The sequence below is a fragment of the Kryptolebias marmoratus genome, linkage group LG20 (assembly GCF_001649575.2).
Source record: "Kryptolebias marmoratus isolate JLee-2015 linkage group LG20, ASM164957v2, whole genome shotgun sequence".
In the NCBI taxonomy this organism is placed as follows: Eukaryota; Metazoa; Chordata; class Actinopteri; order Cyprinodontiformes; family Rivulidae; genus Kryptolebias; species Kryptolebias marmoratus.
The window spans coordinates 10,379,392-10,523,570 of record NC_051449.1 but is presented as its reverse complement, the minus strand read 5'-3'; the positions used below and the strand labels follow the sequence as shown (position 1 = coordinate 10,523,570).

Genomic DNA, 144,179 nt, shown 5'->3' with positions numbered 1-144,179 from the left:
TTATCTGGTATTCATTTTTTATTTTTGTGGATCTACAGCACGGGGTCATGGTCTGATTCTGGGAACACGTTTGAGATGTATTTTTAACCCTCACGTGTAAAACTTTATTCTATTCTTTGGTCTCTTGTGGTGGATCTTTAATAGGTGATTTCCACACACACCCCTCCACACTCACACACCCCCATCCTGGAGAAATGTGTTGCTGCCAAGGCAAATTTGTGATTCTGAGGTACCTCTTCTATTGCAGTGCAACTTCAGTTAGGGGAGATAAACATTTTTTCTTTACTTGTCCTAAAATTGTCTCCTGCATCAGCTAAAGCAAAGCGTGAATCTGTACAAAGCTCTTAACCTTAAAGGGATAAATCAGAGTTTTTTGAAGAGGGGTTCTGTAAAAAAGGTTATAAACAATTAATTAATTACCTTGTTCTTGATGGCTGCCGTTTGTTTGTGAGTGTGTTTGTTTGTCTGTAGAGTTGGTAAAAGTAGACAAATTTTCATGAAACTCTCAGAAACGGGACATTGGATAGGCATCTACAACTGGTTAACTTCTGGAGTCAACCCAATTCAAGGTGGCCGCCACAGCCAACGGAACGTACAAAACATATAGATGGCTATAACTCAATCGATGTTTGTGTTATTAGCTCAGAATGATCCTCAACACATATTCTGAGTAAATTTTGCTATGAACTATCTTGAATCAGTTTTGTTTGTCTGTTAGCAAAAATATCTCATGAACCACTGGGGGGATTGTGATGAAGTTTTCAGGAAGCAATCACTGGACGTACATCTACAACTGGTAGATTTTTAGAGCCACCCTAATTTAAGATGGCCACCACGGTTAACTGACTTTAGAAACCACAAAAATGACTAAATTCAGTCAATTTTAAAGATATTGAGCTAAAATTTGATGTGGTTGTAGCTGAGAGTCATTCACAACACATACTCTGAGCTTGACATCTCTCAATATAGCATGAGAATTTTTTTGTTAAGGTTTGAACCAACTCCACAACTCTGTGATTACTCAACACAAGATGATCTATCTCTTAAACTCTGGCATGAAAAGCAATGGGCGACAAGCATTCCTTCAAGGACTACTAGGCCTTTAATTGTAGATAGCTCATTGAACAGTCTCAGTTTGAGAAGAAAAAGTTAAATGCTATCTCAAGTGATGAGCTAATGAGTAGTCTGAGTGCTGCCAAGACAAAAATAAATTGCCACATCTTAAACCAGTCTGTAGCATCTTTTTATTGCTAAAAACTGATATTTTTTCTTTGTTGTTAGCACCAAGAAACACATTTGGGAGAGGTTGAGGTGAGATAAACAACAGTGACTTTAATAGCAATGTGGTGCATATTCTGTGGATAAAAAATATTTTCTTTTATGTTGAGGAAGTGAAAGCTTAGGCTCCAAGTCAGAGTAATATCCCATAAAATGGCTTGAAATTTGCCCCTAGCCTTGTTTGGATTTAAGCTCTCACCTCGAATGACTCACATAAAAGAATTTACAGTCATGAAGAGTGGAGCTGGAAATTTTACAGCTGAAGCATTTAATATTGTAAATATTATCATGGTGCAATTAACAAATGATGTTATGACAAATGCGTTCGTTAATAAAAACATCGAACGCCGAACATAATCTTTTAATCTTGTACCTTTCAGTTCGGATCACAGGGTGACATTAAATTATCAGCGATGCTGATGAGCAACTTTGAGTCTCAAAAAGTATAATTGCTACCATTTCTTCTGCTTTCATTTGCAACATCCTGTGATGCTTCAAAATAGGCACCATGAAAAAAAAAAAAAAAAAACCCTAATTCAATGCCGAGCATCTGTTTTCTAAGGGTTTCTTAAACGTACACAAAATAATTAATTTGTAAGGCTCCTTCTGTTGGAACAGAAAACTTTGAACCATAGAGGTCTTTTATAAATCAAATTAGCCAGTGCCCTTGAATTATGGCTTACACAAAGAGTGTTAGAGTGTAGCACTGCAGCAAGTACTTCCTGGCAGAAGGAATCCACCCTGAATGACTTCAGTACTTTAGTATAGAGAAAATACAATTTACTTTCATCAGTTGCACTTGGTTACATCTGCATGTGATAGTGAAGGGGACCTAAAGGGAGGAGAGCATCGTAAAGATAGGTCTGTCACTCGGCGTGCGGACAAACTGTATGAGGATGACGAGGGACAAAAAAGGCAATTAGCCGAACAGAGCACCCGTAATACTCTCTCAGGGGGGCAGTAAGTCATGGAGCTCAATGCTGCAGCCAGGTTCACTGAGCAATTAAGAGAGTTGGAGAGGCTCAGCCCGATGCTCTGTCGCTCGGCACTGATGTTAAAAAGGAGATCGTGGCTCACTTTCAACCCCTATCACAGTCCACCTGTGTCTTAATGTTCCCGTCCACACCGGCTCGCCGAGCTGAAAACAGAGGCAAATGGACAAGTTGGGAACAAAGCAGCACAGGTGAAGAATTATCATTTTCCCCATAACTGTGTCTGACATATCCTTTGGCTTTTCTCCCACATCAGTAGCATTACATATATTTCTCTTTACACTCTTGTTATCCTCTCTCTCCTAATGAATTATTTATAGTCACAGAGTTGAGGAGGGTAAAGAGCCCTTCCCTTGGAGTAAACACACCAATAAAAAGAGAGACGACTGCAATAAAATGATATGGAAGGCATCACTTGCCCCTTTAGCAAAATGGGTTTTGAAGTATTACAGGCTGTGCACCATTTAAAACTTCAGAAAGTGCCAAACACTTTGGTAAAGCTTTCTCAGGAGTCAAACTACGAGCTGGATTCATATCACAGCTATGCCTTTGTCATAAACTCCATCATAATTAATTTGCAATGCACAAACAATTGACGCAAACTGTAATAATCCTGGCTGCTGCATAAACCAAATCAATTAAATCCTCTTAAATATTTAATTTTCTGATGCAGTTTTGACCTCCGTGGAGAAAGAGCACGCACAGTCATTAAGCTGCTGCTCCACTTTCGGGTCCATGCCAATTTTAAGTGGGCATCGAATATTACTTGGGCTACCTGGCAATCAGAAACAACAATAAAATCCCTGCTTCACTGGAAACATTTTCACTATAAGCCCCCGAGACAGTCCTAAAACGCTCTTTGCAATTTTCTTATTTTCACCAGTCCACAAGACGAGGCAGAGAATGCCTTCTGGGGAACAATTGGCAACTTACCTGCAGTGCATTCATGAGCACTTCCTCTCCAGGGGACCGAAGCAGAAACCATTCCCAAATTGCAGCTTCCACAGTTTTGTGACAAAACAGCTCTCCTGAAATGAGAAATCAGCGCTTTATTACGTTTCATTAATTTGGAGGAGAAATGATCAGCTTCATGCAAAGATCACAGTCAAAACTTAAATCCAAACAATCCTGCCTAAATAAGCTGCACACGTGTGCAAGCGGATTATTTCCTCCCAGTTGTGAAGCTGCGTATTCGCTTGCAGACGCTTCAGTGTTTGAGAACTGTGAGAGAAAGCCTGGGATACTGTAGGTCAAAGCAGAGAGCCTGTTAATTGAAGTTGTACATAATAAAAGAAGAGGTCGGTGGGGGGAGATGGCAAGGAGGGTGTTCATTAATAATTGATCAAAGAGCCGTTAAATTGAAATGTGTTTGCATCAATTAATCATCCTCCCAGATGCCACTTATCAGCTTTTTTCCATTGTAGCATCTTAGCAATCCTGCAGACTACACCAGTCGGTGCCGAAGCCATCATTCATCATCTTTTACTGTGCTCTTAAAGCTGGCCTCAAGTCTGTGACAGAGTGATTAAAACACCATTGCCACCGAGCGCTGCAGGCTTTTACTCACGATCTCTGAAAATTGGTTGCAGTGCACGCTGCGTACGCTGTGAAACTTGATTACCATGTTTCTATGAGCTATTGATAATCTCTGGACTTTAACAGGGTGCTGGAAGAGTTTGTGGCAACACTTTTTAAAACGTTCAGTTCAGTCAATGTCAGGCTCCACAAGGCTGAGCCGAGGGGCTGCATCCGCTGGCAGGGAAATGCAATGGGAAAAAGTTAAGCTTTCGGAGCTCACGGTTACAGTTTTTATTATAAGAAAAACGACTTTTGTACTTAAAATTAGTGCACACGATGTGCATGCACGCTCACACACACACAATGAGACTACATACCAGCAGGTAAATCCTTAAATGTGTAAAACGTGAAATTCTGAACGTGTAGTATGAAAAACAGAAATCCGTGTTTAGATTGTCACCTTTTTTTTGTAAAAAAATTGACAGAAAACAAGAATTAGGTGTTTTATAGTAAAGGTTTTAAGTCTTTACTTCAGAGATATTGACTTTATCACAAATGTGTTACCGTCACACTCAGACAGCCATATTGAATATCAAACAGATCAAAAGACAGAGGTAATACAGAGTGCACAGAAGCCAACAAATGGAAATGCTTGTAATTATTTATTTAGATGTGATTTTCACAAGATTATGAGTTGACTTTGTTTTTGCTACCTTGAGATAACCAAGCTCATTTTAATTTGTTATGTAGAGAAATCTGTCGTTTGTTTTTTTTATCAGTCAAGAGATTGTCACGATGCAAAAAGAGAGGTTCTTGTGTCTCACCCAGCTTCATCGGTGAAATAGAAAACTTTATTTTCTTTGTTTTGTTGTGTCTGAAATTTTTAGTTATCATAAAAAACAAACATTTCATGTACAGCAAATTAAACATTACACTGCATCATCTCAACAAAAGAAGTTAAGTTATCAGAAAATAATCACTTAACCTAATTCAAAATAATGCCATACATTCTGAATTTATTTTAATTTTTTGAGCATGGCCCCTTTCATCTTCAGTAAAAGTATGGAAAAAATGTGTGTTTGTGTATTCTGTCAAAGCAGTGCAAAACAATCAATGTACTTTTAACAAACAGTAACACAGAGTGCTTCACAGCCGATAACAAAGAAACAAAAGAGAGAGAAAAAAAGATGTTACTTTAAAATGTTGTCAATTTTGAAACCTCAGTTTTATTCTGAGTGAACTGACAAGCTAGTAGTTTCTCTGGCAAAAATATGATATTCCTCGTAGATGTTTGCACTTTGAAATAACCACATAGCTCTGTGTAAATTACAGACCCAGCATTCGTTGAAAGAATCCACAGAATCTGATGCCAGTTTTCAAATAAAATCGTCTTATGCTGAGAAATGACAGCGACAGTTATGGCCATTTTAGTCAAACCTTGTAACTAACATTTTCCACAATCCTGTGTGATACTGTGAGATTATGTGAGATCTGTTAGCTCTCAGAGAATGTGTTGAGGATGAGTCTCAACTACTACCGCGACGATTTCCGCTCAGTATCTGCAAACCTGACCGCGTGTTGGCTGAGGTTGAGTGGTTCAGTTGTAGATGTACATCTAAGCCTTACTTTCTGACAGTTTCATTCAAATCTGTCCAGTGGTTATTAAGATATTTTACCCATGCACACACACGTGGGTAAAAACATTACAAGGGATGAAACAAATCCATAAGCAGTTTGGCCAAACAGCCCAATGGCTTTCTGTAGTTCACATGCAGGACAAGCATGTCACTCAGCACTTTAACATTAAAGGATTTTTCTGTCACTTTGTATCTATTTTATCATGATAAGTGCTGTAGTTTTCTTAGACATCTGATCAAAGTTATTTTATCATAAGGTCACAACAAATTTGTTGTTCCAAAAAACTCCCTCAGCGTAATCTGCATAAAAACAAAGCCTCCAGCTTTAATTAAGATGAAAGCACAAACCATCTTTTGGTATTTCCTCCATCAGTGAGCATCCAGGTTAATCAAAAAGGGGGATTATTTCCACTGGCTGAGAGTGACCACTCTAATGCAGTAAATTCACTGGTGAGGTGACTCAGAGTCTGCAGGCCTGTGAACTTCCAGCGCGGCCCCAATCACAAGTCACCGCACTCTGAACCACTAAGCTCTATTAGAAAACTTCCCCATCATTTTTATTTAAAGTTTAAGATCTCCAGGCTCTGTCTCAGCTCTGACGTTGTTGACATGAAAATGATCAATGACAGCAGATCAGCCCTGTGGGAAGAGCAAGATACACATCAAATGATTAATGGCTTTGCCAGCTGTCATGAACTATACCGGACCAATGCAGTGAAGGCTTCATAAATCACAAGTGTTCTGACACATAAAGCTTTCTGCGCCTCATAAAAGCCAACATTTGTGGACTTTTTTTTAGTTTGACCGTATGTAGTGTTTTTTTTCATGAATCAACGCTGTGAGCATTGCAACATGCCTCCAGTCAGTGAATTAAATATGAAATTTAAGACCATAAATGAGATTCCACTCAGGAAAGACAGACGTGGACTGCCATAAACTAATAAGCATCTATTAAACCTGCATTAAGTGTTTACCACGAGTGAAAAGGGACCGTGCAAAACAGGTTTGAAGCAACAGAGCTTTGAGATTCTGTCAGCTTATCAAGTGCATATAGCTAAGCAGAAGTTTGACTATTTACAAAACCAACAAACGCTAATGCAACAATGACTTCAGAGTTGTGTTTTTTTCCTTTCCACATGTCAAATGTGAGTCTCTTTGTGACACTTTTCACTGGTTAGTCATTCATGAAACCACAGAAAGATGTGAAGGGTGGCTAATATAGTTGGTTTATGCAAAAACATTAAAATGATTGAAAAAACAAAACAAAACAAAAAAAATAAAAAAAAGAGACAGTAACAAAATTAAACTTCTTCAGATTCTGTTCCAACCTCCCACAGTCCTGCTTTATTAATGATGACAATAAATGACAACTACAGGTTTCTAAGCAAAATATATTTTTGCAACTTTTCAGAGAGGTAGGATGTGACAAAGTGTCACTTTCACTAAAACGAACTGTTATTATTATTTTTTTTTTGCCTGTGGTGTTTTTTTTTTTGCAAATTCACTCGCACTCAGCTGAGTGTTTGAAAGGTAAGGCAGAGATCGTGGTAAATGTTCGGCTTTTGTTTGCAGCTTATTAGTAAAACAGTGAGCAGCTTAAGAAAGAGCGATGCTGTTGACAGGAAAGTAAAACTGTCCTGAAAAATAAGCATTCTCATTTTATTTTTATGTTTTTTTTTAACCTTTGAGTCTTCGGTGAAGACAATCCAAATCCAACATGGAAATGGAAAACTTCACCAACACGCAACAAAAATGACAAAACAGAGAGGAAGTGAAATGACATAAATGCTCTTTTGATGAAAGGAAAGTGTAATAAAGAGTAATAAGGAGTAGCAAAGGTGGGAGCTCATAGACTGTATTTTTAGAAAAACCTTCTTGCTTTGATTTATTTATATATTTATATTTATTTATATATTTATATTGACATATCATGTCCTTACTAAGGTTAGGTTTGTCAGCTAATGAGATAAGAAAAGTATCACCAGTTTTCATAAAATTCCTTTAAAATTAAGCATTTATGTTGTTTTAAAGTCCCATTCGTGGCTTGTGTGAACATAACCTTTTAGGAATTACTCAACATTTTTACTAATGTTGGTTCATAACTTAACTAGGTCGACTGAACTCAAATATTATGAATTCAAACAAATATGGCAGCGCATATAAAAGAAACAAAAGAATTACCAAAGAAAATTAGTTTGACCCACCCAATAAATAAGACACAACTTTGGTTTTCAATTGTGGTTTTCAACCAACAAAATCAACTTTGCAGAGAATCACAACCTTACCTATAGCTTAGTAAAGTATACAAACATTGCTAATATGTCATTTAAAGACAGCATGATTAGACAATATTCATAAATATGATTTTTTTTCCCCAAGTTATTTTTAAAGTTAATTTGATCTTTATAGATTTTTTTTTTTTTTTGCCAACACCCACCTGATGTTTCAGATCTCACAGCTGGAGCCCAACTCCTGCTTTGGTAAACCACTGTTTTAGATTACCACATAATAATTAATTCATCATAAAAGACATCCAGCGTGTGAAAAATGTGAGTAAACGCTTTCCTCATTTTTTTTTTTCCACCATTCTTTAACAAGTTACTTTGTTGAGTGCATCTTAACATTACAGTCATTAAAAGTGATTTGTTCATCTCACAGGAGGAAAAGTTGTGTGACTGGAGTGCATTCAAAATCCAACTTTATGGAGCTTTAAATGCACTATAATCTCCGCTGTAAGTAACATTCCAAGGTGCTGATTTCCTTTTTTTCCTCACCACTAATTAACAACATTTAGTTGCAAATATCTGTATCTATGTGTGATTGCTCCTTATTATAATCATTATAAAAACTCAAAATACTAATTTTTTTTGTTTAATTGTGCTAAATTTGTACTCTACGTACTTTATTATGCTGCATGTGGTCACAATGACTCACTTTAATGGCCTATTTGGAAGACAGGTCGTTACAACATATCCGCCCTCCTACACAGATGTATATATAAGTTCATTAGCCCAGCGTGCACGTGAGTGCACAGTCTCCACACAGAAACAGGGGGGCCAGCAGCAGACTGGGATGATATCGAGCGAGGGAATAAGGAGGACGGAGAGACACAGGTCAGAATCATTAGAACTCTGAACCTTTAATAACAAAGTACAATGGTGAGGCCATTAGGATTATAATTACACTCATTAGCCTAATATCTCCTCCTCCATCCTGTATGAGATGATATGTAACTCTGCTGAGATCCATCAGTTTCCTATGCATTGGGACCATGTGAGCATATGGTGCATCTAATGATGTGGAAAAAAAACTAAAATTAACTAAAAAATAGTTTCAAATCTGAAGCAGTAGTAAATCTGTGTGTGCCTTTGGGAGTGCACTGAAAACCATCAGGCAAAATGTTACACTTTATTATATTTCCATCACACACATTCCTGTGCAAGCCAAAATCATTTTCCTGTAACTTCATCAAATAAAATCATAATTTAAATAAATTAGCACCTATCTTTGATCGTGCTCTCGCTCCACGAGGAATGAAATGCATAATGAGAGCAAAATGAATCTGTAAAAGTTTAAAAATCCTTTTCCATAACCTTATTCTTATCAATTCTCCCATCTTTTCACATCTAAGAATTTGCAGGTTTATTACAAGTGAAAGAGGACTCCTCAGGCCATTTCCTCCACCCTCTAGTCAATCTTTATATCAGCTTAAATTAGTTCATCCCTTCTAATCTAACATGGCGAGGTCAACTCGCTGTGAAGAGCAGCTACTGTCAAGGACACGTGGATCTGCAGAAATATTTGCCAAAAACAAGTGTAAAGATTAAAGAATACTGGTGAGGGGAAAAGGAACCATGTGTATTTACTCTACCTTCATAATGGAAGACAGTTTCAAGGTTTTTGCTCCTAACCTGACTTTCTCTCTTTTATGATACTCAGTACTTCAACTCCACTACATTTTAAAGTAAATATTTTACTTCCCAGTGAATAAACCAGTGGCTTGTGGACTTGAACAAAAACACAGCAAAGATCACATTTCAAATATCTGGTAGCTTCACCAAAAGGTTTTTTTTTCTCCTTTATAACTGCTCGTGTTGTTTCACTTCAATATTTAATAATCAACTTTTTTTTTTAGTAAAAGTAAAGATAAAAGTGACAAAACTGAAAACAAACTTGTTAATCAGAACTGTTTTTCCTCTCATTTTAACTGTCAACATTCATCAGCAGCCATTTGTTGTTTCTGCTCTGATTTTATCTTTTAATATCTGAATAAGATATCATTTTTTTTGGTCTGTTTGTTTTGTTACTTTAATTTGGAAGACAATAGAGCATTTTAGGTCTCTTTTTTTCTACCAAAATATCTCAGCTTCAAACTTTGTGCAGATGCAGGTCTTTGATAACTGCAGGAAAAACAACACCCGTGTTTAGGTTACGAACATGTGTCTTCCAGTGTTGTACAGCCTTTTCATGTTTTCAACTGTATATTTTCATGATCTTGTGATAGACTTCTTGCCTGAGGATGCACTCTGTCTCTTAGCCAATACATGCTGGAGAAGATGAAGCTCTTCTGGGACTCTTTACAGAAAGAGCTGGTGCAGACAGTGGATGGATGGCTGGACGCTGAGGAGTGTCCCTGAAGACGAGATGTTAGCGATCACTCAAAAAAAAATGACAGGTAACATGTTCCCAGTAATTACTTCCAATAAATAAAAAAGTATGCATTTGTTATGAAGGATGTTGTGGAAAGAAGCCTAATTTGGATTTTTTTAGCAGGTCAGGTAAATAAGCCGTTTTGTAAAAGTAGAAATACGGCATAAGGAACAGAATGAAGGTCAGGAGCAATTTTACAGAGTAAGAATACTTCCAAGCGCACAAACATAGCAAAAGAGCCAAGTTAATTTTTAAATTCCTGCGAAAGAACCATCTGGTGGCTGCGTTTATCTCAAATTGTCACATCGCTGAGGAGAAAACTGTCATCTGGCTTCCAGCAACATCCTGAGGTTGAGAAGTCAACCGCAAACGAGTGGAATCAAGAAGGTTTAAGCAACAGGAACGACAAGCAAGCCGCAAACACTACCATTCAAAGTGTTTCTTCGACAGATCCACTCTGAAGTCTGGGCGCTTGGACTCTCAGCGGTAACATATTTTTAACTGAAAGCTAACACGAGCAGAAAAAGGTTGCAGCAGTTCTTACAGCAGACTTGGCAAATGAGCAGAGCAGATCTCCGACAGCCTAACCAAAACACCCCCCTCTGCTACAGCTTTGGTTTATTTTTCAGCCAGCAAAAAAGCCATGTGGGAGAATGCTAACACAGCTGAAGTGTTGTCTTCCTGAACTGCTCGCAGGCATTTTGACATAAAAAAAGAGAAGAAGATGGAATTTATCTCATTTAAAATAACAAAACAAAACATTTTCCAGTGGCTACAGGCATACATCTTTCTACCGAGTCGGTATTAGTTGTTGTTCGAATTCAATACGCAGAAGAAATGGCTGCAGTCAAAATGATCCTGGATTACTGTATTTATTTGTCAAAGCTTAATCAAATTATTTTAAATTAAATTCAATTTCAAATCAAATAAACTAAACTTTAATAAAGTAATGCTACAGACCTCTTTTGGCAACATGAGAAGGAAAAGATGAATAAAATACCTTCCCACAAAATTCAAATAGAAAATAACAACCAAGTTTGTAAAAATCTTGTAGTAGTCTCAAAGAGCAGATTTGATTTTACTAATTTTTTCCACAAACACATTTTTTATTTCTGTCTTTTCCCGGACGGCGTTTTAAAATGAATGACCCCTGACCTGCCATTTTCCCTCTGACCACTAGATGACCCCAGACTGTCTGTCCACCACGACTGTCCACACCCACTCACCCACACCACCCACCACAGACTCTCCTCATTGGCTCTCAGCATTTCAAATTTGGATTTGGTTTTGCTGCTGGGTGTCAGTTATGTGGGGCAGGACGTGGACTTTGTGTTGCTGTTTTTCTTTGAAACCTTTCAGCAGAGTCTGCGAGCTCACCTGCCTGTATGTGTGTGTCAGAGTATCTGTAAGTAAAACAAAGTCTTGGCGCCGTTGCTCTCAGTCTAAATAAAGTTGTGACCATTCATGCATCTTATTCACTCTGGAAATATTTTTCAAAAGCACATTACAGCACTGGTATTCATTGCATTGATTGGTAAATTTCAATGCAATGAATAACAAACTAACAAGGGAAAAAACAGGAGTAGATTAAATTAAAATCAATTTAAGCCTATATTTAAGCTAAAACAACAAACTGTTTGGAGACACATGAATTTAATGAGCTTTAATGGACTAAGAAGGGGTTATGGACATTTTACTAGGGGCAGAGGTTAAATCAAAAGATGAGATAACACGTTATAGCTGAAAGATGGGGCCTTATCTCCAGCAGTCAACAGACGAGAGGCTGGTACACCCTGGTCAGGTCACCAGTCCACTGCAGGGTCAGCACAAAGACAAATAACCACTCACAGCCACTCACACATAAGTCAGTTTCGAGTTTTCATGCATAGTTTTTGGACTCTGGGACGAAACCCGATACTTAGAGAAACCCCATGCAAGGGACGATTATACCCAACTGAGCTAATTGTTTTGAAATATTAGCAATATCCCCTAGTGGGGATAGAAAAGTGTAGGTAGGAAGACTCAAATGCAAGCAAGGCTTCCAAGGCATGTGTGGAATGTTAATAATAAAGTTCATCGCAAACAAATTTTTCTGCACAGTCGAGGAATCCAAGGAGAAAACTGGAAACACACAACAAGAGAGGGACAAGGATCAGACAAATAACAACTGAAAACCTGAGTAAATGAGCAACACAGGGGAGGTGTGATAACTAGCAAACTAGGGCAATGTGTGAGGGGAGAGCAGGAAGAAAAATGAACGGTGACAAACCAGAGAACTGACTTAAGGAAATACAGCAGGAATACAGGACATGGAACAAAAGCAAGAAAAAAAAAAATAACTAGGTTGACTCAAATAATAACCTTTCACGAAACTATAGGATAAAAAAAAAAAACCGAGGAACAAAGAACAACACAACAAAACCTGAGACGGTGACAAATAGCTGTAGAGAAGGAAAGGAAATAATGTGTCTTTCCAACAGCTGAAACCTTTGCTTTCACAAGTGATGGGAAGAGAAGGCAATACTGACAGAGTGCTGGAAGTGGCTTCAAACCAAAGTGTCAAAAAAAGTCCACAAACTTAAGAAAGTATGACGCAAATGAAATATACTGTTCCTGAACTGCTCTAAAAATACCCCCAAAAGCTTGAGAATTACAACTGTGTTCCTGATTATGCACACAAATACTTAGTTTTAATTTTAAATTGAAAAAGAGGGACTTGCATTCAATTCAAAAAGATGGCATTTGAAATATTTTTGCATAGCTAAAACTTTTTCTTTCTTTGATAGATTATATAGAATAAAGCTGTTATGTTTCATCATTTCTCAAATATAATAGCCTCAATACTCCACTATAGCAATTGATCATTGTGTCAACTACTGTAACCATGAGGCATCCATTGCTCCTTCTCATCTTTCCGTTTTCAGATTTGCCTTAAATAGAAGTGATTTAGTTTGTTATCTGTATTCCTCATTAGCGCTCACCGGGGAGAACAGAAACAGAGGCCACACGGGCCGGCCTGTGCGGATCCGCTCTGCTAAGTTCTGCCTCCAGAAAGTAAGCCAAAGGAATGAAGGAGGGGAAATGTTCTTGTGCTTTTTGCAGTGAAAAATTGTCTGCGAACATTCTTCTGAAAGCAGACAAACAAAATTAGATCAAGCTGATGGAAAAGGTGTCAAGGCTGCCGCTTTGGGCTGTTAACACGACTGATTTTGGTGACCAGACTCTGCCCTCGGTCCACATGTGGCTCTGATTAGAGGATGTCTTGTGGGGTTTTTCGTAAAGCAATGACCGTAAGTGCTTAAAAGCTATTTTGAATCAAGAGTGAGGAAATACGTTTCCCCAAAGTGTTTATTTTACCTGTTCTGTGCTGCCTGTTCTGAAATATCCTAATATGGTCACTGAGTTGCTCTGTAACCCGCCGAACATGTGCTGAATACGTACGAGTGCAGCATCTGGTATCATTAAATTTCCCTTTTTTTGTGGGGGTTTAGTGAAAGAGTCTGTAAAAGCACCAATGCAGGATAAAACTTCAAATAAACTGGCAGGTGGCTGTGACATGATATATATGCTAATCTCTCTTCCACAGCGAAACATGAATGAGTATGAAATATGAATATGGAGGAGTGTCGTCTCTGCCTGCTGTTTCAGGACACCTGGATGCTACGCTGCCACTTGTCTGCTGCTCTGAAGAGTTCCCTCAAGGTTGCTTCGGTGCTGTACCTGTTCGTGCACGCCGCAGATCTTTATTTAGCAGCTCTTCGATTATCCCATTTGTGACAAGGCGTCCTATCAGCTGGGAAAGAATCAACTCTGATGGTTGAAGCAGAGATATAATCATTACACAGCAATGGAATTATTGTTACATCTTCATACTGAAATTCAGGCTGCTTAGTGAAACAATAATGACAAGACAAATAGATTTTTATACACTTTGTTTAATGAAGAATTACTTCTGGGGGTTGGTACAGATTTTCTCTACCCGTCATTAAACAGACAAGCAGGTAGGAGTCAGAGCAATCTCTGCAATCTTAAAATAATTATCGTCATTCTGCAACTTTGGTTCTTTAAATAAGGTTGTGTACAGAGTACAATGTTCAAATGTCTGTGCATGTTATGTAAGTAACATTCAGTGCATACATTGTGTTCCTCTTCAGAATTCAACACTGGTAAGACAAAGTTACCGTGTACAAGATGGGGAGCATTAAAATGACCTGTGCAAAATGATTGTGCAGGTTTGACCAAGCTGGTGAGGACTGTGGGGGACATCCAGGCTTTTCTAAAAAAGCCTGGATGGGCGGGCCCATTTGAGGCTGTTGTCCAGGGTGACCCAGAGGAATTCAAAGCTGCTGACCCTCTCTCAACAACATCTCCACTGGTGTAAATGGGAGCGGGAAAAGCTTCCTGTCTATTAAGAGACAGTTTAAGGTAGGATCTCACTGGGTTGTGACTACTGGCGACTAGTTGGCGAACAGCATTCACAAAAGAATCTCCAGAATGTCTTGCAGATGTTCACAGGGGTTCTCAAATTCCTTGCTTGAGTTGCAGAGACTCAGTTTTTTTACTTGAGTTTTGAACATGTTCAAAAAAATCTTCTCTCATATTAGTCACAGAGTCATCGCGGGTGTCTCAAATCCATCTTGAACCCTTTTCATATTTGTTCACAGTGTCTTCAGCCTGTCTCAAGAGCTCAAGCGCTGTATTTTGACACCTGTACAGGAGGAGGAAGAAGGTGGATAAAGCAAGCTAAGTTGAGTATGATGTGGGTAGCAATGAAATATTGTGCATAGTTTAGAATACAGTTCTGCAAGCTGTGCACACAACAAAAGGCTGTGATCCTTGAAAATTGGCCATGCAAAATGCAACCACGTGGCCACTTGGTCAAAACCACTCAGAACTGAGCGAAACTAACTGAAGCGTTGCCTATTTTCTTGCAATTCTGAGTCAAGTTTTAGTTGCCATCTTGTCTCCAACAGTCACAACCCAGTGAGATAATACTTTTATTGTTTTTGGGACACTCTGTCAGGAGCCTTGCCTCCTCTCTGTAGTCTGTCTCGGCACTGTTGTTGATCAGATTCACAATGGTGGGCCTAGCGCAGTGTTGTGGAGTACCGCCGCTGAGGATCAGGGTCAAGGACATATTTCTTCCAATGTAAACATGTTGCATTAAGTGTTTAGCAGCGAGAACAAACACATCTTTTCTCAGGACATACACTGCACTGTGTTCAATGCAATGTATGGGTTCTTCGTTATTTAATTTTCTTATGTGTCAATCAATAAGTACTTTAAAAGCTTTTTAAATTATAAATATATATATATATATCACTTAATGATGTAAATTAATTACTGGCAAAGTAACTGTTTTGGATCAGGATTTAGGCCCCACGGAATTCACAGTTCACTCACCTGGAAAATCAAAAGCACACATACACACATGAATGCACTGAAAACAAACTCACACAAAGTGCAGATGCAGTAAACAAGCGCCATGAATGGGTCCATAAACCCTCCCACCCTGACTCTACCCTTTCTCTAATCCTGGTGGACTATTTTGTCATTACTGGCTCGTGTGTGAGCGAGGATGCAGGAATGCGGCTTCCAGTAAGTGGTGCCCTGCAGCCGGCGCTGAGAGAGCCCCTGCCAGCCTGATGTGTTCTGCTAGCAATCACAGCTCACTGAGTCACAGGCCAGTGGAAAATGCCAGATAAACATCACACTGGGAATGAGCTTCCTCTCTCCCCCTACTTTCTGGCAGTTTAAGTGGTTTAAGAATAGCACCAGAGATGGAGCTGCTTATTTTAAGTGACACTGTGAGAGTCAAAAGGTCAAATGAAACATACATGGTTAGAACAGGCGAACAAGGCACTCAGTAGATTAGATGACTGAGGTTCAGGCCAGAGTATGTTGTCAGTTGCGCTCTGATTCAAACACCATGCTGTATGTGATTCTGTTTGCCCAATATCTCTGCTGTCATCCTCTATTATGTGCTGTAGAGCAGGAAAAGGGTGTCGGAAATGGAAAGGAGCTGAAACCGGAGTGTGTTCTCAGAGCTCTGCTAACTTGGCTCACTCTCAACCTTCCAAATCACACCTTCACACAAAACATTCACAGAAAGCCTGTCGTAATTTCCTGCGAGACCTTAAAAACACAGTCAGGAGCAGATCTGCTGCAGGCTCGTGTCGTAAATCACACAAGGGCAGCTCTGATATTTCATTTCTGCTGAACATCTCTCCGCTCATCGACCGGTCAGAGAGGTAGCCTGGGAAACATCTCTTGCTCTTGGTGATGTATAACACAAACTGTGTGCTGCACTGTGAGACATACTGTGGAAACGAGAAATAATAGCTTTTTACTAAATGCTCTCTTGACTTTTTAGGTACTATATCAGGGTAGATAATATCTGTTTCCATAAGTGCTGTACTTTTGCCCACCTTTGAAGTACTTTACTTGATTTTTTTCCTGCTCAAATCCATCACTAACTTCAGAGGGAAACATTGTACTTTCAGTCCACCACAGTCTAAACTTACAATTCATTTTGCTCTCCATGCTGAACTCATTAAATACCACAAATAATACAGTTATATAAGCTGTCAGTAATAAAGCTCTGTGTAATATACCTCCCTGAAAAGGTCGGTTCAAGAAAATTGATTTTCTTTTTTTAATAAGTAGCCAGAGTTTTTTATAGTTCCACTATCTGCCCTTCAAATAGCTTTAATATGAGAAAAAAATATCTCATACCTCACCATGTGGCTAAACCCTACATTCTGCAAATGCAGTTATTAGGTTTAGGTATTCCGAACTTATCATTATAGTCCAACTTCAAACTACATAAATTTGAATACTTATTGAATTTAATTTTTTATAGCTGATATGTATTTATCTAATGAGCTGGGGTGCTGCTGAAGGTGATTACTACCTCATACAGAGATAGCTCTATTCCCACAGTTGCAATGGCCCTAATCAAAAGATTTAAATGACACTGAAAGTTGTAAAATCCCTTTCATACAGGTGGAATGCTAAAATAACTGCCACCATCAATAATGCTTTGTGAATATCCAGCGGATGAAGAGGACAAGGTGCAAATTAACCGAGGTACTGAAGTACAAGGTATAAAATAAAAGCAACCTAATATTAATAACCTAATGTCCTTTAGTACGTTCATATTTCGGAGCTGTAACCTATAACCAGAAATTCGAGTGTTCAAAAACAGAGCCACAAAAAGCTACAACTAACAATGATTTATAGGATGAATTTTTAAGATTTGGTCCAACAAATACCTTTAGAAAGATGATTATTGATGTTATTTATTCAGTTTATTTATGTAGCATCAGTTCACATTAAATATCATCTCAGGGCAATATATAAAAGAAACAACAATTCCAAATCATGTAACCAATTCCACTTGGAAAGGCGGAGTTTATTATAAAGTAACACCTGTTGTTGATAAGTCATGACTATGTTATGACTGAATTACAAGTCCCATGGGTTCTCACAGAATTAACCTGTTTACAGGATGGATGTTTACTTTTCTCTTCATGGGAACCAGACTGACTCTCCCTAGACCCTCCTTCTTCCTTCCAATATTCCAATATCTTTAACAGAAGCGCCTGTGTTGATTTGAGGAGCAGAACTTTGATTCGGAGCTTCCCGTTCGGATGTTAATTGTTAATTGTCTTTAAGGCTCTCTGTATGTCGTGCACCATACATAAATAAACCCATTTGAGTGATTTCATCTAACAGTGCCTGAAAATTGATTTTTCTACCATAACACAATTCAGAGTCAAATTTAATAAAGTACAATACATTCACATACAGTACATTATGAAATGCCAATTAGTAAAAGTTATCTATCTAGGGAAACCAGCAGATTGCAACAAATCTTTACTTTGTATACTCCCATTCTGAGCAGCATGTTGGTGATGGTGGAAAGGAATGACTCCCTTTTAACAGAAGGAAACCTTCAGCAGAACCAGGTTTAAGATGAGCGACCATCTGCCTCCATCAGCTGGGGTTTGAGAGGACAAGAAAGAGACAGATAAACACAGAAGGATCGGTCCAGGTTTTTGTTTCTATTGAAATAAAAACACGAGTTTCGCTTTGGGCTGATTGAATCAGAGTTATCTTTAACCCAGTAGATGGACCATTAACAAACTCAAGATATCACTTGGTAGCTTGTTATATTAGTCAGACTTTTTAGACTGAGAACATTACTCTTCATCACAGCTACACGATGAACAGCACATTATATTTTAACAGTCTTATTATATAAAATCGAAGTTCATTTGGATTGTTCTGACTGCGTGGCTGTGACTTTAAATGTAAACATAATGTAAACATTGATAAAAATGTGGCATGTGGTGTTAGAATTCGGGTAAAAATTGTAAACGGAATTCAGATTTTTCAATAAAATTGGTAAAGTTTAACCATTAATTTAGCAAAAACTCCTCCGGCCATGAAGATTGAAAGAAACAACTTTCTGTGTTTTGAACATCATTAGTGTGCTGAAAGAGTGCTGACTGTCGCTGCTGCACAAAGCCGAGATGAAATACTGTAAGTACCACCGGGTTCCACCTCCTTTTTCTTCCTGGCATTTAGTTGCAGTGGCAGCCGGTGATCATGGCAACCGCTAGTGTTTGGCGTGGCCGCTCAGGTCTAGACTGGTCCAGGCTGGAGTAGACTGCTGGCCGCAGTGCGAAGGCGCTGTGTTTAATTAGGCCCATCCTGCTGAGCTGCTGCTGTTTATTTCCCCTGTGACACAATGCTGATCTGTGCAGCCCAGACAGGGAGAGATGGATAGACAGTCGTTCTGTATACACCAAGTGCTCTAAAGGCACATAAAGCGACTCACATTTATGCACAATCTCAAAGTGCAGCAGTACTCCATACTTTCAGTTCTGGGAAATATCATCCGGTGCACATGTCATCCTTTTTGCACTGTTGCAGCTCAGAGTGCTCGGACTGTGATCCCCTCTGCACATTATCACATTCCATGCCTCACACATCTCTGAGAAACATTTAAAAGTCCTTGAAGTTGAGTCTGCAGAGCGTATGCTTTATATAAGCTTTGCTATTATTTAGACAAGCGATCAATGATCAAATGAATTAGCTGAGTGCTACGTTTCCTGCGAGGGGAAGAAAAAAAATCATTATCGAAAGACCCGTGTGACATTTTGGGTAGCTTAACTTTCTTTCTAAAAGTTAGATGACAACATCAAAAAAATAAATAAAATAAAATAAAAAAATAAAAAAAACTGACATAAATCTGTACGCTATGTGAAACTGTAGCCTGCAGCCACTTAGCTCGGATTAGCACAAAGACTTCAAGGGAAACCGTCAGCCTGAGGGGTGTACTACAAAGCGAGATTAATAGGTTTGTGAGGAAAGCTGAGCCTAAAGCCAGAGCTTTCAGTGTCACAAAGGTGGCTCTGTTTTAACCTGGCTTGAGAACCATGGCGATGGTGGATGTAAAACCTCCTCCGGAGAGAGACGGTATGTTCAGTTTTGGATTTTTTTCAGTAATGAAAGGCACTATATTTTTACTTTTTTTTCCTTCCAATATTTCTATGAACATTATAGATTCTTAGATGACCGTATCTGTGCAGAAAACAATGCAACAACTATGGATTTATTCTTGGGCCTGTTTGTGCAACTAAGATGCTTCCAACTGTTGATAATACATTTTTATTTTAATTTCTTGAAGAAATGCATATTGCCACTGAATTTTGCAGGTAAGAAAGCTCAATATCTTAGTTAAAGCCAATTTTATATTTGCTATGGTCAGTTAGTTGTGGTGGCCATCTTGAATTGTGTTGAAGTACATCTAATGATTACTTTTTGAGAGTTTCTTTAAAATATATTTTGTAGGTAATGACATATTTTGTTAACACAAAGACATGGCTGACTACATCAGTTAATACCAAAGTTAAATCATGTGTTTGGGATGACTCTCCGCTACTACCACATCAAATGTTTGCTCAATATCTGTAAATTTGACAGAGTTATAGTTAAGTGTTTGGTATTGTAAATTGGTTGTGACAGCCGTCTCGAATGAGGTTGACTCCAAGAGTTATTTAGTTGTAGATGTGCATCTAATGATTGCTTTCTGAGAATTTCATTCAAATTAATCCACTGGTTCATGAGACAGTTTGCTAATGCAGACACAAACAGTTGCTGATAATGTCAGTTTCCTATTGTTTTTTGAAACATAGAATATTAGATTAATGAAAAAGAAATACACTCTGCGTTTTCATCATTCTGTGTTATACAACCTGCTTGTCGCTGGAAGTCTAATTGGCATATTTTCAGATGATGCTGGTCAGGAAAGCACACATAACCAACAACGACAGTTTGGCTTTATCTTGAAATCAGCCCAGCTGATAGAGAGCTGCAGCACCTTGTGATCAAACTGACATGTAGTCATATGATTCATGTAGCCATCAACATTTTCAAACAGCTCTGCACTGTCAACCTGTCCAAATGGTATCAAGCCAGACACAGTGGGAGCAGCTATCTTTTGCTGCAATCTTCAGTAAATATTAACCCAAAATGTGTAATGAATACTGCATTGGCTACTCTTGTGTATCATTCCATTTTCTACAGCAGCTGCTGCAGAGACAGTATCAGTTGGGTTTAATAAACCACATATGTACATTTCCAAGATTTGTGCATTGATATTTGCTGATCGTCCAATAAATATTAATACAGATTTGTATTTATTTGCTCATGCCTTCATTTTTTTTCATATAAAGTTTGGGGAAGTTTACAAACACTTGATAAAGTCTAAAGTTGGTCTAGTTTTAAAGGTCTTGCTGATCATTTTTTTCTCTCTACACGCTCAGGATGCCTTGTTCACCCGCAGCTTTAACTGCTGGCATATTGATGAGACTTTCCATCTGCTTCCATCTCACCAAATCTACGTTTTTCATGCATATATTTATATCATTGTCTCTGCAACCAGGATTTATTTCTACCGTCTGTGTCTGACATCCGTACTGAACTGGCATTGAGAGATGCTGGCTTTTCCGCGTGAAATCAGATGCACCTTTAGCCTAAAGCGAGAACAGCTTTCCATAAATGAGCTTTAAATGACTTGGCTCGATAGATGTTTTGACTCGTTTAAATCGGCCAAGATTGATCCCAAATATTGATGACCTGTAATGAATTCACGGGGAGTTCGGGACATGTCCGCTCCTTTATGCGTATAATTCATTCTGTTCGTATAAACTGATAAATTCATGTACATCTGAAACTTTTATTGTGCTGCATGTTTTGGCCAGGGATCTTCAGTAAAATTTTATTATCCTTATATTTTTAGTTAAAAAAAAGGTTTGATTTCTTATACATATATCTTGATCAAATACGCATCTTTTTAAAGACTATTTTAAGGGAAGAGAGAGGAAAAGGTGTGTTCAAGGACATCTGAACACCAACAATGCTCAAGGTAAGTTTTTTTCAGTATCTGCTGCTCAAAATGTTATAATATGAGATTGAAGGTGGAGGAACCAGCATGCAGGAGGCAGAAGATGAACAGCAAACATTAACTTTATTAACTTTACAGGAGCAAAAACCAAAAGCGCTGCTGAAGCAGGAAATCTAATCAGGATCCACATAAATGACGTAAATTTAAAAACAATGTGGGCAAACTACAAGGAGGAATGACATTGATCCCACAGCGAGCCGATGAAAACCGGGCTGAACATATACTGATGTAACTAATAACACGAGCAACAGGTGAAAAGAAGAGAAAACAAAGAAATTAACTGAGAAATAAAACAAAGAAAAAACAGGAAGTGACTCCAAAACAAGGCACAAAAAAATAAATTAAAAAACATGACCAGGTAAAAACAGAAAAAGAGATAAAAACTAAAGCAATTCACATAATACTTATATGACCTTCATTAAATTACGTAAGATTACCAGAATATAAAAAAAGTTTCTTAAATAAAGAATGAAAACAAAAACGCTACAGAACACGACACAAATCCCCATCTGTACAAACAAAAACATGACAAGAAACACAAAACTTTTATTGATTTTTTTTTCTCTTATGTTTGTTTGTCTGTTTGTTCATTCAACCACACAAGTTTTATTAATTTCAGTATCAATTTATTTTTTGCTTGTTTTAATTAAATGTTATTGCTAAATGTTGTTTGTGTTGTTGATGTTCAGAGGTGAACAAATTGTAAATACAAATAAGCACTCTTTGATCTGTGCCACTTAATAACGTTCCTAATCATCACATCAACATGGCTGTCATGTTTTATAGCACCACCATCCTAATAAATAAATAATTACAATGTTTATTCCTTAACCTCGTTAAAACAATATAATTGAAAAGGAAAATATATAATATTAAAATCATTATTTATGTCATAATTATTATTATTCATACATGAACATAATTTCCCTCAGGCATAAATAAAGTATTCATTCATTACAAATATTCAAGCTGGATTTTTATATGCATGGTACAGGTTTGAAAAAAAATGAAAATTAAAACATACTAATTTAAATAATTAAAGTGTAATGCAACTGATGTCAAGTAAAAGTACATTTGCCACTGACATTTAGACATTGATTAGTTTTCCAAAACTTGCAATCAAAATGCAAATCATAATTGTTTTTTTGTTTTTTTTACAAATTCTTGAGCGAAAGGATTTGTTCCACTCAGTGGATTTGATTGATTGTACTGTGTGTATGCCATAAAAACGTAGTAAAAACATTACTGACCTTATGTTTTCACTAAAGAATATAATGTTTACAGTTTGTTTTTATCAAGATTAGCCCAAAAACTTTGAAGCTCTGTTTTGTGAAACATAATGTTAGTCACTTCAAAACCATTTGTTTATACATGAGCTCAGAATTGTTCGTCCTAATTATGTCCAACTTCTTAATTGTTCAATGATGAAGTCAATAATTAATAATAAGAAAATGAAGCTAACTAGCAGCTAATAAAAGCGTTACATTTAGAAAAATGTGGGGTTTTTTTTTATCGTTTTTGTTTTGCCAGGTGAGTGCAGTGTTACATCTTATCATTTTTGGGAGGGATATTTTTGATATAGTTAAAAAGGGATCCAGTAAAATTGAAGAGAATTACCGTATAAATGCTAAAGAGTAAAACAGCAGCTTCAGCCAAAAGGAGAAACTACATTAAATGTAGTCAGAATTTGAAACAAACTGACATCAGATAAAATATTTTCCCTGTATTAATCTAAACAAATCATTGTAAAGCTCAGGTATGTTAGTACAATGGTTTAGTCCTAGCACACCTTTTCTAGCTTTTTTTTTGTATTTTTTATTTTTTTTACTTTTTCATTATGTTTCAGAAGCTGCAAATCCAGAACAATTGGTGTTAGAAATCAGTTTGACTAAACTGTGAAAGTAGGACTGGCAGAACAACCATATGCTCTGTGCCAGATTTGTCATTTTTTACACTGCCGCCACACACACACACAAATGCACATTCTTTTTTAAAGGAAATGTGATTTATTTTCTGCTTTTATAACCTTCATAGCTACATGCCCTCTAGCTTTAACGTCAAGCACATTTGTGGCTTAATATAGATTGAAAAACAATAAAGGTCCATTCTCACTGCTGCAGTATTACGGGGTAATATCAATATCAAAGTCATTTGGGTCATTTAGGTTTAGATGAGTGGCCCATGAATCCATACTTCAACTCCAGGGGCATAATTGTTGACATTTGAAATTACATTTCTGTTTTCTGGAAGACATTTTCCAACAAGATAAGAGGAGAATGTTTTCCTTGGTAAATGCTATGATTTGTCTTATTTGAGCAAAATATAGTTTTAAAAAAAACCTCAAGTATCCTGTCAAGTATCCTCTTTGGCTTGTAATTCTTTTGCCATATGGTGCCATTGTGTCTAAATGATAAAGCAACCAAAAGAGACCCAGAAACTCTTTAACTATAAGGCTGTGTGCATCTCTGAGGTTTGTGAGATATGATAAGGAATCTCCTTGTCAGTGTCACCTGTGATGGACTCATCTAACTCCAAATGGAGGAATCCTTTACTTGGATACAAAAAAAAAAAAGAAGGCAATTTTGTTCCATTTTCCTGTGGCTGGCACCTGAGCAATAAAATAGGATGTAAAATGGTGGATTTATTTATGGTGTTAAGGTATCTGAGAGAAGCCTATCTGTCACCACGTGTACTTGACAAGAGAAGATAAGTTGTGAAGTCAGTGTGACTTTTTTTATCTATTATTCTCTCTATCTGGTGTATTTTACTCGCACTGTGTGCACAAAGTGACCATGATCGTGGACTCAGGAGTGCCCATTTCAGCAATGCGCTTTGGACTGAAACACTAAAGAGAATGCCTCCATGAAGGAGCTGTTTGTGGCTGGTCTTTACTGAAACTGAATAAAAAATAAAGCTGTCACTGAGTAGGGCCTAAGTGACCGGCTGTAATTTGGAAAGCATAAATAGCTGCCTACTGCTGTTTCTTTGCTTCAGCGTGTGATCTATAAATGTAATAGCAGGAGAACAGACAAGCAAAAAGAGATTGACAGTTCACCCCCTGTTGCTTGAAATGATCAGAAATGACAAATTCAAAAGCTGTAAAAATGGCCCATTCTCAGCCAAAGCCCTGTCTGTCTTCTCTTCAGTGCAGCGATTTGATGGCCTATTCCTTTGCCTGTGCTCAACGTCTTAATTGATTTACTTGAAATTCAGATTTTCTTGGCAGTTTTTGCGTTTATCTTGCTGACCAGCAGCCAGACAGACAAATAATTATTTCTGTGCCTCAGTTCTCTCCTTGGCAGTCAAATAATCTAACACCCAAGGCAATAAAAAGATAACAAGACACCCAATGTATCAATGTTTACATTATGTTTTGGGAAGACTTGTTTGTGGAACAGACTTTAAAGTACGAAGACCTCCCCACCCCAAAAAGAAAAAAAAAAGACAACACAAACTTCCTGCCAGCCAAATGTAAGCAATGATTAGCAACTCTCTAAATGGGATCTTGATCACTTTTGATTCCACGTCGTTAGCAACTCCCGGTACATATTTCCCCTCCTTATTTGGCATATAGAGTCCACTGTTGATTTCCGGGGTACCAGGGTTCAGTACTGCTTGGAAATGATTGGAAGAAGAAAAGAGAGCTACGACAAGCTTGAGCAAACAATCACAGCATGATCAAAGCTGCTGTGTGAAAGAGAACACGGTGCATGACGAAAGGGGAGGGGCTGGGGGAGGGCGCCGTGGCGAAACATCACCGACACACTGTTTCTCTCTGCAGTGTAGGGGCTGAAATGGGTGGAGGACAGATACAATCCATTAATCATAAATACTGTACTAAAACGAGGAAATAGGTATGCAACTTATATACGACTCATACTTTCTGCAAGTAAATAGCTCCAGCTGCTTCATAATGCTTCCTAACAGTACCCTTAACATATTCAGTCATAATATTATTACCTGAGGTCTGATAATTGCCAACAACAAAATACATGTTGAAGTGCGAGGTCGAGCCATTGGTATAAGTTGTAATCAAACTGAAAAGGTAATAACCTCCATCCTGAATGAAACTCCCAACCTCCCTACTTGTCGATAATTACTACATTCCTCCCCTGTAGAGGCTGTTACAGGAAGGATCTGCATGCCTGTACAGCATGTGACACCAATCATTAGACACTGAGATGGAGCCAAAGATCAGCTGACAACTCCTACCTAATGGGTGTACTTTGGGATGAGGAACTAACGGGGATTGGGCAGGAAGAAAATTAATAATGGGGTGGTGGAAATAATTGGAGGTGGTTAACTGGCTGAGATTTAAACTTTGACAAACTATGGTTCGAGAACAGAAAGTTTTAAATTGCGTTCACTGCTATCAACCCTGTACTGATGACATCCTTCACATAATTTAACAGCCTGAGAGTTTTCAGTAATTGAAAACATATAGGTTTTATTTAGTCGGACTGTTTTTTTTATTCTTTGGAGTCATGCTGTAAAGGTAATGATGAAATGAATTAAAAACACAGTAAATGTAGGACTTAAATTACAAAGTGCTTTGATAATAACTGGCTAACACATCATGAATATAAAATGCAATTCCTTTTCATATTTTTTCCTTATTTCCTAGTTTTTGTGCTCTTCACTTCAGTAAGTACCTTTCCTAACTCACGCTTGCTAGTTACATTGTCCCTGAAGGCCCCAGTCAGCTTAAAATTAGCGTTACCTGTTCCTGTTGATCCTCAGTAGGTTTCATGACAGCCTGCAGGAACTGATTTTAGACTCTGGTCGTGAGCGTCACGTCCTGCTGAAGTCTGATATCTTGAAGCAGAAGTCTTCTGTTCGCCCCTCTCCACAGGAGTACAGTTTCTTGCTGCATGACAGGGACCAGCACAGAGCACATGTCCCATCTGTCTGGGGACTGTCCGAGCCAGTAGAGGAAGTTGATGAAGCCTGAGGCTTGTGCATTCTGTCATCGGCTTTGAGGATCAGTTCCAGAAAGATGGTTCAACCTTCTGTAAAATGTGCTGGAGAAACCTGCTGTTGCATGACAAAATTTCCACAGTCTTCAAGATGAGAAACTCGGCCTCATCGGGGTTTGACTACAATGACGTCAGATCAAAGTTCTGACTTGTATTAGGCTTGATTACATTGATAGGTAACTGAGCAGGAGAACTCAGAGAGCACAATCAAACCATAATTTCAAATGGGCAGTCATCAGAAGCTAATAGCTGCTGGACTTGACATTTAAAGTGTGTCAATGAATAAGGAAAAAAAAAGATTCTTTTCCCATCATGATGCTTGGCTATTGACAGCCCTTTGAGCTTGGAAAGTGTTGAGAAGCCTGTGTTGACCATAGTGTTGTCTCTGGCAGCTCATCTCGCCCCATTCCAACAAGCTCCCATCAAAGCACAGCTGGAAAAATATATCAAGCACATGCAAGCTCTGTCTGTGCTCTTGGCTCCAGAACATGCTTCAAAATTCCCTGGTCATGAGCCTGGCAGAGCTCGGAGCACATATACCATCAGAAAGAGTCCACTGGCACCTCTCCTAAACGAGGTCAGAGCAGCATTTTGTCTGAACTGGGGAAGGCTTTCTGGCAAAAAGGCACCTGCGGCTGGCACTGTCCAGCTTGGACATCTCAGACAGAAACAGGACCTTTTATTTGGATGAAGTGCTGAGGGACTGTTTGGGCGATCACACGCTGATGAAGAAGCAGACAGATGTGCTGTGCAGTGTCTTCCCCAGATGTGGCTTAAGTCCCAAACTCATTCTAACTGCTTGCAAGCCTGTAGTACCACAGCTACCCTGAAGAAGGCAGTCTTGCTGAAAATTTGTGATTCTAACTTGGGAATGTGAAATAGCCTTTTTTTTTGGTAGAATAACTGTCTGTATTTGTGTACAAAAATACGCACAAGTGCATACAGTGGACACTTTTAGGTCAGCTTTAATCTAGTCTGTTCCCTTAATGTACAATTAAAGTAGCACTAAGGAGCCGTGTGTTCCAATTATACATCCCGTAAGGTCGGACACTTTTACAGTCTGCGCTCCTTTCCCTGCTTCATGTCTAAGTTTGAACAACAGGCATTTGAAAAAACTTGTCTGTGGAGCTTTTCAGCGTGCCCCAGATCCATCATTGCAAGGCCACTGAGGCTCATTGTGTGCATCCATTAACTGTATCTATGGTGGACCCTCACAAAGGGCCAGTGTGAAGAGGTTCACTGGTGCATGGGTCCCAGTCATCATTAATCTGGTGCAGACCGGAGCTGAACCTTCCTGCGCTCGGCTATCAGTGCTCTAATCACTGGTACCACTTTCAGGGTGGGACTGTGGGGAGTAAGTGTTTGACGGGGGCTGGGGCCATGGAAGGGCAAAGACCAACGAGCTCAAACTAATCACCCAGATTTGTATATTTTACATAAAGGTCAGCTGGCTGGCTCATCCAGCGCGGCTCCTTTTTTCTCATGATATTGATATTAATTGCCTTTATTCTCAGGCTAGCACAGTGTTAATATCCATATGAATAAAATATAGACTCAAATCCTAATATCTCTTGCTTTTTTCTGGAATGGATTTCATTGTTCCTCATTACTGCAGTGGGTCAGTGCCTCTTCACCTATCTGCTCGTCTACGGAAAAACTGGGGTTTAGAGAAAATCAGGGTTATTGGTCCCATAAGAAAGAACAAATCTTTTCTGCAGTTATACTAAGGTTTATTTGTATGTTTGAAACAACCTCCACAAATACTGCTGATTTGTGTTAATGTAAAAACTCATTACAGTGTGGAGTGTTTGCAGTTTATTGGATACAAAGTTTAACAACAGTAGGGTTTGTTATGATTATTTTTCACTCCTGAACTTTTTTATGTAAAAACTTTGTTAAAGTATAAGAGCTGCCATTTGTATCCAAACTTAAAAAATGCTTTACATTGCTATATTTGTTTCTCTGCACCCTGAATTCTGAGCTGTATTTCAGTTAGCATCACCACTCGACTACCATTGTCCCATTAATTTGCATAGAAGACCTTGGAAAAAGCCAATTCCCTTGTGCTGTAAACAATTGCCCAAATTGGTTTATTAAAAAGAAAAAGAAAGAAAAACTACTCAGACACAAACAGATTGTTTTACTGCTCAACATCTAACAGCTTTTTTTTTTCCTTTATAGACCAGATAATAATTTACATTTTGTTCCTTTGCCTTTCTTTCTATTCACTACCTCCAGATTTGTAGGCATCTCAGTGAGAGCATCTCCCACTGGAGTCTGTGGGTGTCCTCTCAAGCAAAATGAGCTCCTATCGGTCTTCCAACCACATTCTACCCACACACACGCACAAACACACACACACACACATCCAAAGGTTCTCCTCTCTTCTCCAATCGTTTTTCCTTTGAATCCTGGCAGTCGTTACAGTGTCTGAAACACAAAAGAAACGTTCCTACCTTAATACTGTCCCTGGGTGCACAGAGATGAAGAGCTGCTATTGGCAAAAAGAGAAGAGTGCCACAGCAAAAGCCCCTGTCCTCCTCTTTGCTTCACACGGTGAATGATCAAACCTCAAAGGAAGATTCAAGTCAAGTGTTTGGAAGCCAATGGCTTTTTTTTTCTGCCTCAAACCCTGCAGGGTTACTGGTGGAATGCAGCCAGTGATATTCTCATCAATTCCACCATTCAGATAATAGACCATGTGTAGTGCTTGATGTTTAATCATGCTCTTTACAAAGCGCTATAAGATTCAGTTTTGAACTAAAAATCATTATAAGGGCACAACATAGCTTATGCTTTTCTGAAATAATATAGGACAGGATTCATGTGAACTCATTTTAATAAAAAGTACATCTGCACTGCCTGGACAAATAAAAGGTTTCTGAGTTACTTGGCATCTACAGTTTGGTAAAGATCAATGAAAGAAATCAATCAACAGACTTCCATTAGTTCATTCAGACTTACTTTGGCATTGTTCAGCTCTAACTGCAGGCTAATTGGCCAAATTTGATCGACATAACAAACAAGCTCACTAAATATAAAAGTGTGCCAAAACCTTAGATGTTTTTATTACCGTCTTATCTTCATCATAAAGCACATCACACACTGTTAATCTGTTGCCAAATGCTGTTTATTAGCAGTCAAACAGATCATCCTGAGAAGGATTACCTGGGATTTCATAAGAAAAAAGAGCAAACTGGATAGGTTTTGTTTTTTTTATTTTCTATAGTGTAGGTCAGTAAATGCATCAGTTTCTGCCGCTTCAAATGATAGGTGGATTAAAACAACAGACCCCAGGCAACAATCTGTGCATCGTGTGTGTATATGCATGCTCTGCCATTTTGATTATCATATATGTTCATTTTATGTCTATTTAGGCAATTTGCATTTCTTTAGAATTTTGGCACATTATTGTTGATGTTTTACATCAGCTTCAGGGTGTTTTCTTTCTTTCTTTCTTTCTTTCTTTCTTTCTTTCTTTCTTTCTTTCTTTCTTTCTTTCTTTCTTTCTTTCTTTCTTTCTTTCTTTCTTTCTTTCTTTCTTTCTTTCTTTCTTTCTTTCTTTCTTTTTAATGGCACAATTTAGTCAGTCTTTTTTTAGTTTTTGTCTTTTTGCATCTGATTTCATTTTTTTTTTTGCATTTAATTTGGTTAGTCCGTCTTAGTATTTTAACTATTTTATATCTTTTACAAATGTTTTGGTAAATTTTGTTTGTTTCTGCTCACCTAAGTGTGTTTTTAGAATGATACCTCCTGTTCTCTTTTTGATTGTTTTAAATCTATTTCTGGGACATGTGCGCTGTATGTAACATCTTTCTGACAAAACTACTTTTAACCCTGTATTGGTTAAGGTTCAAGCTCCAAGGATAATCTCTTCTCAATTTTATTTTGCCTCCAATTTAGTCTCCATAATAATAAGAAATAAAAATTACCATAATTAAACTTTCATTCAGAGGGTTATTTTTGTCATTAGTACTTCCATAAAAGCTCTATCAATAAAAAGACCAAGACTGTTCTGAATAAAAGACTACCTAAGGGACATTTTTATGTGTCTATGTGGTTTTGATGTGAGGTTAAAACTTTACACGAAGGCCAAAATGCTTCACTCTGAAAGTCATTCTTTTTTAAACGTGCAGCCTTTGAGAACAAGCCAACTACAGGGTGGTTTTAAAACCTGAAGGTGCCATACGTTAGACTTTATAGACTGCTGAAAAAGTGCACTCAATATAATTTCCAGCACCCCTGTCTAGATTGAATATTATTAAAAGCTGTATATAAAAAAAATATCACCCTGCCGTTATAAAAACAATAAGATCTTTTAAAATATCTATTTTGTTCATTCAATACTATTTTCAGCATCCACAGTCTGATTGACCTGTGATAACCTTTTTTTTAGAAACATTGGGTAATTGTGAAGCACCTAACCTTGACAACCACATCTACAACTCAAGAATTTATTACATAACCCCCTATCATTTTTACAAGCAGTAATAACTAAAGGGATTCACAATTTAATGTCCTGAGACCTGAACTCTTGCATGATATGCATTTTTAATTTCTCTTTGCTTTTTGAGCATTGTGGGTGTTTTTCCATCATGTGTTCTCTGATTTTCTTAACCTTTATTTAACCAGGAAAAAAACAAATTAGGACTAAAAATCTATTTCAAGAGTGCCCTGGACAAGACAGACAGCAGTACAGATTAAAACAAGTTACAACAATCAAATCACACACACACACAATCTTACATAATCTGCATTTTTTTTCAAAATCAAAATTAGGCAACCCATCTACAAACAGATGTACAGCAATCAGGTTCTTTAACACTATTAACAGTGATTTGTGTGAGCTAAAATATCAGGATATCTTATTAGATAATCATCTCAGGCCACTTCCAGTGTGTAAACATGTCCTTGATAAGGTAGCACTCAGTTATAAAGATAAAATGGATAGTCAAAGATCCCACCTCTGTGTTATTTAACTCTGTTCATCCTTACAGAGATTTAACCTTCAGCTCAGGTTCTGCTTTATTTATAGGTCTGGACAAAGCGAGCAGAGGATCCATGAAATATAAATGCACATGTGTTGGTAGAAAGATTTTAGTCGTGTTGATTTGGAATTTCCATAAGCTTCAAAAGCAGGGGACAGATGTGGGACATGAAATCCCAAGGGGGGGTTTGTCTTTGTTGATGAAGAAGAAAACTTAAGGAGCCAAACTTAAATGGAGGATAGAGACCGAGACGCTTTGGTCTGCGGGAACATTATGACTAATGAGAAGTATGAGAGGAGAACGTCAACAAAGCGGGGAGCAAACCAAGCAGGGGCATCGTTTAGTTGAAGACATATGAATACATGTTTGAACCCTCCCATAAGTGACTCTTTGATCCAACCTTTGCCTTGTGCCCGCTACATTTTTATGCCTCGGGCGCCCTGCTCAAGAATCGTCATTTCAATACTTCTTATTTGCTAGTAATTTCAGGATCAACCATGCATACAACACATTTTATTAAGGATAAATCCCATCCAGAGTAGTTTAAAGAATGTCACTGTGTGCATTCAGTAGGAGATAAGATTATCCACAGGGTTGTACAATGGCTGCTTTTAGAGCTCGTTTAGATATTGTCAAAAGAGATTATATATGTAATCCCATTTCAGACTGTCTTTTTCTGTAAGATACACAAAATATACACATTCGCGAGCTGGAAGAATTGAGCAAACAGAAGATAATACTTAAGCTTAAGAAGTCGGTGAATTATATATTTTTTTCCTACAGCTTGTATCTCATTTTAAATTAAGATGTTTTGAGTTTTCAGGAAACAAGTTTCAAGGCCAAACCCTTACTTTCTCACTCTGCGTGTGACATCTTTTCCCCAAGGCCTTTAGTTTGAAAGAACTTGCCACAGAGCTGCATTTGGCTTGAAAAGCTGTACAAAAACAGGCCTGCGTGTCAAAATGACACCGGCAGTGGTTAAGAAATACTGTTTGTTAAAACCGAGAGCAAAGCAGAGCAACGACAAGACAGTAGACAGAGACATACACAAAGGACACGTCTGAAAGAGAGAGAAGCAAACGTCAACTCCTCTGTTTTCTCTGGCCTGACTCATCACAATGTCACACCATTAGCAGTGTTGGAGATCGAGAAGCCAGCTCAACAAGGTCACTCTGCTCCATTCGTGTGCAAGGCTCTTCTTCGACAGAGTGGTAATACCTTCTGCTTCCAACTCTCTCTAAATCGTTTTATTTAGCATGACTAATTGAAATTTTTCACAGTTATAGTGCAGAATTTTGTTGAAGGGCTATTTTGCATATGAATGTTTAATGACTCTCATGCAGCCAACAGTAAACCAAGGAATTATTGGCTTTGCTCAGCCAGTTTCATGACTAATGTGTCTTAATGACATCTCTATGGCTCCTATTTGAGACGCTAATGGGCAGTAACAGATCTCAAACCGTGGTGTGTTATATAAAATTAATTAGTGATCTCAGCCTCGTGTGCAACTGGTGTCTCAGTTGTTGGATACCTTGTTACTGCTGCATTTCCATTACAGTGGGTCTAGAGATGAAGTGCATTACAGGCCGTGCAGCTTTGTTCAGTGACAGGCCAACACACGGCACTCAGACATTTCAGCCATAAATGAAGTTTGCAGTTCTTACTGAAAAGAAGAATTTCAATGAGTTGCATTAAAAAGTTGAATTAACTGTGACTGGCATGGCTTGGGCATCAATAAGGGGAGATAATGAGTTGCTGTTTTTTTTTTTTTTTTTTTTACTAGAATAAAATAAATGTGTGTTACTGTTGCAGAATTGAGCTAAATGAGTTGTAGATAAAAACTGCATCCATGATGTCAGTTAACGTCTTATGAAAAGTCAGTTGCAAAGTTTTAAACAAAGTTGCACAATCTGACTTCAGAATATGTGTTGGGGATCAGTCTCAGCCACTACCACACAGACTCTCACAAACATTACAGTCCGCAGCTGTCTTTTGGCGGCAGGTAATAAATACATTTTCCAATGAGTAGAAGGTTGTTTTTTGTTGGTTTCATCTTGTTGCCTGCAATCTGGAGCTTTCGACGTTTGCCGTACTACACTGATGTTCACACTGCAGAGGCAACAACTCTAAAAACAGCCATATGATTAGACACACAGGCATTGTCTTCTCCTTCTCATGCACTGTGTTATTGTTTGCGTGCATGACCAAAACCATTTCCAGTATGCTGCACACTCTGATAACAAAGTCGTTTTGGATGTCTGAGCTTCGTGTTTGGGGCTTTAAAACCACAAAGATGAATTATCCGTCTTGGCAGACGTGCATTTCTGCTTGTTTATAAACTGGAGAGTTTTATGAGCTTCTTAGTTTTGGCACCTCTATCCTCATCTGTCCTTTTTTTTTTGTTGTTGTTGTTGGTTTGTTTGTTTTGCTTTTCTTGAACAGGAGATTCGGTGTCTGTGCTATAGGAGGAAACATCAAAACCGAGCCATCGCGCGTGTTTGTTTGATCTACTTTAATCCTAGCACAGATTAAACCGGTTTTGGTGGCTGACTCCAATATAAAGTGAAATAGATCAAAAAAAAAAGTGGTCTCAGACAGGACATGTGAGGGATGCAAAAAATGCGGTTTCAATAGAAAAAAAAGAAAGAAAGAAAACAACAATGGTGCCACATGGGAGTTGTAGCCATAAAGCAAAATACTCATGACATATTTCACTGTCATGCTTCCTGGCTTTTATGGATATTGTTAGTTGTTCACAAGACAGCATTTCCTCTTATATCAAATATTGCTGTAGTCTGTGCTTTACAAATTTCCCACCAAAGGACACCTTGTGTGTACCTCAGAGACACGACCAGCTGTGAGAGAACAGCAGCATTGAATGCCCTTGGGAATGAGAACAAGTTGGCCTTTAAATGGCTTGAAAAATATCTGAAAACACTGCCGTGGCTTTGGAAAGCTTCTGACAGGCTGATTAACATCACTCGAGTCAACTGGAGTCAACGTACATAAGCCTGGTTCATCCTTGGGAGCAGTTTTACAAATATCTGAAGAAACTCGCACACATCTGTACAAAGAGCAGGTGCATCTCACACAGCTGCTGTTCTTGTATACGAACACACTTTATTCCCCAAAAAATGTCCAATTCATCTTAAATCAGGAGAAGAAAGGATCTCCTGAAGAGAGCAAAAAAGACCTGAACAAAAGTATCTGTTTTATCCACAACAGAGATTTTTTTATTAGCTTAAACTAAAGCATGAATGATGTCACTGCTCTAAAACTGACATAAAATACAGATTGTAGCTTACAAATATACATAAAAGATGTTCACCTGACTAATAGAACAATAATGTAACTAACTTATCAGGAATAATGATGAAAGTCACCATTCAAACTGTGAAGCACAGTGGGGGCTGCATCATGTTGTGGGGATATTTTGCTGCAAGTAGAAACAATAGTTGGCATCATCGGAGTAAAAACCTGTCAAATATACAATAAAAAAGCATCTTTTTAAGACATAAACTGAATTTATTAAATATTGGTCTGAAAAGGAACAATAATCCCTCTCATACCTGTTAAGTCATGGCTGGACACCTAGAAGACGCCGACACCAAGCTATCGGAGTGGCCCTAACCTCAATTCAAATGAAAATTTCTGCTCAGGACCTGAAAACGTACGTGAGAGCAAAAAGTCTTGTGAACCTGATTAGGTTGCATTCCTTCTGGCAGGAGGACTAGACCAAAGACAGAAGCTTTGCGGAATGCTAACTGAAATGTCGGACCCGGCGAATAAATAATTTAAAGACAATCCTGCCAACTTTCAACAAAGTGTGTGTAAACAGCTGGATGGGACTCGAACTGAAAAGTTCCCCCCACCGTTCTAAAATATTTTATATATAAGGTAGGTATTCAAGAAATTAAGTCAGAGAAAAATATTTATTCACCATATGTAAGGATATTTTTTTACTACAGTAATCGTATTTAAATGACAGGAGCTGTGCTGTTTTATGGAAATTGCTTTGTTTACTATCTTTCTGGCTGCATAGACTCAGATGATCTTGCAGAGGGTGATTTTTGCACCGAGCAACTGTAGTGGAATCATACATTTTCCACATCTGTAATAAATTCAGATGCTACAGCATATACCTAGCTCAGCACTATGGGACAGGGCAGCATCTGGTCTTTTTGTTTTTCTGTGTATTTGTTTGCCCATAATATAATTTTTCCATGAAATAAACAAGACGAGTGGGACAGTCTATTTTTTTATTTTACTGCTTTAGCTGAGTATTCCTTTTGTGTGTGTGTGCTGCAAGTCAGTTCAGCTCTGTTTGTTGTGCTAAAAATACTTGTTTGGACAAAAAAGAACAGAAGAATAGGAGACATAAATATATATATTTGCTGGAGCTGGATGCAGAGGCATGTTTTGAAATGTTTTAAAGTTGTGGAGCAGCCTGCTCTCCTTAATGCTGCAGGTGTTGTAGGGGTTATTATAGCTGTAATAAAAGGCAAAAATGTGTTTCAGGGATGCAACCTACACAGCCATTTAGGTTGATGACTCCCAGTCTTTATATCAACATAAATAAACCTTTATGAAGATTTTCAACTAATGGAGCAACAACTAAATGACTTCCTCAGCCAGCATGGCAAGGTCAGTAATAAGACCCAGTGTGCCACTTCATAAATCTCCCCCTGAGTACAAAATTTACATCTGTATTTCAAACTTCTCAAGGAAGAAACTTTTCTCGGCAAGGGGCAAAGGAAGTTTGGAAGTTTAAGCCATCGTTGCTTTTGAAGCTTCGTTTGACTTAGTGTTGATGCTAAAGGGTCAAAACAAAAGCAGCAGGTATTTTGTAGAAAAAGGTGGTCTTAAGAGGAATTAGTCAGCCAAGGGTAAAAACTAATTTACCACCATCCAGCCACTGTGTGAGTCTGCTTCACACCGTCTGAGAGCAGCTGGAGCAACTTGGTTTGAAACATTAAAGGCCTTGCATCACTCGAAAGAATGCATATCGCCTGCCACCTTTCATGCCAGACATTTAAACAAAGATCATCTTGTGCTGAGAAATGGAGTTATAGCCGTAAACATGCACAACCTCATGTCACAATCAGAGTATGTGGTGATGATGAGCCTCAGCTACTACCAAGTCAAAGTCAAACTTTAGCTCAGTATCTATAAATTGCATTATCATAGCTATTTTTGTCTTAGCCAATGTGATTATCAGTGTCTGCCATCTTGTATTGGATTGACACCGAACTCTAACCAGTTGAAAATGTCCATCTAATGAATACTTTCTGAAAATGTCATTAAAATTTATCCAGTGTTTCATGAGATGTTTTGGTAACAGGCAGATGCATGAACACACACATTTAGACCTGGACAAAACCATTACAGTCTGCCTTTGCCTTCTGATGGGAGGCCGGAGCCTGTTTAAACAAGTTGATAAATTGTAAAATTTATACATTTTCTTACACTGACTTGAAATCAGTAAAAGGTATAAAGGGAGCTTGTAATTGATGCATTTATTACTGCCTGCTGTGTGACTGTTTGACATATGTCAGAGCCGGTTGCTGCGTTCCAGTAATGTGCTGTTATTCATCCAATAATAGACGTTTTACAGATGTCAAACTAATAATACGGTGATTAATGCATCCTTAAACTGATGTGCACTCTCATATGTCTTTGACAATGTGTGATGTTCTTCCTGACTGATGGCTTGTCACTCGAACTCTCAGCTATCTGTGCAAGCGGCTGCGTGCAACAGTCAGCAGACAGGAAGGTCTGGGCCAACCCGGTGGCCTCTTTTCTCCTCCATATAGAATGTAATATAACAAACAGTTCTGTACAATCAGCAGCACATTGATCTAAGGGCCATCTACCCTTCAGCACATTCACAAACCAGTGATCGCGGAAGTCCTCCTCCGCCGTCAGCCTGAGACCACAAGAACCAATTTGTGCTTGTTGGGAGAAATTATCCAGTTATTGTGAGGATTTGGCCGAGGGACCCGAAACCCTAATGACAAGAGGGTGATGGGATGTCAAGTGCTTAAAAGCGTGAATAAATCTAAAGCTCTTGAGGGATTCTTTGTTTCCCACCATTTCCTTCCTGGGCCTCTATCTAACTCACTTTTTGCATATTCTATTTCGCAGGAGAATAGAAATCTCAAAAGTATTTTTTTCAGAGTGAGCAGCTGCTTAATGTAACTGCTTCTCTTAGTCATTTCAGGCTGCGATAAAGAAAGGTTACAGCATGTGTGTGTGTGTGTGTGAAAGAAAGAAGAGAGACAGAGAGAGAGAGACGGGGAGGAAAATAAGATGGTCTGGGTGTCTTTTAATGTGTGTGGTTTATGATTACACATCCTTTGTGGAGCACATCAAGCATTCATGCAAAAGAAACCACAGCGAGATGAGAAATGCCTTCTGCGCACTCGCAGGCAGCCGAAAGTGACTTTGAACGCTTGCGTACAAGCCGGAAATCTCATGCTCAGCCGATATGCATCTTATGAAAGAAACAGCGATCATCATTTTCGTCTCAGGGCCCCTCACAGCCACCCTCTCCGGCTCCGTGACCACGGTGTCACGGCTTCGTGCGGACGGAGAAGAATGGCGGCACGGGGCCTGATAAACGAGAGCTGATGAATCAGCGTCGCCAACAGAGGGGGGAAGCACAATATCTGCTGAAACACAGGGGTGAGCTATTGGAGAAGTATCTGCCAGAAGTCGGAGGGAAAACAAGAGGCTGTAGATCAAGGCTGGATGTGGGCGCCATCACCAAAATAATAATAATAAAAAAAAACCTGACTCAAGAGCAGGTCCCCCGCACCTTCTGAGAGAGAGGAAATACAAACAAACTGATCTAATATTACACTTAGAGGACAACTGTGTAGGAATCAAATTGATTGATTTTACACAAGTGACTGCATCTATACACAAATACATTAAGGAGCCCATGTGCCCTGGTGTGCACTCTCTGTCATCCAGACTACTTACTTATTCATTCAAAGGTAGCATACTGGGGCTTGGAAATCATATAAAATATGCTCTTGCCGCTCAGGGCCAGAAATTACTATCGATAGCCAGGGTAGCATCCATCTTTCCAAAGTCCACCAAAGGTCATGAGCAGCATAACTCAGAGGCTGGTTTGCATCGGATTCTGGTTTGTATTCTGCATGTTTACTGACAGTCCCCACTACCACCCCCCATCAAGGCTGGCTGGCTGGCTCTGTGACACTTGCTCAGCCATCCCCACACACACACACACACACACACCGGGGAGCTGAGGATGGCTGTCTTGTAAATCTGCTGCGGTGAGGAGGCGCTGGTGGAAGCATTGTTTCACAGTCGATAAAAGCGGCCCTGGGGTGCTTGTTAGAACAGCAATCTGCAGCCACTTTGCAGGGAGAACATCCCCGAAGAACTCGGAACATTATAAGTCAAGTTCCTCCTCGCGTTTGGAGTTATTACTTTGAATTAAAAAAATAATAAAAATAAGAAAAAAAAACCCCTAAAAATACTAATCTAAGCAGCACATATTGCAGCATCTAATGGAAAGATAGGGGAGTTGCTGGAATGCAATGTGCATATGAGAGCCAGATTTCACTCCAGGAGAGACAACAAAGCCCACAGAGCGAGCAAGCGAGCGAGCAGCTGATAACACATTCATTATTTATTTATCGTTATGTATCACTGAGGTGTTCACTTTTTTTTTTACTTTTTTTTTTTTAAGTGCAGCACGCATGTTAAAGACACAGTCACAGAAATTGGCAGAAGAGACCGGTGTCATCCCTATCCAACTTAATTAGCTTTGCAAATAATTTCCTGCTTATTTCAATTCCCCTGCATCACTATTTTTATCCATTTGTCAGCTCACTAAAATGTGTAAATGAGACACTGTTTTGAGCAATTATTCCGCCCCAACCTCGCCGTACCGTCCTGCAAATACACAATGAAAATATGCCTCTCACACAATAGTAATTAATTACTGCTAAATTTCAATTTCAGTGACTGTAATCCTCATAACATTGCATGTTGTCCTTTAATTTCCCATGTAATGTATTCCAGCAGTACTCTTGACTGCAGTGGCTTCTTTGTTCTTGTCGTCCTACTGACTGGACCAGTACATGTCTATAAATGGAGGAGAGCTGTATGTTTTCAGTGTGGATATTGAAGGAGCGGTGCAGCAGCCGCCTTTATGTCCTGGGCTCTCTTAGATTGCCAGCGTACCTTCGGGGATAATCCATGTTGTGAAATTGAAGTGGGGTGCTGGAATATCAATTCTTTTTTTTCTCCCCCTGCTGACGGTGGGTGGGGGGTGGTGGGGTGGTGGGAGGGGGGTGAGAAGAAGAAAAAAAAGAAACACGACTTGACTGCTTGGTGGATTTAAACCAGTAGGAGCAATCTCAACAACATGATGACAATACAGCGGGGTGGGAGATCCTGCAGGCGAGTTAAAGCCAAGGATGAGGTCGTTTTAACGGAACTGCTGGCTGACGCAACTTTGGTGGTTTTCATGAGATGAGATCCACAGCCAGCAGTAAATTTTCAACCCTTTGCGAGCTTACAAATTAAAATGTTGTGTTTTGTCTCTTTGAGTTTTGTAAAAGCACACTTAAAGGGAGACTGGGAATTTTTCCAAGTGGGGTTCCACGGAGTTGTTAGTAGTCTGTAACCTCTTTCACAGTATCTGGAGGAGGATACTACTTCTTCTACTCTAAGAAGTACTATTCTCTCATCAGTGTAGTTACTAGTAATTATTCTCTTCTACAAAACAATTTCAAGCCAGGCCTGGGATGCCTTTGTCCAGTTTCAGTCGATTTACGTGATGACTGAGGGGACATGGGGTTGAAGCCGACCCACTGCTGTTACAAGTCTGAGCCAGCAAGGCAGGTAGTCACAGAGTTGAGTTGGTAAGTAGGTGTGAAGTGGGCAGCGGTGCAAGCAGATAATCAGCATTTGCAAACGACCAGTCGTGAATTAAAGAGGGGTTTCCTTTTGCAGCAATATTTTGTGAAACATGGCCCTATGTTAATTATTCTTGAGCATAAAAATAGTGTTTTATTCCACTTTGAAAAATGTTTTTTTTGGTCACAAACATTATAATGTTTCATTTGGTGTATTCTGCTGGATTACATTCGATGTTACTGACAACCTTCCTTGAATGTCAGCGCCTGCTGAAAGTTAGATCATTTCTTTTCATTGGATAAATCTGTTTTTGTAAAGGCGTATTGGGGACAGTTGTTGGCATATCAGCTTCTTAATGAGGTGTCTCATTTAATAATGATACATTTTAACTACCTCAAGCCAAACCGTAGGCATAAGAGTACAGGCGGAGGTAGGGTCAACACTAAGAAGTGAAATTTAGCCCAGAAATTTTAAAGCAGCTCAAGTCGGTGCTCTATTGTAAACATTTACACCTCCTTCCTTTTTGTATTAAATGATTATTTGTGTTGCCACATTGGAACATGGGTTTAGATGTGTTACAACATTTTTCATGACAAACGACAGTGGATAAATGTACCCAGTCTGCAAAAGTATCGGATGCACAAATAATGTGGTGTGAAAACTCCCAACAGTGCTTAGAAATTTCTGAGGTTTGAGTTGGCTGAAATCTGCTCTGGAGTAAGCCCCAATCTGATTAGTCATTAGTTTGACTCCTTCATTAGATTTTCTCCCTGATTTTTCAAACTAAGACACTCATTACTCATAAGTATTCCACAGAACCCCCACCTTTAAAACTAAATAATGACCTCTTGTGACAATATCTGGAACATAACCCTGAAATAAACAAAACGTACCTTTTAGGAAATAAACTGCATGGAATTCGATCGTTGGTAAGTCAGTAATGTGCCTCAGAGTCATCCTTCCGTTTCTGCTGTTTGTTGGGGGCTCACCAGCTGCTTGGCGTTGCTCTTTAACAGAAGGATGTGTATATTAGAAGCATCAAATCCACTCATCTAATTATCATAACACAAGCAAGCACGTGTCAAAAAAATGTCAAACAATTCCCCTAATGGTGTAAAATCTACTCAAAAACTGTTCCGCTTCAGTGCACGCTTTGGAAACTCCGAAGCCACAAGACGAAGCCCCTTTAAAGATGTTAAATAACTAAACACACGCCCGCCTGCTCAGGGAAAGTAGTTTGGCCAATTGTTCCTCATCTACAAGCGAAGCAAAAATAAAAGGAAAGACAAAGTCTGGCCCGTTTGGTTTGAAAAACCTCCAGGTATAAAAAAGGAAGCGATGCGATGGAGCAGATCTGATTCAGCTGCAGTTGGAGCAACGCGTCGAGGTCAGTCAGTTTGTTGTTTAGCATTAAATCCGGCTCGGCGCAGAAACATTTCGTGTTGATACTGGCAAATGGAGCGCGGAGCTATGCATACCCCGAGATAAGAGCTGCACACCACAAGGTCATTCGAAAACAAGTCTTTGGACTGACTCCTTGGCTCACGAACCGTAAAACACTACGGGTGTTCTTAAGAGGTACAGGACGAGGAACTGAATAACAAACAGCCAGCTACAACCATTACATGAGCTGAAAACAAAAGGCAAGCAACGCTCCAGTGGTTAATCGCTAATAGCTATTCATTGGGTTTGGTTTGAGGAACCAAACTTGGCTGGGTTTTAATCTAGCTGAATTAGAATACACGTCTGCATCTTCTTAACTTGGTAAAGGATGACTCCATGAATTCCAAGCAGCAGACGAGTGGGGGGAGGCAGGTGAAGACTAAATGGGCGACACTCTGTGACTTTCATCAACCGACGACACCGCGCTCTGACAGCCCGGATAGATAGTTCTCGCTGTTTCTGCCACCGCATACAACGCAGAGAGAGAGAGACGGATTCTTGTTTTCATCCTGCCAAATAAGCCAGAAGAGCAAACACACAAAAAACGTCCCCAAAGAGACACCGTTCGGAGGAGTTTGAGGTCAAGTTCAGTCTGACAGTACAGAACTCAATTGAACAAATCCCTGATAGCAGACAGGTGCTGAATGGATTTGTGTTTTTGATGAGTTTTTGCCCTTGACTTGGCTTTGAGAAACAGAGTTTTGGTTGTTTTTTTTTTGCCTTCAAGCAACAAAACTTTTAATCTATGGATTTACACGGTTTAACGATTGCTATTTGCGTACAATACACAAAGCAACAAAAAAAAGGGTAAAAAATGATTTATTTTTTTTCTTCTAGTATGTAAATTTTAATCATATACCTATTGTTCTTTCAGACTACTCATCACAATCTAATTAAGCCTCTGCCGGAATGCTGAGTTTGAGTATAAAGAAATAAATAAAGAGGCAGTATTTATTAGCTCCAAAATCTGCATTTTATTTGGATGGTTGGGGTCAAAAACGTATAATGTGTTGCAGTACACATGGTTATCCACAAGGCTTCAGTTCAACACCTCCAGTCTTAAAGCTGATTCTTTCATCCGTGCTGGCAGCACTTCATCCCGTCCCACGTCCCGTTTTGTTTGGTACAAATTCAACAGTTGTGCTGACAAGATCACTACTTTTCTATTTGAATGTTTTTATTTTTATTTTTTTTTTTCCACTTTTGTTTTTTTTTTCTTTTTAAATACAAAACACTCGTAACTTCTACACATTTATTATCACCCAGAGTTTTATTTTTTTTTATTTTCCACTTTGTAAAGAAATTCGGGAAACTTCCTCTTTTTTTTTTTAATTTTTTTTTTTTTTTTTTTTCAATTTTTGTTGTCATGAAAAGATAAAAACATGCAAAAAACTTGAATTTGTTGTCCAAATTATACATTTACAAGTTTGGAACTTCGCACTTTGTCATAATACTACATCAAAAGAAAAAAAAAAAAAGAAAGAAAGAAAGAAAAAAAAAAATATGTACACACATCTTTTTACAGTGAAGTAAAACTTGAACATATCAGATTATGACTAAGGCAAAAGAAGTGTACATAGATTAGACCAAAACAGGTTTTTGTTGTTTTTGTAAAATACTACATAACCTCAAAAAAACAAAAAGAAAAAAAAACAAAAACAAATCTGCTACAAAAGTGTGATTTATAACTCCCTTTATTTGCAACCAGCTGCATAATTTTTTTTTTGTGTGTGAAAATCTAAAAGTTTAGCATACTGTACAGTGCTGCTTTTAATCGTTTTTCTTCTCATCCAAGCTAACAGATGTTTCTTCATCCTTGTGATTTATTTAAATAATCTTCAAACAGGAGCGTTATGTAACCAAAGGAAAAGGGGAAAAAAAAAAAAAAAAAAAAAGCATGTAGAAGCATACCAGAGTGTAACATATTCGTTTGAAATCACTCCAAAAGTCAGTACCATTAAAGCCTTGAACATAAAACTAATCATTTAGATCCAAAAAAATGTACAAAAAGGCACATTATATCCCAGTGCTTCTGTACTGTGAAATTCAAGTTTAACTGAGCGCATTCAGTATGACAATCTGAGTGGTGACAGTCCACCAGCGTTCCCTCCCCCATCCTCCACAGCTGGACCACAGCCTATGCCTAAGCTTTCAACAAGCATATGTATGCAGAGACTACAACAATAAGCCTAGGTTGGTTGTTTTTGAAAGAAATTTTTGAATTAATGTTTATTATTTGAATCTTTTCAGTCACAGTTCTATCACTCTCAGGGAATATCAGAAGCTGTCCTTCAATAGGAAATCTTTCCTTTTCTTCATTTTTTTTCTTCTTTTTTTTAATCTTTATCCTTCAATGTGTGCCAGTGTGTCCTAGTCGTCGCCTCCACCGTACATGTCTGCCAGTTTTCTAAAGCGAGGGCCCCAGTCGTTGAGATAATCGTAGTCCTGGTCGCCCCCGCTGCTGGAGGAGTTGAGTGAGCTTAGGGAGCCGGCTGTGGAGCCGCTGCCCTCGTAATCGAACACTAGCAGGGAGTCGTAGGGAGGAGCAGTGGGGTCGTTGTCTGCTGCCTTCAGTCCCTGTGCACAAGGAAATAAAACCACAGTTAGATGAGAAGATTAAGTCACGTCTGCACTCTGCACACAAAAAACCTGTCTCAACAACATAAACATCCCTCCCTCCCACCTACCGCTTCACACAAACAGGCTCGTCTTCCCACAAAACCTTTTAAGGGGTCTTCCCCTCCGCGTGCTCAAGAAATACGATTCTTGTCCAGATTAATCAGGCTCTACCGTTACGACGTTCCCCCTGTTTCAGATGGGATCCGCCTGATGTTTCTAGGATGTTGGATTATCTGCTGCTGGATCAAAAGCCAACGCTGAGCATGACCAGCAGCCTTAAGTGCTTCAAAGCATCTCCCCATCCCTCAGTAACCCCTGAAACTCAGCCCACTATCCTCCGCACAGGCAGCACAACTAGGATACTATATCGTCTGCTTTATAACTCTAAATATCTTTAATATTTTATATGTAATTAACTCTGTCAAATGTAGACACAAGCAGAGAGGAGGGTGTGTGAGTCTCAAAGCTCATGGAGCTGGTGAGGGTGGTTCTATTTTGGAGATCCTACTTGACATTCCCAGAAATCCTCATAGCGTCACGAGAGGTCCTTATGGATTGTTATTGATTTCCAGCCTCATTCACTAACAGGACTCAGGAGACTTGATGGATTGCTAATCTAGGAGCTGAGATGTGCTTTGGCCATGAACCACTTTTGGATCCGGGCCCAGTTTCTCCATCTTATCGCTAGAACTGAGGACACTCAACAAATAATGAATGAATTAAAAGGAGGTACAGAACCAAAGCAGAGAAAAGAGACCTCAAGCTCATTGAGAACCTGTCAAAGATTTATAGTTTCCTCTATACTGTGACTGTGGTGCTGAAATGCTCTCAAATAAAGAGATGGATTGGATTAAAGTGCCCGGGCACTTAGCCATTATTTTCCACTTGTTAGCTTTGGTGAAGCGTTTGGTCAGGGCCGCGATGCTGATCATTTTGTGAAAAATATGACATATGGGTAGTTCATTTCAATTACAACAATATTAGCTTCGCCTGATGTAGCCTCCCTCTATCTACAACTAAAAAGCCACTGGCAGTTTCATAAAGTTGGACAATTAATGAGCTCAGCATTATAAGAATATAAAAATTCTGAATAACTGGGTAATCCTCTGCAGTGGAATCAATCATGACTCTTAAAACGGGGAACTGTCGTCACTTTTTGGAGTCTCTCTGTCCTGCAGATAATGATGTGTAATCAAACCCGCTGCTATCTCGCTTCGCAGAAAGCCTTGCGAGGACTGAACCGAGTCATTGTGCGGAACAATGAACGCAATCACTTCAGCTTTGTCTCTTTCCGTGTCCACCTGTGGACAAAAGAGGTCATGCCACACTGGTGCTAATGTATTTAATGTTGACCCCCCCGTGTGAGAACAGACCAGAAGTTGACTAATGGACCTTTATTTGTCCGACTATGGGGTTAACATCCTTATGCTAAACCCACGCCTGATTTTTTTTTCTGTTCCTCTAATTTAATTAAGAGCCTGGAGCTCCGGGGGAATGTGCACAATTCAGGATGGAGATGAGACATACTCCCCTCCCCCACTCCTCTCTGTCTCCCCTCTCTGCTGGCAGCGAGCCATATCAGTTAGGTCATTCCAGCTCAATGTGCTTGCTGCAGTTAGCATGACTTAGGCTTAGCAGCAGCCAAATTTGGGTCTGCAGACGGCTCAGTATTGCCTGGTCCCATTGAGTATTTTCTGGTAAAGAATGTCGAAGGCGGTTTTCGAAACGACATGCCAAAAGAAGCCCGAGGAAGGATGGCGTCCACTTTCAAACTGTTCTTTACCACAAAACCTTGATTTTCTCTACACATCAGCTGCTTTGACAAGTTTATCACCCATTTTCATGAGTCACGATTGGAGAAAACGAACGGCGCCTGGGCAAGGGGATCTGGGAGATAAATGGTAGGGCGGCAGAGCTGAAAGAGCAAGCTCTAATCTAAAAACAGGGGTGCCATCCAAAAAAACCAGGAGCGAACTTCATTTGTAATGCTGTGAAACTCTTGTCTGTTGGAGCTTGTGAAAAATATATGACTCCTCTTTTCATTTTACATTCTGCCTTCATGCTGGAGTCAATGATGGCCTCAGGCAAACGAGGGCACTCTGAGCCGTGCACGCAGATAGAAAGCCAATGCATTGCTTCTCTCATCTGCCATTACCATGCCATTATGCCATTACTACACTATGACACATCTCTATTTCCTCTTTGGCAGAATGTGAGGAGGAAAACAATTATATCGGAGTGAGTTAGTATCATATATATTCTGAGCTGTGGAAAAAGTCAGAGTGGATGTATGTGAAATTAGAAAAGTTTCTCAGTCTCTGCAGTAAAAAAAAAAACAATTCAAACTGATTGAATGCAAAAAGTCTTTTCCCCCTAGAAGGCAGTGGAAAGTCCTTGAAGCTCAGTCATAAAAGCCTAATAGTTTATTTAGATACAAATTTTATTATAAGAAATGCATTCAAGTTGAAAATGAAATTTAAGCTTTGTGACTGCACTGAATCTTTCATTTTGGCTCTTTCCTTGAGATTGGATTCAGAGGAGCGGCATCGGTTTCTAAAGTTGCATCAGGCTAGTGCTTTTTACCTCGTTGATGAAATCTCCGATGTCTCCAGGATGGGGTGCTGCCGATCTCAAAGGATACTGGGGCTCGGGGTGGAGGGGTCTCTCGTCTAGACGGCGGATTCCCACCGGCTTGATGGCATCAGGCTCTAGTGTGTCTGGCTGCTGAAGCTGACTCAGGTCATAATCCTGGGAAACGGGCAAACAGATGGGACTTAACTGAGCAGTGTGACAAGGACCCGAACTGAGCGTGATTATTTAAACAGATAAACACACCATGTGCTGTGAAGAGCAAGAAGAAGTTCAACTCGGGGGGAGGGAGGGAGGGAGGGAGAGATTTTAAAGTTAAAATGTGGAGCGGAGGAATGAGGGAACATGAGGGAAACTTTAATCTTCTTGTCTGTGAGGCACAAGTCCAGGAACAACTTGACACATTTAAAAAAAAAGAAAGAAAAAGAAAGAGAGAAACAGCACCGAAGGGGTCCAAGCTGAGGATCACATCATACACGGCTGAGTCTCTGTACTTGTGCCATGTGGTGCAGGAAGGATGTGCAGGCGACTATTTTGCTCTAATCAATGCCCAGACACAGGATGGTGGATATGCATAAGCCATTGCTAATCCTATTAACATTACCAAGGCAACCTGAATGGCATGCAGTTTGTGCAAAGTCATGGGCAGGGAAAGAGGACGAGGAAGAGCAGAGAGGGAAAAAGTTGGGCTGCAGAAAGGAGCCGCGATGAAAAGTAGAGCAGCTGAGCTGACTGGATGCTATCAGTGTGACGGCCGATATGATAAAGATAATACCATTTGAGAATCAGTGTGTGCCTAATAAGCGTGCATGATGGATTGGCCCTCTTTAAGAGATTTTCAGTAATCCATCCATCTCTAATATCCCCTTCAAAAATGTCATTGCTCAGTTGAGGATGTACCTTCAAACGCAGACACTCTCAGAGGGAAAATATGCTAAAGACAGTGATGGTGAAACAGAAAGAATGCACATAAAACAATGCCACGCATTTCCAAAAGGATCATTCTTAAATTCAAAACCAACTATTTAGATGTGTTTAACGGAAACAGCAAAAGGTTTTGACCTAGGTGCAAAACAAACAAACAAAAATAAGTAAAAGATAGAAAATCCAATGTTTATGATCATTTGAAGAAATTATTGTTCAAAATAACTAGAAAAAGCTCAATACACAATATGAAAATAATCTGCTGAAACTAACAAATGCTATTCTTCCATCACTATTTCCATGTTCAGTGTTTGATTGATGTGTCTAAAGTCATCATGTCCCCATGATGCAACACAAATCAGAAGCACCCGACTGTTTATCTTGAGTCACCAACGTTTAATATTTAACAACTAATCCAACAAAGTCTGATGATGATTGGTTTGCATTATCAACAGATTTCTTTATGTGAAACAAATTATGATTACTAGGGGCACAATTAAGTGTTTGCTGAAATGAAATGTCAAAAAAAGTGGATTTTCAAAAGGCGCTCAAACCACAAAAGCAGAAGTAATAATGTGGCAGCACTTCTTTGTGAACTGGCTCCTCACACAAACTGGGCCTGCTGGAACTCACGGCCCACATTCAAATATGAGCAACGGAATATCCTTACAAACATTCGCTCCTTACAATCTGGGGTGAGACGTACAGCAAGTGGGACCATTTAATCATTTAGGGCTGTTATTATTAATGCATTACGTTATTTTTTTAATGAAAGCTCGCTGCATTGCAGTTGACCAAACATTCAGGTTAAAGCACCTGCAAAATCCATAAAAGCAACTTGAAATTTGTGACAAAATTTAGAATTTTGTTACGTTAATTTCCATCTCTTTGTACAGTAGAATGGAAATCTTTTTCCTAAAAACGGAAAGGCCAAACTGTTGTCTGAAATCTAACGTGGAGCTTAAAGAATCCTTCTGGTTCGGACAATCCTCGCACCAGTTTTCTGATCATTGCAAACTGAGATGTCGTGGAGTAGCAACATCTCTGAAGACGCAGAAGTGACCGGCCACCACGCAGTCATATGAACAAACTCCGGAGTCTGACAAACGATTAACAGACAAAATGAAGAAATTAAGTCCATTTTCTAAAATCCTCTTTTAGTTAGAGAGAAAACACCTTAGCTCAAGTCTGATCAAAAAACACTTATTTAGAAATATAATAATTTCATTACGTGGGGATGTTACTCCACAATCAGATATTACAGTTTAGAGCATTTATTAATTACTTAAGTGCTGGCTGGTTTTAAACTATATGGATTCTTTTCTTTGGATGAAATTAAAAAAGAACTTGATAACAATCTCACATATATTTCAGCAGCGAAGAGAATGAAGCCAGCAGCTTGTCATCTTCAAATTACGACAGGGAACATATGCGCTGGTCACCAGATAGTGTGTCCTTTGGCAAGCTGTTCCCCCCTTTTTCCTGCAGTTAAGTTGCATTAGTAAACAGAACCCCTTCTGATGTGGCTTTCAATCAGAGGATGAATAAAGATTAGCAAATAAAAAAAATAATAATGATATAGATTTTGTAATTTATTTCTTTTGATCAGTGTTAATGAAATTTAATCATCAAAGGTGCAAAAAGCAAATCCTGAGGTCTAATTTATTTAAAATGATCTTTTCCGAGATGTTATCAGCATATCAACAAGGCCTTCTTTTTGTTTGTGGGGGAGAAAAACAAGGCAACGGATTTGATTTATTCTATGTGTTGCATGAGATTGGAAAAGAAAAAATAAATAAGTAAAATGAAGCAAAAAAACCCCCCAAAAAACAACAAACAAACCTTTTCAAAAGCTTGCTTCCAAGAAGATGTCGTCAAAGGTAAATGTGAAAGAAATTATTCGGAGGTCACTTTAAGAAGCAGATGAATCATCTTTGTCGTACATTATTTGTTCTGCGAGGAAATCTGTGCACAAGCGCTTCTCAATTTGCCATTATTTCTGCAAAGTTTTTTTTTTTTTTTTTGCCACGTCCAGGGAGTGCAAGCTGATCACCTGTCTGCCTTTGATAAAATGAGGGCTATACAAACCAATACAAACCAGGGCAATGACAGCAGCAACTAAAATCACAAACTCTGAAAGCACCCACTGCTCTGACACTTCAATTTCCTCCCCTGCGGGAGATAGGGAGAACAGAGATGGGCATTATAAAGACTACATCGCTGGGAAAGTCAGGTCCATTTTTTACCCAACGCCGGCTCCGCATACAATTCCGCAGACAAGACCATTTTCTCCTGGCGCCCTGGCCTCTCTGCCCCATTCAAACGAGAAGCTTGTTTTCCCCCCTCAATAAATCGCTGCATCCACTCGTTTGCCTTTAAGGGCTGTTTATATCATGCAACAGTCTCCTTCTCAACATGTTCTGGTCAACAGGTTTGTTGCATTTTATGTGTGAGACGGAGGATGTTAATAGACAAATGGGTGTTCTCCCTCCTGCCTAATCACCGGCAGATGTGTAATGGCTTTCCAGTCATATTGTTACCTTAGACAGGGCTTCATTATTGCACCACAGCAGATGTCTGTCTCTAAATGACATCAGCTCACCAATTACAAGTCTCCAAGGCTAATTTGGCACCGCGCTGGGTCAGACTGGGGTCTCCCGCACATTTCTGCTATACCTAAGCCGCCAAAGCACTTCAGCCAGCAGCAAGAAAATGGCCCATTTGGTGCAACACTGCCTCTTTCTTTTTTTTTCTTTTTTTTTTATATGAAATGACTCCGTTTTGCTAACAAGGGGTTATTAGGACAATTGAATTCTGTGTGTGGCTGATCAGTGCTGGAGGACACAGAGATGGGACACTATTGATGCCTGTGGCACTGCGGTTCTATTGTTTGTGTGTGCATTAGGGCTCTGAAACAGGGGGGGAGGCTGTTCCAGTTGACAAAACATTTCCAATATTTCCAGAACCAACTGGATCAAAATGTGTTTGCCTTATTGATTCTAGCTTTTGATTTTCAGCTTCCTTTGAGGAAAAAATGACCATCTCTAAAGTGTCGTACTTTTCATTGTGAGTGACTCGGAGGTATGTTGTGAAGCAGCATAACAAGCAAAGATAACACTAGAAAGAAACTGTAAACGTACGCATGCTCGTAGAAAATTTTTTTTTATATAAGTGGTGCTCTTTGTTCTTATGTTGCTTCAGCCAAACTGCTTCTGTGCAGCACAGATGTGACCAGAATAATTCTCCACAACAAAAAGGCAACACATTTACCTTTTAACGCCTTTTCTGTAGCACTGTACAGCTTTTGAATGAACTATGTTGGTAAAATGCAGGGCAGAATATAAATTATTTTGGCCAATTTAAACCTGTGCCTAAACGATTTAGAAATTTTATCCAAACATGTTTTTTTTTGTTTTTTTTTTTAAATAAACTGGCACATTTAAAAACACAAAACTATGATGGCATCAGCTTTATCAGACTGGTTTTAAAACTGTACAGTGAAATAAAAGAAAAATCTTTCTCTATAGTTCTAAGTCTCAAGAAAAAGCTAATTATAAGCAAAATAAAAAGCAAAAGGTTTTCACATACTTCAAAAGTAACACCAGAAAAATGTGTTTACCACACGATTCTTACCTGATCCTCCTCTCCACCGCCTTCCTCGTCATACTTGAGGATGTTGTCTCTCACATCATCCTCAGGATCGATAAGAAGCTGCTTGGCCTGGCGCTCTTTATCGCGGCGCTTCATCCACACCACAAACATCAACACAAGGACTGATTGAAAGGGGAAAAAAATATCCACAAAGATGCCATATTATAAAACGTAATAACGTGCAGATTCTCACTGAAATGTAATCGGATCCGATGTTTCAGAGTTTGGATAGGGGCCTGATCAAGGCTTGTTTTTTTTTTTTTTTTTTGGTAATCCTACAGTAATCTAGCGATATCTCGGATAGCTGTCTTTATAATCCCCGTGTTCACTCGTGTTATTTGTGCAGTGTGTGTGAGAGAGATGCTGAGACTCACTGAGGAGGATGATGATGCAGAGGAGGATGGATATGATGGCGCCTGTTCCCAAACCAGCAGCCATGATTTGTTGCTGGTCAGTGCAATCTCCATTAATGTTGCACTGGCACACTTTAATCCGCAGGTAGGAGGTGTTGGACAAGGGTAGGTTGCCCGAGTCTGTGATTATGATGGGGATATCATAGATGCCACTCTCAAGGAAGCCAATCTTCAGGCTCACCTGAGCATAGTCACCTGAGAGAGGGAGAGGGGAAAGAAGGTGAACAATGACTCTAAATATATTTCCTTCTTATCAGAAGAAACAGATTCTGAGTGGTGACTGTAGAGATTAAGCAACTCAGTGCGTTTTAATAGAAACTAACATCAGGTTTGTTTTGGAGATCAGTATTTCACAGGGGATTGAATCCAAACGGGAAAGTCATCTGTATAGATGGTGTTCACACCGTGATTATACTCCTTTTATCACAAATATGGAGCACAAATTCCTACCTGGAAGTTGCATCAGCATATCTAATCCAAAACATGGTCAGGATTTGGATTTGAAGCTTATAAACCTACTGAATACCTTTTGATAATGCTTCTTAGGCTAAATTCCCAGCTGTGATAATCCAAATGCCATTATCCTATTAAGATTTATTTACTGTGTTTCAACTCACACTAACAGCTAACACACAACAAATGAGTTTCCTCCATTTGTGGTTTGGTTTCAAATTAGCATAAATAATTAATGACTGTTTGGCAAGATTAATAGATTATTATATTGTATCTCTTAACTCTGACACCTCTAAAGTGTGCTGTTTACACACAGTTGAACACGTTTCAAAGTGTTGCTCAGATTAAACTCGTAAAGCTTTAATGACTAAACAAATTGCTGAGACATATTGCTTTAGATTTTTAATGTTTTCTAAGTTAATTATCAGATCCTACTCATTGCAAAAAAAAAGCAAAAAGACTCAGTCTCATCTTTTGTTTTTTTTCCCACTTCTAGTAAACATAAAATCCAAAGGAATCATAATCTCTTACATTCTGGCAATTGCAAACTGAAGATTAGTTTAATCTCATTAATCTGGGCTTTTAAAACAGGACAAATGGCCCTGCATGAATGACTAGGATTCATTATTGTTCTGTGTCTCACCGCTGATTCTTGTTATGGTCCAGTTCCTTCTGACGTTCGTGGGCTTGTGAGCCAGCTCAAAGGCATAAGGCCCAGCATTCGGGTTCAGGTCCCCATCCACTGCGGTGATGTTGATGGCGTTTGGCTCCGGCTTTTCACAGATCTCCGCTTCCTGAGGGAACACTTTGGGCGCGTTGTCGTTGATGTCCAGCAAGACGATCTGGAGGGTTCCCGTACCGCTCGCAGGTGGCACACCTGCGCAAACCGCGAAAGAGTACACACCATTGGCATACTGTAAATATTTATGAGAAACGTGAAATGTAAAAATTTACATATGGAAACAAATATATGCTTTTGAAATACCATCTCTCATTTTGAAATCATTATACAGGCAGCAGAGAAAACTAAAGTATGGAGTTTCTTTTTTGGCTCTCTAAATAACTATTTACTCTAGGGGGAGACGTCCCATACAAACTGCATACTGATCTGAGAATCTAATCTCATGCGAGGAGGTGGAAAGAAAGAGTTGGATATCAGAACATTTGGTGTGTGAGTGTGTTTGTTTGTGTTCCTGAAGAACGTCTTCCTGACGAAGGACGCGAGATAGGAATACTAAAGCAGACAAACAGAGCCCACTGTCGTTCCTTCAGGGCTTCTCTATGTATTCACTCAGCTAAGAGGCTTTTTTACCATTCAGGCCACGCTCAAAGGAACTAGTCATCCAATCCTGACCCATTAACGTTGAGAAACCTCTTTATTGGTAGACGTTTTAAGCCTCTTGGCCTAAGCGATGCCCCATAGAACGGGGTAAACCTGAGCAGAGGTAAATCCCACCAGTGCGTATGTCAGGTGAAAACCTCCACATGTTAGACGATTCTGGGATTGCCAGCATATTAACCTTCGACTATAGTGGTCAGCATTGCAGACAGAGAGAATGACAATACTTGATTGCCCTTCAAGCCTGGGGGACATTTTTCTGCCAGATATGGCCCATTTATGAATTAGCTTCAAGTGAAAAACACCACAGAAGTAGTCAAAAGAAGACTAGGAAAGCTACATTAGATGTCCTTTAGGCTTCTTTCAGTAAAGAGAGGATTGGCTTCCTTTGAGCACTCTGCCAGTAATAGCAATAAAAAAAGGTGCTTATGAAACAGTCTGGCTAAAACACCCAGACCGTGTAACACAGCATATCACTGAGACTTAACAAGGTATGTTTGGAAACTGCAGCACCATTTGCACGCTTACATACCGTTGTCAGTAGCCATGAACGTAGCGTTGTAATAACTGTTTTTCACAAAGGGAGACTCTCGGTCCAAAAGGGCAATTGTTGAAATCCGGCCGGTGTTTGGGTCAATCCTTAGCCAGCTGGCTGGATCTGAGAGCTTGGAGTATCTGAGACAATAAGAAAGATGATATGAACACAGAGGTACATCATTTTAATGAAGGTTTTTAAGTTTCAATGTCTCATGAATGTTGAGATAAAGTCTAAGTTTATTCCACAGGAGAAAATACCGTGTCCAGTTTGGCAAGATTTTCTATTAGTTTGGCAAGATCTCTAAATATTTCAGACATCATGCATTTTGCATAATTATATCAACTTTTTGAAGGTGGCCTCACAGGGGAGATCACCCCCCNTTTAGCACTTCCTCAAATTAAATTTACAGGACTAACATTTTTTTCCCTCATGAACTGTTTTCAAACAGATAAACACATCCACAGCCAAACAGTTTTTATGATTAGGAAATACTAAGGCTTGTTTAAAGAGAGATAGATTTGATTTTTACTTTTTTTTTTTTAAATCACTAATCATTAAGATAATAAGTGTAGAAAACATGGACAACATAACATATCACACTTTTTATACACAGCATATTCAGTACATTTTACTTGGATTTAAACAAGTTCCGCATTTTAAAATTGCCAGACGTTGCTGACTCATCCTCGAACTTTAAACAAAACAAAACAAAAAAACACTTGTAATGGTCAAAAACAAAGAAAGAACCAACAGAAAAAAAAAAAGATTAGGACAGCACCCAGCAGCGTTTTAAATCAAGAAATTAAAATCAGTAAGAATCAACTCATTTACCCAAGTTTTAAAAAAAAGAGCCAGTATTTTCCAAATTTAAAAAGGTACATTGAATTATACCTTTAAAAAAGAAAAGAAAAATGGGCACATCTCGAGAACAATAAGTGGTGGTGGCACTGATATTCCAGCCAATTACCCAACTGTATTTTCCTAAATAAAAGGCTGAAGCTGTTATTTGATTCAGCTGCTTTAGAGTCTGCCTTGCATATAAGATGGAGACTTTTAATTGCAACATGGCTTTTATTCAAAAAAACAAAAAAAACCAAAACAAAACAAAAAAGATGTGATTTCTCAGAAAAAAACTTCAACGTATCCCATCATAACTGCATTCCCGATAATGTTCGGAAAGAATAGACTAAGTGCTATTTCATTTTTACATAAGAGATTATTATTAAGGGATTAATTTAACTACTAATTTAAATGATTTTCTCTCATAAAGCTCATCCCTGTTCATTAAGTAGTCAATTCATCAGTAATGAAGTTGAGCTGAAAAAAAAAAAAAAAAAGCGAAAGTGTTGCATTTAAGTTGATTATTATGATGCTCCTGAATTACAAGCAGGTCTCTTTCAATTTGAATTTAGAAAACGGTCGTGCTACAAGTGGGAAGTGGGTTCGTTTTACAGTTTGATACATACCTGATGGATTGATGCAAGAAGCGATCGGGATCCTGCGCAGTAAAAATGGTCAGGTGTGACTTGGGCGGCATCCCTTCCTCCAATCTAATTACTTTAGGGTTTGGCTCAAAGGAGGGGCTCTCATTGATGTCCGTTACTTTGATAGAGACCGTGGCAGTGGACTGTCTGGGGGACTGGATACCTCTGGCCACTGGAACCTCATTTCTGGCTTCCACTATCAGCGAATATGTTTGACTAATTTCATAGTCAATAGGCTGAAAAGAAGTGGAAAAAAAAAACATAGCATAAATAGATGCTTAAAAAAACTGAAAGGGAAAAAAAAATACCCACATAACATTTTCTGTTGTGTGACTGATCAGAGAGCAACTAAAAGGACAATTTTTTTTTCTTCTTTTTGACTGAAAAATACTTTGAAAGCTAAAACGGTCAAGAAGAATAAAGAGACTGAATATTTTTGTGATCAGTTCAAGGATGCACAACAACGAGAAAGCTGTTGTAAGAGTTGTGCAACTATTTTATTTCATTTGAAATGTGGCCTGGATTTAAAAAAAAAAAAAGTTGGATAAGTTAAAAACATGTTTTTTATCCATTTCAAGCTCAACCTTCAGTCTTTGTACATGGATGGACAGAGTTGTTTTTGTTCCTTTCAAGGCTGAGGTTGATTTTCAGAAAATACTTCCAGGATTTAAACAATTAACAAATTAGATCAGTTTGTTCCCTTCAATAATAAGAAACAGCATGACACATTTAAGACACCTACTAAATTCAATGTGTTTAATCATGAACTAATCTCAGAAGCAGATACATGTAATTAAAAAGGGAGAATTGATTGAAGGACTTACCTTGACAACAGTCACCAGACCCTCATTAGTTGTTGGATCGGTGGGCACTGAGAATCTGCCTGTGGGGTCACCCCCGATGATTTTGTAGACAGCATTCCAGGCAGGTGTGTTAGGCTGGTCCTTGTCAGTCACGGTCAGGTTTGCCACAATAACATTCACCGTGTTCTCAGGCACCTCCCCGAAAAACTGCATGAATAAAACATGAACGAACAGAACAGAGAGCTGTTAGTGACGCTGCAGTTGTGGCACAAAAACAGAAGAATACCAACCCACGGCTTGCACGGCACAGCGGGAGCAGGAGCAATCAAAGGTGACTAGACATCTAAGGTAACTTCTCATGTTGTCATGGTCATCTTATTCACTGTGCTGCTCTGAGAGCACAACAGCAGCATTACAAATCTCAGCCATTCGTGAGCACAGTAAGTGCCTCTTTCACCGAGGTAGAGATCTCCATAGTCGCATGTGTCAACACTTGGAGCGGGATATAACACTTTACACATGGTTGGCGACTCGTGGAGCTGTGTGGTTTCAGAAGTGCGGGGCAAGCAAAACCAGGTAAGTGAGCAGAACTGACAGGTGAGCGCATATATCCTCACGAGGGTAAATGGAGGTCCTTTGCGGTGATATTGTTAAACGAAGAGGGCCGTGTTGACATCTCACACATGGGATTGTTTCTTACCATGTCAGCAGTAAACTCCGGCGGATTGTCATTAATGTCAGTAACTCTGATGACAGCCGTGGCTGTGTTGGAGAGACCATACATGGGGTTGCCCTCCATGTCCGTTGCTTGGATGATCAACGTGTACTGAGGTACTTTCTAGAGCATAAGAAAACAAAAAGAAATAATGAGGACAAAAAAAATAAAATAAAAACCACCATTTCAAATTAAACTTAGAAGTATTAGAAGCATCACAAACAAATAACTAAGGCTTCTGGACTAAACTGCAATTCAATAAAATGACAGCACATTACAGAGTAATAAGATTTTTACTCAAACAAAACAAATTTGACCAATTCAGCTTTTTAATTATGACAAATGGAAAGATTTTTTTACACAAACTGAACTTCTTCCACACGAGTTAATGTGTTTGTGTGTATAAGTGTGAAAAGTGCACCTCTACAATGAACACAACCATACAGAGGACAAATGACTCTTTTCACATTAAAAACCACTCAGGTGATGGACCAGTTGCTAGGTAATGAGAGTCAGGCAAATTACTTTCATGGTGGCAACTTGCGGACATAAAACGGCGGCCCCAGGGCAGAAGTGATTGAGCAGCCACCTCAGCTAGATTGCCCTCCCTAGAACTGAACCAACTAGCTCCAGCGGTATACATTTTATTTATTTTCCCAAACAACCTTACAATCCCAATTTAATAAAAGAGTGGGAACATGAAAAATGAGGGGGAAAAAAAGATGCAAAAAAAAAAGTGAGAATGAGGGAAGAGAAACATTTTAACTGCTCAGTGATGCACAATGGCTCCTTGTAAGAGTAAATTAGTGTGAAACAGCCAAGTCCACTTCTATTTCTCATTTAGGTGATAATAGGCAAAATTTACTTTGGCTCATTAGTTCTCAAACAGTCTGAATATTGGCGACAATACTCAAAGTGTCAACAATTTTGAAAACCCACAGTCCATTTATCCAAAAATGAGAAATGATTTGTTATTAGAGGAAGAAACAATTGTAAGATTTAAAAAATATAATTTCCCAGATGGATGGTCTGGCTAAAGAAAGTCAAATAAATTTAAGCTACAAGGTGAAAAAGAGAAAAGATAACAAAAAGTGTTGAGTACCTCTCGGTCCAGGCCTGCTGCCACTGTAATGATGCCTCCAGTTTTATTGTTGATGGTAAACATATTTGAGGTCGGACTTTCTGGAGTCTGAGACAAAATCTTGTAACGAAGCATACCGTTTGCCGTTTTGGGGTCATCTTTGTCTACAGATGTTACCGTCATAACATATGTTCCTTTGAGGCAAAAAAAAAAAAAAAAACCAAACACGATGAAAATGCTTAATTCGGTAAACTAATATGAGGAATAACATCATTAAAGTTTCATCTACCAGCGTCATAGCAACAAGTGGAGCTGGAGGCTCACAGAGCAGTAAGAGGACTTCATGGAGGATCTTACCAGGCTTGGAACCCTCTGCAACAGTGCCATTCCAGATCTGATGGGTGAACTCGGGTCTGTTGTCATTCATGTCGATCACATTGATCAAAATTTCAACAGGGTTTTCAACTTGGTTGCCATTCAGGTCCACTGCATGAGCTCTCAACTGGAAAGAAAAAACATTGTTATTCTTAGCTGTAAAACAATATAAAGAAAAAAAAAAAACTCTCAGTGACTGTCACTCATTACATGTCTGTAATAATCAAGCTCAAAACCTGTAACCAGAAGGCTTTAATAATGTAGGAAAAAAACTGCACATGGTTCAGGAAATGTTCTTAATACAAACTAGTAGGATAGTTTTCGTGAACACAATTTCCCCCCACTCCAGTTTTGCTTTGCCTAATGACCGCTGGAGACAGGCACCCTGAGCAGAAACAAGCAGCTTATAACAATGGATGGACCAATGGATGTACACCCCCCCATCACTGACGCTGCACGTAGATGGTACAAGACAAACCATGATGAATCATGTGGTTAGATGCCTGCCACAGAATCAACAACAGCACAATAATTGTGTCTGCATTTATCATTAATGCCTTATAAAAACTGATAGAATCCAGACCGATTCATGTTACATCATAATAATTCTCTAGTCTAATCATCTTCCCACTGTTTTTAAACAAAACTTATTAAAGTGCATTCATTTGCCCCACAATTTAGCACACAACTGTAAGATAACCATAAAAAAGGGAAAAAATAAAATAAATCACTGATGAATCCTTATCCCCTCTTCTATCCAATGATCCAATCCATTCATACTACATTGAACAAAATTGCTAGTTTCCATTAAACTCTTCATGTTAGGTTTAGCTTCCAGCAAACTGTTGTTAAAAATATAGTTAAGAGAATTGATTAAATTAAATGTTATGATTTTACATGGAGGAATATGAGAAAAATATGAATAATATACAGTACTGAGCTGCTCTACAGTTTACATTTTTTTAGACCGCTTACAAAGAACAAGCAGAAACATCTGAGGAATTTTTTAAAACATTTAAAAAGAACATTTCAGTGAAATGGAATAAAAAAAACGGTAACGAATAAAGCAGCTTAAAAGCTGAAGGTTATGTTAATGTAGCTAACACACAATTCACTCAAAATCCTTTGAATTCTCAGACGGATAAGTCAGATTTCCAGGGAGAGACTGGTCTTTATTGAGTCTAAAGAGACTGTTTAGGCTACACATGACCTTGAGCACATGCCAACTGGCAGGAATGCACGGCGCTGCCAGCAAGAACACATTTCTCTTGATAAAGCGGACTGAAAAGGACGTTTTTCAAATCTCAAGGAATTCATTAAAGAGCATATCCTTTTGAATGCTGTGCTTGACTTACATGAAAGGAGGGGATGTGCTCTCGATCGAGGGGCTTGTTGACTGACAGCTCGCCAGAAATGGGGTCAATGGTGAAGATTCCAGTTGGAGGTTGGTCAGCACCTGGGCCGGTCACGCTGTATCTCAGAGACCGGTTCTTATCATGATCTGATCGGATCTGTGGGCGCAAACATTCAACTGGACATTAATTATCGATCAGCATAACTCAATTCAAACTCTGAAAACTGCAGAAAACTTCACATGAGTTGACTTATTTCTGTATTGGAGTATTTTTTTGAAAAGCCAGTTGCTGTGTAAGCACAAGAAAACATGTAATATGGGTCCACATAGTATTGAAGTTCTGTCATAGTTGGACTGCATCCATGTAAGCTGAGAACCTCTGAGCCTACACCCTTGATCCAATCTGAGCAAACCATTTTCTCTTCTTGATCTCACCTACTGTAGCCTGGATACATCCTTTTAAATACTGAGAGATTAAAAATAACATATATATGGCAATCATAGCATCTTAGCACTGTGTAAAGAAGCTTAATGTGTTGAAAAGGAATCTCCTTCCTAGCTGTCCCAATTATTGCTTGACCACTAATAGTCACACACACCTAGTTTTTGCAAATAAACTAAACTGTATTTATCCTTGTGTCATAAGAAAGCAGAAAAAAATGACATCAGGTAACCAATAAACAATTATCCTGGTGTATATTTTGATTTGACTTTTATATTAATAAGTTGTAATAGCATAGAGTGCCCAAGTAATAAAAAAAATATAGCAAAAATAGAAAAAAAACCCCAAAAAACTAGCAACGTGCTGTAAATAAGAGACAAGTCTCACGTCTGTCTGTTCCCTATTGCCCTGAACTCAGCTTAGAGCAATAGTGAGCCTTCAAGGTTGTCATATCAAGCCAAAAATGTATTCTTTAAAAGCCAGAAGACTGGTGTCTGTGTGCATGCAGGCAGTTGAGTCAAATACATTACCCGGACTAGCTCTTGTGGGAATGGGCCTCGTGAGTTCTCAGGGACATTGATTGAAGGAATGACCCAGTCTCTTTTCATGCGTTTCAGTTGGCTGTCCACGTTTTGCAAAGGAAACACTATTTCCTCTAAATTCTTGGACAAGACTGGAGGGACAGCAAGTTCCTGGACATGACCAAAAAAAAAAATGAAGAAAAAGAAATGATTTACTGATCATATACATGCAGGGAAGTAGGAGTGCAGGCGTTTTAAACACCCAGGAGGCGAAGCTGTGAGGTTGGCAGTGATGATCTGTGGGTTGGTTTGCCACAGACAGAAATAGCTCAACAACTTTTTTTTTTTTTTTGCAGATTTCCAAAGAAAGTCCTGTTGACTTTGGTAATCCACTAAGAACTCTGACTCACTCTGACATCTGAGGTCTGTGACCTGAGCAGCTAATGGGTGTCTCAACATATTATATACACATTTATGGTCAAACCACAATGAATAGCCATAATACTGATCCTAAATGTTGATCAAAAGTAAGTAAGACTTCTCATTTCTCACTCTTCTATTATGACATTTGTAATCAAATTAGCTTAATTATGATCATTATTATTTTTACTTTTCAACTCGTTAGTAATTACCTAGGTAGACTTGATAAAGGTTAATAATAGATTTATGCTAAACAACAAATTGTTGCCATTGTCAAACAATTCCATCTATCTTTGTGAATAAAATCCTGACCCTACTGCAAAAACTGGCATTACAAAATGATCAGTGATACTAAAACAGGCTGCCATTTTCAACATAAATCAACAAATATTCAAAATATCTGTTTAATCAGTCTGTTCTGACTTGTTTTTTTGTAGATTTATGGCATGCTTCGTCCTCAGAATTACCACTGTAGTTGTACTCCTCTAACACTGGTTTGTTTAAAATGGCAGATCTCTTTTTATGTGCTGATAAAACACACCCACACATATATACCAGCTTCCGTAATGGATCTGCCATCCTCCCTCAGCTGTAATGAATAAGATTTGAAACAAAGGGAGGATGGTACCTGAAAGCCAGACGCTATATGCACACGGTCCAAATTGCCTATGCAGCTTCAGAGACTAAAAAGACTGAAGTACTGCCAAGAAAAGTTAAAATACCCTTGAACAAAGTGAAGAGGAAGGAAAACAGGAAAAAAAAAACAAGTATGTAAAATGTGTCATGGTCAATAAATAAAAAGGCACTAAGCAAAGATTTTTATAAAACTGCCAAGTTCTTTGAGCTATTATCCTTAGTGTTGTCTCTAAATATCCAAATGTTGACAGCTTGTTAGGCAGCCAAGTCTTATAAACTACTACAAAGTGCCTTGTGCAAACACAGAAATTAATTACCCCTTTTTCACCTTATAACATGACTCATATGACTCAGATCCCACACTCCCTCTCCTCAAACATCTGGGGAGGTGTCAGAGAGCTCCCACTAATCATGTTTGAAATCCGATTATATTGCTTTCACGCATTCAAAATGCAGAAAGGCAAGCGACCAGATAGTAAAGGTGCATGCTTCAGAAATATCTATTACCCTATTAAAATGGCTGCGAGTGAGACCAGTAATTATTTGGAACCTACATCTGAAATGATGAATGGCATGATGGGTTTGTTCAGCTGAACAAATCTATCTCGGGTACGCTGGAGGTCTGCGCCCATCCACACTTTGCGAGCATTCTCATTCCTCAGATTAGAACACTACTTCAGAGTCCCAGAGAGTGCTAGGTTGAGTGATGGCCTTAGTATTAGCGAGTGTGTAGGAAGAATTACATGGACGTGTATTTGCCCTTTTGAAGGAGGGGGAAAAAAATAGTCCTTTTATGTTCTCTCGGAGTTTGGTGCAACAAAAGTTTAAAATGAAGATCGAGACAGTGGGCAAGAAGGTATGCGCTCGTGTTAATGAGGATATTGTTTGCTTGTCACTGATTAAAATATTTCCCGAGGCTGATGCATTAATGGCGCTATTAAAAAATGCAATTGCGGATGTGATTAATAAATGTGTGATGATTTATGACAATAATTGTGCTGGAGGGGAGGATAACCACTCCTGACCTCATAAACATCAAAGTTAGGGAGACGTCGATCCCTGAATTCATTATATACAAATCAGGGCAAATCCACCAGCTCTCAACAGACACAGACCAGAGTAGAGTTAATAATTTGTACGGTATATGTATGCGGCACCCATGTGAGATTGTCTCAGACTTCAAAAAGGCAAAACTTGAAAACTTTTACAACTGAACAATGAGCAGGGACACAATTAAAATGACATGCACCTGCAGGATCCTTTATTGTAAATGATTGTCGGCAACTAAGAGTGTTTTAAAAAGCAGAAAAATAATTACCTGCAAGAATTTAAGTTGAGCTGTGCTGACTGGTGTGTCTGCAGCACTGACATATAATGAAACCTTAACTTTAAATAAGCACATATATTAAATATAGTGTACAGCTTTCCAAATTTTATCTCCTTCACTGTACATTTAGAAACATTCCCTTGTAACCTTCTGCATGAGTACATTATAGGGACTTGAAACAAAAAGCATTTTGTTCTTAATCCAACAGGCATAATTAATTCAGAAAGAAATTTGATGTCTTACACCATTAATTACTAACATACACAAATGAAGGTCAAAAAGGATTTGAATTTGAAAAAAAGTAATACACAACTGAACATACCAAGGTGTATTTGTATGCATATCACTGATAATTAGATGTAAAGATGTAGATATCTGTCAAATTGTGTGTTTTTTTTTAAACTGGAGTTAAAATTCTTCAGTAGCACAGCTCTTGAGCATGATTTAATTCCCGAGCTAAAAGGCAGACAGACATGACATGTGCTGGGCTCCTTTTTTTGTGTGCAATTCTTCTGATCCTCATCCAACTGCAATGCTGACATGTGAGCACATGGTCATTTTAACTAACTGCAGATGACTGCACAACATAGGCAGTGAAGCGATATGAGGGGCTTTTTGCAGCTCATACAGATGCTTCCTGTCTTCCAAAATTGTAAAAGAAGAGAGCCCTCTTTTGGATGAGAGTTAAACTTAATTGAGAGACATTTTTTGAAACCAATACTGATATTAACCAACCATTTTTTGTAAATTGACACAGTTTTTATTATAAGAATCCGTCCATACTTATGAACACCCGCTACAATGCAGGGAAGCAGTCATTTGTCAATATGCACTGTAAGCTATTTGAAATAAGGGCAGAACTGATTAGTCAACATTTAAAAGGACTGTAAGATCTGTCAGATACCAAACAGCCAAGGCAGAATGATGTATTCACCTGTGTGGAGGGCGCCAGCCTGACTTGGGTCACCCATTGCTGCTGAGTGGTAGTGTCAACAGCCTTGATCAGCAAAGGCGACACAGGGAGTGGAGAGGCCTGAAGAGTCCTTGCAGCATAAACTACTCCGTCGGCTTCTATCCGGAAGTCGGATGGATTACTGCATTCAAATCGCACCGCACCACCTCGACCACACCTGACAAACTTCACTGTAAGAGAAAGAGGCAGAAAAGATTTTAGAGTAAAACCAGACAGAAAAAACCCCAAACTAGCCAGTAATATAGACAAAAAAACAGGAAGACAGTCAGCCAGACTGAAGGCCCACAAAGGTTTTCTGGTTCTCTTTCTCACTTATACATTATTCACTTCAAGCTGTTGCCCAAAGGTATCGCTCAAAACAGGTGCAGTGGAGGAGAGAGGAGGGAGAGCAAACTTAAGAAAAGGAAAAAACTGTGCTCCTTAAGGACTATTAGAGAAAAAAACACAATATACTGAAAAGATTATGTGTAAAGTCCACTACTCTAAAAGCTTTGAAGTAGTACTTTACAAAAATAAAAGATATACAAAATGTTTAGATGTCAAATGCTAGTAAGGTCTTATTTTCTTTTCAGCAAAGACCATTGCATGCTAGCTTTGTCCCCCACGACGTACAGGGATGCCTTGTGCGGATGACAGTGATCCTCTGCTTCTTGAGAGGCAGATCTGAGCGGGATGTTTATTTTATAAGCAAGAACATGCAGAAATCTAAAACTCAACAGTGCACATCCATACACGGCAGACAGGTGGCTCGTCGGGGCTCGAGTCTCACAGGTGCCTGGGTGGCAGGGGTACAACATCGCCTCATGTTACAACTGAGTGACAGCACGGTACAGCCTGTGTACCTCCTGCATGTATAGAAAAACAAACACACACACACCAAACCTCAACAGCCAAAAGCCTCAATATGTGATCCCTCTGTGTGAAAATATTTCCCTATAAGTTTCCCTATTCTTTATAGCATATAAAGATCACAGTATTATCATACATCATTCGTATGAAGGCTCCACTGAAGCGGCCATGAATTATTAAAGCAGATGTGGAACTACTTAACAAAAAAGCCTGGAAGGTGGGTGCCTAATCTTCCTTTGCGCTGCTACCTTGGGGATCCACTGATGTCTACAGAGCATCATCTGCACTTGGAGAAAAATCAAGCTCCCATGGGCCTGAAGAAAGGATGCAGTAGACTAGCTTGGGGTGTGAAGAAAACCACAAGTACACCACATCTTAAGAGTATTCCATTTCTGAGTGGGAAAAAGTGAATGTAAAACATTTCCTGCATACCAGAAAACCAGATTTTGTTTTTACTATTATTTTACTCCAGAAATGCCATTCAACAAAATGCTGTTAAACAGTACGCACGACAAATCATGATCACGATCAAGCAAAATGTTTTAATAAATATGGAATATGGCATCTTTCTTCTGGAATACATGTGATACTGACCAGCTCTCTTCTTGCCAACTTTTGTTCAATTACCCATGACCAATTAGTTTTTTTCTTTGAACCTGGCAAAGCTGACATCAGATAAATGACTCCCTCTTTCTGATGGTTTGCCTTTAAAGCCAGGTGCCTGTATGCTCAAAGCCCTCAGGCAATCACCAGCCATCTCAAGTCAGCAGCAGATACTCAGACTGAGGCGGAATACAGAGTAAGGGACTGTCAAAATAACTCACAATGCAGCAGAAGACTGTCAATAAATTTAAGAAGCTTCACAATGTTCAAGGTGGGTATAGTCTCAGCCTGACAATTCTGACTGAAATGTTAAAAAAGAAAGAAAAATGTATGAGGCTACTCTCCAAAAAGAAGTGGGTCTGATTTGTATTAGGATACTAACTCAATGAATACACATCAAAGAAGAAAATACCCAATTATCCAAATTAGTTGTAGTTGAACAAAGCGTTAGAAGATGATAAAAGCCATGTTAATGATAAAAAAATATTTTTTTTACTAACTCTGCAATCTCTGCATTTGATTGGTCAAGAAGTAAAAGGAAAACTGTAAAGTTAACATTACTAGGACAAAATATATTCATCTCAACAAAATCAATCAAAAAAAAGACAGAAAAAACACCCACATAATTAACATGTTGTCTTTGCTTCCCAAAGTTCCATCTAATTTATTTCCATTTTCTGTTCTGACACTTGTGACCATATTTTTTGTGACTAAGTGTTATAATGTATTCATCACCAGCCTTCCTCGGTGAGTTGTTTTAGCCCAAGCCTCCTCTAGTAGTGAGCTCCAGCTCTTTACCATTGTCTGAAATTCGGCCATCGGGCCTCCTTTGAGAGGCTCTTCAATAGTCAGGCCCCGCTGCAATCAGTACACAAGCTCCCAGCAGGTACAGCCGTTTCCAATGATAATGAATGGGAATGTCCTCCATGTGTCCATTTATTTCTCTGACATACTCTGATGGTTTATGAAACCACAATAATGCATAGTGTGATACAGCTACAATCTATCTGTCTCTAGATGGATGGGCTCCCTAAAGTACGGGGCTAAAAGAGATCTTGGTTGCCACACCTTTTCACACATGTCATCATGGGCACAGCGATAAAGGCTTGAATTGGACAGAAATGCCGATGCAGCACAGAAGGGAATTGGGGGTTGGGGTAAAAAAAAAAAAAAAAAAAAAAAAGAGAGGGAGCAAGAGGGGAAAACCGGCATGTCAGCAAAAAGTCCTGTCCAGCTAAAGCCCTGATCCGGGGCCCAAAATTACCTCCGACTCAATGATCCCATTCACAGCTTCGATACACCCCCCTCTCTTGCTGGACGACACAAAACCCCCTCTAACCTCTCCATAGTACAAGAGTGCCTCTCTATTGTCTAATCATCACGTGATAACTCTAACTCAGACAGACACAACTAGTTGGGAAACAAAGGGTAGGAGGCAGAGACACATTTAATTTGGAGCACTGAATGTGGACCCCTTGACTCCACGGAGGCAAAGAAAATGTTCCACAATCTCATCTTTAATGCCTGCCTGCCAACTACATTCGCTGCAAGCGAGCAGACTGAACTCCCTCTAATGTGCTGTTAATGTGACAAGACTGAAACCTCTCTTGTGAGATCATCCTGATATGCCATCATTTATTCTGGGAAGTGAGGTCACTGACAGTTGAGAAATACTCAGCATAGGTGTTTCATCAGTGGCTGCAGATAAATGCGTAGCCGTGCAAATATCCAGTGCCAATCTCCAAACCCAACCCTGGCAAATGGTTCAACACCTCCAAGCAAATGCATTATTCACAAATTAATGTGTCCAGGTTTAGTACTGCACTTGGCAGTGATACAATGTAATATGAAGCAAAGGCTCCAACTGAATAAACTGTATAAGACATCCATGCCAGCACCACTGTTGATAAGATCCCAATGAGCACCAATAAAGCTTGCACTCTGGTACCTTATTTCAAACTGCTGTGATATAAAATTCTAATCCAGGCTAAAACTGGTGAGAACACATTAACTTATGGTCAGCATTCTCCAACAGTGCACAGACTTTTAGTGCAACCACCAAAATCTCCCTAACAGCATATTCAGTAATAGTCCCAATTATTGCACGAACCGCTAAAAGCACAATGTGCTAATGGAACACAAAGTAAGATTGCTGCTTGCTATGGGTAATTGCTCATGCATATGTTTTTTTTTTGTAGCATGGTGGAGTTTTTAAAGGCTATCATTATGAAAGCATATTTTACAAGGCTGGTAAATAAGGCCATTGTGCAACCTTATACATCCTTTTTCCTCCTAATTAAAAACATTTTCACATAGATAATGAACATGAAAAGCTGTTTTTTTTCAATAAGCGTTCTAATGAAAGTAATGTTTTATTGTGTTTTGATTTTATTTTAAAACAAAATGCATCATTAATCCATTTTACTAAAATACCTGAAACACTAGTCATTTATAGCACTTGAGACTAAATGCCTGATTAATTCAAAATGCATCATAAAAGCATATTTTCTTTAAAAATCAAACAACAAAACAGTCATACTAACCAGAGACACTAAACAAACATAAATCTGGATGTGATAATGCTTCATTTAGCCAGAATATGACCTTGAAGGCATTTTACTTGTGTACAGCACTTCAAATATGCAGGATTCTATGCAGATATAGCTGAATATATAAGGACTTTCCTAAAAAAAAAAGTTTAGTATTTGTACTTTGTTCAGTGTTTCTAGCAATTAAAGGAAATAGCATCAAAGCACATGCAATAAGGAGCAGGATCAATTTTTAAACTTTATAGCAGTGACCAACTCCCTAGTACTTGGTTTCCATTTTAAAACTGCTGGCTCAATTAAAGAATTATAGAGAGGCTCTCAAAATGTATTGATACTACAATCCCATATCAAAAACACTCACATTAGCGTACACATACAGAGGAACACTGGCACTATAAAGATCTAAAAAGGAGCTATATCTTTTCTCGCAAGCTCAGTCTCAAAAGCAGATTTTCATGCTTTCTTGATCCAGCAAACTGGCTCTAGGGAAAAGGAAACATCCATTTGTTTTAATGTCAATTTCTCTTCTTCTTTTTTTTTTTAAAATCACATTTGAACATTTATTAATTTGTTCTCTTGGGGTATAACACCCTCATTTAACAAATACTATATTTAGAAGTCATTATGAAGGAAAAGCAACTTCCTTCCTTCATGAGACCAATCCTTTGTTTGGTCATGTTTGAAACAAAAGTGAATTTTGGCCTTCTCCTTTGGCTTTCCCAACTGCAAGATGGTTCGATATCCCTTTGCTAGGTCAAACTAAAAGGCTTGCTAAATGCAACTGAACACTATGATGATCTTAAATTGGTATTTGCTAGGAGTGTTTTATTACAGTTGCAGAACACCAATCCATCAATTTTCATTACTTGCTTTTCCATGCAGGGTTGTGGGAAGCTGGCGCCTATTTCCAGCGGTCACTGGGCGAGAGGTGGGGTGTGTCCTGTACAGGTTGCCAATTCATCATAGCGCCACATGGAGATGAACAAGACAAACAACCATTCACGCCCTCACTCACACCTAGTGACAATTCAGAGTTGCCAATTAACCTACTGTGGTTCTCCAACGAGAAAAATGCATGATGCTTTTCTGTTTAATAAGCAATATTTGGCATTTAAAACTTTGCCACGTCTCCAAGAGTAGTCAAAAATGTGATTAGCAAAGAGAAAAATCCCAATTATTTAAGAGCTTTGTTGCACAAACAAAATGATTCTGTTTTCTCGTATACTGACAGTCAAGCATTGTGCGGATTAACGTGCCACTGAAGCCGAGAACTGATAAGGCTAAGCTACATCCTTCAGCAGTTATCAGCGCATAGCTACCAGGATTTTGCTCTGTGAGCTATTGAGACAAGAAGCTTGATACACAAGCTGTAGAAGGGCATTAAACTGACCACCGCTGCCAAGATGTCAAACACTCTTCAATCATAGGGTCCTCCCCCTTAAAAAGCCACAAAAAGATTCCAGGAGTGCTTGCTATAAAAAGGTAAATAACAAAGACAGGTTAATGGATTGCCAGAAAATTCTAATGTTTTCCTGTTTTCTTCTTAACTATATTAAAAGGGTTAAAACCCAATTGCTAAATGATAGAAATATTCATTAAACAGATTTCTTTTCCACCAACCTCCTACAGTCCTTAGTGAACAGAACATCATATATCAAACTTCTATTAGCAACACAGGTGTTCAATGTTTTATTGATGTGGGCTAACCTTTAACTTCTTTGTGTCTTCTCATGAAGATTGCATGTTTGATCGATCTCCAAAATCTATCTCACATTATATCAGTCGACAATGGTCAATTTGTTCAATCTAAAAAGCGTCTGGGGTTTTATTGGTGCCTTTAATAGCAGGAAATGATAACATAAGCAACGTGTGCTGCAAATGAAACCTCTTAAAAGTATCAAACTGAGAATAATAAATTATTTAAGGTGAAGAAATGCATCATTTTTATTGTTTCTGTATAACAAACGTCCTCTCTGGTGACCAGTCATTGCTGTAATACACATTTTAGAAAAAAAGCTCACTGCACCCTACATCTATCACTGTCGTGCCACGGTGCTGCAGCAGTGCTCTCTCAGGCAGCTTCAGCAGGACAGAAAGTTAAACCTCATTCCTGGGGTTCTGGATGGGTGAGGTTTAACTGTAAATAAGACAGTTTTTGCCTTCGTTTGTTATACGTTACTTCACTGAGGGACAACAATTTGTCCCATCCGTCAGCAAACAACTGGATATTTGTGGGTGACGTTAAAATACTGTAAGTACTTTTCCTAAATTAGAATTTTAAAAAAAAGAAGAAAAAAATCAGAGGTTACAAAAGGTAACTTTTGATTTGGAGGTCAACAGTAAAAAGACAAAAGACAAGTCTAAATGAGAAGCAGTCAACTGCTACATCAGCTAATCACTATGAGCCCCCGTGGCTGAGATTTCAAGCTGAGCTGATGTTTTCTGAAGAGGCTGATCACGAGGGCCAGGCACTAAAACTGCCTCAATGCAACCTGTAATGTGACATTATTAGGGTCTTTTGATCTCCAAAGCACAGACTCAAAGCTATTTAGTTCTTCCCCTTGATCATTTCTGTCAAAATACCATCACAAAAAAATCAAAGAGACAGAAAAACAGGCAGTGACCAAAGATGAGATAACCTCTGCTGGCATTTTCTGAATCTTACAGGACTTTTTCTTTTTTTTTTCTTCTTTGACAAGACCCGCTCTGCTGGTGTGATTTTTTGCTGGAAGAAATGTAGAAATGCAATCTGTGTCTGTGCCTAAAACCGTCAATGCCTCATGCCGCGTTTACAGCTCGAGAACAATTGTAAGAAATGCTCATGTACATGTAATTATGCTTAAGATGCACAATAAGCAATTCTGTGGTCAGAATGTGGTGGGCGCAAATCATTGCAGATTTTAAGGGAGTGTATAGAATTATTGTATCAATTAAACCCTGATCACTAACATATTTTCTTGGCACGCAGTAAAGAACTAACAAATGGCCTCATTGGTGGATTATGCAGCATGAACAGCTAATATATCTTTTTCTACAGGAGTGGCTTTAGATCATTTTAAAAAAGAAGAAAAAAAAAGAAATTATTAAATAAAAAAATAAACATTACTGTGAAAGCAATAAAACATTTCATATTAATAGGAGTTCAGCTACTGATATATGTACTAGTAAAACTAATTGTTTTGTCGTTTGCATTGTATTTCAGACATGTTACAGAGCCAAGAAGCATGACTCCGACGATCAGTTCAGCTAGGAAAGGATAGTATCTTTGCATATGCTCGTATTAAATAAAAAACACTGAACACGTTCCAAGACAATTACCAGACAGACAGGACCTTTACTGGGAGACAACAAACCACACACTTAATTAAAACTTTGATTTGCACTGGACAAAGGTTGTGCAAATGAATGTTCAAGAAGACAGAGCTATTTCCCTGGAGATTGACCACAGAGGAAGCCATTTGTACATTATCAGTTTTGATAAGATTAGCACAGTTGTTTATTAGAATGTGATTAAATTCTGACAAATTGCCTAACCTCTTGTGTCAGGACATGACAAGGAGTTCATCTAATGCTGAAGGGAAGCTGAACCAGCCACTATAAATAATCATCACGATGCATGACGGCAGCCCCTTCTTCAAATGCAATGCACCTCATGCACGTGTCAGTAATATTCAAACACCTTTAAGCTTCCATTACATTGTGGTCAATAAGCCACATGAATTAACCAGCCACGCCAAACACAATGGCAAAGTTATCATGTAACGCTTGAGGCAAAATATTGGAATAATACTTAGATTTACATGCACCACTTCCTATTATTGCTTAATGAGTCATTCACAGGTGAATGACTGTTAAAGCAGCCTGCATAAGTAGGTGTAAAAGGTGTTGTACATACTGAACTAAATATAAAAGGATTAATATAACCGGTGTGTCATCTACTCATTTTTGACAGCCATACTGAAGCCTTGGGGTTTTTATTTGACCATTGCCATCTCTACATGTTATAAACCTGAGGGCACCATGTTCACCCACAGGGTAGCAGTCACAACTACCAACATCATACAACATTCAGACTTTAGTTTAATATGCTGTGTGGACAATTACTGCTTACAACTGATTTCTAATCCTACCCTTTCCAAATAAAACGTTATCAGGTGAGATTTAGATTTTTTTTCTGTGCGGATTCTAAGATCAGGCCATTTCTCAACATCAACAATTACCCGTCTCATTCATTTTACTGTTCTTAATACAAAACTGTAAGCAGGACAGCTTTGCAGTTGGAAATCACAGGAAAGAGGAAAGTAGATCCCCACCAAACTGGTAAAGCCAGAAAAAAAGACAAACACTGCTGAGCTGCTGGCGTGGAAGCCTGTAAAAGAAATGTGTATCATCCATGTATTATCATCACTCCAAGATCCTCCTGTTTTTATTTTTATTTTTTGTCTGATAAGCTTTCACAAAATTTAAAAGAAACCTTTTTGTGATTTACCAGTTACGTTTTAACAGCGGAGAGGGTCTAACACCAGTAAAAGCTCAAACTCTGCAGTAGATGGGCCATGGCTGAATATAATTAGCACTTGTTTACGGAAAATAAATTGTAACCACATTCTTAGCTACGATGACTCAATACTACCGCGCAAGCAATTGCTAATGAAGAAGGAATGATGCATATACCCTTTGCCTTTATACAAAATGAAGACGTGCCTGTTTTGCATAGCTGTGTTGTCAATCAAACCTAAATGCAAATTAGTAGCTCAGGTAAAGACTGACACAGTCCACTGCATCCAATTACAAACTAAACCACACACACACATAAACAAACTTGCCATTTTTGTTAATTTATTTCTCTTTTCTTTTAATATGCACATGTACCATGAATGTGCACACATCTTTTTATGTTTCTATAGATCGATGATTAGAATTAGAACATACGTAGCACAGTCACAGGTTCATGCTGATTTCGAGAGAACAAAGCTGATGGAATCCCTGCTTCTCTGGCTTTTGCTTGGGAGAAGTCAGGGTACAGGGAGAAACAAAGAGGAAGCATGTGAATCCTGCTTGGCCAGGAAACAAAAGCAGCAGACAAAAGGAAGATGAGACTGACAGTCTCTGGAGAAGACTATATTGTAAGATCTGCTCTGCCTTTGTCTCCTTCTCAAAGTAAAGAAAAATGATTTACTGAGTCACACATACAAAATGCATACACAGAATTGTGTTTTATTGGCGATACCATGCTGTGAATTTTGCAAATGTGCAACCATGTGATGATTTGTTTGTAAAAAATTGTAAATTTTGTAAATTAAAAAAAAAAGTTCTAGAAAAAACAAAGGAGGTTAAAAATCTTTTGCCAAAAACAAAAATATATAAGCTAAAATGCATAATTTAAGTTAGAATAAATAATTCATAGAGATAGGCAAACCATTACAGCCACAACTACTAACCATTTCTCCTCATTTCACTCACTTTTCTTTGGCTCACATCTCAAAGCACTTCAGTCTCTTTAGGGCGCCTTCATAAGAGCAAAATAAACCAACCTATGGATCACTGGATTACTGGGTTTAAAAAAAGAAAACGCATAAAAAGAAAAGACAAGGAAAAAAAAGAAAGAAAAATCCATTATCAAAACACTGATTGAAAGAAAAAGAAGCTTTCTTAAAAGATAGGGATTAGAGCAGCTGCCAATTCAGAGAATGTACATTTGAAATTTTATATTAGAATCAATATGTGTCAAACTGCTTGAAAATGCAATTATCCAATGCTTTAAGGAAAAAAAAAAAGAAGAAAAATTCACAGATGGAAGATTAAAGATAAGTCCAATGTTCCACTCAAAAGATTTTGCATCAGCACATACACTGCTTCTCAGACACGTGACAGCTTGTTATGTGCCGCAGCACTCGAAGAAAGCAAACAGAGAGAAATGCAAGCATTTGTATGAATATACAAGCACCATCTTAATATGCCAAGCGAGCTAATCGGTTCCTTTTGTTGGTTCCGAGAAATATCAAGGCACAAACTAAAGGGCATCTTGGTACTAAAACATTTTGACCCGCCTGACCCTCTCCCGCGTGTACTTTGTGTCCAAACAGATAAGCTAAGTGGATTCAGAAGGGAGAACGCAAAGTTTATTCTTTGAATGACTGCTGGTCTAGATTCCGTTTTCAAAAGCAAGTCATGTCTGCATGTCAAGGCCGAATCTATCTGACTTTTTAAAAAATGTTAACACAAACATAAAAATGAGTATTCATTTTATGTTTGCTCCCAACTGATTTTCTTTTCTTTCTTTCTACTTTTTTTTTTATATGTGAGATGGAACAAAAGTGTTATTTTTACTTGAATTATGTGCCCAATTCAGCTTTTTTATTAATTGCCTGGGCTGTTAGGCTTTATTTATTTTTCTGTTGTCTTCAGTGCAGAGTTTCAGCCTCTGACGCTCAATGCGGCGTCAGTTTGCAAGAGAAAATTTTCTATTACAGCGGCTCACTTTCATATGCATGGATATTTTTCCCCCTCTTCTTTCTTCTGAGCAGTGGCAATTTAATACAATCCAACTCGACAAATTGTGGCACACTGAATACAAGTCTCACCTCCCCGCAATTCAGTGTGAGCAAAATTAAATCAGGGAGGGAGGGGAATGTTTTTCATTTAAAAAAAAAAAAAAAAAAAAAGTCTGTAGAGCAAACTGTGTTTAATAATTTGTTCTGAGAAAAAACTGAAATATAATTTTTAACAAACAGATTAAGAATGACTGTGGTTTCTTTTATATCAACAAAATGATTCATATCAAAGTACAGACTGATATCTGGAAACAGTTGTTCGGTCCAACTGAGACATCAGATGTGAACAATTAATCTTGGCACTGGCCCAGCACAAGAAGTGTCTCGTCTCACATGTATTATCTGTGTGGTTGAGCATTACCATGTGTGGAGTGAGGCTGTGCAAGTGGACTCTATGAGAGGAGAGCCCTCCCACTCAGATATAATCAGCTGAACTGAGAGGGTTTAGAGAGGGATCCGTGCAGCTGTGCTTTATTCCAGACACAATGACTCCCAGATTAAGAAAACTGGAACGAGGGAGGAAGGGGAATAAACGATCACAGGGAAAAGAGGGGGGGTGGGGGGCGAGGGGGGTCTCCAAACACATCTGTCCACAGTTTGTCTGCAGCTATACCACCAAACCACAAGCATGGCCATGTACAAATCTGTCCCTGCTTGGAAGGGCTGCCTGCAGAAATGTTTCCAGACCGTGGCTTTTTAACATGAGGACTCGTGGGAATGCTCTGTCGCTTCTCGGTGAAAGCAATGTTAGTCAGGGTCACACTAACATTGACAGTGGTGGCACAAACAAGCAGGTGGTGCAAAATGTGAAACCGAGTAGACAGCTTCTCAAGCTTCCATGTTGTTTCTGCTTGTGTCATATAGACTCTGTGAATTTACGTGATTTGAGATTGTCATTTTTATTTAGAATGACACACAAGCAACTTGATCTGCCGTGAAGCAAGCTTATTCGTGTCCAAATATACCATTCTTGCTTTCTTTCTTTTAACCTTTCGCATTTCTATGCTTCTGCAAAGCTGCGAGGTGGGTTTTTCAAATTTTTCAAAATGCAAGCGATCATGTTGCCTCCACCTGTCAGCCTTCCAAACTCATACAGAGACGTGAAGAAAGACGGATGGGATGGGGAGGAGAGAAATGGTATGTTGGGTCGGTGCCGTTCTATCATTCTGCTTCAGTGGAACCTTTCAGGCAAACAAAATAAAAATAAAAATGCAGGTTCACAGAGTGTTAAGCACACAGAGAGCAGATTCACCAGGACAACATTCCCCACCCCATCCCAACACTGGAACTTATTCAAAAGCCTTTTATTCCCCTGAGAGCGAGTGGCTAAGGCATTGAGAGTGATTAAACAAACCACAGTCAGGCCCCCCCTATCCAGCAAACAATTTCTGCTGCATCTCACTGATTGTCTTGTTTTCTCTTTATGTATGCATAGACAACAGACAGGCCAATTCTTAGCTGTATTCAGAGCAAATTTCGCAAGATATAGTTGTGATTGAAGAGACTCACAAAGCTGATAAAAAATTGCCACAATTTGCTTAACAGCATGGAAACCACAGCACAGTTAAAGAAACTGTAAATGTGGTATTTATGGATATTCTTCTTTTTTATTACTGGTGAAAAGGGCAAAGTTGGATAAAATTGGCTGAACCTGGCCAGCAGGCAGATTACACAGGAAGGATACAGTGCTGCTTCTTTGTTGGAAACAGTTGTCAGGATTAAATTGTTCCAGGTGCGGTCCTGTTTTCTTTAAAACTCCCCTGCTTGGCCTGCAGGTATAAGAATAGCGATTCGCAAGACAGAAATTGATCCTTCTTTTTTTTAGCACATGAACAGTCCAACAGAAATGATGGTGGATGCATCTCCTGGTCTGTTGCTGGTTTTATTACTTACACCGCTTCTCATCTAAGGCTGTTCCCCTCACTTACCCACATTCCTTTGATTCACTAGAGTGGGCACAGGAATTAAGTTATTTATTTTTCCCCCCCACCGGCTTGATCTCATTACTTTCATTGGTTGATAAAACTCTGTACTGACAGTAAGCTTATTATTTATTGTTCCCAAACAAAGTGTGTGTGCACCAGGTGTGTGACTGTGCTCGGATAAATGTGGGGAATCAGACGAGCTGACTGGGAGTGATAATAACAACATGTTATTTATTTATTTGTTTTTGCTTATATCTTCGGCGGTCAGAAAATGGCACAGGTGCTTATGAGCAAATATAATCTCCACTGCTACTTCATTTTCTCTAGAAGCAAACACGACAGATCTGGCAATATAAATGGACAATCAAGACAAATGACCTCATATCTTGCATTATATGAATTCAATAACATGTGTCTATTGCATAGCAATACTGTTGATGAGAGCACTAAACCAAACTTTAATATCCCAGTGTGTTAAAACTGTTAATGATCCGAGCTGAGGTCAGTTGTGCTGTAACTCACTGTGCTGTAACTCGATGTCCACATCACTGCCATGCAGACTTTAATTCTTGTGTTAACGTTATATATATATATATATATATATATATATATAAAATGTCTAGAACAGGCTGACGCAGCAGCCATAAATAGCCTTCAGCTGACATTTTTACAGCTTTCATCTCCGCAACATCAGCACGGAATTTGGGGAACCAAAACCTCACACGTTTTTTTTGTTCTTCTTTGAGTCAAAACACGACCGTGACCATTTTTGGAGGTTATTCATCAGCAAAAACAATTGTTAGCAGAGGCAGGGCTTCGGGAAGGCTGACTAATGCAGCATACATAATACAAGACACATGTCATGCTATGAGATCACAGACTGCTGACCAGCTGCGTCTGTTGATGCTGGGGAAACTTTTCAAGCCATCTCAACACATGGTTTGAATTAAACACATCTGAGGCATGCTGAGTTTTAAAAACAAACTAAAGTCCCTGTATTTGGAAATGCTTTAATGATTGTATCACTGAAGAATACATCTCGAAACGTACTCTGACACGCAGAAATGCTGATAATGTGCTTATGCGACCACATAATTGAGAAGGGGAGAAAAAGATTTTCAGTGAAACCCAGCAGCTGCTTTCATTTACAATATATGCGTCGCAGGCTGAAAAGCCCTGTGTAATAAAAATGACACGACTGACTCCATAACAGGAGCTATTTTATAGTACCTACATGCATATGTATCTAATAAAATTAAAAGTAATTATAGTTTTGTTCACACTGAAGAGCTTTGGCATCTGTTAACATGAACACTGGTCATTTTGATCCCCGGCACCTCAAAGTGTAAGAGTCCTTCAGGAGGACACTAAACCTCTACATTACCTCTGATGTCGTCATTTGTGTGTGATTGTAAAGAGAAAAAAAAGTGATATGTATAGAGTGCAAATATAAGAAGTGCTGTAGAGGTGCTTATGTGAATGAAAAACACATTCTGAAGTGTTTTGTAGAACCTAGATAAGGTAAAAGGCCCAAGTGTAGAACATTTACACTTATCACTGAAATTGGATGGAACAGCAGCTACAGGGTACTGCTAACAGCAGAGGAAATTATATTTATGAATTTAGAATACAAGTCTTAAAAAGAAAATTAACAGCTGACAATCATAATGAAGTAAAAGCTTAGAGTGGAAAGGCCACTCTTACTTTGAAACATTGTGCTGCGTTAGAGCACATCCTTGCACAATAAGAGAAAATCTGCATAAGAGCAAAACGAAGTTGCAGAAAGACAGTACTGCATGGTGAAGGTCATTAAGTAAAGCTGTCCAATTTCCATTACCGAGATGTGAGACAAGGTGCCGTTATACTCATTACCACTGCACTGAAAAGACAGGGAACTGACAGATTTTCAGTCTGATTAAAACATACTGAAACACTCAAGAAAAGTCTACTCATTCTTATAGAAACGATCGGTAACTTTATCCACTAACACTCAAAACAAAAAAATTATTAAGACCCATTAAGAACCTCACATTATTTCCATGTACCAAGCACCTAAAAATGTGATTTTACAAAGTTTCAACATCAACCTCCCTTTAATAAAAAAAATAAAACATTTAAAAACCTGTTAATAATTTGTATCCCCATGCTGCTTCTGAGTTTATAGTAACACACAGGTTATTACTGATGCAGATCATTTTCTTCTTTAAGTCTTTTGGGGTTACATATTGACTAATGCTATTAAAAGAACTGTTCACTCTATTTAGAGCAAAACATAAAACTCAAATTAGTGATCAAAGAAGGAATACAGATGTTATTTCCCAGATTTTTTTTTCTTTTGTGAAATATAACACATATCATACCAGAAATGATTAGCTGATGCAGTCATATAAAGTCTGGGAAAGGGCGTTGTCCATGAACATCAGCGTGTTGCTTCATCTTACGATACACATCCCCCCATCCTTTGTGAACAGGGACAATAACAGAGTTGGGGGGGGGGGGGGGGGGGGGGGGCAGAACTGCATGGCTGATGGGATGGATCTGGTTACCTTCCCAACCGCTGCTTTAAAAAACATATGAGGAAACCCAGTTTCATGGCAACAGGTTTGTTTTTTGGGAGCATCCGAGTTGTTTAAACACTTCATGATACTGACTGTTTAGACATAAACCCTTAGAAATAAGAATAACAAAACTATAAATGTCCATTTTAACATTTAAGGATTTGATTTCAACATCATTGCATTTAGGAGAAAATATCACATTAAGCTGTATTCTTTCTGTGTGTAGAAAAATCTCCCTTTTTTTGAGCACTCATTTACATGATGTGGGCGTAAAGAGGTCAAAGATCATCCACATCACAAATCCCTTTGAGTGCGAGCTCACAATGGGCAGGAGCTGAATGCTTTTAGCCTAGCGGCAAAGGGGAGAGTAGCTCCTCCCTTGGTGCTGCCGTTCATCCATCCCTATTCTTGCACCTCCACAACATCCTGTTATTCCCAGAGTTTACCATTTGAAAAGAATCTCGCAGTCTTCACTGTAACCTGAAGCGGTCTACTGCGTCTCAGGTTTTCACCATGCAAGAAGAGAAGTGGAGGAGAGAAGAGAAAAGAATGGAAAACATTGTGAAACAAAGACAAAGGAGGAAGGGGTAAAAGCAGAGCTCTGTTGGTAGCCGTTTCATTGTGTTCTAGTCCATGACGGACACTGTGGGGTTCTTTTCAATTGTCACATTTAAATAAAAACTCATCCGTTAGAAACTGAGTGTTGTCCCTACAGGTTTGTGTAAAACAAAAAAATAAATAGAAAATAAAGGTTGGGGGGGAGGAACAGGGACTTTTCTTTGTGTTAGCCTTTGCTCAGTGCTTCTTACCCCACTTGGTGAATCCGCAATTTACCTTGAAAAAACAAAAAACAAAAACGGCATTGTACAAGAGATTTGAGTCATCTCTCTCGTTTATTTATTTACATTTTGTTTCTGGGGAGCAAACATTTCTTCTAATCTTTTAAAGTAGTCTTTAGCAACAACAGGCTTTCAAAGTTTGGGTTTATATTTGGTTGAGTTTTCTACACATTTTCATTCCAATCATTTTCAGACCAGTACCTGACTATTTTCAGAGGAATGTTTGTTTGGTTTCCATTTAACTCAAATCTATAAATTATTCAGGCATAAAAAAGGCTCCTGAATTAAGGGGATGACCCCGGTGTGAGTTAATCCAACAGACAACTTAGTAAAGAACTGATCTCAAACTGAGTCAAGCAGTGTGTCACAAAGAAACTGAATTTGTTTTGGTACATTCAATAGATTAATTTAAACGGAAAACAGTTTTACGGACATGAAATATTAAGTTGGTACCAACAAGGTCTTCCCCTACAAGCTATTGGATCAACTGAAGGATGATGCAAATTTTAGGTTTTGTCATGTTTTTACTAGTTATTTTAAGACATTGCTTTCAAATATTGTTCATCTGGTGTAGATAGACAAAAGAAGTTACAGAGCTAAAAAACTTTCACTTGTCAACTTCTCATTTTTAAGCACAGTGCACAACATGCTGTCAAGGTCTGGTATGAGTAGCTGATATAAAATGAGTTATTTGTACATTGGCTGCTTTTTCAAAAGACCTTCAGAAAGCCTGAAGAAGTATTGATCAAGAGCACTTTAAAATATTACAACAAAGTCTGACTCCTTGGAGAGAAAATATTTAAATAAATAAATAAATCAAAAGGGGTGGTTTGAACTTTTTCCACAGTGCTGTAGATACTGCAATAATTGAAGAGTGCAGCAGTCTGAGGACATAAAATCCGACTAAATCCTTTAAAAATGCAGTTGTTTTTGAGAGGGCACGAGTCTTGTATGGCTGTACTGGACATCTAATACGCAAGTATTCAGGGTCCTGTCAAAATAACAGAAACTGTCAGGCTTTCCTGCAGCCGGGACGCTAGCAGATATTGTGCTTGGAGTTATGTGCAAGAGAGGGATCACATGACAGCTGTTGCAACCCAGGATACTGAGATGACCTGCAAGCAAAAGGCAAATGACCTTCTGCATAAGTGGAATCCACATAGGGGTGTTACTGAACCCCATCGACTTGCTTCAATGGCAGCTGCAAGGGAGGGATTTACTGCCCTAACACAAACAAGAGATAGGGCTCGAACCTGGTTTTATGTCCACTCCATGGTGATGCTCTGCGAAAGCATGTCTACGTGTAAAAGCATGCTACTGTCAGTTGGGCGCAGCCGTTGCAATATGTGGAAGAAATCGGCGTGTGGGTTCTTGCTGGTTCTAAAAGTTTGTTACGGAAATGACACATTTCAAAAGAGACTTAAAGTCTGCTTTCTGGTGGAAAGAAGCTAAGAGTTGAAATAAAAACATAACTGTCCACATCCGCGGTTGCCAAGGGTTTTTTTTTTTCTTCCTGCGCTTCTTTGTTTATAGTTTTGAATTGTTGAACTCTGTCTCTGGGATTGCATTAGCAGTTCTTGGCCCCTCTTGAACCTTATTAAATTTTAACCAAACAACATTCGACCTACACGCAGCACTAACTCGTTACACTGGTACGTTTATGGAGGACTGCATGAAAACTTTGTCTGCATTAGTTGAATGCCTACTTCTTAACTCAACAGATGGTGACATCTATGCAAATGACTGAACTGCGGACTATGCCATAGGTCACTGGATGTCTAAAGAAGGGTGAGAGTCACTATCTGGTAAACAAAACAAAACAAAAACACCAGTAATAGTTTATATTTATTTTTAAAGAATTTAAATAAGGGAGTGCTAACAGACACCCCACATTACATCAAAAACGTATGAACATCAAGCTCGTGATTCAACATCCATTGTTGAAGTGTTTGATGCTGTCCTTGCATGTGTCTCACTCAATAAAGGTCTTCTGCTCAAGTAGACCAGTGAGAGCTGAGTTTTTAAGATCAATGAAACATATGGAACACACCAAACTCAGAAGGCCTGGCGCCCAAGGTCTACATTTAAAAACACAGACAGCTGGTCCAGTGAGGCGTGACAGCAGAGAATTCATATGGAATTCAATTCCCTTTTTATTGCAGTGGAATTGTGAACAAATTGCAGAGCTTCTCTGGTAAGAACATTAAAGGTTTTTTTTTTATGACTCTACTAGAAGAGACCAGGTCAGTTTAATGAGGGGCAATGTCCAGCCTGTGCTCTTCCTCATTTTAACTGCATGCTGCCTCAAAGCACACGTTGGACCCTCAGCCACAGAGACATCTGGCCCTTCTATCTACAAACATGGTCCTTAATGGGCAATTACAAAGTCCAGAGGCAGGGAATCTGCTACGATTTATAGTTCCTATGTATCCAAACCCAGAATCCTCTTGTCTATCAAAGCCACATTAGGTTATATGAGACAGGAGGCCCATCAGACCTAATAAGCCTTATCCTTCCAGAGAATGGCCATTAAACTTCATCCTTCTATGCTAGCCTCGCCATCAAATTCCAGTCTAGCAAATTAAACAAATGATTGTCATCTTAAGTATTACAATTAAAGCATAAAACAACATGAAACTATGAGGCTCATTAAAGCTAAACTCCATCTAGACTCATGCGGAGCCTGGTAAAACTCAATTATAAATCTTTTATATTGCAGACATCCAATGTTTTGTTTCACCCTTTTAATGACAGGCCTATACACAGTCCCACTAAATGACTGCATGATTTGAGCTTCCTTCAAGAGAGGGTGAGAGGGAGGCGGTTTACACAGAGCTATTTTAGTTGCCCTTGACAACCAATGGCTTTTGCCAAGTTGAGCCCACTTCATTTTAGTTCATTTCATTCTTTCTCCTTCTTTTTTCCAGTTTGGGGTCTCCTGCTTTTGTAATTTCCCTTCCCCCTTTCATTACAAAACACAACCATCTATATCCAATCCATTGGTGACAGCCTGAGGGAGTCAATATGGAGTCATAAGATTGTTTGCTTTTTTGGTAGAACTCACAGGCAGAAATAGCTTAAATGATCAAAGAATACTAAAAACAAATGACTAAGACCAAAAAATAAATAGAGACATTCTTCCATTATTTGCTTTTTGTAAAACTCAATGTGGAAAAAGACAATTTTTTGTACAAATGCATAAATACAGGCTTGGGCAAAAATATAATTTAAATGAAAGACAGATTCATAAACAAAAAAAATGATTTAGTGCCCATGAACATTCTGATATATCAGCTCAGAGCAGAGAAATAAACCACTCACACATTATAATGCCTTGTTGCTGTCGTCTTTTTTTCCCCCCTCTTTCCAGAGTCTTTTTTTATTTCAGCAATTAACACTTGCCAACAGCCTCTCACTCCCCTGTTCTGAGCTGCAGGTGTGAGGAGACCAATGTGTGACCTGATGAAAGAAACACTGCCGGTGCACACCCTAACAGTCATATCCCCACACTGATAGGCCATTCTTTATTTAGAGTGGCCTAAGGAGGTATGCTTAACCACTGTCCAAAGCAACACACACCGGTACACACACTAAAAATAAACCAGACCACCAGCACAGCCCACTGGTCACACATTAACCACAGAAAACTGGCCATTTCCCGCCTGATATGATAGTATGTCACGGAACTGAACACAGACAGGAAAGAGGAGAGGGAAAAGACTGCACGTAGCATCACAGGTGAAAATATGAATCACCACCAGCGCTATTTCTACTACTCTTCTGCTTGCGCGCCCAATCGCCAAGACTCTAGAAGTGACAGTGAATACTAACAATACGAGCTAGTGTCTCCTGGGCCTTGGAACTGCAGGCACAGCACAGAATCATAAATGAGCAACTTTGACAGAAAACACATAGGCTTATAGGGAGGGGGAAAAAAAAGTGGGGTGAAGGATGAGCAGCAGAGGAGGCAATGAATTTAGAGGTTGGGGGATTTTTGATATGACAGGGGGTAGTTATTTGCTGGCAGCAGCAAGTCCTTTACCAACAAAGGGCCTTTCATATTTCCTGTGAACAGACACAGAGACTCCCATTAATCCCGAAGGGAGGTCTCATCTCAGGCTTCTCCTCCACACATAAATTACTCGTCTCATGCCCTTCCTACCATTACTACACCATGTTTACAGCATAAAGAGTGAAAAAAATGAATAAGGCAAACATCTTTAAAGTGTTAGGGCACTCCTAAACCAGTTATGTCAAAACTAACTCATAACACATGTGCCAACATTTGTTTTGCGTCAAACCACAGTTAGTGGCTACTCCACTCTATGTCACTCTTTTGACTTTCCCTTCAGGTCTCTTTTCTCTCAGACTGTCCTCCTCATATGAGAGAAATTTAAAAAAAAATATTGCCCAGCTGTCACATTTGAGCAGATGAAAAAGGCAGAAGACATGCCAATCCCCACTCATCCTGGACAGAACACATTTCTACAGTAGCACACAGCTGCCTGTGTACACAAGCTTTGGCCCCATGGTGGTTTGGTGGAAGCCATAATATGCAGCTAAGGAAACATCTCTGCAGCTATGAGGCATGTTGAGAGAATGGATTAAAAGATGTAGACAGGAGAGAAAGAGAGAGCAAAACAAAAAAAAAGTAAAGAAAAAAAAAACCCTATTTATTCATGTGCCCTGTGTCTGGACTGCCTTATTTCAAACAGACACGAATCAATGGTGGTGGAATTGCATTTTTTGAGCTCACTGTGGACAGAACAATAAATGGAAGTCAGAGATCACAGGATAGACTGAGAAAAGGCCAGACACTGCATTGTTGTGGTTGTTTCATAGAATGCTTCTGCAGCTGCTAAAGGACACAACCTTCTGCTGCACAGATACACATACAAACCCCCTTCATATGGTGCTGTGGTTCTTTGTTTCAGTTTTTTTTTCTTCCCCTAATAATAAAAGCAGCATCTGCCACACTTGTCTAGTAAGCAGTTGTAAGTGGCACCAAATTGTGGCTGAATCATCCTTACTAACTGTTGACCCTAAGAGATAGATCACTGCATCTTTACATGTTTGAAAGTGCTGTATAAATAAGCTATAATCTGAAAAAAAAGGCTTTTATTGTGCTCAAGAAGTGGGTTTTAATGTACTTGTGGTTGTATCATGAAATATATAGCACTGAAAAGCCACGTACCTCTTCTCCACATCAATATATAACCTAGTGTGCATCAGGATTCTTCATGGTTTACATCATTTTGCATCTTTGAAAATCCTTCAAATGCATAACTGCAGTATATTTTGATTATGAGGATATGAATGATTATCTTGGCAGTCCAAATTAAATGAAGCCAATGCACGGCATGGCAGCTCATAAATAAATAGCCTTTTAATCAAATACCCAATATTTCAACAGATGTGTAACAGAACAATGCGACCCAATGTTGCCCACTACTGTCGCCCAACAAAGCAGTGTTTGTGTCTCCTGACCTCAGCTCTCCTTGACAACACATTCTTGGTAGGACGAAGGGAAAACATTCAAAATGGGTTTACTGCAGTATTCTTTCTTCTTGCCATTTATCCAATAAGAACTTTTAAGTCGAGTCGTGTGCAGCAGAGGTGGGACAGCAGCTTTAAACAAACACCATAATGAAGTAATAATGCCATGTCAATCTGATGGGTTGTGTTTTGGGCAAATCGTGCAAAGCAATATTTGGTTGGGATTCTTCCGAGCTGAAAATGTTCTTTTCAACTTAAAACATCATTTGTTAGCCTTTTTAAATGACTTAATCACTGTCTTAAAAATAAGTTAGTTAAGCTTCAATAATGATAAGAAAAAAATCATTTTTTTCCACCATAAAAGCAACTTGAACTCTTTTCAGTCTTCTGAAACCTTTCTGACTAATGGACTAAAGTGGTCAGCCTGAGTATTCACACTGAGTTTCTGATTGACAGTTCTATCAACCACTGACAGATATTTTAAATTACATACTACATCGAGCACAGCATTAGGAGAGCGAACAGGTTAATGGAACTAATGTCTCAATCCATTACCAACACCCATAACCACAGCACAGTTAGAAAGTAGTGAAATGGTATAAAAACGCACGTGTGTGGTTTTTTTCCATCTAAATCTGGCATGATTGCGAAAGTGACCAACATGTGTCTGTCCAAGTGACTTCATATCCTGTCTCTCTTGACTAATTTAGGACCTTCAAGAGAAACGTTGAGCATAAAGTGTAGCATTTAGTTCCAAACCACAGAATGACTTGGCTGTAATAAAAATTCAGAAAAAAAACCCAACCTGGAATTGAAAAAGCAGAGCTTATACATTTCATTAGTTTTTTTCTACCTGTAAATTACCATATTAAGGAGAAGTGAAAGGAGATATTTAGAAATTCAATAAAAAGATAAATTGCTGCAACTTGTGCAAATTTTGTACAATTCTTTCCAAAAAACATGCCAATTTATAAAAAAAAAAAAAGTCAAACATTTTCAAATCATGTGTGAATTTAATTTTGTAAATGCTAACAATACTGAGCTACAGTGTGATTGTGACCCTAAAACAGTCTTTTATTCTTTTTTTAAACCAATAAACATTCCCTTTATTTTTACTGTCCCAGCCTGAGGTAAAAGCTTTGTTACCATGGGGTTTTTCAGATCCAAAACATGCATTCCCACTCATACCCAGCTCTGTTACCCACAGGCCAAGATGATGTTTTTACTTTCATTTAGTACAAACTGTACATTTTGATAAGTAGTCCATTTGAGTGAGCAAATTTGTTTTCTCCAACACACAAATGAACTCCACTGATTAACAGCACATCCAAGAACACAATTCTCCTACTTTAGCCCTTTTCATATTATCATTTAGCTTTCTTGCCTCAAATAAACACTAAAAGATTCCTCAAGTTCTTCTAAATATTACTACACAGCAACTGAACAAGTGTTCCTTTTTTCCATTTTCTTTTTTTCCCATTAAAAAAGGCACTTGCAATATTTGAGGTACATGTAATGAAGATAAATGTACAATATTAAAATTATCTTTCCAGTGGATCACACTGGGGCAGTCGTTTTATAACTACAGCGCGTTTATGGCACAAATTCTTTGTTTTCATCTATTGCTTATTTCCACGGGGATAGGACTGTGATCCCATGTACAAACGCAGGACCACAATTCCATCCCAGTACATCAGGCAGAGATAAGCTTCTCCAGAGTCAATAAAAATGGTTTTAGTTGCACCCCATAAGGGACTGGGTATGATTATGAAAACAAGAAGCGGAGTTGGAAAAATACCATCATAGTATGTTGATCCAATATAAATGCATGCCTCCCACTGGGACTTACAGACTGGAAGCTCTGGGGGAGGACAGAGCTGAAACAACATGTGCTCAATCTTCTGTCTATGTCTTCATTTCTCCACAGTCCACACAGCACTCCTCCCAAGCTGTATTTTATTCAAATGTCCTTCTGTCTGTTAAGCTTTCTTCTACTGTCATACAGAAACTAATGTACAAAGAAATCCCAAACCCACACCGATCTAAAGATTTGTGGGTGAAATAAAGCCCCTTGGAAGGACTTTCAAAAGTTACAGTGAAAGATTTAGTGAATTACTCATCAAAGTGTGTGCCTAAAAATCTAATTCTGTTGAAGTCTGAATGCAGAGACATTACGCAACAATGGGAATTTTCAGACCCAAGAATTTTAGGGACTTTCTGACAGCTGGTTACAGGACAGCACTGTTCTGGACTTTTACTTTTCATATTTAAACTGCCAAAAGTTCATTTTTAGTTGCTCGGCTACTAGTTGATACTAAATTTGATACTAAACTTTGTATTTCATCATTCAAGCGCATGTGCCGTTTGATTGTTCTGGAGAAGTGTCAAAAGTTGTTTAAATGGTCAATATAGGGCCAGCTATTTACACAGGAATTGTATAGTAATGCTCATTTAGCAGTACCGTGTTCATACGGACCAATATCTTTAAAAATATGTGAAAGATGGTTCCTACTGAGCAGTAAACTTCCTTTAAAAAAAAGGTAGGTATCCATTGTAGTACAGAACAAAGAAGTCCCAATAGATGTACTTCTACAAACCACAGTTGTATCCCCTTCCCTGTCATGTAAAAAACCAAAAAATCTTTATCTTTCCGACTGAGTCTTGTTAGTCATTACACATCCTATCCTGGTTTCTCTCGCTCCATCACGTGAGCTTTCTCATGACAAAATAATGACATCAGCCTTGATTAGCAGTGCACTGTTACTAGCAATCAATAACAGAGTCTGCATACATTTTTACTTCAAATGTTTTAAAATGTGTTTGCACGATTTTGAAAATAATTTAAAACTCATCTGTAGAAGGCAAACATTTGTTTTGACTTTAAGCAACATAAATATACACTAACGTGAACAAAACCTGGACCTAAGGTGTGTGTTAATCCTTCAGGTGCTTACTGCACTTTGATCTCTCCCAGAAGCATTACTGGAAGAAAATGATTTAGTGCAAGTCCACGTGTACTGTTGTACTTTCAGGAAGTTGGTCAACCACTTAAATAATTACTTTTCAAGTTTAAAAAAAAAAGGATGTAGAGAGAAAGTTCCCCCAGGGTTTGATTCCAAGTCGCACTTCTTAATAAGCACAATTCATTTTCCTCCTGGGTCTGGTTCCCTCTATCAATAGTGACAGGCGTGAAAGGTCAATAACCTTGGCTCATGGCCCTCATATGGTTTGCAATGCCTTGAATTAATGGTTGATGCCATTATTGTGGATTCTTCAAGTCAGCCAAAGGTAGCTTATCGTCTACAAAGGTCACAGTGCTTAGATCACTTAATGTAGGAGTGAAGAGCTGACACAGGACCTACGTAAGATTGAAAGTATTGCTGTTAGGAATAATCAGATGAAAGGTTGGAAGGGAAGCTGGACGGCATCTACAAACTGCTTTTATTAAGTTGTGCATATTCTAATGAGAAAATCTGATCAAAAGGAAAGCACTTTGGTGTTTCGGCCATTAAAATGTTTTGACTTTATCGAGCATTATATTAGATGGCAGCACTGATTAAAGCAAAACTAAAAAAGGGGAAACATCCGCATGTAGTTCTCCTAATCACAGATAAAAAGTGACCAGAAAATATAGGCTTAAAAAAAAATTGTTTATTTTCTGTTCCTCAGGACACAACAAAAACAAAATCTAAACCACAATTAATTAGCTTCTAAAGCACAAATTCTTTATTTCTGTTAAGAAATGTGTCTTTGAAAGATCTTTCTCGCTGCTTTTGGAATCTGTGCTGCGTAAGTGCTTTCTGGTGTTACTTCTGGCATGAGTTATGATGACTAACCATCCCAACTGGAGGGTTGTTTACAAGCAGGAGCAGCTAATTTGAGTTTTCAAAAGCCCAGCTAATGTCTGGGATGAAACAAGAAGAGGAGGAGACATCACTAATGTAGGGCAGGACGAAAACTTTGAAGAGGGAAGGAGAAAATTTACATAGCATCTTCCCTGGATCAACACGGGCAACCTCAGATTGCTGGTAAATAAAACAAGATGAAAATTAAGCACTAACAAAACACAGTTAGAAAGTCTGGAAATGGAATGTTTGTTTCACAAAACATGGAAGCAGGAAGATAATCTAGACTCCAGTGCTCCTCTACTCATCTTTCTGACAAGAAAACGAACGGAATTATACAACTGCCATTATTCTTCAGCTCTGCAGCAATAAAAACCAGAACAGGTCACCCATACACACTAAACACCACTAATTCAATAATTACATTTGTTCTTTTCATATTTCCAACAAACTTGTGTAAAAATATATTTTTTTAATGGGGGAGGGATCTATGAAAGCATTGTTCAGTTTATCCAGTTCATGTTCCTGAATCTCTCTTTCACAGGTAATACAGCCATTTCATTACATCAGTTTATTGTGCTGAAAACATAAGGTTGAGAGTCATTTACAAAAGAAATTCTAATCATAAGCACATTTACACTCCTATGCCATCTGCTCTGTATGTATTCACATTACCGTTCTGATGCTTATGATAAACATGTTTCAGGAATCAGCACATCTTCAGCTTGCAGCACTGAAATCCTTCAGGAAGAATATTCCCCCTCCAGCCTCTGTCCAGCTCTGGTTGCAGTGCTACAGGAAATAAATTGGCGACATGCTGCACGCTCTTTAATGCCTCAGTAAATATCGACAGAGGGGCAGATAATATAAACTCAGACAAGGCTGAACACAAAGCGATCAGTTGTTCACTGCTATACAGTGTGCACTGAAATGGAGACTAGAAATTGCTGCAGGTCAATCATAATATCTGTGGTTATGGGAGACACTAGTGTCAGCAAGGCCTGCTAACTGTAGATCACTTGAGACAAGTAATCTGGTGGGCTTCATGAGGTTATCTGATGAGCCAACTGTTTGGAGGGGGATGATGGAAATCAATAATCCCAACCACCAATCAAGATTAAACCAGAAGATTTGTTTGCTACAGAGGCAATTAATCATGGACATGTGCTTCGTTTTGAACAGGAAATTTTCCTAAAACTGCAACACAGACCACAGAAAGTTATCTTATTGCCATCAAGAAAGGATTCCTCGAACCCTCAAAAAGCCATATTTCAAAAAATATTACTCACACAACTAAAACGGAACATCACACGCATGACTGAAGCCATGAAGCAGCCAAGGTCACCGCAGGAAACAAATTCAGTTGCAGAATAAAAAGGGAGAAATGCTACAGTATTGTCCTTGAATTACCCAATTACGCCACATCAATCATTGTATGGAGCCAAGGGAGCTCCCACATTTTAAAGCCCCGGTGACAAAGAGGGGAAAGGGACAACATGGAAATAATTGGTTGAGGTGACAGAGGACTAAATAAAAGGGGGGGATGGATCGAGAATGTCAGAAGATTAGTGACATCAGAGGCTACTGTCCAGAAAAGCGCTGGAGCACTGAAATTGAAGCCTGCTCCGGAACACAATAGTTTGCGTGGCCTGCAGGAGGTAGACGTCTCTTCCCAGGCAGGATATTGGCCTTTGTGAACATGGTTACAGTATCTGGGTCAGTTAACGTGTCCCTGCGTCAAATTTCTCTTTTGTTGTCAGAACAATAACACCCATGCAAATTTGTGTCGACTCCTCAACATAAAGCACAAGGTTTGGAAAAAACTGTGTATGTCACTTGCATACAGAGAAAGGTTAAACAGAAGACTGGTGGCTTTATTTTCTTGATTTGCACAAACAGCCTCATTAATATATTTATTCAAGTATTAGCTTCCTTGTCTGACACGGCGCACAAAAGGCACTCCCGTCTGTCGTTCACAGCCATGTGAGACAGGTACTGGTGTCGAGTCTGCGTTTGAGCCGCAAATGAATGCATGCCTGTCCGTTTCGAAGAAAAAGGGGGAAAGAAATCTGCAGCTAAATGTATTGCGATATGAACAAAAGCTTTAACGAATGAGAAAGCAGTGAGAGAAATGGGAGTGGCTCCCTTTCATGTGCCTGCCAATTTCACACGTGAGGACGAGGCTCTCTTTACACTCGCGTAGCTTAAACATAATGAAAAGAAGAAGAAGAAAAGTAGGCATGGCAAAAGGAGAAACTGGGCAAAAATCGAAAAGTGTTACTGTGCAATAAACAGATGGTGAAACACAGACAGAGCCTATTTTGTAGGGAGAAAATCTAAAAGATGTGGAATTGTTTGCTCTACAAGAAAGGGCTGCCCCCACAGAAGAAAAATGGCACTGAAATCCACAAATCAGTCCTTGAAAAAGTAAACAATTTAGTCTATAGTGCTGATGTATTGTCTTCTGGGTGCAAGCTGGCACTTTCTTTTCCACACGGGCTCTAGCATTTCACTTGTGAAAAATAACACTCTCCCAGCTTCATGGAGGCATATGCAGAAAGCCAGGTCAATACAGCTATTTATACACGACCTCATTATACAGTGAGGTCATGTTATGCACTTTCTGTGTGTTCTTCAAATTAAATAAAACACATCAGAAACACTAGGCAAGACGCACCACAGTTGCCATAAATGAGCCTGGATTCTTCTCATGTAATGAGCAGAACAGAGAAGAATTGATTTATTAGAATAAATCAATTTTTTTTCCACTTTAGTACTTTTATTTATTGTTTTTTTTAGGTGAAAGCACACATACAGTATCTGTTTTAAACCTTTCTAGTGAAGCATCATAGATGAAGAAGCTCAGGTGCAACTGAGAACCACATAACCCCTGAACCCAGTTTACACACGACCGAGCAAAGGAGCGACACGGCGAAAGGGCTGCTCTTTTAGAACTATATTTAGTCCTCTGGGTCATTATAGAAGTTTAAATTTTGATGTAGCTGCGCCCGACTATGCAAAAGATAAATGACTATCTTTTGTGTCTACCAGTCACAGTCAGATCATACAGCATGGTCTGAGTGGTCATTTTCACTCAAATCCAAAGTTAACAGAGGCAGATGGCTGTGGAAATCTCTGTCACCAGAATATTTGTTCACAGAATCAAGAGATCTATGGGCAGACGAAGATAATTATATGCCAAGGACAAACGCCTCTCTCTCTCTCAAACACACACACAAACTCAAGCCTAAGAGAGGGACACCTTAACTACTGTCCAATGTCACTGGCATATGGTCTTGTGCCAGAGGTAGAGGGCACAGCCTGCAGCTGATATAAATGATATGAACAGAGGTGATGAGAGACTGTATAAGCCAATATATGGCCACTACAAAACACCATCTTGACATTTAGGCATTCCACAAGCACCTGTATGCCTCTAAATTTGAAGTGAAAATTTTAAGTCCAAAAAAGGTCTGAGCATAAAAAGGTCAAACTTACAAAATATGTCCAATCGTGTGCTGCCAAACGGGCTCCAAAAGCCCATAAATATAGGTTTTATATGCGTTAATACCATTGTTGCTCGGCTAACTTTATTATACTGTAGCAGAGGCAACATGAATAAGGTTACTTTCCAAATCTGTACAGAGCCAAGATTCAATCTGTCGTCACAATATGTGGTAGTTATGTAGGCCAATGCGCTCAAAGAGAGGGAAAAAAAAAAGGCAGAGTGACAGCAAAATAAAAATCTAATTAATGTAGGCCGGTTACAATAAAGAATAACACAAATTCAACCCTACTGTGTTGGTGATGCCTTAGCTCAGTATTGGAACACAGCCTTCATTACAACATATTGATCTCAGCAAACAAAGACCCTGAATTTATTGATCCACTTTCAGAAAAAAAAATAAAAAGAGTGGGGTTGGGGGGGCAATGAACTGCTCTTTAAAACAAATTTCATGTCAAACCGCTGCCTGAGTTCAAAAGACAAGTGCTGTTTGAGAATGAACTCCCGAAAAAAAAGGAAACAAGAATGACCACGGGCTTGCTCGAGATGTCCCTGGGTGGCCGAAACAAAAATATGTGAAACATGCAGCAGCTGCACAAACTTCAAAACGTCTCACGTTGCTCCTAAACTTTTTATTGTGCAGCATGAGATCTCCAATGCAACCTACAGATCTCCACTTGAATGAGAAATCAAACAAGGCAAGTCAGTTTGTGAATAAAATTGGGCAGCAGTGACACACAGATTACACATACCTCATACACCTCAAAAACAAACTGACAAAAGGTCCTTTTTTTCCATGCCTTAGCAGACATCCTCTTCTAGAGACTTTTCCTTGTAGTCCTGAACTAATATCATTCATTCGTTGTGCTCACTGAGAACAAACTAATAAATTTGACTGGATTTAAATCCTGAAAATCTTGTTTTGTTTTGTGTTTTTCTAATAAATTTGACTGGATTTAAATCCTGAAAATCTTGTTTTGTTTTGTGTTTTTCTTCCTCATTTTGCCCGTGTTTATTTCTCTAAGTGATGTACGATCACCCCTAAAAGGTCACAATAACATAGGATAACAAAAGGTCATTCATTTGTGGTCTCTGCGGTGATGTGTCAGACCTCCGGAACTGGTCTCTCATTCATCTACACCTCACCGGGAAAACCCGCCAGTTTAATTTCCAATCTGGGACCAGAGGGAAAAAGGGCTAGGTTGTTGCTGAGCACTTGCCCCAGTTTACATGGGAGGGTTAAGCAGGGTCACGTCCCACCAAACGCAGGGGCCCCTTAAAAAACACATGCGAGCGGTTCCAGCTTTAAATAGGCCCGTCGGATTCTTAACCGAGCAGAGGCAACCAAAAAAGGTAAGTCGGGGCAAAACTTGAAGTTTCGCAAGCATGTTTGTGTTCTCGAAAGGGCGAAATTTGGTTTGCCGAAGAGGTTTGCTTTACACAAACACAGCAGGACATAATTATTCTTAATGATAGATTAACTGAAAACTCCCCAGACATACTTAGCCCAAGAGAGCTTTCTTGTTGATGTTCTCACTGCTGACGTTGACACTAATTGTTTCAATCACATTATTAAACTGGTCAACTGTAAATCCCCAAATCAGCCCCCACCCCCAGCTCCAGCTCCCCAAAGATTTGTGGAGCCAACTAACCGGACCCTCCTTGTCACCTTTACATTAAAAGCACTTGAACCAAGGCCAAAGCTGACTAGAAGCATACCTCTTATTCATTGCCAGAGCTTGCATAATTGTCAGGAAAATAAGTACAAGTCAGGGTTGAGGGGTGGAGGAAAGTAAAATGAAAGCAGAATAGAAAATTAGGGGTAGAGATGGCAGAATAGGAGGACCCATTAAGTTCAATTAAGCTTTTGGGCTTTTCATTAACCTAGTTTTAGGGAGGGGAAACCTCTGCTGAATAATGCTCCGACTGACTTGCTTTGCTTCCCTGCTTTAAAAGGCTTCATCGAGAAAAAAAATAAATAAAGAAATGGCACAATGTGTGTCAGCTCTCCAAAGCCACCAGAATTTCATTAGGCACCCAGGGGCAAACCACCCGCAGCCACAGCATACCTCAAATTAAATGAAATCTAGTAAAACAAGTCACTTTATCAAACAGCCAAATAAGATGAGGGGAAATCCTGCGCAGATGTGTAAAGACTTTAGCTTCTCTTGTGTTTATCAGAACAAGTGGCTGTTTTGGTCATTTCTCGTCACAGCAAATACTCCAGCCATAAAAGCAAGGTCAGGAAGGCTTTGGAGGGTAGACGTTCTCCCAAAGCCTGCAGTGATTTTGCATCTACAAACAAACAAACAATGAGCTCACCCTCCCTTTAACGGATCATTGGCAAAGTTTTCATAGCACAGTCATTGTCCTACCAGGTGTTTCCCTGCACTGCTCTTAATTTCATTTTTCCTCCTTCATCTATTGAAAACCAACAGGGAGCCGTTTAGCCATTTAAATGCTAAAGTTTAGTTAACACCAACAGAACGTGATTAACTTTTCACTGGCTGGCCACAATAACCATTATCAAATCCACAGGATGTCTTCACTTTAGCACATACAATGTCTACTGTTTACATGGCAACAGCGGCCATTTCCACACAGGCCACAGGATGTGTATTCTTCTAATCAATAAGACAGAGAATGGTGTAATTAGAAGAAAGACAGATATCTAACAGCTCACCCATGCGGTGTCTAAGGTATATCTAATATCAAACGCTATATAATATGAGCAGCACTCATATTACTGACGTCTTATACCATCTTCTGATCGTATTACACAGATACTCAAGCAGATCCTATTTCAAATAAGCCAGCTGAACCAGAAGACAAGCGATGACCACTCATCAATAAAGCAAGCAGACATCTGTGCCTACTGAAATTAGCTGAGTGTGTCATTTATGGCATAATGCAGGCTCGGTGTTCTATTGTAAAATATTCAGCGTTGTTTCGTGTTCTGATTCACTATTTAAAACCTTTTAGGACACAAGAAAAAAAAAAAAAAAAAAGAGGAAATGCCAGTAAAGTAGTGTCACATATTGCTGCTGAAGAAGCAACATCTTAGTGTAGGCTCCATCAACTGGTCCAAAATAAAACAATATCCCAAACCAGCATGGTGAAAGCAAAGAAAAACTTTGAGAATGCTCTCCACACTGTGGGGGCTTTGTCTTTCAAAACATGCCACAGGAGATTCTCATTAGAGAATGGAGTTTCATTAACATCATCCCACGCTGCTGTGCCCTGCTGCATTACAATGACACAGGAGTGCCCCTCTCTGTCAAGGAAATCTCCTCATAGCAACAACTCGCTGGGGGAGGGGAAGGCAAAGACAAGAGAGGAGGTGGAGGAGGAGGGGGGGCAAACAAAAGAGAACCTGATTATCCCTGGTCACGGCTCATCCACACGCCAGCACAGGGAAATCCATCACCTGCAGGATCAAACAGAAACTTGTGCACAAGGCAAAGCTCAGTGAAAGCAGTACCCACCCATCTAACTACGCTCTTCCCTTTCTCCCTTTCTCCCTTTTCCCTCTCCCTCGTCACTGCCACCTCCCCCCCTTCCACCTCTCTGACTCACACCAGCGACAGGGTGCGAGTTTTCGGCACGCACTGTGAAATCCAACACAAGCGAGAGGGCTTTCTGGTCCAAATGACCTCAAGGCTCTAACCCCTCTAATGACACACAGGTGATATATTCCAGCTTTTATTACCGTCTGTAGACCCGTGTGCCATTTCACGGTAGCTGCATTCTTATTTGCCGACATTAAACTAACGAAGCCTTGTGGTCAAACCTGCTGCAATAAAACGAACTAATGCAAACATGTACATTATTATTATTCTTTTTTTATTTCCCAGTTTAGATCATGTTTATGGTCAAAACAGACGTGCGTATTAAAAGATGGGTTTCCAACAGCATTACTGCGACAAACATTTCAAAAGCCATTTTACCACCGAGGGGGCTTAGAAGTGTAAACTGCAACTTGGCACCGGAAGATTTAAGCAAAATCTTTCAGAATAAAACATACAGTGCAGCATTATTTTTCATGCTCATTCCCTAAAATCTACACACATGTTAAAGCAGGAAAACGCAATTGCATAATAATGGAATTAGATAATAAAACGCATGAAATGTTTAATAACTCAATTACTTGCTCAGTTAAAGTTGCATAAGTATTCAAATCTGTTTGCTATTGATTTTTTTTATTCATTGTAACGTGATAAAAGTCCCCAGTGCAATCAAGGAAGCTTTACCTACTTTCAATAAAACAAAACAGAAGTCAATACTCCCCTAAAAATGCTAATGAAGGCAAAAAAAATAAATTAATTAAAAAAATTGTAGCGGAAAACGATATATAATCTGGCATTTCATCTACCTAGCTTCAGCCTGCCGTGAAGGAAAAACAGAAAGTAAGCAAAGTGGACTAGAGCAGAACAACGTTGAACCCCATTTGAGCTGGTTTACAAGGCAAAAAAACACGACTTGCAATACCGCACAACTGCACCGAAGCTAATTGTTTAAATATGTCAGCCATGTTCAGATCCTCCCCCTTAAATGTAACACGTGGAGAGGAGGGGAGGGGGCACACTCAACTACTGTGCATGCCAACACATACACACACACACACACTCAGACGCAGGCATAACAGCCACCCGGCATAAAACGAGCCAACGCTCACCGTTGAAGAGAGGCCATCCTTGCTCTGTCATATCTGGCACCACGACTGTGTACAGGTCTTCAGTGAAGCCTGGCCTGCATGGCGGGGCACCCCTGGCCTCTGCTGCGATCTGTAATGTGGGAGAGGGGTGATGGGGTTGGAGGGGTAGAGGGGTGGGGGGTAAAAACAAGTCATAAATCAACTTTAAAAAAAAAACGAAAAAAAAAAACGCACTCCACTGTCTCCTAAACCTCTCGGTCACATTCTAAAGTCCCCACAGTTGTACAAAAGCATCTGTTGTTTTTATAGCGGGGGCCGCAATTAGGATAATGAGGCCAAAAGGGTTAAGCATTAGCCAGAAAAGCACGGCTAGGCAAGAACAAGCCCCATTTGTCCCAGGGTAAGGGGGGCCCAGGCATAGGGTACGGTCTGCCAGCCCCCTCTGACAAACACCATCCACTTTGAAGAGCAGGAACAAGAGAATAAAACTAAATGCTAACAACCCACAGAGCAGCGAATCAACATCCATGTGTGAATGTCTGAATAAGCACTGGAAAACTATTACGTTTCTTTTCTTTTCAAAAGAGCCTGTCGGATAATAACTAATCAATACTCTCTTCTTTGTCTTTTTTGTTTGGCTTTAAAAAAAAAAAAAAACAGAAAGAAAGAAAAATGTCTGGTCAAGATGTCCTTAGAAAATACTTCAAAGTTGGGGCTGCTAAACTGGAAAAATAAAAAACATGACGATCACTGGAGCTTGTGGTATGTGGAAACAAGAACAACAACAACAACAACTAACTAACTAAATAAATAAATAAACTGTTGCAGAGAAGAAAGAAGTGCACAAACAGAGCCCAGCTGTAGTCTGATGTGCAAAGTGTACAACATCACACAGCCCCATGATTGATTCCAACTTCCAGGAGCACAGTCCTGGCTTTATGTGCTCGCTCAGAAGACAGAAGGAAAAAAAGAAGAAGAGAGGAACCTTGCTGCAAAAGAGCATTGTGGGTATTCGGGACAGTTGCCATTCCTAATCAGAGGAATTTAAATGGAAAATGCTTTGCATAGAGATGGGGGGAGGAGGAGGAGGAGCTGGACTCCTCATGGAAGGCAGCAGGTTGCACTGTGTGTTTTTTATTTTATTTTCCTCCCTTATTGGATAAAAATGTTAACACAAATGCTAGTTCATTTTCAAACCGGTTACCACAGTCACTAATTATCTCTGGTAGCCGTTTCCGCCTTTTTGAAAAAGAAAAAAAAAGGCACATTTGTGATGCAAAGAAGTCAGTTATTCCCACAAAACACCCTCAGATAAAAACGTCGTCTATATTCTAGAAACCAGTCGGGCTGTGCATCAATTTACAGCAGTGCACTCCAGTTGTGGGTAGCGACTTCCACCAGGGAGTGCAATTAACTCGACACAGAACATATGCACAAAAAAAAATTAAAAAATTAAACCTAAACTAAATGCAGCCAAGATGTTCGTGTAGGCCCGCGTCGCCCAACTTCCCAGACAACGAGATTCAGCGACGCGAACTCTTAAATCAGGCTGCAACGATGCAAATGGGACTTTTCCTTCTAATTGAAGTAATCAATTCAAACGCGCCTCGTTCCGGCGTCTCGTGCGCATTCAATAAAACAAACAAACAAACAAAAAAAGAACCGTTAGCTGGTAATTGCCGCCCGACTCCAGCGACTTTTATCGCCAATTGAAGCCCACGACTTATGGGCTTGTTTTAACTGCACGCAGCGCCAAGTGCGCAGTGAAGGGCTAGCAAGTCGTCCCGCTTCGTAACTCCGCGGAACAACAGCATCGCCACGGAGCAAGCCAAAACTCGAAAACCCGAATAGGCGAAGAATGAAAATAAAATAAACCACCCGAAGTGTCCCCGCTGGGAAGTCGGCTCCGGGAAATTTACCTGCAGTCCTGCTAAGACCAGCAGCAGAAGCAGACCGCTGCCCTCGTGCAACGAGTACATTGGTACGCCCGTCAGTCCGGTTATCCACCGCTTCGGGTTCCGAGAAGAAAAAAAAAAGAATAACAACAAAAAAAAAAAGAATATCCAAGTGGCTAGAAGTGGCCTCGAAACGGCTCCCTGTTCGACAAAGGCGTCAGCAGCAGCGGCAGGAGCAGGAATGGTGGCGGCAGCATGTATGAGCCTCAGCCTCCTCCTCCTCCTTCTATCTGTCTATCCGGTCCGTACTGAGGAAGAGCACTGCCTGGTACTGAGGCTGCTGCTCCCTCCCATCCAGTCCCACTATGAAAAAAAAAAAATGAGCCTCTCTAGACTGCGAGCCGCCCATCTCACTGTCTCTCCCTACTGGTGACACAGCCAATTTCACTGCTGGGATGGAGCAGGCTGTCCTCTCAACCCTTTCCCCTCTTTGTTTTCTCTCCTCTTTATCAGATCTGTAAAGTGTTGGAAGAATTAGCTTTGGTAGCTTTCTTGAAAAATATATATATATTACTGTAATTCACCGGCTTGTCAGCTTAACAAAGAGGTAGGTAAGAGAAGAGAAGAAGAAAAAAAAACTGCTGATAGGGCTTCAGTACCCTGATTATATCGATTCAAACCAATTATGATGACTATCTTTCCAGTAAAAAATTAAATAGCTCCAGCTTACTCGCAAAGGATATTCCTGGGCTTTTAACAATAGGGTATTTTAATGTCAGTTTCAATGTCTGATTTAGCTACCATACATAATTCTTTTTATAAGCAGTGATTCTCAGCTGGAGGTGTGCGGCCCAAAAGTGGGTCGCGGGCCTTTGCCTGGACAAAACAAAACAATCAACATTCCGATTGTTGTGTCAGTCTTATTGTTAATGCTTAACCGAGTGACTGATTAAGAGTTATTTATTGCATGTTCATAGGGTGGGTGCTCAGCTAAAGCAACATGCTGTAATAAAAGTCTTTTTGAAACTACATCTCAGTGGCTGGATTTTTAAAATTTCATTTTTGTGCATGAAAGAACTGTTGTTTTCACACACACAAAAAAAGGCTGACGTTACTAAAGTGAAGACTTTTGGTTTTTAATTAAAATACAGCTAACTGAGCATAGACTCCCTGCTCGCTGGTCATTTTGGTTTATCAATAAATTTGTTGTTTTTGTGTGTGTGTGTGTGTGTGTTGGCGTACTGTGATACTCTGTTTTACTGTCTCAGGTGCATGTTCTTTTTCTTTCAGTAAATTCGAGAAGTTGACATTTTTTCCTCCATTCAGGTCACAGCTTGTCTCATTAAGGGCCGATGGTGGGCCCCGAAGCCGGACCACTGGTTTAAAGGTACTCACTGGAATGTTACGAAAACCAGTCACATAAATATATAAATAAAGTAAGAAAAAAAACCCGCGCAACCTTCTTCTCATATCGATGGTTAGGTGTCCCTAAATCAGGCAAAATTTGTGAACGGCTGCCAACTACCACACTGACTACAAACAAGTCAATAATGGCACCATCTATGGAGGAGGATTTTAGTATCGAGAAGGTTGACCGTTTAATATAAACACAAAGGTTGTGTTTACCTACCTGTATTTCCAAACTGCATATCGACATATCTGGAGTAAACTTGTTCAGACTCCTCCGTTTAATATGTTTCAGGATAACCTTTTTAAGTTCAGTTTCAAAGTTTGCTGTGGGTACCTTTTTTTTAATGAAAGCAGAATCCCAGAAAAACAAAGATAGATTAAAATAATACAATACCAAAATCCCAAATGTAATTTATTTGCCATTTTCGCATTTGAATATCGCCACATGTTTCACGTAACATTTTGAAATTAGATGCCTTATTCCCAATCATGATCCACTCCCCTCCTTTATTGTTTTTCATTAAAATTCTATCCATCAGCTCCGGGCTCCTCTGAGAAAAAATGTGTTTTGAATGTCACAAGCATCAGTAATTCAGAATTCAGTCAGTCGTCTGACAACCTGCATAAAAAGCTGCCCAGACACTATTGATCATTAAGCATGAGATTCTGATCACAACCCCCCTCAGATAATTGCTGTTTACTGCACGTAAGCTCAGGGATTCTTAATTATCAATGATTTGGTGCTAAATCTTTTAGTGTTACTATTTATTTATTTTTACCATGAGTGTTTCAGTACATGCGCAGGGTTTTGTCTAATAAGCTGTCTGTTTCAGAAACAAATCAATCACTTTGGAGTTTTGGAATTTCACATTCTATTAATTCCTCCACCCAAACCCAGAATTTGTAAGTAAATATTTGCTTCATGTTTCCTTAACAGATTCAATGAATTATTCCCTAATATTTGTGTGTGTGTGTATGTGTGTGATACAGCTCGATGAAGGTTAAATTACCTGGCTTGTACTGCTGACACCCAATTAACTACATAGAGGTGGCTCCGTGGAATAGATTGCACATGCGACACCGAGATATTTCACTTCAGTGGATAAAACAAATACTTATTCCATATTCAAATAATAAACAAAGGCTGACTTTTGGCTCATCTCCTCCTGGGTAACTTATTGCTTTCTGTTATTGGCGTTTGGAGGTGCCAGCGTGTACCCGCCGCTCCTGGAAGCTGGTTGTAATTTTAAACAAACTTCGCCGACACAATCACAATCCACTTACAGTCAACACACATGAGAGGAATGAGTGATTTTTTTTTTTTCAACCTGTATGTCGTGCACTTGTCACTTTTTACCAAGGCTGATTATTATACTTTTTGAGATGATCAGTCTTTATGAAAAAATAGCATTTTTTGCCAAATTGCAGCGTGAATGCTGAGTGCTGGATAACTGCTCAAATTTGCTGAAGAAGCTGAAACTGACTCAAAAAAGCTAAAAGAAGCAGAACATTAGCTAAAAGCTAAATGGAGCAAAACACTAGCTAAAAGCATAAAGTAGCATAGAAGCTAAAAATAACAAAATGCTGGCTAAAAGTAGCAAAAAGATTAAAGTGGGAAAAGGCTAGCTAGAAGCTAAAAGTAGCAAAAGTCTAGCTAAAAAATAGAGCAGTTACTAAAATTTAAAAGTAGCATAGAAAGACAAAAATATAATAATAATAATGCTGGAACAGATTTAAAACAACAGCAACAATGTTTTAGAAGATACTGAATAGATCTCAATGTATTTCCATGGTGAATATATTTGCAAATAAAGTTCAATATTTTGAAAAGTATAATAGTTACATTAACCAAAAACCATAGCACCCATCCCCTGAGTTTAGCATTTTGATATATGGAAACAGAATAAAATGGTACAAGTTATATAGAAATAGTTAGACCGCAAATACTGCTGCAGAATAAACTGGAAAAACAATTATGTCAAAGCCGAGTCAGCAATCACACAATTAAAAGAAGAAACGACAACACACTTCAGATAACACATGCAGATTTTGGCCCATTAAGAAACATGTCAAAATCTGCTCCTTTGTTTGTTTTTTCAACCAAACTCTGTCAAATTCACTGAGCAAGTCTTTTGTTTGCCGAGGCAGAGTAACGCAAGAGATCAAGCTGAATGACCTGTTGATAATTGATTTAGCATTTAGTACAAATTGTTAAATTTATGTAATCTAATCTAATTTAGAGTGGGATCAAAATGCTCCATCTCTTTGATTAATGCAGAGGCGGTTATCTTTCATCAGTACTCGTCTGGGCAGGGAGGGGAGGAGGCATTAGTGGGAATCCAATTTGGACTTGGCGCATTCAATCAAACAATATCATGTTGCATGATTCATAATACCAATCGGAGACCTCCGGAGAACTCCGTGTGCAGCATGTACCTTAATTTGGCATTGTGCAATCAGAGGAGAAATTTACCATCAAGGTCGCTATGCAGTCTGGGGATAATATATTCCCGGGCCTGAGCTGTCTGGGTGCAGACAGATAATGCTGTTTTGCAGACATGTGTGAGGCCGCTTTGTGATGCATGCCGGCCATAATGCTGACACCGCGCTTGACTCCCATAAGCACAGGTGTCCGAAAGCCGGTGGCCTGAGAGGAGCCCTCGATTCTAAACCTTTTACTCGGCACAATTGGATGTCGTGTGGAGCACTGCAGCACGGTGGCCTTGATAGCGCTGGAAGAAAAATGGACGAGGTCAGCAGCACTTTCACATCTGCTGACTTTGTGTTGATACAGGAATATGACACAGTGCGCCCTCTGCTCCCACACACTCCTGTAACGGTGTGCTCACTCATTTCTTTTCAAAGCCAAACAACGGCCAGTGACATTCTTGCGCGTGCCCTGTTTGTTTTGGGTTTTTTTTTTTTACTGAGCCCTGCGGTATTTTGAAATGACAGCGAGCATCAGCATCCAATCAGCATGGGTGAATGTATTCTTTTTCATTTAAATACACATATTTTGACCCTTTTCAAAAGCTGGCTAATTACCCCGTCACAGGCATTCCCATGCAAGGCAAAGGTCGCCTTGGAACAAATTAGTGAGTGGAAGGGAGCAACGTAGTCTTCAAAGCCATTATCAGTTTCAATCAAGCGTCTTTGTTACGCATTCAATAACAGACCTCTAAGGACCACTGTGCTGCTCTGATTATTCTCCTCTCAAGCCAAATCGTCTCATTCACTCCTTTATACCATTTGGACAATGAGGCCAAATAGAGTTGCGATGTGTACAGGGGAACAGATGCAAATACGCCTAAATGTTGTGTGTGTGTGTGTGTGTGTGTGTGTTTTCTGTGTAACTGCAGACATTTTGTCTCGCCCCTCCAGAGATCACGGCGAATTCCTTGCATGTCATCCTGCAAATACAGTATGCAGTGCCTACCCTTGTAGACTGAAATATTGCACGATTGGTGGAAATTTCTGATTACACTGGGCTGAATGCAAAGTGCCAAAGCGTGTCAGAGACACACACAAACATTTTTGCTGAGCATTTTCTCTGTAATTTCTTATGAAAAGACGTGTCAGTAAAACAGCTTGGTGCCACCCCTTTTTTGTCGACAAATGAAGGCGAAATGCTGCTTTGCAAGCAGCTCTGGCAAACGTCTACTGAGTCACGGGGCTTTACCATGTGTGTGTCTGCCCCAATTTGTGGATTGTAGTTTTTGCTGGGGGGCCACATCTGCCTGCTGTGTGCTGGTGTGGCTCACAGATCTAATAGTGATTGATTGCCTGATTAGGGGAAATTGTGTTGAAGTCCTGAGCAACCCAAGAAAAGAGGGAAATGTATTTAATTATTTCTGCAATCAAAGTGTGGTTATTGATTTCTGCTGACACGTGAGCAAAAAGACAGCTGCTGCTGCTCACTTGTTAGCCTCCCGTTTCTTTCGCGAGCCATCTTCAAAATGTGACTTTTGCCTGTTTTATAAAAAAATTCACATGCAAATGTCCTGTTTTTCAAATGAAAAACCAAAAGAGTGAAAAGAAAACTGACAAATACATTCATTCCACGGTAGCCAGGTGCTAACTTGAATGTCCTGGATGTGATTAGCTGTTACTGATGATTCAGCAAGGGTAGAATCTCACCAGGCTGCGACTGTTGGAGATTTGTTGGCAACTCAGAACTGCGAGAACGCAATGCAAATTTTCCATTACATTGAGTGGTTGCAACCAGTGAGCCATGCGATGAGGTTTTGAAAATTGTCTTTTTTGTGTGTGTGTGTGTGCGTGGCTTGCAAAACCTCTAAGCTGTGCACATTATTTTGCTGCCCATCTCTGCTCACATTTCACCCACCTCAGCCCGCTTTGTGCCCACCTTGGCAGCCGCCCGCACATTTATGATTACTGGAGTACACTTTTTGGCAGATTTTGACCATTAATGAATATTTTTTATGTATAATCAGCTGGGTTTTAGACCTGCGCATTCAGGGCTGTAGCCTCTGATTTTCTTCTGCCACAGTAAAGCGCCCATGCAGGTGTCAAACCACAGCTGGAGAATTTAGGGAAACTAAACTGAGCAGTGTTCAAGATGGGTCTAAGTCATCTGCAACAAGTCTGTGACTATTTTGACAGAAAATCTGTCGCTGGAATTTTTTGGACATGTTCAAAATACAAGCAACAAGACCACCATGAAAGTTTTGAGATTTTTCGGAGACTCCCTTGCAAATTTCTGTCCATCAACTAGTCACCAACAGTCACAGCCCAGTCAGATACTACCTTAAGGACCACAGTAAAGTCCGTTCCTCGGGGGCCACTCTCCTGCATGTTTTAGATGTGTTCTGGCTTCAAAACACCTGGTTTAAATGAATGATTTGTGGACCTGCTTCTGGAGAACTTGAATCAGGTGTGTTGGAGCAGAAAAACCTAAAACTTCCAGGACAGTGGCCCCTGAGGCCTGGAGCCTGGACACCCCTGAACTAGATGATTAACAGGTCAATAGCCATGCAATCAGAACACTTTGCATATTTACCTTGCAGTGTGCTATAAGACACTTTTCTCTGATTGGAAATCTCACATGTGAAGCAAGGTGAGAAAATGTCCAAGGGTCCTCAGTGTTGTTGGCACTGACTACTAATGCCTATCTTGGGAGGAAAGACCATTTTAGAAATGTGGACTGACAGTAGATGGCAACAATCCACTTTGGTTTTGACAAGCTTATCAGTCCATCAAAAATCAACTTAATTTCTTTAAACGTAGGATGTACAAAAAGCTATTTACAAGTAAGTTATTAGTTCAAAAGATCTAACATCCGCTTTTCGCCATCACCACACAAGCAAATTTGGCGTCTGACGTCCAGAACTCGTTTCCATCCACACACCATGTGCTGACTGGAGAATGCATCCCTGTCTGGCGAGGCTGCTCATCAGCAGACCAGGCTAAAAGGTTGGAAAGCAAGCTGGTAAAATCATACTTGGCCAGAAATGCTCAGCATGCCTGGAGGCTCCAGCACTCTTGGATTGCGCACTCTAGGAGGGAGACGAGCTCAGCTGTGTCTTAACTTTGCCAGGAAGCTGATAGAGTACAACTTTGGTGACTGGTCAGTCTCCTTCGGGGGTGGATTCACAGGTCATCAGACGTGGAACTCAAATAAACTGCTCATGGCGGCATGTTGGTTTTTGAAAAATGAGAGACTATCAATTCTGCATTACATTTAAATATGTTACATAAAGAAGATAACATTCAGTCTGGTCAATTTACATTTTATTTCAAATTTGTAATTTACTTAGTTTTAATAATGACCAAAAATGAATAACAATAATAACAATTTAACATTTATTGATAATGAAAACTTATAAACCTGAAATGATGCTGGAAAGCCATTGAACTAACAATCTACAAAAGATAGATTGGGATCATTTAAAAGACACAAATTCACTTTTTATTACTGTTCCACAGCTGTGCCAAATAAAAATAAAAAATAGTACTTAGGGGTTGATGTTGTTATCAGAGCTTGTACAGCAAAATTGGAGAGCTTGTTTAAACAGATAGTGTTATCATCCACACATGACAGATCAGTCCTTTAACTTCATGCACAAAGAAAAAAAAACACATGCAGAGTCAGCCTGCAGGTAAAAAAATGTATTGTTTAATTATTCAAAGTGAGCTTTTTATTATCAGTGACACGTTTTGTGTTAGTGTGCACTCGCGTTCTACATAACATTAGGCGAGCGCAGGCATGCGAACGCGCATAACAAAACATCACCTTCGTGACAACCTCATGTTGGGAGATCATTATTTTCAAAGTGATACATCGCAGTGTTTTTCTTTCACTGTTTCCTCGTGCTGTTTCTTTTTCCTGCTGGGAGAATATTCCGCGGCACAGATCACACCGAACACCACAGATTTCAGTGTGGAACATTCCTCCGGTAATATTCAACAACTCGTGCCTCAGAGGCTCTTAGAGACTTGACGATCCTTTTGGAGTTCTCGGTATTTCGCCTCATCGTTACTGATTTGCAAAAAAAAACAAACAAAAAAAAACAGGCTCTATGATTTGGCTTGTCTGATTTAGGAGAAGAGCAGCAGCCTGTCTGGGCATAATGGCTTGGATGAATATATGGGGGCTGTTCCTGCCACTAATCCACCTTAATGTTTTCCTCTGCATAAAACTGGACATTCTTGTGAAGGGATTAATTTAGGAGGCAATCAGGGAATGCAAAACAGTTTGTAATCACAAGGGTAAAGAGATTAGAGCTGGGTTACCTCAATAAATTATTATTTTCTCTCCTTTTGGTTGTTGTTATCTAAATGATTTTTAGCTGAGAGCTTTTGATTTTCACATTTACTACATTGTTTTCATGCCAGTGGCTGAGAAGCCTGATTATAAAAATGTGCTAGTAATTGCTGTGGGCTTAAGAGGGTGGTAAAAGGCTGGCTGTGGCTTGGAGTTTGTCAGATTGCTTAAAGAGGTACAGTGTGTTCATTAAAATGATTAAGATCGTGATAAAAATACTGAGAATGCAAGGAATATACCATGACTTCAGTGAAATGTGGAACATTAAGATCCTTTATAATTTAAGATGCCCTTCATCTGCAGCATATGCAGCAACTATAATAATAAAAACTTGGATTGTATATTTGACATCAATTAAATTAAAGAACATTATTAATTTTACAGTTGACACTATTATTGATTTGACATGTTATATTGTGTTTTAATGAGAGTAAAATATGATCCTAATTCACAGTAATTGCTATATTCCAACGCAGTTGCCAGTGCGTATTAGTATCTATATTTTTCCTTGCCAGTGTGAACAGGATTATTATCCGGTGCGTTGTGCTATCTCCACAGCTCATTAGCAGTCAGCATGTTATCAAAAGAGGCACTTTTTCTTTCATTAAGCTAGAAAACAATGCAGCATTTTCATCGCCATCCGACAAACGCCGAAAAAACACCTGAACAATGTGGAACCATTATTGTTGCTCCTGACGCAGCGCTGCTGCTATCGGTTTCAATAAAATAAGGTCACGAGATCCGTGGGTTTAATAACTAAAATAAATAAAGCAGGGATTATTTGGAAGCTGCATAAATACCGTCATTGCGACCTTGCGTCATGGAGAACGACTTGAAACAATAAGAAAAAGAGAGGGGCGAGAAGAAGAGGCATTTTTGTGGCCAAAGTAGCAGATGTTAGTGGCAGGTTGCTCAGAGCGAAGGGTGCCTCATTTGGCTCACTCAGGAGGTGATCATGAGACATTCTGCCTTGATTCCTGTCCTCTGCACAGACACGTGACCGCTCTCTCACCCACATGGGAATTCAGCAAGGGTCAACAGAGCAGGGATGAGTCTGGACGGTGCCGTGTTCCTGGTGTTTATTTGTATAAAGTGCACAAACTAAAGTCTTTCTCTCTTAGTCACAGCTGAGCTGCATTTGGGAGTGAAGAGTGATTCATTCTTGTGACTCACACAGCTTCCTAACACAATCTCACAGATCGCAAGTGAAGCTGTCTCCACATCTGTCCTTTTAAGTTAAACACAAAGCATGTTCTTGGATACATCTATACAGTGAAGATGTGTGATTCACTCACAGAAAAACATCGTAAGGATAATTTTTTTTATTTTTTTTATAGCTGTTCAATTCCTCTCCTACCTTTCTTAGTATCTAATTGGGTTTCATTGATTTACTTCTGGATGATGCTAGCTTTGCCAATTCTCTGCTGACCCTGCAGAAAAAATATCAGCCAGGCTGTCTAACAGGCACCGTTCCGGCTACACACACACACACACACACACACACACACCAAACTCCCGGTACAAGCAGTGAATGATTGTGTCAGTGGGCTGGAAGTGAGTCAACCTGCTGCTGCGGCCCGCTCACAGCAGAACCAAAGATTAGCATCACAGTGAAACAACATAAGGCTGTGCAAGGTGCTGGTGGGTGTTTGGACCCACTGCACAGGGGACTCTGGTTTGGTTGCGTGAGGGAAGCAGGGGTAGGGGGGAAACTGATGGGAACCAACTTGCAGTCGTCTCAGGTCCAGCGACACGGGTGCTCATCTGTGCCCGAGCAGCCATGTGTCACCTTGAGCTCTCTGGAGGAGGTGTCCGGACGTAAACCTGCTGGGCCAGACGGGCTGTGAAGACGGAGGCAGGAAGAAGGCAGAGAGGAAGTAAAGCTCACCAAACAGATTACTGCATGCGACATCTGTGACTGGCTGGTTCAAAGAACGAGGAAAAAAGCAATAACAATTAACCCAATTCTGCATGCGGCAAAGGAGTAGATAAAAGGAAACAAATATAATAATTAGAGCTTTGATACCAACTTCATCCTTGTTTCCTCTCTTCAACCCTCGTCCTCCTTTTGCCGCGCATTATAAACGGCTGATTATGACAACGGCGGCTCCTCAGGTGTGCAGCATGCTGGATTTGTTATTCAGCTCACAGGCATCTCCGTCCCTCCCTCCCTCCTGCCACCTGCACGGGCACACAGACACACGAGCAGGGACGCACACTCGCCAAAGCACACACAAACACAAGCGAAACGTATTGCTCGCAGCTGCTGTGTCAGCAGGATTCTGGAACCGGAGAGAGGGGGAATATTATAGGAATCAGCCTCACACAACTCACGCTCATGATGTGATCTAACCTCATGATTTAAATTAAGATTTTAGTGTTTGAGATTCAACTCAACTACTTCTGGTTCAGCACTTGAATGGTCTGCAGACATCCATAACACTTTCGGTAGACGACCAGTCGAGCTACACAGCATCAGAGCCGACTTACAAAATTTGAACACTGTAATTGAAAGCCATATGAAATTGTAATGGGTAGTTTTAATGATCCGTAAGATTATTCCATTTTAGGTAGCAAATACCTCGATAATCACAAGATAAGATGTCTGAGGTATTAGCATGCAAGATAACACCATAAATATTGAGCGATAACAAACCAGATTCGGCTGTCTTTTTTTGCTTCAGCAAACTCAAAGTGCAGGAAAGTTTGTTTTTTCTAGGAAAACTCTGTAGGTCTGTCAGTTTTGATAGATTGGAAAGTGTAGAGTTTTTAGTCAAAGTCTCAAGTATTCTTCATCCCTCTGTGGCGTAGGGAGCGCCGCCGTAGTGTAACCAGGTCATTGTTCACACACTTCTGACTTAAAACCACTTTTTCTTTCTGCAGTCTTTCATCCACCCTTTTACACAGCGAGCAGCACTGCACAGGGTTAACAATTTTGCAACTACATGTTTTAATTTGAACGGTTCGCAAGCAGCTGTTGAGGAAGATAAAGGCTCAAAGCAAAATTAATGAAGTTGTAAAAATATCTTTTCTGCATTCACTGTTTCAGTTTCAGTGAATGTGTCACAGCTCCATCTGTTCCTGCCACGTCTCTTGTCTCATGTCATGCCACAGCCACTTAACTTCCCACTCCCAGTTTCTAGCCACGCCTTAGTTTCCATGACCACGCCATCAGTCTCATCTGTTTCACCTGTTCCTGTCACTACATATACTCACAGCTCCCAGTACTCAAGCGCCAGATTATTGAAAGCCTCACAGCGAGTAAATGTCCAGCGCTCATGTCTTGCTCATGTCTAATCTCGACCCTTGCCTGTGTTTTGACCACCGACTTTTGCCTGCTCCGTGCCTGATACTTCTTTGGACTCTGATCTCTCGGTACCGACTTCGCTACGCTCACCTGGACCTCGCTCTTTGGATTTTCCCTCTCTGGATTTGGCTTCGGACTTCTGACCCTCCGGTAACGACACATCGCCTGCACCTGGACTTTCCCTCTCGCCTCAGGCCCTTTCAGACAAGCCTGTCTGCAACTAGTAACCAAGCCAAGGAGAACTTACCTGTTCCGGTTCCAGTCCACGACGGTAACGTGAGTGTCCTGTTCAGAGTCCCAGGTCCCGCTCCTGTCCAGTCCACAATAAAACTCTTAAAACTTCGTCGTTGTGCTGCGAGTTTGAATCCTGTCAAGTCCTGCCTTGTCAGAATGCGGAACACTCATAACATTTAAATGTTACCTACCTTTCTTGTTTTTTCACAATCAAAGATTTTTTTTTTTTTCACCTTCCCTTGCATTGTTTTTTTTTTTTTTTTTTAGACATTTCTCTCTCTGACCTTTAAACGAGTTTTGTTTGACCATTTTCTGGTCCTGTTGCTTGGTGATGTGTAATTGTGCAACAATGCCCTGCTATCAAACTATGTGAACTAAAGTTACCTTGAAATTTTCTTAAGCTCCCAGGAGTAGAAGTGCATTACAGAGTAAATACTTCAATAATAAACAAAACAAACTCAACTTTATTGCATTTAAAAAAAAATCAAATCTACAATGAAGGACATATTCTTAGTAAGCCTAAATTCCTTTCATGTCCCCCTTTTTAGCTGTCTGGTCATTTTACTGAAAGTAGCAAGCACTTATGTGTTTGGTTTTTTTTTTTTTTTTTTTTTTTTTGAGAAATCTTGATGGACTGAAGCATAGAAACTGGTTGACGTGCTCATTTTAGTATAAGCTACAGTCAAAAGCAAAGTTCTTGAATATCACAACTGGGTATCAGCTGAGTACAAGAGTGTTGTTTTTGTATTTAAAGATTTATAGGTGACAACAGTGACCATCTGCTGCTGTATCCAGTTACTATAATGATGTTCTCCTCTCTGCTGTGTTTTCAGTCCATACGATCGTGTGCAACTGAACAAATCAAAAAAGAAAGGTGGTCGAAGAGACGTTGCACAAAATACGCTCGGAGTAATTTCAACAAGCATCTTGAAGAAACTGACATTCCTGAAGCGTTGATTTTCCACACGGCATTTCTCCGAGCGCCTGTTATTTCCGCAGAGCTCACGGCTGAAGCTCGCTAATTTGCTCCGGCTCTTGGTGTCACTCTGCCGTTGTTGCTGCAATCAAGTTGCTGACAAAGTCTTTCTCTTTGCCGGAGCTGTTTTCTGAGTCTCACATACATACAAAATGCAACAAGACAATAAACACGTTGGACAGTGATCTAAAAAAAAAAAGAAATTTGAATCATTTTGTTTTGCCTTATTTTGAAGTGCAGTAGCTTGCAGAGAGTTTCGGGCTTCACCTTTTAAAGTCATATTGATTTCACTGAGCTACGTGTCTCTATGTTTCTCCAAGATATTATTAACCTAATCTAACCTGACAAGGTTAATTTGGTAAGGCCCAGTGTACACTCATAGAGGCTGCTGGCCTTTCAACATGCAGAGTTGCAGTCAGCTTTAAATTAAGGTTCATGTTCACTTCATTACTTTGCCTTTCTAATGTGGCCAGATTGCAAACAGTAGATATAGCAATATTAGATGTGATGCAACCTGAGTAGGTTAACTTTGCATTACACCCCTTACATTAAGACTGATTGCCCAACCTTGTGCATGAAAAGGTTACATCAACCTTCAGCTTGAACTTTCTGCAAGTTTTTTTTTTTTTTTATTATGCAGTGAACAAGTTATGTAAATGTTTGTACAATGGTGGCAAGGTCAACAGCCGAAACGGCAATGTCATCGCGCTTAATTTAATTTCATCTCCTGAAGGGTCAAAAAATTACTTCCTGTGAATGCATCATTACTCCTGTATTTCACATCTACCTTTAGGACCAAATTAGACAGGCGCCACCTTGATTGGAAGTTGCCGTTAGAAAGTTTTAGTTGCATAGTTTTGTAAAAAAAAAAAAAAAAGAAAGAAAATAAGCAAAATCAGCAGAAATGACTGAATTGTTAAACCTGAAAGAAGCAGAACAATAGCTAAAAGCTAAAAGGAGCAAACTACTAGCTAAGCTTAGCTAAAAGCTAGAAGCAGCAAAAGGCTAGTCAATGCTAACTAAAAGCTTAAAAAAGCAAAAGTCTGGCTAAAAGCTAAAAGTAGCAAGATAGTACCTAAAAGCTAACTGTAGCATAAGAAAACAAAGACAGAACAAATATACTGAAACAGAATTTGAAGGGAACAATGTTACGAAGGAATTATTAGATCTCAATGTATTGCTATGGAGAAAATGTTTGTAAAAAAAGTGAAATATTTTAAGAAGCACAAAAGCTACAAAAAACCACAACTCCTAGCACTAATGTCCTGAACGAGCTGAATGTTTGTAAGTATGAATGCCTAAAATAGCTTGAGATTTGAGAAGCAGTTAGACTGCAAAAGATTTACAGAAAAAGATTTAAAAAAAAAAAACAGGAAAACAATAGTGTGAATTGCTGACTCAGCATTCACACAATAACATTTGTTTTGTGTGAATGTAGGTCCATGAGTTTTTACTTTTTTTATAAAAAGTTTTCCACGTAGGAGCAGAAAGTTGTGCTTTTCTATTTATTTGTTGGTCTAAATATGTGAATTTACATTCATGAGAGGCTAAAAATGCACCAGAAAGATAGACATTATACAATGGAAATACGCAGCTGCTAGTCAGGAACATGAGCACTTTTTTGCTTACAATGCCAATGAACCTTGGGGACACTGTTTAAGCATCTGTTAGTGAGAATGCCAGGGCTCAGACCCCTTAAAGTAAGACTGAAATTGATCCTGACAGAGAAGCTCTCATGAATGTCATGGGCCCCTGAATGTGATGACAAATTGTATTGTGGGTAGAGTTTAGGATTCTGGTGACAAAGTGTCATCTCGCATTAGCTTGCTGAAGATTGGCGGATCAGGCTAAACAAGGTGGCAGTGAGGTGGAGAGAAGCAGCCAGCAGATGAGTCGGTTCACTCCTGACAAGCTTTACGCTGCTCATGTTCTGGAAGAGCCTGTGTAGCCGAGCAATTTCTTTTTTTTTCTTTTTCTTATTTTTTTTTTTTTAAGTTTCTGGCTTTTTCGCAATTCACAGTGAAGCGCAAGATTCAACTGAGCCATTTTTAGCTGTTAGTTGCTCTTTCTCTTTTTACTTGGGTTGTCAGAGACAAAAAAGTTCTAGACTTTTGCAAAAAAAAAAAAGAGAAATATAAAAGCAAATATGACAGAGAAATAATCAACTCAATGCTAAAAGCTCTAGTAGTTTGCAAACTTTTCTTCTTTTTTTTTTTTAGTAAAAACTTGGAATATATCTAACAACTGGTATCACATTTGAATAATAAAATATGTTGAAAGAATAAAGAAGAATCCCCAGCTGAGGTTTACCGCTTTTTATGTGCATTACATTGTTAGCAGGTCTGGATTTAGCAACATGTTTGCCTTCAAACTGACAGCTATTTTACATATTTTACTTCATGTTTCTCGAGCTGTTAAATGTTTTCCCGTTCTCTTGTGTTCTCTTTGCTCCCTGACTTATTGCTGCATTTTAAAAGCTTTCCGTTCACTCTCTGAAATCAGTTCATGGAAATGAATTAAATTTTAATTGCTGCAGATTTCACTTTTAGCCATTCAATAAAATGCTTACTAAACTATCTTGTAGCAACTTGTATCATCGGAGGATGAAAATGATTGATTATCGCCAAAAGCCAAAGGTGAAAGGCGATAATGTTTTTATTTATTTATTTATTTTTGTTGCCAGTATCGGTGTATTAGTTTGTCTGTATCAAACTATCTCATTAATCAGTGAACTGATTTTAATGAAACTCACAGAAAGTAATCATCGGCTGTACATCTACAGCTGATTAGCTCTTAAAGTCAACCCAATTCAAGATGGCCACCACAGCCGACTGACCTTAGAAAACATAAAAATGGCTATAACCCAACAAGTTTTATAGAAATTGAGCTAAAATTTAGTGTTCTTGTAGCCTAGAGTCATTCCCACCAGACACTTAAAACTGTAATTTATTGTGAGAGATCTGTTATTAAAACTTTGCCTTTAACTATAACAGTTCACTCTGCCTATCTGTTAGCAAAATATCTCATGACCCGCTGGATGGATTTTAATGAACTTCTTAAAAAATAATCATTGCATGTACACCTACAACTTATTCAAATTTGAAGTCAACCCCATTCAAGATAGCCACCACACTCAACATACCTTAGCAAACAGAAAAATGGCTACAACCCAGCCGGTTTTACAGATACTGAGCTAAAATTTGGCGTGGTAGTAGCTGGGAGTTATCCCCAACATATACTTCAAGTGCTTACTGATCACATGTGATCTTGCATCAACACATGAAATTGTGCAGAATGTCATTGACAAGGTTTGACCATAACACCTACAGCTCTGCTCCTTGTCATCATAAAATGATCTTAGTTTAAGTTTAAGTCAATTCAGTTCAGTTTTTACTGTTCGGCTAAAGAAAGAACGAACGAACGTTCCGCTTTCTTCCCGTCGCATAGAGCTACGGGCTAATGAAGCTCGACGTCTTTGTTGTCCTCTTCCAATCTTCACAGCGAGTTAAGAGTAAAGGAGTCAAAAACACGACTTTAAAAATTACACAATACATCATGAAACCGGCTTTATATGACGTTATCCTGAATGTCAAACAGAAAAGAAAACTGAGACGTTCTCAGGCTCAGTGCTGCTGGTTACAAACACCACCACCAATGGGAGGCAGAAAATTGCCCTTGCAATATTACGATGATAATTTGATTTGTATTCACAATTTCCAGTTTGAAAGGACAATGAGGTATCTCCCTGAATGCAAAGCAGGGAAAAAAAGTGTTATCTTATAATAGCTAATTAGATTTCTTCTGCGAACACTGACATGTTAAACAGGCTTCCCCTACCAGTGTCCTTCATGGAACGTACTCATGTTTGTGATTACCATTAATCCACCCAACAGAGTGGAAACAACTTGCTGTCTGTGTGTTGCCGGCTTCTCAATCATGGAAAAAATAATTAGTTGTGTTAACCTACCGATACTGACTATTTGAGATTATGTTGTTTTTTAGAGAAGAGAAGTCGTTTTCTTTATTTTTTCCAAACTCGTCATGAATCTGCATGAACTAATATAGCTAACTGGATGGGTTCTTTTTTTGTCCTGTGACTCATGAGATATTTTGCTAACAGACAATTGGCTCCAAACACTTTATGGCAATTTGTGCGATCTGTCAGCGTTCAGAATACATTGGTTGGGGATCAGTCTCAGCTACTGCCACGCCACATTTTCAGTCAGTACCTGTAAAACTGACTGAGTTATATCGTGTTGGCTGCGGCAGCCATCTTGAATCGGGTTCACTCTGAAGGTTAATCAGCTGTAGAGGTACGTCCAGTGATTGCTTTCTGAGAGTTCCCATGAAACTCGTATTGCAGGGAAGCCTGCACGGGCAAAAACATTAGCGCCTTTCGCATTTGCCTTTCGGTGGCGGGCCATAAATATTGATTGAGCCTAGGATAATAGGACAAACCGAATGAAAAGTTGGAGAAATTATGTGTCAACGATATTGATTCGTCAACAACTTTGGTATCATCGACCTGTGCCCAGCTCCACAAGTGCCCTTTCCACTAATTTACAAAAAGAGTCAAAGAAAATGTTTTAAAGCGGGTTCAATGAGAATAACAGCACTTCCAGATCCCCATAAACAACTCAATGTGTCCTTGTTAGCAGAAATGTTGCAGCAGCACCGTGCTAATGTATTGATAATCCCATAAATTTGAAGCGCGTAGTTTTTCTTTTTTATGCTCCCCTCTGCATTACGGCGCAGATCCTCAAGGCCGATGTGCATCTGCGTTGGGATGCAGGAGCCAGCATCGGTGCTTTTAGTCAGCCGACCTCCGACACCACGTCTCGTCAAACATGTTTCCAATAAAACTCCAATTAAACACACACACACGAAAAAAAAAAGTCAACAAAAGGAAGTGCAACTTTCCATTCTGATGAAGAAATGTTTTCCCGTAGCTTGGCTTATCAGAAAGAAAAATTGTGTCGGATTTCAAAAGAGCCTAATCTGTACTCGGTGAAACTGGCCACGCTGTTTAGTTTTTGTTGGCTTCCTTGGTAAAAAAAAACAAAACAGTAATAGTTTTAAAAAAACAAATAAACAGTGGGATGGCTCACGCTGGTCTTATTTTGGTCCACATGACTTCCAAACCTGATTATTTCCAAACCACTGAGTCCGATTTTAGACAAATTAGACATCGAACCATGCAACATTTAATCAATCGTTCCCTTCTACTTTTAGTGTTTTTACACCTAAACAATCGCTGTCACCACAGAGGAGAAGTGGGAAAATACAGGAGGAGAAAGTGTAGCCATGTTTCTTTTTTAATTCTGTTGTTTTTGTTCTTAGATTCACCAGGTTCGGATGTCAGCGTTTGGAATGAGTTTCCCCTCCGTTTGTCCTCCCGACTAATATTAATCACCGGCTGTAAAAAAAGAGAAGCTATTTAACACATTTATTTTAGTGTTTTGAGTTTTTCCCAACGTGAGGTTTGCTTCAGAGATATCTCCGAAGTCGTTCATTAAAACTTTCTTTCCCGGACTGACAGTAACACATCCTTCCTGACCTGCTCCCCTCCTGCTAACAGTCACATGTTTCAACTCAGCGTGATGAGTGGGATAAAGAAAAAAAGACAAATAAATGGGCGGCGTAGAGGAGTGTAACCCAGATCTCATTCCACAGAGATGAGAGAGTCCTGCTTTTTCTTTTTCTATCAGGGCTGTAATAACTTCATTTTCCTTAGAATAAAGAAAAGGGGGAAAAAAATGGTTTTATTTATAGGTAGGTGCTAACCTAATGCAACCAGGTTATACATTCTTTTTATGATAGTGACACAAAATCTGTTTTTCAATCAAAATAATTTATGTTGCCTGTCAGGGAGAGACATAAATACATCCCATTTGTCTTTCCCGGGCCTCAGTATTGACTTTCAGCCTCGTCCTTCTGAGCTCAGAGGTTTCTCCATGTTGTTGAAAGCTCTTGATGTTATTATGAACATAGATGATGGGATATTCAAAGTTTCCTTTCAGGAACGTTATTCTATAATTGTTCCACTAGTGTTAGACTGGTGAGCCCCTGCCCATCTTTACTGCTTATTCAGCCTCTCTAAAAATCTCCATTTTACACCCAGTCCTCCCACTGACCTGTTTCCAACTAACCTAATTAGATGTGAAATGCTCCTCCAGCTGTTTCTTAATTATTTAATCACTTTGTTTAAAATCAGTTTCTTGGTTTAAATGATTGATGTTTCCTATGTTCCATTTTTCAATGAAATATGAGTTTATAAGGTTAGCAAATCACTGCATTCTGGTTTTCTTTACATTTTCCACAACAGCTCAACTTGTTCAAAAAGGGGTTGTATTGTATAATAATTTGGTTCAGTGCAGCTGCACAAACTGTGTAAACCTCTTATATAGGAGATGAAGTAAAGCAGACAGCATGTGGCTTTTTTTTCTCCTCTTCTTTTTCTTTGTTGCTCTTGAAGACACCCCCCCTGTCTTCAATAGACTATACTGTGTCAAAGCAGCTTCCCAACCTGCACAACACAGACAGACACCGTTTACACTAACAAAGTGGGGATACGTGGCCCCGCCGCAGGCCTGCACTCATCCAGAGCTGCCATTTTATTTAAACGAAGACTAAAGCCAAACGATTAAATACGATATGAACTTTAGTAATCCCTGGAGAATAATTTGAAGGTGTAACTCGACACTAGGCTGTTTCCGCAGACTTCTCAGTACCCTCCGTGAGATGGTGTTCACATTTTTATTTGAAGGGTTTAGATTTTTTTTTATTTTTTGGCTGTACTGTTTATTATGTCTTTTTTTTTTTTTTAAAGCGCCTCATACTTTTTCTGCATTCCCAAGGTTTTGTGCACCGGTTTGTTCACATGCACAGCTGAAGGTCTGAACATATTGTTTCCAAAAGCGTAGCAAAAATTGACATCTTTTTCGAGCTGTTGGCAGTGTATACTGATTCGTGGAGGGATGTATACGAACACACCTGAAGTCCCTGCGGCAAGAAAACTTTGATTCTGTTTGTCGGTGGACGGTAACAAGAACTCTGTTCAATAAACAGATTTAGGAAAGTTGGCAGCTTTGTCTTCATCTCTTGATTTGACAACATTTGTAAAACTAAAACAAAAAATAAAAATGCTCATTTTTGTTGTAACTATGAACTGCTCTTACTGGCTTACTTTACTTTAACTGAGCAATACTTTTAGGTACTTACACTTTTTTATAACCAGCCACCGGTTCTTTGTATAATCTTTGTATAAAACTTTCAATATGCATTCCTTCAAGGAATACTAGTTTCATCAAGTATTTTTTTTTTTTTTTTTTAATGAGGTGCCATACAGAAAATAAAAAAATACTTGAACCAAAACTTAGATTTGTTTTCAACAAAGTTGGAAAAAGGGGAGGGAAATCTGCAGTGACTGATGGGCAGGAGAACAAACTGGGGCTGAAATCCCCCAAAGATGGAGACACATTCATTTAAAGAGTAAATATTTGATCTCTTGGCTGATATGGTACCAATATCCAAATGTTTGGCTTTGCTGCCCCAGTGGCATCATTTTTGTGTACATCCCCACATACTGATGATGGGCTTTCTGTTCTACTTGTTGACTCAATGACTACTTGAGGACACACTCAAACACAAATGAGATTATTTGCATTGCAGTTGTAATTTGCATTATATTGTCAGCAGGAAGCGCGAGTTACCTGCGATACTAGCTTGTTACAGACATTACGTTTTTGTTTCTTGTAGGATTTGTGAGCATCCTTCCTCTGACAGATTTAAGGAAGTGTTCTGTAGCTGGTAAAGTTGTGGCCACAGTTAAAGAAATTCACTCTAAATAGCAGAGAAAGACACAGAAAGGCCCAGGTTGTTGGGCCAGGCCTGCCACTGAAATTTACAGGCCCTGAACCAAAGATTCAGAGGAACCTTTTCTGGTAATGCGATGAGAAAATGTGCTAAGAGAACAGAAATAATGCTAAAGTAGTAAGAGTTGTACATATGCCGTGTTAATAGAATCAGCCATCAAACCGTAAAACCACCACATCTTAAAAGAAAGGCTTCGACTCACTGCCATGTTTAAAGAACTACTCTGAACTCTCTAGTCAAGTATAAGGAACATTTTTAATTGCTTTTCTGTCACACTGACTTGCCATAGGCTACTTCACACAGATGGCGAAGCTTGTAGTCTGAGTAAAGGATGTTAAAAGTCCTTAGAAAAAAAAAATCCAACAGACAGGCTATGCCCTGAGACTTTTACAGGTTTTGTTCTTTTCCCCGCTGTTGATCTGAAAAGGCCACGTAACAGTCTTGGTATATTAATGTCATTCCAGTTTAAAGTCTTTCCAGGTAGTATAAAAAGTAACCATGCCAAAAAGATGGGGTTTTCTGTGTGAGAAGGCCCATCATGAGCAAAGGTTTTCTAAAAACGCCACCTTCAACCTAAGAAATGGCACTTCAAACTATATGAGGAACGCTTGAGAGGAACCGATCTGGACTACATGCCGTGAACAGTTTTACATCTAATTCGGGCAGCGAGGAACTGGTGACCAGTGAGAAACAACGAGAATTCACAAGTTACGAGAAAAGGCTAGGCGTGCGTTTCTGTTTCTGTCAGGATTGATAAAAAGTTCCCATTCTGAGACTCCCACTTGCTTGCCATTTTGTATAACTTCCCCTGTATGGCTTCCTCTTATTAAAATTACTCCCAAACTCAAACATGTACTTTTGAATTTCTCCCTCAGTAGAAAAGAGGAAGGGTGGAATGTGTCTGCAGCTAATGTGATTGTATATTTATACGTCAACAGAACATCAGCAGTAAGCTTTGGGATGAATATATTTGTTCTTATACACTAAGCAGATACATTTAGTTTTAGGATGAAATATAATGATAGAAAATAAAAGCAGGTTAGAATATTTAGTGTCTATAATGATATGCATATAAAATCATCTCAGATGTCATGTGACAGTTATCTCACTTTCTAATTTTTGTCATTTCGAGTCATTTCCCCCCGTTTTAAGTTTGTTTATGCCTCTTTATTTCATATTTTTGGAGCCTCCATTTTCCTGCCCGACTCTTCACCCTGTTCAAAGCCTTGTAGCTGACTTCAATGACACCCTGCACCAGAGCTAAGAGAACTAAAGCAGTGAACACACATGCATGAATAAATACCCATGCCTGCACCAGCATCATCTCTGTTTTCCATTTCACATCATTTTGATCTTGACACACAAAGCGGTTTCTATATGTTTACAGCCTGCCACCGCCTTCGAGCTTTGCATTTTTTTTGGCCATAAAGATACAGACCTTCAAAGCACGTATTAACCGAAGTATAATTATGACTGGATCTCAGATGTGTTACCCTGGCACATAATTTCCCCTCATAAACAAATTTAGCAGTGCAGAAACCAGACACTACTCCTGGCCAGAGTCACAGCAAACTGCTTACATAACACGATAAAACACATTCTACATAAAGCAGCTAAAGGCGGGGAACAAAAAAAACTGTGAAGCTTTTATTCATGAAGTGAAACTAAATCTTCCCATGGCAAAGCACATATTTACAAAATGATATGGAAGGCAAGAAAGCAGTTCTGTTCTAATAAGATACTAAAAGGAGGCTTTCTGCTTTGAGTTTGCTGAGCGTCGCCTGCAGCCCGAGAAAGGTGGGGTTACACTGTGAGGAGCACTTGAGGGGGAGGAATCTGGACTGTTTGCCATGCGCCGTTTATCTCATCTCTACTGGGAGGAGGCAATTAGCAATGAGAAACAATGAGAAGTAAGCGCAAGCTATGAGGAAAAGCCAAGCCGAGCATTTCTAAGATTGATAGAAAGTCCCCATTCTGAGACCCTGTCTGCCTTGTCTAACGTGCCCTGCATGTCTTCCTCTTCTTAAAAATCACTCCCAGACTCTAACACGTACGGCTGAATTACCCTATTATTACAGCCAGTCACTGAATAGCGTAAGAGACAGGGAAGGCTGGAGTCATCTCCTGTTGGGAGGAGATGTGGGCGAGGTTAGATTAGCATATTCATACATCTCCTTTCATTCACGATGGAAAAGGGCGTAGAATCATAGCCCAAGTCAGTTCACGGCCATGACATGTTTATTACTATAAGCTCGAAATTTAACACTTTGAGAGCCCCATATGTGATTTTAGTTGAATAATAACTACAGAAATGGGAAACTATTTGTAACTTAGGTTGTATATGTTAAGCATTACATGGGTTTCTATATTTTTCTGTGTCCACATGGATCATATAGACGTGTAATGTAACTTAAAACACAACGTTGGTAGCGAACAGGTTCAAAAATTGATCACTAAGATGAATAAAACTCCTAAAATGGATCAAAAAATGTTGAAATTTCTAGGAATAAATGGATATTTGAAAGAACTTGTTCCCACCACACACGACAGAGGGATTTTATAGTTGATCCCTGTTTAAAATGTTCATGTTAGTTTAGATCTATACATAGCCACTTATGTCCTCAGAGAAAAGATTCGGTTTGTTTTGTAATAATAATAACAAAAAAATTAAAAGAAACCAAAGAAAGGTCATTCAGCGAGCGTTCGACAATAAGATGAAAAGATTGGTTTCCATTGGAAACAAGCATATAATAAAGCTCCACTGCTCAGTGCAGATGGGTCTACTGTATGTGGTCGACTCAAACGGGCAGCAAAGCATTTTGAAGCCTAAATTTAGTTGAGTGAGATTATCATCAAAGCCGTCCTAGTAATGGAAACAAAAACAGAAAGGCTGATTGCAGGGAAAAAAAAAAGGACTTTTGGATAAAAAAGAACAAAGCTTCTTTTGGTGTCAAGCTGTCACTGAACAACACACTGATTAAGGTGTAAGAAAAGGTTCCCAAATTAAAATGCAGATACTTGCTGCTTGCTGTTGTCACAAATATGACAGCCTGACTCTGTTGAGAGCCACAGTAAAAAGGGATGTTGGGTTTCTTTTTTGCTCGACACGGAAAAACTAATCACCTAAAAAAAAAAAAATTATATGACCACATTTTCCGACGTGCACCTAATCAAGCGGCGGATTTGCAGAAAATAAAAGTTCTCACCTCTCCCGAACAATAAACAATCAAACATTTATCTGTCTTGCAAAAAAAAAAAAAGAGTGTTGCATTTCGTAGGTGTTTTACATTTAACAAGAAAATGAGGACTTGTTTATTTTTATGAAAAAAAAAATAATAACACTGAAAGGATGGCAGGTTGTTTCTTTCACACAAATGGAAAAGGAAACAAGAGCAGCAATTAGATGCTTTTCATCTCACGCCGATTGATTCAGATGAATGTAACTTAAAATATAGCATAATTAGCTTCCAAAATTTATTTTTTTATTTTTAACTCAGTGTCATAGTCAGGGCATTCCTCTTGCAGCCAGGCGAAGTCTGCATCATTTACCACGTACTGTACCTGTGCTCAGACCGGAGGGGGAATCAGATACCATAATGGCGCAGCTATGCAGGAGGCCAAAAAGGGGGGTTTAGAAAGCTGCTGCAGATTTAAAGGGGTAATTAGAGAGACAAATCATGAGCTGATCCCAACTGTGGGAAAGTGGATTAACTCATTTCGGAACACGTCAGAGCAGTTCCACTACACACGTTGCACAGATATATCTGAGTTTATGCATTAAAGGATATTTTGGTATTTTGGTAGCAATACATAATACGGCCCAGGTACCAGGTATGTACATGGTTCAGAACCTGCAGGTACCTTGTATGCACCTGGTACACACCCTGTAAGTACTAGGTACGTACTCAGTCAGTACTTGATACATAGCAGGTAAGAACTAAGTACATACTGGGTACATATCTAGCATTTCCAGGAAACATATCTGCCACCCGGGCTTTATTATTTGTTATATATATGGCTACTATGTATATTACCATCTTTATGAATTACAGCTTTCTAACCCCTAATCCATACACCAAATGCAATAAATATTTTAGTTTTAGTCATTTTAATTTGGATTAATGTCATGTTTGTTTCACTTTCATTAACTTAGACATCTTTCTCAGTTCAAAGCATAGCTGTAAGTGTCACCTCGTCTTATTAAAGTGAAAAGCTCAGAAACTGATAAGAAGAATTGCATCATTCTCATTGGCAAGATGAAACAGGCGGCAACCGATTCTTTGATTGAGCCGTTCATGTGAAATTTGCTACAAAAACACTAAAATCAACAGTTAATTAGAAAGAAGGTCAGTGTAAACTAAACTGCTCCAAGATACGAGATCACAGGACGCTTGCAGGCCTCCAGCTCCCTCCAACTTCTAATATTACTTTTCTGAATCACTCCGGTCTGTTATTAACGTCGGCTCTGTGTGTTCATGTGTCTGCAGAGGCTCCGCATTCTCTCTATAGTCATCGGCTTTTTTATTCCCATTACCTCCACCAAGGACAGAATGTTTTAAGTCCGAGTTCTTTCCTGGCTTGTCATATATCTCAGAAATGTATTAACAGATTTCAAAGCCATGTTTGGAATTTTCAATTATTAAAATGCATTTTGTTCACAATTGTGCAGCCTTGAGCATGCTTGAAGTTTTTCAATGCCTTTTGCTTATTATTGGTCGTGTTCTGAGTGTTTGGGGTTCATTTAGACTTTTTTATTTAAAGTTTTTTTTTCTTTTTTTTTATACTTAATCCCAATCTGAAACACTCCGTTTCCAATGCCACTGCTCGTAAAAGGATAATTATTTGAACGATAATCAAATTCAGGAGAGTTAATCTGTCATTTATTAGTTGTTTTTTTGTGAGGTTTCCTTCTTTGAGCTACTGTACCTTTGGTCAGCACTAAATAGACTAGATGAGCTGAATAATAGATTGGTACAATTGCTGGATCAAAAGATGTTTTGCAAACCTTTCTGATCCCTCCTTTTGTTCAATGAAACAAAAAAGAGACCAGAGAGAAAAAACTAAATTAGCCGGAAACAATTAAGAGAAGGTTTGTTAAAGTAATTGTTAGAACTAAACACTCAATTTTACAGTAAGAATCTATGCATGTCAAGCTTTAAAAAATAAAACAAACAAACAAAAAAAACAACAACAACAAAAACATAGATAATAGGACAATACAATCTGCTTTGATTGACTGCTAGATTGTTATCCACGTCAGCCTAAACACTGGCTGCAGTCACCTGCAGATCTCCGGGGGAGGGGATTTGCAAAATCACAAATCAAACATTTATGGAACTTATCAAGGTTTTCCCATCAGAAGCTGAGCAGTGGCAAAACGGCAACCGGCTGACAAATAGCGCCCGGAGCGTCATCAGTTTCCTGTCTGCCGCGCAGCGAGACAACCGGTCGTGGTCGAGGAAAGCGTCTCAAAGACCTACCTTTCCTTCAAAGTTTACCTCAATCAGTCTGTAAGTATTTACAAAGGCTCGCTGATTTAATCAGGAAGTAGTCCCACTGTGAATACAAAAGAAGATTTTAGTCATATATCTTCACCGTGCTGGAAATTTGTCTTGTAAAATGTGTCTGACCACATTCTGGGGCCGGGTCACACTGCCCTGCCACCGATAAAAACTCTCTTAATTTTTTCCTTTAGACATTTCCTGCAGTCAGGCTTTGGGTACCAAGAATGTCTCACCTCGTGGTTTGCTTTTTTATTGGTGTTGTTGCTCAAAATCATACTTACAAAACAACCAATTTGGAGGCACTGACATTACTTATTTTCATGGTTGAATAGTACACATTTTCATGGTAAATATTACATTAAAGGCTAAAAATGAGAAAAGAAACACATTCAACACGTCTGGTAAACCTCTGGAGCACACATACTGTAGGTCATGTACCATCTGATACACATCAGGTCTCTTTGTGCATTTATTTTGATATGAAGGGGGTAACTAAATAAAATCAATCATTGGTCAGTTCATCCTGTTCAGAAATATATGTAATATGATTCAATGAGACATCAGCTTTGGATATAAAGGTTCTAAATATTCATCTTGTATATTTGGCCATTAAATTATGGTATTTACACTTTACTTTTATAAGGCATTATGGCCCAGAGATAAGCTTTTCTGATTTGTGTGTGTGCTTTTTTTTAGTGCTGGAGTGTTTCCCTCTTGAGTGTGTCCTGACAGGTCCTTGCTGATTGGCTGTCTACCTGGACTTGACCAAAGAGTGTCAGCTGCTGATTGGCTCCTGCAAAACATCTGGCGTTTCAAAACATCGGGCAGTCCAACATTCTGACACCAGCTTCTGACAGCAGCGGTATTTGCCTTTCAGTCCTCCAAACATTATATTCGTAATTTACAATTTTCTTTTCAACATTTGTTTGAAACTATTGTATATTAAGCAAATATCTTTTTTTTCTTCTATTTTTGGTAGTTTAGGGAGTTGCAGTTGGTTTAGGGAATGTCTTCCTGTTTATTTATCTTCACCAAGGCTTTAGGTTTTTTGTTTTTGGAAAATAAGTTGTTTATTTTACATATATTATGTCAGTAAACAACCCTTCATTTTGGAGATGAAGTTTCTCCTGCCTCTGATTTGGGGACTGGGGCAAAACTACTTTTATTATTTTGAATACTGGACAAAAAGGAGCCATACAGAAAGATCACGTCACAGGAAGGTGATGACACACAGTGACAGAAAAACACCAGAGGACTGAAATAGTTGTGGTCTTTTTTGGACAAATATTATGTAAGAAAAGTTAAAGCTGGTTTGGCTGCTAATGCCGGTGCTTGCACTTTAGCAGACAGCTAACAGGCCGGATCGTGTTTAGCTGTTTATGACACAAACCGAAACCCGTTTCCAAATTACAAATGTCACCTGACAAGGATTTCACTCTGCATTACCTAATTTCCCTCGTTTGGAGTCTTTTCTCCTAATTTTACTCTTAACTTTTCTGACATGTTTTTTTTTTTTGATCCTACACATTTTCAGCTATGAAGTCTTGCTACTGAAGCGTAAACCATATGGAGGGTAGGGTAAGTCGAACGGAGCAAGGACATTTCTAAAAGTTTCACCCTATTATAGTCAAGTCGAGTCAAACTCTCACAGAGCATCTTTCCTCCCCAAATCTTCATTCTGTCAGTCAAGTCCGAAGCCTCGTGGCTGACATCACTGACACTCAGCGCCAGGGCTGAGATAATCAAAGCAGTGAACAGAAAAGAAGGCACACTGCCATACATTTCCAGCACCATCTCAGTTTCCATTTCACACTGTAATAACTTCGACGCAAGACTTGGTTTGTGGACGTTATGCACACTACAGGTTGAGCACGTTGTTGTAACGCTTGCAAAGCACGGACGTATTCAACACAAAGCATCTACAGGGAGAAAATTACTTCTGAAGCTTTTAATCACACAATGAAAACTGAATTTCCCCTTGACATTGAATATATTTATCAAATGATATGGAAAGCTAGAATGCAGTTGCTAGTAACTAAATTAAGTCTCAAAAGATTATTCAGATAGGGAGGATCTGCATATCCGTGGATTTTTATTACATTCATAATGCTGGCACTTTGTTAACAGTAAGAATAAAATATAATTGGACAGGATTTTCTCATAAATGACCTTTTCAGCGCGTAATCTTGAAATTAATCAGTAAATCAGCTCCCAGATGTTTTGAAGGTTGGCATTCCAAATTTGAACCCGTCTCCCTCCATGTCTTAATTGGCTACCAAGTGTAAAATCACATGGAATCGAATTTCCTCCTCACTTTCTGAAACAGCAGTGTTTTCTGTTATAAAAAATGTAGGCTCACCACAGCCGTGGCTTGTCCATCCTCGAGTCTGACTGTCTGTCTCCCTGAGAGTTCTGCAGCTCTCCGCTCGGCTCTGTAAGCTGAAATGTTTACAGTGCGATCAAAGCTGTTGATAAAATTTTTTTACGGCGAGGAGAGCTCTGCCAGCGCGTCCACATTTTCAAGGGCCGCTGTTTAATGTTCGAAGCCTGTGCCACGCCATCAGCAGATACCTCACGGAAATTCAAATGTGGCGAAATGCAAGTTATCTTTTCATGAGGCTATAAATAGAGCTTTTTTTTTTTGGAGCTGGGTCTTTCCAATCATTTATTCTGCCTCTGCCGAGCTGCTCAGCTGTATTGCTGAAGTGATGCACTGTGACAGTCTCGGGCTATCTTTATCTCCTTTCTCCATCGTGCTGAGAAACTACAGCTGATATACTGTAGAAACAGCCGCGGATTTCGAGCCGACGCTGAACTGAACTTGATAAAGGCTCATAACAGCATCTCAGCCCGCGTATTGAATTTTGTTCCTTGGTGACCCGTAGATCAAAGTAATGGACTACCGGAGGCTCGAGCTAGTTAGAAGTTTAATGGTTTTCGGCAGGTTCTTAATTATAGCAGAGTTTCCTCCTGAGCGAGTCCTCTCTTATGGCACAGCAAGGCAATTGTACTTTTTCATCTGATCAATACAATGAGGATGTCTGATAAAAGGGACACACACGGAAAAAAAGCCCCCGTCAAATCAATTAGGACATCGTTTTTCAAACCAGCAGCAAAGCGGGACGTCAACTTAATATGACAGAGAGTTTGAATAACATATGGCCAAGTCCTTCTCTCTAGAGTTGACATCTTTCACATTTGCGTAATCCTGTTATGTCATCAATATCAGTCATCACTTCTTTTTCTCCTAATTCATGGATTTGTATTAGATTTGCTGGCATCTTTCAATATAAAATGACTGGAGGTCAGTGTTCTTCGTGCAGCTGTAGACTCAGTGTCTGCAACAAGCTGCCCTCCTTCTCCCCGCTGTTGTGGGTGTCTTGCACGGATGCTCTGATAATGGCCTGATGACTTTTTGTTCCAACAAGTTCAGCGGGTCAGACGTGCTATCCATTTTGCTTTGGTCGGAGCCGGTATTGATCTCCCCTAAGTGTTGCTTCTTTTTCTCTCTTAGCGGGGGCTTTCCATGGCAGTGTGAGAAAATACTCCTCTGCCTATTATCTGCACCCCACTCGCCACGCGGCTTGAATCCAGAGGAGCTGGAAAACACACTGATGTGGTGCAGCAGAACGGCGAAAAAAAGTTGATGCACTGCGGGTAAATTCGGGCTCGCAGCACGGAGACATAACAGTCACAGTTAACTTCCAAATGTGCCGACTTTTATAATAAACACAATCATTTAATAAAAAGATTGAATTTGTCAATCTGACTTGCCTAAAGCGGGTGCATAAATATGGAAGATGAAAACAGTTGTGCCTTAGATTAGCAGATCCTTCCTGCTTTTCAGCGTCACACATTTGTTTAGATGATGGATTATAAAACATAACAACAGGAAATAACTGTTGCAGAGAGTATTACCTTCATCTGCATGAATTAGAGGTTATATCACAAAGTGTTACAGAAGGATCTTTGGTAAAATGTGGCTGAAAACTCAGCTTCTTGTGTTTTTCCTAATGTAATGTCATGCAGATTTTGCCTGTTTCAAAGCAGCTTGGAAAGGAAATTTAAGAATAAAACACAAGTGGTGATAGTAATTGTCTAATTGTATTATGAGGCATTTATGGAACACATCCCCTCAAACAAAGCTGATCTCCCAGACATAAATTAAATCATTATGACCTTTTTATCACTTTATTATGGATGCACCACTTAAGCAATGTCAGTAGGAAGTCAATTAGTGGTACTTCTGTTTGGGATGTAATATTTATTGTTAATGTTGTTTTAATGTCACTTGATGTAATTGACTGTATCTGTGTGTGTGTGTGTGTGTGTGTGTGTGTGTGTGTGTGTTCATTTGTCTGAACTGTTGGCAAAATATCTCGTGAACCAGTGAACGAGTTTTAATGAAACTCTCAGAAGGTAATCACTGGATAAACATCTGCAACTGATTAACTTTTGGAGTCAAGCTAATTGATCTCATCAAAAGCAAAAATGACTTTAACCCAGTCAAGTTTTCAATTATTGAGCTAGAACTTGGTGTGGTAGGAGCTAAGAGCCATCTCCAAACACATAACTTGAGCGCTAAAAGATTTGTCTTTAAAACTTTGGCATGTGTAACATCTAGAACCGATGCGAGTCATTCACAACACACACCCTGAGCACTAACTGGTCGAGCAAACCTACAACGTTTTATTCAAAGTTTGACCCAAAAAGCTAAAACTATGTCATTTTTTTCAAACTAAGATGATTTTGATTTAAAACTGTGGCGTAAAGAATTCCAGGCTTTTACTTGTTTTAGTGGATTTGATACTTATCCTGCTTGAGTGGCGTATAAAGACCCACAAAAATCCGCTTGCGGGGACAGGAGGAGACATCAGGAAAACAGCAAAGCTTTAGACAAAGGTCTCTTTGTCCGAATGCTGTGGTCTGATTCCTTTTGGCATTTTTTTTTTCTTTAATACAGAAAAACCCCAACCCGCTCCTGGCTCTGCTGAGCTGTAAACATATCAGTAATGGAAAGATCAATAGCATAATAATGCAAATTGTGAAAAGGAAATCATGTTGCATTTTTTGGTTAAGTTCAAAAGCTCTTAGTAAAAAGGAGCAAACACAGAGGAGGCCAGTACACTGCAGCTGCTTGACCCCCTGATGCTAGCTCCAGCGGCTGCTGTATGTTGGCCAGGCTCAGCTGTGAACAGTCACTTTCAGTCGGCTCTGTTGTCCAAAAAGTTCACCTATAGAGGAGTTGCTGCTGAAACATTCCTGGGCAACTACTTGCACCTGTTCGCTCGAGGCAGCCAGGACTGGTTTCAGGTACTTGTTCAAGTTCTGATTCAGCCAAGGTTTCAAGTGAGCTGAGGAATTATTAAACAGTAAGATGAACTCACCCCCACTGACCACTGATTGGTCAGGGAGAATTCTGACTTGAGGCCATAACAACAGCATCTCTGCTGCAGCACGAAAGTCTTGGACCCACTGACACACAAATGAGTGCATAAAGTTTACAGTGTGGAAGCGTATTCCCTCAGTGCACATCATACGGTGCAGTTTTCATGGATTCATTTCTGGTTCTTTGCCCAAACAAGTGCTCGTTTCCGCGGGGAACCTGGGCATGCTGTAATGCAAACAGCTTTAATGACAGCTTTAATGTTCCCTCTGAACTCTGTCATTACCGTCCCATTGAAAAACTACACGCTGACTTGGACCGCGCAGCTGAGTTGTTTCAAGAATCCTTAAGACCGTCATTTTCCCTGATTTGATACACAGCAGCGGACCTAAAATCAAGTTAAATGGAAAAGTCAAGTTTGTTGTGCTTGTACAAAAATAGGACAATTTAAAAAAAAAAAATTGTGTTTTGCTCATCGTAGGGTACTATAGATAAAGGCATCAATTTTCAGGCTAAAAACCAAGTAATTAAATTAAAGGGCATCTTGGGAATGACTCAAAGCAACTACAGCACCAAATTTTAGCTCAGTATCTGTAAAATTGACTGAGTTATAGCCATTTTTGTGTTTATTTAGCTGATGCAGCCATCTTGAACAAGGTTGAGTCCAAAAGTTAATCAGTTGCAGGCGTACGTTCAATGATTAGCAATGATTCTGATTATGAGATATTTTGCTAATGCTACAGACAAACGAACACAGGCAAAAACCCTTTTCAATTTTGCTTGTGGGCAGTAATAGATATTTAAAGGGTTTTTGAACTCACGACAACATAAAATGTGACCTAATAATATGTAAAAAGCTTAAAAGGTGAAGAAAAAAAAGATAAGACACCTTTGTTATGGACACCATGTTTTACTTTTTGCCCGTTTGAATGACCTCTCTCATGCTAAGAGCACACACGATTGGAAAAATAACATTAATAAATTAGTGTTAGAGCAAATTTGCCCTAAATATTAAAGAGTGAGCTTGTCTGGAGTGCTGATGCTTCAGCTGTACGACCACGTTGCTGTCAAATCAGTGTGCTTAAAAGTCATTTTGCAAGCGTTTCATCACTCACACATAATGTTTTTTTGATGCTCTTGGCCCACAACGTTAGCGTTAGCCTGATTTTACAGTGGAATCACTGAGTGACAAGGGTTTTCTGGCTTTCGAATGGCTGTGCAGCTTTTTGTTGGTGCTGTGTTCTCCGGGCTGTCTTGTCAGATCATATCGTTGACGGCTAAATCAGAAGAGCCACGGCCAAGTTAAATATATAAAATAGGGCCAGAGATTTGTCTTTTTTTATGCAGATGCCGCATCATTTCTTTTCCAGCCCCTCCAAAATGTGTTTCATATGTAAACCATCTGCATATCGTTATGCTAAGCAAGCGTTTTCTGCAAGCCGGGGAGAAGGAATGTTGCTGTCATCGTGCGCGCCGAAACACTCGGCTCCCTTTTTGACTTTGAGAAGTTTTACAAGACCTCATCCAGTCACAGTCTGGCCTGAGCTGCTGCTGCGTGTGAGCGATTCGAGGCGGACAGAGATAGCATCCATCAGCCACTTCACCTGTGTCTAATGGCTCTCTGCAGACACTCATGTTTGCCCGCTTGTTTGATGTGCGCATACCCCATGCCCACCTACTCTTTTTATGTCAGAATATCAGCAGGCAGCACAGCGTCAGGGCTCGCAAATGGATTTTCTAATCCAGTTGTTTGCTGGAAGTTTCTTTTCAAGCACCGGGTTTTGAAGCCCAGGCCAAAAATGTACTTAAACACAAGCGCTCCCTGTGACTCCCACCTGCCTGTCATTGTGTATTTTGACTGGCTGAAACATTTCCGTGACAGAAAGACAGGGAAGGAGAGGGAGAGATACGAGCAGGGAAGGCAAGGACATCAGGAAAGCTCAAATAATGAGATGTCAAGCAGGAGCAGGCCATAATTGTTAATTACGTTTATTCCAGGGCTTTTGGAGCCGGGCCACGATGCTTTCAGAAATATAAAGTGGTGTCCTCAACATGTTCCAGGTTCAGCCTTTTAAATGAGTCTGAGCGATCACTCCTGAGATTCAATAAGTAGTGCTCTATTTCAATCTACTGACAGGCCACACATGGTCGTAGAGAAGGAAAGAAGGCCAGATGTTTAAAAGCAAGACAGATAAGGTCTGAACAGCATTCCACTAAATGAAACACTAGCTTTATAAAATTAGTTTCCAATGTGCTATTAGTCTGCCTTACGCAAACCTTTTCCCTCCATTAAAGAGGAACAGAACATGTTCCAAGGACGGGGTCCAACAGTTTGACACACTGTACTCGACAAACATCAAGCTGTCTTATGTCAACTGAAAAGCACTCCCAGGATGTTTGCTTTGAGTCAGCCCCGGTTTGCTTGTCCTCCTCTTTAAGCGACAGAGGAACTGACCTTTTCAACTTTTTACCCCGGCTGGAGCTTGTGCTGCCGGCAGTTTCGCGGCATGTGAAAGCGATTAAGAAAATGCGCAGCGCAAGAGTGAGCCATGAAATGTGAAGTTTGTGTTGGTCCCCGTCCCTGCCTTCCGATGGTGGGTCTCTTATCAGAGTACTGGAGTAAGATTTCTTGTCAGAGACAGTTGAACCCCGGCTGTACTCTGCCAGTCAGAGGGTGATTTAATTCAATCCAATGAGGAAGAAGTCATTCGTTTCACTTTTCTGTCACTCAAAAACTAATTTGTGCTGTGATCACTTCCACCGTCTGAAATCAACATCTCTTCTGATTTGTTTATGGTTTTATTTGCTTTCATCAGAATAAGAGCTGTCAGATACTGATGATTAGTTTATGGTGGTTTTGGCTGCTGAATGTGGCTTTGCAAGAATTCACCCATTCTTGTTATCGCCTGCCCCCAAAAAGCAAAGGTGGGCAATTATGTTTTTGTCCCTGTTTCTGTTGGCAAATTATCTCACAAACCCCCAGGCAAATTTTAATGGAACCTGGAGAAACTAATCAATGGACGTATCTCTACAACTCATTAACTATTGGAATCAAACTGATTCAAGATGGCTGCCACAGCTAACTAAATTTAAGAAACACAAAAATGGCTACAACTCAGTGTGTTTTACAGATAATAACCTAACATTTGGTGTGATATTAGCTGAGATTGATCCCCAACACATATTTTGTGCACTAACAGATTGTGCATGAGCTTTGTTTACAATTTTGCCATTAACTGTTTGGACTCAACTCTGTCTGTTAGCAAAATATCTCATGAACCACCAGACAGAAATTAGTGAAACTTTCTGGAAATGATTATTCGATGTTCATGTACAACTGATCAACCTTTGGAGCCAATCCATTACAAGATGGCTGCCACAGCTAATTCAAATTAGCTCACACAAAAATAGATATAACTCAATGAATTTTTACAGATATTGAGCTAAAATTTGATGCGGTTATAGCTGAGAGTTATTTGCAATGTATAGTTTGAGCGTGATTATTGCATGAGATTCTGTACAACGTCATATTCAAACTTTGACCAAGACGTCACTGTCGTTTCTCACCATAAGAAGGTTTTACTCCACAGCTCTGGCATGAAAGGTGGTGGGTGATTTGCATTCCTTCAGGGAATGCCATTAATTGTTTTAATGTTATTTTTGTTGTCGTTTAGTGGCTTGTCCTAATTAAACATTGGAAGCTTTGTGAAACCTACATGGCTGTCCTTTTTGTCCTTCAGAATGGTTTAATCTGCACGGCTAACGTGAACGGAATGATGGATGGAGTGAGTGACTCGTGCAAATATAGTGAGCGACATGAAAGCATTTCAGTAATGGAACAGACCGCAGTATAATTCATGAAAGTCTCTGTTTCCACAAGCTGAGGTTTCCTTGTTGTTGGCACTTTTCTCTGAAATAAGAAACTATCATCACTATTTTTTTTCCTTCTAAAGTCTAACCCAAAGGTGCTGGAGGAAGAAAAAAATACTGCCTCCACGGTTTAGATTTCTTTGACATTTCTTTATTTCCTCCAAGTCTGCCTTCTCCTGGGTAAAACACGAGTCGATATCCTCCCCGTGCTGTTGGTTTTTAATGGGTATAGTTGACAGGTGGTCGGAGCTGGCATTCACATGTTTTAAACGAGACGTCCGATAGGTCTCTGCAGCCGGGCTTTGGTCATCATCCGGGGCAAAGCCACTCACACAGAGCCCACTAAGCTCTCACATTCGACAACACGTATTAACCCGGAGTAAAAGCTCTTTAGATTAGTAGGCTTAACTGAGGAAGGAGAAAACTGACTCCATCACGTATTGACAAACACAAATCCATCTTGATCCTTTGAAAATACAGTTATTCACTCAGCATACTGATTCAAATACATAAATATTGTATTTTTCCCTCATTGGTATTTTGCCATGTGACAAAAGAGACAACGCAACAGCTTCGGTTTGACAACAAATTGTTCTTCTCACTCAAGAGCTGATGTGTACATGTGCCGATAATGCAAAGAGACTTCCTTTAAACATTGGAAATAACATTTTGGTCGAACAACAGAATCATATGTTTCAAGGTTAAAGGCGCTGATTTTGCTGTGGTTCTGTTTTTCTTGTTTCTCTTTCGCCCACTTCAGAAAGTCCAGATCTGCTTTACTTGGCTGGTTGGTGAAAAATAGCCTGAAGTTTGGACTATGAGAGCTGAATTTTAGCCAGCGGGGCACTTTCCTTTGTGAAAGCAAAACTCCTACCATGGTGTAGACTGAGATCTCTACAGCAGATCTTCTGAGGTAAACAAGCAAAACCATGAGCTCTTTTTGCCAACAGACAGAGAAACAAACACAAGCATACAGACACAGGTGATTATGTGACAATGAAAGGTGGGCAGTAGTAATAAATCAGATGATAAAGCATGTTTCAGGGTCGAGCTGCCTTGTGATAATTCACTCCCCCACTGGTTGTGTTGTTTCTGGTATTCTCAGAACGATCCCATAACTTGTGGGATCGAGTTTCACAAAAACTCCCCCGCAAAGATGATTAAATTTTATTTTCTGCATCAGTTTAAAAACATAATTTCTTTGATCCAAAAACAAGCCGATTCACATGAAGCTCAGAAAACATTCCCCAAGCTGTTCACCTTGTTTAAAACAATCCAACTGGAAAGCTAAAAGCCATAAGTGCAATTCTGATTAAATGATTAAGATCCATATTTTTTTAAACGTTGTCATATTTTATGAGCTTTAAGTCAACAGCTGTCACTAGTGATCACGTCATAGAAGCAAGTCACCCCCAGTAATCTGGTGGTCAATAAAACTTTCATCTTCCTTTAAATGTGGCTCTCTAAAATATTTATATAAGTGTGAACAATGTCTGTACTGATTATATCAGTAACCACATGCAAACCATCTGTTCTCCTCGTGAAAAACTATCAGTCACGACACCAAAACTGCAGGAAAAATATGGGAGAAATAAAGGAAAACACGCAGCAAATAGTAACAAATGGCCTCTGCTCCATTAAACTGGGCAATTACGCACTGGAAACCCTGTTTGACAATATGTGAATTTAATTACACACAGCAGATCTTTAACACAATTTCATTACTGTTAAAGGTCAGTAAATGAGGTTGTGCTTTTCATTCTCTGCTAAACAGGAAAGGATAAATTTATTTGATTGTTTTTTTTTTACCCTCTTTTAAGTTTTGGACGTTTCCGTCTTTTTTTAATTAACCAAGTTTGCTTTCGCATCTTTTCCTCTCCCTTACCCTGATTGTCAGGGCATTACATATTTACACTGACTAATGACCTAGGCTGAAAAGAGACAGATATACATGGAGGGTAATGATTTGTGCTCAGCGGGTGCTCTGGTGATGACCGGACATCTCAGTCTGTGTCCTTTAATAGGGCCTGTCTCCAGTGATTAGGAGGTGTTGACACGGGGACGTTTTAGTGCCAAGCACCAGATGGAGCGATCCGTTTCTTTTTCCCATTTATTACCCTCGCCCCAATCTACGCCTAATATCAGCCACCACACACACACACACAAGCACAAATGAGCGCTCACACACGAGCAGAGACATACTTTTGCTCATTATGTCAAATATCAGATGGTGAAAGAAACACTGTCACGTCATGGGGGGAGAGTCGAGCTGTCTCTCCTCCCACGCCTACTGAAAAACTTCTGGGTCTCAGGGGCACACTGGCAATCACACTCCAGCTCTCTCATCATTACACCCTGGTTCACTGCACAGCATCAGTACATTCTCCCCTGAACCAGGCTGCATTCAAACTAATTACACTGTCATCTCTATTCTTTCATCTTTCAGGCTGCTGGATTTTCTGAGAATAGTTTTTTTTTTCCCCCTCCCTCTCCAAGTCACTGTCAGAATGGTTCATAGGCCGCTAACTCTTTTCTTTCTCTATTAATCAACAGTGTCCGTGCTTTTTCTGTTACACACACAAAAAAGGGCCAAACCATAAGTTAATTGTAAAGGGATGCTCTGGCTCACTATTTTCCTTCCGGCAGACAAATAGGCCCAATTCTCTTGTTTAGAGCATGACCCTAACTACATGAAAGCTTACCTCTCCCTGTCTTTCCCCGTGCCTCCTCAGATCAAACTTCGGCTGCTTTGGGGGGTTTTGAACGCTCAGCCTCTGCAGTTTGTAATTGACCTGCTCCAGCACAATGCTCACAATTAAAATCCGGCAGGAAATGCATGCTGAATAACCAAGTCCTCCTCTAGGCGCTGAAGGCTAAATTAATTTGTATGAAAGTCAAGGATAACTAATGGACGGCGTGGAAAGATAACACAATAAGAGCCCTTGTATTCCTCAGTAATTCAAACACACAAGGCTTATTTGATTATCATATATTCCTGCCAATGCATGCTCATCCCCATATGCAAAAAGGAGGGAACCTAATGGCAGGCTAATGCACAGTGTTAGCCATTATGCATGAGTCGTTTCATCCTAAGCTACCATGAAAAGCCAATCAAAGCATAGCCTTCCAAATTTCTGAGTGCCTTACTTTGCAGAACAATGTGTTCTCTTGAAATCAGCAATTAACTGAGTCAAGTTAATTGCAGACTGAACTGCAGATGACCCCCACGGCTCCGCTGCCGCAGCGTGCGCGCCCCGAGAGAAGAGCGCTGAAGATGTACCACACAGGACGTTCTCAGAGGATTAGTCCGGGCTCTCCTGTTGCAACCGAAGCCGGGATGGGATCCTTGAAGATAATGAGCGACCGAAATCATTCTAAAAACACACTTCAAAAAGTGGAATATGAGGGCTGCAAACACTTGTTCCTCAAAAGCTTTTTGAGGTCTGGAAATTTGACCCAAGCTTTGTCGCTATCCATCATAGGTGGTCATTAACCGGGTGACACACGGCAGCCATGTACCAGTTGTCTTTTGCCATCAATCACTCTGTCCCATGAAACAATACTGTACGCTTCACAATGCAATCTCACTCCGGATCAGGAAGAAAAAGAAGAGGGAGGAAATCAAAGGAGGAACTCACTCTAGCCAGTGGAAAAAAAAACAAAAAAACAAAAGAGAACGATTCAAGCAGCTGGTTGAATAACTCCACAAACCTTTGGTGGTTGATCCAAGCTGGCATGTGCATTCAAGCTTTGGCCTTAATCAACTGTGATTATAACTAATAGCTGTTTAGATGGAGGTTTTCTCCTCAGCAGGCTAGTGCAGTTAGGATCAAGCAAATTCAGCATCTCCTCAGGTAGTCCACTCCTCTCACTGGCGGCTTATTTAGCAAAGCAAATCTTTCACTGTAATCACCGGGTTCGAAAGTCTCACCCGGCTCAGTTTTTGGTGAGAGTCAAAAATTCTGAACCCAGCAAATTTCCGTTTCTATTTGAAGATCCAGATTTTGTTCTAGAAGGGAGAGGTGGGCAGCAAGAAGTTAAAGTGAGGGCACGAATGCATTATGTCAATGGCATGTCTCCGTGTCGTTAGGAGGATGTGTGTGTGGGTGTGTGCGAGCTACAGAGTTGCCAAGGTAAAAATGTTGCTACTTTACTTTTCTGCAAACATCCACGAACACAAAAGAACCATATGACATCCCCAACTGTTAGGGCTGCCTTTAAAATGAAACCCATACTTTCTGAGAAAAGGAGTTTTGGTAAAAAAAAAAAGTTGGGGAAACTAAACCGAGGTGTTCAAGGCTTCAGTTTAGAGGCAAAATCCTTTATTGTTTGCAACAAAATTGGCATGGCAAAACTATTTTGTTATCTGACTCCATAATAATAATAATAATAAAATAACTGAGATTATAGATAATAAACTAAACATATTCAAGGTTGCATCAACCAACAGCGATATTGCCTCATTTCTCTCGTCTCTCTGTGGGGTATTCTGTGTTAAACTGATGTTTTGATGTTTTCTTTCTTCATGTGTGAAAATGCTCCTGACCTTTTGCACTTGTCCAGCCCACATGCATATTAAGGCCAACCATGTGCTGTAGAGATTTTTCTCTTTTAGTCAACAGAGGAGTGCATTATTCATCAATCAAGACTCGCCTATGGTAAAATTCTCCACTGTGCTCTACTCTGTTTTTCCTTCTCTTTAAATAGAGTAGGTTAAAAAAAACCGCCTTTTCCTCATAACTACACCTTTCAAGTACCAAGTACTCCTCCTGGCTAAATACGCAGCACATCAAGTTCAATATTGTTTCAGTCAAACGTAAAGCTTTCACTAAAGAATTTCCTAAACCAAACTTACATTTTAGCCTCAACTCTGATTTAAATTTGCCCTGAGGCTTTTAGTTGCTATGGATACGGGGCTCCTATGGTCTGATAATATAGGATTTGCATTTTACTCCAATGAAAACGGTTTAAGGGTTTGCATTCAGTTGTATCTCTTCCCTCCGAGCACACATTCACAAAATATACTCTCATATGCACACACGCATATACACACGGTGCTCATCAAATCAAGCCACGTCTCCATGGAAACTGGAGTCGAATAAAGAGACTGCCTTAATCACTTGATAAGTAGTACAAACTCTGCTCTTGTCTGGCCAAAGACTTTCACTTTCCAAAATGATTACAGAATCAGTATATATTAAGCTGTTTCATTCTATTATCACTAAGTTATGCATGGTGACATCTGGGACAGCTCTGCAGTAAATTGTGCTCTGGGTTAAAATAAAATTCCTAATGGTCAAATAGAGCTGACAAAAACTTTATTCCTAATGGAATTTAATTTGAAACTACCGATCTGGCCTGCAACCATAAGAGACAATACGTGTGTTGAAAGAAAGCTTTCTTTTTGTGAGTTTTGTCATTTTATTTTGTCTTCTTTATGCGTAATAGCACCGTTTTAATGCCTTAATAACCAGCTGAACTGATGATGCATGTTGCTCATGTATAATTGATGAATTAACCCTTTAAAAATATCAGCCTGAAGGAAATAGATTTCATGAAATGCACACGTTTTCAGCAAAATCCACACATGCTATATATAAATGTGCAAGAAAACATAAGCTTCATACTAATTTTTTTTTTTTTTTTTTTGGGGTGGCGGGGGTTATTGCTGTTATAAAGTCATCATTTTTCTATAGAAAGGGTAATATGCTTCCCACGGAGAGTTTAAAAGTGTTGGATTGTTATTATTAGTATGGCTTGATGATTCAGCAACCAAATTCCAAAGTTTTTTTGATTTCAGTGCAATTTGTAGGCAGTTTTTGCATCATAAAAAACAGTAATAAATCCACCATAAACAAATAAATGTGACTTTATCGTCAGGAGGAGGATACAAATAGCATCACATATAGAGTGGATCTGGTTCTCTCTTTCTGCTCTCACCCTCAGCTGATAACTCAGTACTTCCCTCTTTCTCTAAACGACTCTGGCTTCCTAAGAACCAAGATGACCAGGGTCAAATGCAAAACCTTTGGCCTTGAAACAGAAGTCCACAAGCCAGTGATTAATGTCCCAGTGACTTTGTTCTTCCTGTATTTTCATTCTATAAATATGCTCCTAAAAATAGATATCTCTGAGAAACAGAAAATTTTAAGCACAGACGTGGGGAAGAAGTTTGGATAAGGCACTGTGGAATAAATGAATAACATAAGGATGTTGTGAAGGTTTGTCGACTTTTTAAAGTTCCCCAACCTTCATTCAAGGGATTTTGGTTTTAATTGTTTTGAGTTTTCTCGTTTTTCTAATCTTGTATATATTAGCTTGATGTTGAAGTGTTGCCAGCTGGACTGTAACATATGAACTGTACTGACAGAAATCACAGTTCAAAACGATAATTATGAGAAGTTCTACAGCTTACGTGCAGCTAATTTAGATTTGTCTTTGATTTTCTTAAAACTCAAGGATATCTTTTGAGAATGTGACAGATTTGATTTACTGCTTTACTCTTGGTACATAAAAAAGAGAGAGAGAAAAAAAAAACAAGCCATGATTGATGTGCCAGTTTCAGATTCTCTCTAGCCATCGCTAAAAGAAATACACAGGCTCTATCTGTATTACCCATCCCCATCCCCTGAGGCAGTGCTCTGATGTGGATGAAGTGAAGAATTATCACTGTGGAAAAAGATGTGCGCTAGCCTTCAGTACCTGAATTTCTTTGTGTGTTACAGCGATGGTTTCATTTATATGCAGAAAAAAAGGGGGAAAAAATAAAACAAAGGGCAAAAAAGAATTAAGTGATTTTCTTTTTCCTACATCAAGTCCTTGTGGCTTTCCTTTTTTTTTGGTGATGGATAATGACGTTGTCATGTAACTATCATCAGAGTAACCAATTTAAAGCAGTCATTCATTCAAACGCGTGGTTTCCTGTACAGGGTCGTGGGGGCTGTGTGTGTGTGTGTGTGTGGGGGGGGGGGCTGTCACTGGGTGAGAGCTGGAATAGGTCACCAGTCCATCACAGGGCCATCGCTGAGACACGCAAGACGAACAACAATGCAGCCACGGTTCATTTTAGAATCAGAAATGACCCAAAGCTGCATGTTTTCTGAAATCTGAAAGGGAACCAGTTACCGGGGAAACAAGTACAGGAAACTGCTCACAGAAAGGCCCACACAGAGACTGTGTGTTATGAGTGGTAGGGTTTGTGTGTGTGTATGTGTGTTGAGTTTGGGATTTGTTCTTGTCTTTTAGTCTTAGTTTTGACTCTACTTTGTCAATAAACCCACCTGTTCCCGTTTAGTGCATATATTCTCCTGTTTATTTATTTATTTATTTTTTTACTGTTTTCTGCTTATTCAGTAACCAGATTGTTGCTTGTGTCCAAATCAAGTCATGTCTAGTTTTATTAACTTACTATACCTGTACTTTCTTTGCCAAAGCATTGCCTTGTGTTTGCTTTAAAGTCAATAAATCTTTGGATTAGTTCACCTGCTGCCACTTGCACTTGGACGCCTGCATTTGGATCCTCTAACAACTCATTTGATGACTCAGTGATTCTCCAAATGAAAGCAAATAGCTGTTAAATTTTCACTTTTTCTTACTTGTGACTAAATCTAAAATCGGTATCATGTAAAATTTGACTTGGTAGTTCATAGTTCATAATAATGATTGTGTGAAATAGGTGGCTGGTATTATTATTCTGTAAATACTGGGCTTTACTTTTTATGAAAAGCAAAAGAGACATTATGTTCGTTTCATGCAAAAAAGTGCCAAACACTTTCCTCTTTGAGGACAATTTAAACTGACGCAGCAGCGAAATCTCCAATCGTATCGCTCCAATTTCTGAATTCAAAGAGAGAAAATGCCATGAAAAGAGCACCTGAGCTTCACTAAATGAAGTTTATTATATTTGAGTGACTCAGCAAATTATAGAAATGACAAAAACGATGCTAGACTTGCGGAATTTAAATAATTCAATGTGAAGCAAAATACTTGTGCCGCACTACAGCTATAATAGCTGATAAGTGAAGAGACCAGAATGGGAACCACTGAATGATACGAACGAGAAACTGATATATAAACTAAAATCTATGAATGAATAAATGTGTTCTCATTTGAAAATGATCATTTGAAAGGCTTTAGATGTTCTACAGCAGTGGTCTTAAGTTAAAATTCAGCACGGTCCACCTAAAGAATTACTTCTCCACCAAAGGTCCAGTAAATACAAAAATTCTATTTTAGTGACACTCGTGCTAGTTCGCTTCACTCTCCTTATTGTCCTTTCAGGCCTGAACCTCCCTGTGGGCTGCTGGGAGAAGACATAAATGTTAGAAAAGCTTCACCACCTAAAATAATAAATCCCCATAAATAAGGGAAAAACTGCGCATCCTAAAATGAATTCCCGGAAACTGTAGAAAAGCTGGGCTGCACAAAATGAGCTGCCATAAATGCTAGAAAAGCTGTGCCGCCTTTAAAGAATTACCACATAGGCTGTAAAGGCTGTGCAGCCAAAAACAAATTATAATTTAAAAAAAGAAAAAAAAAAACCAGCTGCGTCGCTGAAAATGTAAATATGAAATGATTTTTTTTTAAACGGGCAGACGAACATAATATACTGTAAATTGTAAAAAAGCTGCACCACAAAAAAAATGAATTACCCTAAATGCTAAAAAAAAGCACCGCCTATACTTATTTACTGTAAATGCAGCAAAGCAGACACTCTTAAAACAAATTGCTGCAAATGCAGAAATCACCATAAGCGTGGGAAAAGCTAAGCTGCCTTATATATATATATATATATATATATATATATATATATATATATATATATATATATATATACATATATATATACATACATATATATATATTGGTCCAGATCTGGACTGTATATACTATATAATACAGCATTTCTATCTTTTTTTATTATTATTATTTAAAATCTGTTTCATGCTCACTAATCCCTGATTCTATCTTCAATATGGAATGTTCAAGTTTATTTAATAAAGCTTAATTATTTAATAATTGCATCCCGTGTTGTTAATGGAAGCAAAAGTG

General features: G+C 39.3%; 1 protein-coding gene across 1 annotated transcript; it reads right to left on the bottom strand.

Moving 5' to 3' along the window:
- Positions 1 to 42,923: 42,923 nt before the first annotated feature.
- cdh2 (cadherin 2, type 1, N-cadherin (neuronal)) lies at positions 42,924 to 100,132 on the bottom strand. The gene is made up of 16 exons (XM_017422503.3): positions 99,807 to 100,132; positions 97,909 to 98,017; positions 64,472 to 64,680; positions 61,164 to 61,325; positions 60,193 to 60,348; positions 58,820 to 58,964; positions 58,484 to 58,656; positions 57,367 to 57,504; positions 56,688 to 56,873; positions 55,846 to 56,099; positions 54,374 to 54,516; positions 53,146 to 53,379; positions 52,011 to 52,244; positions 51,619 to 51,758; positions 47,056 to 47,220; positions 42,924 to 44,430 (listed from the first exon to the last, which is right to left on the bottom strand). Exons 1-16 carry the CDS (start codon positions 99,864 to 99,866, stop codon positions 44,224 to 44,226), a joined length of 2,715 nt encoding a protein of 904 aa, XP_017277992.1. The 5' UTR covers positions 99,867 to 100,132; the 3' UTR covers positions 42,924 to 44,223.
- Positions 100,133 to 144,179: the final 44,047 nt, after the last annotated feature.

Coding starts and splice junctions, on each gene's coding strand:
- cdh2 (XM_017422503.3), bottom strand. CDS start 99,866: ATGTACTCGTTGCACGAGGGCAGCGGTCTGCTTCTGCTGCTGGTCTTA. Junction 56,874..57,366: donor CGGAGTTTACTGCTGACATG/GTAAGAAACAAT, acceptor TTATTCATGCAG/TTTTTCGGGGAGGTGCCTGA. Junction 53,380..54,373: donor GTTCATGGCTACTGACAACG/GTATGTAAGCGT, acceptor CGGTTTGCGCAG/GTGTGCCACCTGCGAGCGGT.